The sequence below is a fragment of the Delphinapterus leucas genome, chromosome 9 (assembly GCF_059928025.1).
Source record: "Delphinapterus leucas isolate spDelLeu-1000000601 "Yukka" chromosome 9, BTC_Dleu_Yukka2, whole genome shotgun sequence".
In the NCBI taxonomy this organism is placed as follows: Eukaryota; Metazoa; Chordata; class Mammalia; order Artiodactyla; family Monodontidae; genus Delphinapterus; species Delphinapterus leucas.
In genome coordinates this window covers 59,957,946-60,102,124 of record NC_143137.1, presented here as the reverse complement: position 1 = coordinate 60,102,124, position 144,179 = coordinate 59,957,946, and the positions used below count along the sequence as shown (strand labels likewise).

Sequence of the window (144,179 nt, the reverse complement as noted above, 5' to 3'; positions counted from 1 at the left end):
TGAAAAAGGAGAAGTTACAACGGACACCACAGAAATACAAAGCATCCTAAAAGACGACTACAAGCAACTCTATGCCAATAAAATGGACAACCTGGAAGAAATGGACAAATTCTTAGAAAGGTATAACCTTCCAAGACTGAACCAGGAAGAAACAGAAAATATGAACAGACCAATCACATGTAATGTAATTGAAATTGTGATTAAAAATCTTCCAACAAACAAAAGTCAGGACCAGATGGCTTCTCAGGTTAATTCTAACAAACATTTAGAGAAGAGCTAACACCCATCCTTCTCAAATTCTTCCAAAAAACTGCAGAGGAAGGAACACTCCCAAACTCGTTCTACGAAGCCACCATCACTCTGATACCAAAAGCAGACAAAGATACTACAAGAAAGATAATTACAGAGCAATACCATTGATGAATATAGATGCAAAAATACTCAACAAAATACTAGCAAACAGAATGCAACAACACATTAAAAGGGTCATCCACCAATGATCAAGTGGGATTTATCCCAGGGATGCAAGGATTCTTCAATATATGCAAATCAATCAATGTGATATACCACATTAACAAACTGAAGAATAAAAACCATATGAACATCTCAATAGATGTGGAAAAAGCTTTTGACAAAATTCAACACCCATTTTTGATAAAAGTTCTTCAGAAAGTCGGCATAGAGGGTAACTACCTCAACATAATAAAGGCCATATATGACAAACCCACAGCAAACATCATTCTCAATGGTGGAAAACTGAAAGCATTTCCTCTAAGATCAGGAACAAGACAAGGATGTCCATTCTCGCCACTATTGTTCAACATTGTTTTGGAAGTCCAAGCCATGGCAATCAGAGAAGAAAAAGAAATAAAAGGAATACAAATTGGAAAAGAAGAAGTAAGACTGTCACTGTTAGTGGATGACATGATACTATACATAGAGAATCCTAAAGATGTCACCAGAAAACTACTGGAGCTAATCAATGAATTTGGTGAGGTTGCAGGATAAAAAATTAATGCACAGAAATCTCTTGCATTCTTATACACTAACAAAGAAAGATCAGAAAGAAAAATTAAGGAAACAATCTCATTCACCATTGCAACAAAAAGAATAAAATACCTAAGAATAAACCTACCTAAGGAGGTAAAAGACCTGTACTCAGAAAACTATAAGACACTGATGAAAGAAATCAAAGATGATACAAACAGATGGAGAGAGATACCATGTTCTTGGATTGAAAGAATCAATGTTGTGAAAATGACTATACTACCCAAAGCAATCTACAGATTCAATGCAATGCCTATCAAATTACCAATGGCAATTTTTACAGAACTAGAACAAAAAATCTTCAACTTTGTATGGAGACACAAAAGACCCCCAAGTAACCAGAGCAATCTTGAGGGAAAAAAACTGAGCTGGAGGAATCAGGCTCCCTGACTTCAGACTCTGCTACAAAGCTACAATAATCAAGACAATATGGTACTGGAACAAAAACAGAAATACAGATCAATGGAACAGGACAGAAAGCCCAGAGATAAACCCACACACATATGGTCACCTTATATTTGATAAAGGAGGCAAGAATATACAATGGAGAAAAGACAGCCTCTTCGATAAGTGGTGCTGGGAAAACTGGACAACTACATGTAAAAGAATGAAATCAGAACACTCCCTAACACCATGCACAAAAATAAACTAAAAATGGATTAAAGACCTAAATGTAAGACCCGACACTATAAAATTGTTAGAGGAAAACATAGGAAGAACACTCTTTGACATAAATCACAGCAGGATCTTTTTTGACCCACCTCCTAGAGTAATGGAAATAAAAACAAAAATAAACAAATGGGACCTAATGAAACTTCAAAGCTTTTGCACAGCAAAGGAAACCATAGACAAAATGAAAAGACAACCCTCAGAATGGGAGAAAATATTTGCAAACGAAGCAACTGACAGAGGACTAATCTCCAAAATATACAAGCAGCTCATGCAGCTCAATATCAAAAAAAAACAACCAAATCCAAAAATGGGCAGAAGACCTAAATAGACATTTCTCCAAAGAAGACATACAGATGGCCAAGAACCACATGAAAATCTTCTCAACAACACTAATTATTAGAGAAAAGCAAATCAAAACTACAATGAGGTATCACCTCACACCCGTTAGAATGTGCATCATCAGAAAATCTACAAACAGCAAATGCTGGAGAAGGTGTGGAGAAAAGGAAACCCTCTTACATTGTTGGTGGGAATATAATTTGGTACAGCCACTATGGAGAGAAGTATGGAGGTTCCTTAAAAAACTAAAAATAGAACTACCATATGACCCAGCAATCCCACTACTGGGCATATACCCAGAGAAAACCATAATTCAAAAAGACACATGCAGGGGCTTCCCTGGTGGCGCAGTGGTTGAGAGTCCGCCTGCCGATACAGGGGACATGGGTTCGTGCCCTGGTCTGGGAAGATCCCACATGCCGTGGAGCGGCTGGGCCCGTGAGGCATGGCCGCTGCGCCTGCGCATCCGGAGTCTGTGCTCTGTAACCGGAGAGCCCACAACAGCGAGAGACCCACGTACCACAAAAAAAAAAAAAAAAAAAAAAAAAAAGACACATGCACCCCAATGTTCATTGCAGCACTCTTTACAATAGCCAGGACATGGAAGCAACCTAAATGTCCATCAACAGACGAACGGGTAAAAAAGATATGGTGCATGTATATATAATGGAATATTACTCAGCCACAAAAAGGAACGAAATTGGTTCATTTGTAGAGGCGTGGATGGATCTAGAGACTGTCATACAGAGTGAAGTCAGAAAGACAAAAACAAATATCGTATATTAACGCATGTATGTGATCTCTAGAAAAATAGTATAGATGAACCAGTTTGCAAGGCAGGAATAGAGACATAGATGTAGAGAACAAATGTGCAGACACCAAGGGTGGAAAGCTGGGTGGGGGGTGGTGGTGTGATGAACTGGGAGATTGGGACTGACATATATACACTAATATGTATAAAATAGATAACTAATAGGAACCTGCTGTATAAAATAAATAAATCAAATTAAATTTTAAAAAAAGATCCCATTTGTTAAAACGTTTACAAATATGTTCAAGACATATTTCTTCCCTCATTTTAATGTGGAAGTGTTTTTTCAATTCCTCAAACTTATTATTAAAATAACGGTTCAGGGCTTCCCTGGTGGCGCAGTGGTTGAGAGTCTGCCTGCCGATGCAGGGGACACGGGTTCGTGCCCTGGTCCAGGAAGATCCCACATGCCGCGGAGCGGCTGGGCCCGTAAGCCATGGCCGCTGAGCCTGCGCATCCGGAGCCTGTGCTCCGCAACGGGAGAGGCCACAACAGTGAGAGGCCCGCGTACCGCAAAAAAAATAATAATACTAAATAAATAAATAAAATAAAATAACGGTTCATCATACAATCATTGGCATCTGAGAAATGAAAAATATAGATAATCCAAATATCCCCAAGTCATATAAAGAACAAACTAATGGTTACCAGTGGGGAGAGGGAAGTGGGGAGGGGAAATATAGGGGTAGGGGATTAAGATGTACAAACTATTATGTATAAAATAAGCTACAAGGATATATTATAAAACACAGGGAATATAGCCATTTTATAATAACTATAAATGGAGTATAAACTTCAAAAGTTGTGAATCACTATATTGTGCACCTATAACATATAATATTACACATCAACTATACTTCAATTAAGTTAATCCTGATTTGAAAAAAAAAAAAATCGCCAAGGCTTCCATCCTACTTTAATATCCCTTTCTAGTAATATCCAAATCGAGTGGCTTAAATTTTTACCCAATGTCTACAGTATCTAGCACACATCCCAAAGTGTCTTGGGATTCCTTTACAGCAGTTATCATCACCATCTCTGGGCCCAAGTATCTACTCTGGTTAATTTTTTTTTTTTTTTTTTTTGGCTGTGTTGGGTCTCCGTTGCTGCGCGCGGGCTTTCTCTAGTTGCGGCGAGCAGGAGCTACCCTTCGTTGTGGTGCGCGGGCTTCTCATTGCAGTGGCATCTCTTTGTTGCGGAGCATGGGCTCTAGGCGTGCGGGCTTCAGTAGTTGTGGCACATGGGCTTCAGTAGTTGTGGCTCCCGGGCTCTAGAGCGCAGGCTCAGTAGTTGTGGTGCATGGGCTTAGCTGCTCCGCGGCATGTGGGATCTTCCTGGACCAGGGCTCGAACCCGTGTACCCTGCATTGGCAGGTGGATTATTAACCACTGCACTACCAGGGAAGCCGTGCTCTGGCTAACTTTTTGATCTACATTCATCATCTTGCTCGCCTTCCCTTTCTGCTCATCTTCAAGTGCTTCTGCACTGTTAGCCATCTTCATTTCCCAAACATCATTAACACAAAGTTCCACAGATATTCCCACTTTTACTAGAATTTGAGGGAAATGGAGACATATTTCAAATCAAATAGTAAATAACATTAAATAGAATTTTCTAAATCTTATTTATTCTTACCCATCCCAGTCCTAAGGAATTTCTCAATGTCAGTTTTTCTCCCTGGGCTCCACTTTCCACCATACTTGGGGGGATCTCTCTCTCCTTGATGCATACATCTTTTTCCAATTTCCTCCCCTTTCAGGCCTAAGAGGGCACCTTAGACCCTCTCTCCCCAGCTGCTAGAGGAAACTCAATAATTCTAACATTTTCTATGCAGAATAATCTCTTAACCTCCACTCCAGAACAGGTAGACAAAACATTTCATACCAAAAAACAAAGCCATTGATTTACTTCAAAACAACTGTAGTGTGGTGGGGGGAGTGATGTACATGGATGAAACAGATTGGACATATGTTGATTATCGTTGAAACTAGGTGATGAATTCATAATACTAATAGCTCTACACTTATAATATAATCATAAAAAGTTTCTAAAAAGATAACACTTGTGGTGTAAATATAAATATGAGTTGTTTTGTTTTTTTCTGTAGAGGTAGATATCTCTTTTTTGGAAGTCTATATGTATCTATGGGGCAACTCCTACAAATGGTTAGAAGTTGTGTAGAAGCCCAATCCCACTCTTTAAAAAGACCTGCTACGGTGGTTTTATAAAATACAAAAACTTACAATTTATGTGAACTGCGAATTCTCTCTCTCCTTTCTGAAGTTTTGCACACGCTAGTCCCTTTACCTAGAAGACTGGCCTCGTCACCTTCCCCTCACATTTACCTCCTAAGTTCTATTTGTTTTTCCGATCTCACCTCCTTTGGAAGGCAGTTTTCCCTGGGCTAACTTGGATTCTCCTGTTATGTGCTCCCACAGCACTCCTAACCTCCCCTTCCCAACACCCCATCACACATTGTATGCACGTGTTTATGTCTAGATTGTATGCTCCACGAAGGCAGGGAAAAAATATGTCTTGTCCTTGGGTATAGCCAGGGTGTTTAGCATGGTGCCCAGGATATAGGAGTTACTCAATAAATGTTCGTTGAATAAACAATTGGGTGATTGATTCAATGAAACTGGGTAAAAGCACTATCCCAGTTTCTGGTCAAACAGCAGATATAATATATGAGTTGAAAGAAGGAAAGGATGGAGAAAAGCAGATTTAGAATCAGGGTTGTACAGAAAGGAAATGTATGTAGATATAAGTGGAATAAAATGAATATACAGCACTGAAGCTAGATAACACTGAATTCCGCAGTGAAGTAAGAGGTTAAGAAAACAGTGAGCAAATGGCAAGCAATAAAAACAAATCACATACAGACAAATGCTGATTATTTTCAGATCTATTATATTTTCTTTCAATCTATGGTCATTGCTTTCATGCTTGACTTATCTGTACTTAAATGTCTAGCAGTCCTACCGTCACCTAATATTATTATTATATTTAACCCAGGAACAAAGCACATTGACAGTATATTATTTTAAGATAAACCTATTTTTCTGTGTTCGTTCTGTGAAAGAATGAGCCAAGATGTTATAGGAATGGGTAATTAAGTATCTTTTTTCTTTTGTGATCTATGTCTCTGTGCATCTTTGTGTGTGTCTAATATGTGTTTTTATGACTTTGGGTGAAAATAACCCCCTCATTGGGCTGGTGTGGTAGACATTATTTAAACATTAAAAGTAACATAAAAATTCCCTGCTTGTTTTTTTCCTTAGAATTACTGAGTTGTCAGGGTTTTCTCTGGTAATTTTCTAATATTTCCCCAATCATCACAGCAGGACTGATATCTTTATCCCTAACTCAGAAAAAGCATTAGGCCTAGCCTTGAAATGAAGGTTTTCAGAATATTTAATCCTTTTTTTTCTTCCTTTGCTGTAGCCTAAGTCCCATTACTCCTGGTCCCGTCCTTGTTGACTAATGAGGATAATTGGTCCCTTTCCTCCTGAAAACATCTTTTTATGTATTTTGGAGAGTTATTATAGCCTTTTTCAGGCCTCTCTTCTCTAGGCAGAACCAGCTTGATTCTCTTCACCTTTCCTCACAGGGCTGATTTTCCAAACTTGATCATTTTTGTTCTTCCCCTCTGAACCCTCTCCAATTTGTCTATCTCTTTTAAAATGTGGTGCCCAGGAGAGAATTCAATCCTTCCGTTGAACCTTAACCAATATGTTATTAACCTGGTCAATGCTTACAGCATGTGTAATAGAATCTCAAATATTACTTATCCAAATTCTGGTATGGAAGTTCCTATTATTTAAAAAATAATAGAAATTAGGGATTTTAATTTGACATTCAAGTGTTCTTTAGGTAGGCCACATGATAGTATACGACAGTATTTGAAAAGCAGTGAGATGTCAAACAACAGCGAACAGAACTTGAGTTGGAGATAGAGGATAACATTTTTAGAGCTGATGACCTTCCTAAAGGAAAATAAATAGAGCTCTTCAAATACTGAGAAAGATTTCCACACTATTCTATGTCATTCTACTCTGTCTGTGTAGGATCACATGTTTCTACGAGAATTTATTTCATGCTTACGTTTCCTTGAGAATCTCCTGAGAGTAAACTTTCACAACTCAAGTTGATCTAAGGCTTATTTTACTGACTCGTGTAACAACTTAGCATCAAAAACTATAGTCTTTCAGCTGGTTGTACAAAAGGAAATAGAACTTTTCCACTTAAACATGAGGAAAGTTTAAGGAATGGTTTAGAAGAGGATATGTTTTCCTTATTTTACACCATTAAAAAACAGATTGTACCAAAACATCTGCCTAAGTTCTTCCACTTGTACCATTCCTTCAAATAAAGTAATTTGGCACCCCCTACCCCCCAATTCAACAAAAAACCTAAGGAAAATACAAAAATACATATAAGACATCAACCATTGCTTTTGCAGGATTTGAACTCTAGCAAATAAAACAAGATAAAGAAGCATGAAATACTAGAAAAGCAGTTTAATGCTAAACAGTGTGGTACTAAGTATAAATAAAATAGGAATTCAGAGAACAGAGAGATTAGTGTAGATTTAAAGAATAAAGAAGATATGGCTTCATAGAGGAGATGAGCTTACACTGAGCCTTGAAAGATAGGCCACAGAAAAGAAAGGGAGAGAGAAGAACAAAGGCAGGAAAGGAGAAATTAATATGATGGGTCCAGAGGACAGTGAGGAAACTGATTTGACTGAAATAGAGAAAAGAGTTGAGGAACTGTGAGAAATAGGTAAAGTGGATTATTCTTATGGGTGGTTAAAAGCTAGGCAGGCATGTATGAGTTCAGTGTGGTGAGCAACTGAAGGACTGAGGAGAGTTACTCTGCAGGACCATTAGTCTAGTGGCAGCCTTCTGTGTGGATGGGATGAAGCGGGCAGGGGCAGTGCTGAAGCAAATGGAGCACCTGCGAGCATTCAATCCATCACCATGTGCTTTGGGCTGTCAAACTTGTCCTTTTAAATACTTGAGCCCAATTATTCTCCCTTTGCTATACAGCTAGGTGACTTTCATTACAAGTCGAAGAAATAGTCAGTTAAACATTTCAGTCGTAATCCATCAACACATGTATTTGAAGCACGTATTGGAGACACAGAAAGACCATTTAAGTGTGGATATTAATAGAGAGATTCAACTTGAAATGCTTAACTCTGATAACATTGTTTCTTTGGTGGGGGGAGTCAAGGAAAGAGACAGAAGGGGGAGAGAGAGAGAGAGAGAGAGAGAGAGAGAGCGCGCGAGGGAGAGAGGTGACCACTAGATGTCACTGTTGCTAGCCTACCTCAAGGTTAGAATTAGAAGTACAGTGCGTTTTAAATAGCTTTCAATGCAAGAGAAAAATTTTAAATCCATACTTGCAGCCAAAATGCTCCATAACGCAGATCTCCCCCACATCCAGTCTCTGCCCAGGAGGCAAATTCAGGCTACCTGTCTGAGGGTATATTATAATTTCTAAAATAGGCTGGCTGCAATTGTTGCATTCTTATTTTTAATTCAGCTTTCTTCCTTAGCACTGAGCATACTGCAGTGCTGTGCTTAGGACTGGGATGTCGTTTCTTAAGCAGTATACGCGGCCATATTGACTTAGTGGGTTAGTTCTTTTTCAAGTGGTTTTTAAAATTTTTTAATCACTTGATATCTGACTTTGAGCGTTCCATTCAGTTACATGTGTCACAGGTCTATTGCTACATCAGAATCCCTGAATTCTGTTTCACTGTTTCATAATGTGACTTTTAATACAGTGGGCAATTTGGAAGCTCAAAAGCACACTCTCTCATGTGTTTACACAGTTCTCATTACTGAGCCATTAAAGATATTTTGGATATTTTAGTTATTTGAGATGTTTAGGCTATAGCTTATGTTCTGAACATAGCATCTTATAACAACATTTTGTGTGCCTAATAAAGGCTCTTAAGTAGCATTGTATGTCTTTTTTGTAAATAGATACTACATAAAATACCTTATGAAATATTTAATGACCATCCCCTATGGTAACCAAATTGTGTTTAACCCAGATTCTTTGAGTTTTTTTCCTACTCCTCAAAGATACTATTTAAATTAAGGTGGTGGGAAGCCAGCCACACATGAACGTGGAAGCAAGGATTCACAAGCCTGCCATCTTAAGCATCTGAGTTCTTCTGCAGCTCCTGTTTTTTTCAGGGTAACAGAATCATGTGATTCCAGCTCCTGTTCCGTCTCTGATTGTAATTTCATAAAGGAGCTAAAGATGGGGATATCACAAAATACCATTCATTGAATTAAGGGATTATAGATGCATAATTGTTCTTCAAATTCATGAGAATGGGTATAGATTTTTTAATCAGAAAGTTTTGTTTTTTAATTTTTGATGTGTCCAAACCTCATTTTTTTTTTTTTTTTGCAGTACGTGGGCCTCTCACTGTTGTGGCCTCTCCCGTTGTGGAGCACAGGTTCCGGATGCACAGGCTCAGCGGTCATGGCTCACGGGCCTAGCTGCTCCACTGCATGTGGAATCTTCCCGGACCAGGGCACGAACCCGTGTCCCCTGCATCGGCAGGCAGACTCTCAACCACTGTGCCACCAGGGAAGCCCCAAACCTCGTTCTTTTTCAGGAATTTTGGGAGGCATATGCGGCCAGGTCCTCCATGCCTTGTAGGACAAATTACCTTTTCTTCCCAGTCATCTGCATCCGTGGGGAACTACTTGGTCACTTCCTCAGCTGGACTCCTAAGAGCACAAAATCTGAGAGGTTCATCTCACACCGTGTTCCAATTCATCTCGCACTGTGATTTCAGCACACCAGACATTCCAGTTTCAGGGCAATGCAGAGAATTCAGGAGATTCTGAGGGCAAAGGCCTTCTACGTCCCAGACATGATGTGCTGGTCCAGCAGTGTGCAAGCAGCCAGCTTTCTGAGGGCGTGGCAATATACAAGAGGAAGATGTTCTTTCTATTCCCTTCATCCCCTCCAAAGAAAACTTTCTTTTCTTTCCACCTAACCTAGCTCATCACAAGGGACAGAGTCAGGCTGACAAATTCCTTGAGCAGCTAGAAAGCTTAAGCAATCTGAAAAAACTGATATTGTGGAATCTATATTTTATAAGGTAAAATGTTTAGCCACAAAGAAAGTTTACATATTTTCCATTTGGAATCACGTTATTACTTCTTTGGGGAGTTTGTTAATTCATTGTATGCTACTTCAGAGCAACTAAAAGAAACTACTAGTATTCCTCTATTCTATCAGAAGCCATGCAAATTTTCCCTAATTTATATGATGCAATAATATTTGTAAAGTAAATGGTTATTTGAAGTCAAAATGTGGTAACAATAGAAAATCAGACAGTTGGTGGAAATCCCAGGTTTAAGCTTAAAGAAACAGAAAAACTTTTTGATCACTAGTAACTAGAAAAAAAAAAAACTTTGTGTTTAGTTATATTAAAACGTGTTTGCAAATTAACAATTTGTTATCGGTAGTAAAGTTGGTGGGATGCTTTAATCTGAACTAAAATTTAATAGTTCAGATGGAAAGCCCAGATTATAGGGGAAAAAATTCAGTTACAACCCTGGGCAAAACGTCCCAGGAGATCTGTGTTCTGCATGATGACTTGTGTAGAGTTCTTTTTGGAAATGCTCTCCGTCCGGATGCTCCCACACTCCAACGTGGGACCTGTGCCAGTTGCACACCACATCCGAGCAAAGAGAAGGCATGTGAAATCAAAAGTTTGGTTTGACTTTCCCAAGCCCAAACCCTGCACAGTCAATAAGAGGGCAGAAGGAGCTTGTGGCTGTGCAAGGCTCATCTCATAAACTGGTTCAAAGCATTTAAATATATTTTACATATATTAATTTCTACATTTACATCTGTTTATCCCTTCAGGTGTTACTGTTTGAGGTTGTGTGGTTGGTGGCCTCCCTAAAGACACCCAGACAAGGGTGCTCAGGCATGAGTAGGCTGAGCACCGGCCAGGGCCGTGGGACCTAAAGGAAGGAGCTCCGTGCTCTAACTCCAACAAGGCCTTCCAGGTGCTAGCAGCAGCCTTTCATCCTGTCTACTGTGCTCCATCCTTTCTCTCTAATGCCACCCCCTACCCCCATGCACCTTAGGAGAAGAGACAACATTGTACATTCCCGTGTGTCAACTACAGTAGCTTATTCCCCCCACCCCTCCCATAAGTGAATAACTGGACAACTATGAGATTTCGAGAAATCAGTACACTTTAGAAAGTATATTTTCAGGCTCTGTCCTCACCTGTGAAGGTAGGCAACTAGAACCAAGGCAATAACCACAGAGGAAAGCAAGAGCTGGGCTTTTTAGGCAGTCAGCAGCTGGAGTAGAAGAATGTCTCCATGATGCTGTGCTTGGAGGAGTCTGAAATGCCTGAATAACCACCCAAACGTCTCCACCACAGCCTTCTTGCCGAACATTAAAAGTTCATCTCCTCTTTTGGCTGAGACACACATTCTCAGTGGGCGTGATATCTCCCCCAAGCGGAAGAAAATTGGTTCTTGAAGGGAGAAAAAAATCTTGCTCTTTTTATGTATGGATATACAGATATTCCACAAAGAAATATACTGTTCATCTGTGGCATTAAAACTTCACGGTAAAGGAGATCAGCAAAAGATGCCTGTAGACGCTCCTGCAGGGAGGACTGTGCAATAATGAAAAATGTTGAGAAACACTGGACTCAGGCATTTTTCTCAGAAAAGCTCCGTCAAGATTATGTGAGCAGGAACAACACAGAATCAAATGACTGACCAACAATTATTGAGCAACATTATACGTGGCCCACTTTATCAGTTATTATAAGAGAACAAAAGAGATACAAAATTTGATTCCTTTTTTAAAAGTACGTATAGATGAGTTGGGTAGTGAGGACCTAGCACAGGATAAATAGATGCTGATGTGGATATCAACATCTGAAAATACAAAGAACTATTAAAAAGATTCTAATAATGTGAAACAGTTTATGAAAAGGGCTAATTACACAAACAATAAGGTCAAGGGTAGCTCAAAGGACAGAAAGATTAGGGTGGTGATCAGGGAGGGTTTCATACAGCAAATGGGATATGAACTGGACCTAAGAGATGAGGGGGGTTGACTCAGTGGAGATGAGATGGGAAAGTACCCAAACAAGAAAGCGGCTCTGGGCTGAGGCCTTGCATCAGAACACAGAGTAAGACTCTCAAGCCCAGAAGGAAAACAAAGTCTCAAGGGATCTAGGAGAGAGTTTAGAGGCCTGAGCCAAGTCTTGGCCAGTTCGAAGGTCTCATTGGGACAGTCTTCATTTTTTTCCATTAAAAAACTTTTTTATGATAGCAATCTTAGTGCATGTGATGTGGTACCTCACTGTGTGTTTCTTTTAATTTTATTTTTTTTTACTTAGTAAAATAAACGTAACATAAAACTTATTGTTTTAACTCTTTTCGGTACACGGGCCTCTCACTGTTGTGGCCTCTCCCGTTGCGGAGCACAGGCTCTGGACGCGCAGGCTCAGTGGCCATGGCTCACGGGCCCAGCTGCTCCGCGGCATGTGGGATCTTCCCGGACCGGAGCACGAACCCGTGTCCCCTGCATCGGCAGGCGGACTCTCAACCACTGCGCCACCAGGGAAGCCCTGTTTTAACTCTTTTTAAATGTACAGTTCAGTGTCATTAAGTACACTCACACTTTTGTGCAACCATCACAACTACCCACCTCCAGAACTTTTTCACCATCCCATACCAAAACTCTACTCCCATTAAATAATAACTTCCCATGGCCTTCTTCTCCCCACCCCTGCCAATCACTGTTCTACATTTTGTCTCTGTGTATTTGACTTTCCTAGGTACCTCGTATAAGTGCCCTTTTGTGTCTGGCTTCTTTCATTCAGAATAACATCTTCAAGTTTCACGCATGTTGCAGCATGTGTCAGAATATCATTCTTTTTTAAGTCTGAATAATGTTCCATTGTATCCAGCCCTTTCTTCTTGTTCCAACTTCCTCGATAATTTAGCTGAGAGACTAGAAGTTCAGGTATCCTTTCAAAGGTCTTAGGGTACAATGCTGTAGCCATGGGAGGCCATATTACTCCAGGTTGAGCTGTAGTCACTGAAAAGACCCTCTAATCAAGGATACATATAAACTCTGTCAGGAAAACTTCCCTTCAGAGAAAGGACTGGGGGAGGGTGGTACAAAGCAGAGCACACAGAACATGCCAGACCAGCAAGCTGCATCCCTGGGCCCAGCTGGGGAAGCTCTTCTGGGAGCTACCACAGTGACTGAGGAGGGCCAAGAAGTACTGAAGGTCACAGCAAGAGGAGGAAATAGTATCCTTGGAAATAAAATCAGGCAGTGACTTGGTGTCAAATGTCACTGTTATTTTGATTCCCAGGACTCAAAGGAAAAGAAAGACATGCAGAAGGCTTGACCTGGCTTAGAGTTGCAAGATGTGTTAGAGAGGGAAAGCACTAAAAGGTAAGAAGATATAGTGGTTATTGTGACACAGTGACAGAAAAAAAAGATGCAGTGGGTAGTAGTACTTCTATAGGTGTATCTGTTAGCTACTGCTGCATAACAAACCACCCCAAAATTTAGTGGCTTAAAATGATTGTGTATTCTTTCTTGTGACTCTATGAGTTGTCTGGAGTATTCTGCTCAGCTGGGCCAAGCCCTTCTGATCTCAGCTGGGCTCACTCATGAATCATCTGTTGTATCAGCTGGAGGCTGGCTGATCTAAGATGACATCTTCTGAGCTGACTTGAGTCTTCATGTGGTTTTCTTCTCCAGCAAGCTAGCCAGGGTTTATTTTCATGGTGATAGTAGAGGTCTGGGAGAGCAAGGAGAAGCAATGAAAGGCCTCTTGAGGCCTATGCTTGAAACTGGCATGTCATGATTTCTACCATGTTTTGGACAAAGAAAGTCACAAGTCCAGCCCAGATTCAAAAAGTAGATTCCACTTCTTGATGGGAGGAGCTGCAACTTCATGTTACAAAGGGAGCAGAGCAGAGAGGGATGGAAAATTTGAGCCATTTTTGCAAGCAATCTTTCCACAGAAGGAGAAAAGAACCAGGGCTTCAAATATACAACGTATATGAAAGAAAAAATTGTGTTTCTTCATTTCCTATAACCAAGCTTATCTTTCTCATTAGACCCCACTGCCCTAAGTATGACTCTGAGGTCAAGAAAACTTCAAGTGTCTTAGTCTCCCTGTTGTAAAATCACTTTGCAATAATTCAATCTCTTTTCAAAAGCTGCTCCTTTAGATTCTCTCTCTCCCTGTTCCTCCCCAGGATGGCATCCCATTGTTAGTAAAGCTCATGTGACATCGTGGCAATGGGGTAGAAAAGACTTGGAGTCAAGATGTGGAAACAACATAAATGTCCATGGATGAATAAATGGATAAAGAAAATGTGGTATATATACAACAGAATCTTACTCAACTGTTTAAAAAAGCTTTCCTCTTTCTCTCAGTTTAAACTCTTCTATGTCATATCTCTCTTCTACCCTAGGGCAGAATTTCACAGCCTACCCAACACAGGTAGAAGCTAAATATTCCTGAGACTATGGAGAAAACTCTAAGGTACACATTGGCCAGACATGGGTGTGAGATCTGTGGCTCAACTAGGAATTAGGGATTGCCAAGGATTAAAAAAATCAGTTTAACATCCTCCCCAACCCAAATATCATCCCTGTTACAGAAAGAAAAGAGAAGGGGTCATCAAGGTTGATTGCAAAGTTTTCCACCTTTGTGACTGGGAGAATTTTGGACTCCTCGAAGAAAGAGGAAAATCAGAAGCATGATGATAAGGTCCATCTGCCTGAGTTGGAGGTAATTATGGAATCAATTGAAATGTCCACTTGAAGATATATAACTGGACTTTGGAAGAGAGGTTTGAAAAAGAGAAGCAGAATCTAGGCTCATGTGCATTCATAGGCTCCTATGCTGAAAAATCTCAGCACTAAAAGAGCTATCTCAGAAACAGAACACTGACAGTTTCCGTGGGTGGGGAAGTCAGACAGATGGATGATTTAAGAGTAAGGGAAGACCCACTTGAGGGCAGGGGCCATGCCTTTATCACCTATCAGCTGACTGAGGCTGACCTGAGTACTGTGATAAGAAGGATTCTGAGGCCAATTCCAGGCCGAGTAAATTTTGTGCTTTAATCTTGCTATTCAAGTGAGATGACTGTCAGGATATAAAGAGGCAGGGTGTGGCTACGTGAAGCACATATTTACCATCTCTGCAATGTGGTTCAGGATGACTAGGAAGTATAAAGATCTATCACTGACATTGCCTGCTATTTTCTGGAGGAGAAGACATTTGAACTGAGCCTTGAAATAAGTAAATTTTGGTGGAGAAGGAAGAAGGCAGACCTTGGTGTTACGTTATACATGATATCATACATCATGCATCTAGGAGAGGTAAGCAAGGAAGCAAGGACTGGTGTTAAAACCATGGACTAGCTTTCTCAAACTCCATTCACCATTTTTCTAGTTTCCCTCATGTATAGGAAGACTTCTTTTCAGCGAGGATTCAGGCTGCAAAGACATGCATTTTTTTTTCCCATGTAGAAAGCAGACATGAAGGAAAGGCCATTTTCATACCCCTTTGGGCTCTTTATGCTAGCTACAGGTTATGGAAATGAATTTTTGTTTTTTTCCCCCTCAGTCACATTCTGGTGTTTTTTCCTCAGCTTCTTTGGTTAAGAGGCAACTGCAACAGCAGTGACAGCAGAAGTTTCTGATCCCGGGATTGTTGCAGCATTTCTTGAATTAAATCTGTCTGTTAGCAGCCTCTATGATGCTCCAGGGGTCGTCCTCGGAGGCCCAGCCTAGACTCTTCCTCCAGCCCTTCTGACACTTTTGTAAGTATCCAACTGCCTGTATGAAATCCCTCGCTGCCTCAAACATCGCGAATGACTTCTGCTTTCTACACTGAGCCCCAGCTGGGATCAGGATAGTCAAAGATGGTGGAAAAATATATGCTATGATCAGGAAACAAGGAGGAAAGCTGCTTGACTGAAGAAATAGGATTGTTTGGGGAGCTCAAGGAGATGGAAATATACTGGATTGATGGGGTCAGAGCCAGATTGTGGAAGCCTTTCATGCCATGGTATGGAGTTTGGGCTTGATCTCACAGGGAATAGCTCTCATTGGTGAGGCAGATTGAGGGTGAGGCTGGTGGAGTGGAACACAGAGAGACTGAAATTGGAGGTTATTGCAATAGCAGTGCTTGAGACAAGGAGGACCTAGGATAAGGTAGGCTGAGAGTGAAAAGGAAAGAGTAAATTCCAAAAGTATAAGGAAAGACTGGAAGTTGTGCATAAGATATAAAAGATGCAGTATTCCTGACCTCAAAAGCTCATTTGAGGGGCTTCCCTCGTGGCGCAGTGGTTGAGAATCTGCCTGCCAATGCAGGGGACACGGGTTCGAGCCCACATGCCACAGAGCAACTGGACCTGTGAACCACAACTACTGAACCTGCCCATCTGGAGCCTGTGCTCCGCAACAAGAGAGGCCGCGACAGTGAGAGGCCCGCGCACCGTGATGAAGAGTGGCCCCCACTAGCCGCAAGCAACTAGACAGAGCCCTCGCACAGAAACGAAGACCCAACACAGCCAAAAATAAATAAATTAATTAATTAAAAAAAAAAATCTCACTCACTTAAAAAAAAAAAGCTCATTTGATTAAAAATATTAGTTTGTCACAAAATTGATGTGATGGTAAATAAGTCAATATATATGGACATATGTATAATTCCAGGAGTTATGACTTTATTCATTTAAAGTGAAAATTTGTATTCTTCTCATTTGGTTTCTTCCTTGTACAGGAGGGTGGGGAAAGATTTGGTAAAATAATATTAGTTAGTCAAAGTTAGACAAACTGATTCTGATCCATCTACACAGGCTCATCCACTGAAGCTGCTCCCTTTCACTGCTGAATCATTGCAGAGAGTGGCCAAGTAAAATAATAATCCCTGAGATTCTGGAATATTGCCTATCCTAGCAGTATAAACCTAGCAGAAGAGGGGCCAAGAGTGAAGAAATGTCCCCTGAGAAGTCCCGCTCCCAAGCCGCCAAAGTTTCTGCCCTAGTTCCCAGGCCAGTCAAGCTCTCTTAAGTTATAGTAATTGTTCCTCTTTATCAAGTGTCTACTATGCCCAGGCTCTGAGCCAAGAGATTTACAACTGTCATCTCATTTTACCAATGTGATAATCTTTACAATAAATATTTTCTTTGTAGTTAGTCAAATTACAAAACTGGGGCTCAGAAAGTTTATAAAACTTTTGATGAATTCATACAACCAATTTATTTTATCACCTTAAAATTGGATATCATGGTAAATTGTGGGATTTAGGAAAAGACAATCAGCCTATCCTCGCCTACCCAGATAATACCGAGTCTCCCAAGTCTGGTAAGGCATTACCCTTGTGAGATATTTTAGAAAACATATGATGGAAATATTGAGGCTTTTCAATGATCCAAATTTCTATGGCTCTAAAATTGTTTCTATATCAGCCTTTGACCACATGATTTCCTGATTAGTGATTAAAAATTAAGGCCTAAGGAAAAAGAACAAAGTTGGAGGCATAACCCTCCCAGACTTCAGACAGTACCACAAAGCTACAGTAATCAAAACAGCATGTTATTGGCATAAAAACAGACGTGTGGATCATTGGAACAGAATAGACAGTCCAGAAATAAACCCACACACCTATGGTCTATTACTATATGACAAAGGAGGCAAGCATATACAATGGAGAAAAGGCAGTCTGTTCAGCAAGTGGTGTTGGGAAAGTTGGACAGCTGCATGTAAATCAGTAAAGTTAGAACACACCTTCACACCATGCACAAAGATAAACTCAAAATGGCTTAAATATTTAAACATAAGACATGAAACCATAAAACTCCTAGAAGAGAACATAGGCAAAAACCTTCTCTATTTTTTGCCAAACATAAATCATACCAAAGTTTCCTTAGGTCAGGCTCCCAAAGCAATAGAAATAAAAGCAAAAATAAACAAATGGGACCTAATTAAACTTACAAGTTTTTGTACAGCAAAGGGAGCCGTAAACAAAATGAAAAGAAAACCTACAGAATGGGAGAAAATATTTACAAATGATGTGACCAACAAGGGCTTAATTTCCAAAACATACAAACAGCTCATACAACTCAACAACAAAAAAACAAACAACCCAATAGAAAAGTGCACAGAAGACCTAAATAGGCATTTCTCCAAACAAGACATACAGATGGCCAACAGGCACATGAAAAGATACTCAACATTACTAATTATTAGAAAAATGCAAATCAAAACTACAATGAGGTACCACCTTACACGGGTCAGAATGGTCATCATTAAAAAGTCGACAAAGAACGAGTGCTGGAGAGGGTATGGAGAAAAGGGAACACTCCTACACTGTTGGTAGGAATGTAAGTTGGTGCAGTCACTGTGGAAAACAGTATGGTGGCTCCTCAAAAAACTAAAAATAGAGTTGCCATGTGATCTAGCAATCCCACCCGAGATCCAGACAAAATTATAATTCTAAAGGATACATACAGCCCTATGTTCATTGCAGCAGTATTCACAATAGCCAAGACATGGAAACAACCTAAATGTCCATCGACAGATAAATGGATAAAGAGGATGTGGTATGTATATACAGTGAAATACTATTCAGCCATAAAAAAGAATGAAATAATGTCATTTGCAGCAACATGGATGGACCTAGAGATTATCATACTAAGTCAGAAAGAGAAAGACAAATACCATATGATATCACTTATATGTGGAATCTAAAATATGACACAAATGAACAAAATCTACAAAAAAAACAGACTGACAGACATAAAGAACAGACTTGTGGTTGCCATGGGGGAGGGAAGGATTGAGAGTTTGGGACTGGCAGATGCAAACTATTATATAGAGAATGGATAAACAACAAGGTCCTACTTCATAGCACAGCAAACTATACTCAGTACCCTGTGAGAAACCATAATAATGGAAAAGAATATAGAAAAGAATGTGTATATATGTATAACTGAATCACTTTGCTGTATAGCAGAAATTAACACGACACTGTAAATTAACTTTACTTCAATTAAAAAATTAAGGGATTTTTCTCAGACCAAATTTATTCTATTTTGTTAATATGGAGGCTTCAAATAATTCCAGATTACATATCAACCAACATTCACAACACCTGGAATTGATTCTCATTAATTGTCATGATAATCATGTAAATGGAAAAGAGGAAAAGTAGAATTTCTAAATGAAATTTTCTCACGTCTGACCTTTAAAGACAGTGATTAGTTACTGTAAATTTTTACATCCAACTTTTTTAGGTTTAAAAAAGTCAAAGAAGTTAAGTTCAGCCAGTGCCTGGTCTTGTAATCTTGTCTCCCTTTCATTATCCTACTTGGTACAAAAAGAATAGTAAGATTCGCAGAATCCCAGGAGCACTGGGCAGACTAATTAATAGCTATAATATGCTTTCAAATGCAGAATGCTATATCTGTATGTGCTAACTTTTTTTTCCAGTAATCATGTTAATACCTTATTCATCTCACTGGTAATTGTATAGCGCCATCACCGTAATGTAATGATGTGCACCATGCAAAAGTCAGATGAGATGATCTAATGATGTCAAGATGAAATGCTGTCAGCGTAAGTCTATAAAGATAGTATAACACTGTCAAAAATAAAAGGAAATTATGGCATTGTAAGTTCTACTAACATTAAGAGATGTTAGAAGGAAAGGGTTCTACAATCTGGGGCAATGTCTGTTATGACAGATGTGCTCAAGCAACTTAAAAGACAAACTGGCATTCCTCATCTAATTTCCTTTATCCAAAGAGTTTTTATTAAAATTCTCTGTTAATTTCCTACGTGAATGTCTTCAAGCCAAGAATAGGACTATGATTCTCAAGAGCAATTTGTGTTTGAAACATTCATTGTTCTTTGGGTCTATGGTCCAACATTAATTGCACCAGATAGTCATTTCTTTTACAAGGGCAAGGAGTACATTTTTCAAAGTTTTGTGAAAGGTAATAGTCCTCCAAGTTTCACTCTTTGAAGAAACCTTGGCAGAAAGAGAGATATCTTTGTTGTATATGTCACACCTCACAGAAGAAAAGAAATACAGCCCTTTAACACAAGGTCAGTTTAGGCATAAGCATTTATCCTCTCTATATACCAGATTTTGAAAACCTTTAGGAAGGTCCAAGCTTAAAAGAAAACAAAATCTCTCCGTGTAGTTTTGTGCATTTGGGAGCCTCGGGTTTCAGTTCCCTGAAGTTTTCTGTTATGTGGAAGACTCAGATTAAATGATTTTTTAAATATAGAGGCGTGATTTCTGCCAAGACTGTTAAAAAGATAATAATCAAAATGAAATAAGGGATATAGAGTCAACACTTAGGAAAAATTAGACAAAAGATTGAACTTTGTTGTACTCAGAGATTCTCCCAGTCTATGTGGTGTCTGTGTGAGCTAGAGACAGATGCACCTTTCTTGGGGCAGATACAGCCCCTCGCCTGGATATATGGTTGGGAAAGTATGGTACAGGCTGGATTTTAGTTCCCATTCTCCCTTCACCATTGCACCCTTGTGCAGCGCACAACCTACACAATCACAGGTGGTGGTCCTGACCATCCCTAAACTCCTGGATACAGGCCCAGTAGCTCAACCCCAAGGCATCTAGGAAACCTCTGCTCTCCCTACCATGAAAATTTCCATGATGTCACGCTACTGAACAGGACTTCCCAAAGTGGTCTCCTGAAAGACTTTGGGGAATGTCAGAAGTATACCCTAAGATCAAGATTTGGCCAGGACAATTCCAGCTTACTCCTTTTGTCCTAGGGTAATTATTACCATCTCCTTTTCATTTTCAAAAGTGTCCCGGTTTGAATGATATGGTCACCTTACACATAACTCTGATAAGAAACTGAAAATTTGTTAGAATAGTCTATAGATAGATGTGTGAGACATAGGTGAATGTGAAGGGGGGAGGAGAAGAAAGAAAGGAATGGAGGCAAATGGTAGAATGAGATCTCCAGCTCAGTTTTATGTAGACTGTCATTAGTTCCAGGGACCAATTGTTCATTGCCATTTAACATCAGTTATGAAATTAAGCTTTCTATTAGAGCAACTTCCCCTGAATTTTCCTGGTTCCAATGCTGAGGACTCCCAAACCCCAATTTACATCATACCTCAATTCAACTTCCTAGGTTAGTAACCAGCAATTGTATCCTAAAGAAAAGTGAGATTCATTTAAGGAAAGGAAATTGTTGATGTAAACAAACCTTTACAGGGACTTCCCTGGCGGTCCTGGTAACTAAAGCCACAATTCTTTGCTTTCATTTTCCACAGGTTAGAGGATTTCCAGTCTGGGAAATTTTTGGAAAGTTTTGCAAGATTCCCCCATGCAATAAACTTACCAGCCACAGGAGCATAATTAAGATTCTTAACCTCTCTGTCTCACATTCCTCCATGTAAATGGGATAATGAAGGCACCTCCTTACAGGCTGTTTTAAAGAAGAAATGAAGGGACTTCCCTGGTGGTCCAGTGATAAAGAATCTGCCTTACCGTGCAAGGGACTCGGGTTCAATCCCTGGTCAGAGAACTAAGATCCCACATGCCGTGGGGCAACTAAGCCCACGCGCCACAACTACTGAGCTCACGGGCCTCAATTGGAGAGCCTGTGTGCTGCAAACTACCTGCACGCCACAACTACAGAGCCCATGCACCCTGGAGCCTGCGCGCCACAACTAGAGAGAGAAAACCCGCACACCACAACTAGAGAGAAGGCTGAGCGCTGCAACGAAGACACCACGCACCACAATGAAAGATCCTGCATGCCTCAACGAAGATCCCACATGCCACAACTAAGACCCGACTCAGCCAAAAATAAGAAAATAAAAAATTTTTTTAAAAGAAATGAAAAAATATATGCAAAGCAATTAGCACACAGTAAATTCCTAATGAATGTTGTTATTTTATATATGAAAAGAGTACCAGGGCTTCCCTGGTGGCGCAGTGGTTGAGAGTCCGCCTGCCGATGCAGGGGACACGGGTTCGTGCCCCGGTCCGGGAGGATCCCACATGCCACAGAGCGGCTGGGCCCGTGAGCCATGGCCGCTGAGCCTGCGCGTCCGGAGCCTGTGCTCCGCAACGGGAGAGGCCACAACAGTGAGAGGCCCGCGTACCGCAAAAAAAAAAAAAAAAAAAGAGTACCAAATTTGTTTATGACCAACTTTTTTTGGTGTGTGTATACAGATAGCATTTTAACCATGGGAATTTTTGACTAACCTTAGGTAACAGCAGAGGTTTATGTAGTGAAAATAGGAAGTTAGGAAGTCAGATTTCTCAGTGCCCTACTTACCTCTCAAGAATATTGTGGAGGTAAGTATTAAATTATAAAACCCGCTGAGATTTTTTTAAGCTTAAAACTCTAAGCAAATTCAAGGTATTATTATTATAAAAGTAGACTCTTTGGGCTTCAGTTTACTAATCTGTCAAATAGGTATTCAAGGAGTACCTTTTATTCAAAATAGATGTATTTGAAAGTGGATATGCATTTCTAAAGAGCTAAACAAATATAAAGTTCCTAACCAGAGTTCCTGCCAGCGCTACCTCCCTCTGGCCCACCCACCTGGAGTGCAGCTTGTCTTCCATGGGCAGGGGAGAGCTGAGCCAGGCATCTTCCTTCCTCATGTGCCCACTGACCTACAGGGGCAGGGGCTTGGGCAAGCGCAATGTTTAGCACAAGGAAAAGGGGAACACTGCAAGGTTGGCAGTAAGAGGGAAAGAGGGATGAGGCCAGGCAGGGAAGGGACATTCACTTGGCACCGCTTACACCAGCCCTCAAAAGCCAGGTGCTTCAGTCCCAACAGTAGCGGCTGGCAGGCAGTGCCACCACATCATGGCTCAAATCTGCCAATAAAGAGTTGGGTAAGAGTGCCAATATGGAATATGAGTAAGTCCAAGTTAAAGGAAAGGCAAATATCTAAGTTGAAGACCAGCCCTAACAGCCTGACATAGCTACTTCTCAAGGCTACTGTGAAAGGAGAAGTGAATCATATATGAAATCCCTTTGGGAAAAACCATTTAAAGGCCTATAAAATTTGCACAAGACATGCCAAATGTTCACCATAAGACTATGAAGAGGAAAGGAACCCAGTAACATATTGCGAAAACTTAGAGAATGTTTTCCTAAACTGTGATATTTAGGGTCACGTTGAATTTTAATGACCCAGGAAAAGAAAGTCACAAAGAACAAAATTGTCATCAGCAACTTCTACCCCATTTATTGCAAAGTCTCTGGGAAGTACTCCCCAGAAAACAACCCTTGGGTGGACACACGCTTTTCCTAAATGCCACCCCAATGACTATTCTAATTCAGAGACAGAAGAGTGGTCATTAATGCCTGGCTGTTTCTGTCCTGTTGTTCTCCATCCTTCTACTTCTCTTCCAATCTTTTCCACTGTTCTTGCAAGTTAAGGGGAAATCATCAGGTGATTTTAATTACTAAATTAACTAAAATCACCAGTTTTACACCTAACTCACTGGTTTCAGGAATAATTCTATTAAAAAGGTTATCACTGTAGCAAAGATGAGCTCTTTGGTTCATCTCTTTTTCTCAATGCTAAAAAATTCTCCTTATCCTCTCTAAGTTTACTATGTAAGTTAACTACCAGCGACCTAGCACAGTTACTCTATAACATGACCCTGAAAGTGTCTGAAACTCTTAAACAGCAAGTGTGAAAAAGCTATGACAGTACACCCCTGAAGCAGCAAGAGACTCAAATAACAAAAGAGGTAAGGGAAAAGTGTAGGGAAAGAATAGTGCATCCACAGTATATTCTGAATTTCTTCATGTATGAATACAGCTACTCTAGCCTCTGTCAGTTATTCGTTTATTTAATTTGTTGATTTCCATCTTCACTTCTTTTTTTCCTAGGAGAGGATTTAATACAATATCTGTTTATATTCTGTGGCTAGCTGAAGTCCAGAGTTTCATAAAAAAGAAGTATCTTTTCCCTCTACAGTTCCAAGCATTCCTGGAACTTGTAAGTAAAATTCCAGATATCCCTAAACCCCATTTTATTTTTTCTATTGAGATATAATTGATACTTATATTAGTTTCAGGTATACAACACAATGATTTGATATTTGTATATACTGCAAAATGATCACCACAGTAAGTCTAGTTAACATTGATTACCATACACAGTTACATTTTTTTCCTTGTTATGAGAGCACTTAAGCAACTTTCAAATATGCAATATAATACTATTAACTATAGTCACCATGCTGTACATTACATCCCCATGATATTTATTTTATAACTGGAATGTTTTACCTTCCGATCTCCTTCACCCATTTCACCCACTCCTCCAACCCAATTTTAAACTAACTATAGTGCAAATAAATAAATATTTTTTTTAAAAAAAGGAAAGAAAACTAACAATAGTGCATGCAGACACATAGTATGTTGATTGCAAAATGAGGGCTGTTGAAAAGTTGCAGTAGCAGCCAAAGTGTTCCCTGATTTCCGAAGTAACCAATTAAAATGCATACATCATTCAGGGGTAAAACTGAGAAAATGCACTCAAACCACTGGGAACCTGCAGTCACATACGCAAAGTTGTAACCCAGGATGCAGCAATAAATTATATGAATGTATATGTTTACAATACTTTGCTAAATGCACCATCTAAGAGTCTGCTGTGTTGAGAAAGAGAAATAAAACTAAGACTTGGTGTTGCAAAAGAAAAATTCTGCTTAACTGCTCTTGGTCTATATAAGTTGACTGTTACTAAGATTCTGGGTACAAGAAGGGTAAGGTATCTTTTCTGTCCACAATTTTTTTAAAAAAGGACTCCATTGCTGTGTCAGCTACACTTCACTTGGAAAGCTATTGACTTCTCCTTCCCGTTGCCTTTATTTTCTTCTGCAGGAGCACAGAGGGATGCAAGTCCAGGTGGGCACTGTGCCTTCCACTGATTATGCTGTGTAACACAGCAGGGAAACCTCTTATCTCAGGCTGGGGTTGCCTATTTAAGAATCTTTCTCTTTACAAAAGGTATAAGGTAGGAAACACAGCTGTACAAAAAGGTTTGGTATTTTCTTGCTGTTTGTTTTAATCTATTAAAATGATATAATTAAGGCAGGGTGCAAAAATATCTATAAAACTGTATTACCCACCTGAGTGCATATATTTGTGGGCCAAGTTTTAACCCAGCTCACAGTGATTGAATAATCTGAACGGATTTGACTTTAGAAGTGATTTTTTACACCTCTGCATACAGTGTTGTCAGATCATAAAAACACAGTGGCTTAGGATCAATGAACTTTAAAATTCTAAACTGATCTTGGAATTAGAATGTTATTAAAAATGACTTAAGCTTCACTCTTGCTATCTCCTTGCCAAAATTGGATCATTGCTCTGAATTCCTGTCTGCCAATTACTTTTCTTTTAACTCCACAAGGGGTATTTTTTAATTGGAATTTATGTATCTTTAAGAAGAATAAAGGTTTTGTAAATAGTGTCACAGCCAAACCTTCTTTTCAAGAAGATGAAATCTGAGTTTAGGAGGAAGAATATGACTCAATTTCAGTTTGCAAAGACGTATAATAATATAATCCCATTTACTTCCTACTTAGATGAACTTGAAGTGTTTTCAGCTGTGGTATATTAAATTTGTCTCATAGAGAATAGATTTGAGTGGATACTTAAGGCCTTTTCCTAAGCAGTTATGTTTAAGTTAAATGAATAAACACATTTTAATGTCTTAATTATAAAAACAAAATCTGCCAAAGTCTATGATCTGCACTATCATTTGGAAATAGACTGAAAAGTCCTATTAGCTTGGAATTAAGCAGAAAATAGTTTCCCCCTCTGGGGATTTTTAATTTATTCAGAATATTTATATAATTGCCTGCTAGTGAATCCTCTGAGATTACTTTGTTGGAGATGCTCTTTAACTCCAAACACATTTTTCTTGAGGGCAGGGGGGTACAGTAATTAATTTCAGCATGGCAGGAATCTTTCTTTTTACTTATCCTTTCCATCACCTCCCCACAACCCCATTCCCTCACCTCCCTCCCTGGGTGACCTCACTGTCAATTCATATGGGCTCCAAAGCATTTTGGCTTGGGCCTAGTTAGTTCAGCCTCACAAGTGCACGGGAAGAACTTTAAACCTCGGTGGGGAATTAAACAGTTTTGCTAACTCAGAAGATGAACCACCTCTGAATGTCAGTTCCAAGCCAGTATGCCTGGCTCTCTATCAAGAGACACAAAAGCCATTCAGCTGAGTTGCCAAAACCAATGACAACAACTTGTGATATTTTTTAAAGACTTCACCACTTTTGCAATCATCACTCCTGTTTTTTCATCTCATTGCAATTCATGGAAATGTGTCTTTTATCTTCTTTTTTTTTTTTTTTTGCGGTACGCGGGCCTCTCACTGTTGTGGCCTCTCCCGTTGCGGAGCACAGGCTCCGGACGCACAGGCTCAGTGGCCATGGCTCACGGGCCCAGCCGCTCCGCGGCATGTGGGATCTTCCCGGACCGGGGCACGAACCCGTGTCCCCTGCATCGGCAGGCGGACTCTCAACCACTGCGCCACCAGGGAAGCCCGGAAATGTGTCTTTTATAGACAAACATCAAACTGAAGATTTCAGGGCTCTTACCTTAAGTTATTAAATGATCTTCATGCCCTAGCTCAAAGAAAAATGAAGCTCCATTGTAAATAAAATAATTACTCAGATCTATCTCCACAAAACATATGATGTAACCAGCTGTGTTTGTGTTTGAGATTTGTAGGATGAAAAGTACTCTAGATGGATCCTGATCAATAAAGACATAATAGGGCTTCCCCGGTGGCGCAGAGGTTGAGAGTCCGCCTGCCGATGCAGGGGACATGGGTTCGTGCCCCGGTCGGGGAAGATCCCACATGCCGCGGAGCGGCTGGGCCCGTGAGCCATGGCCGCTGAGCCTGCGCGTCCGGAGCCTGTGCTCCGCAATGGGAGAGGCCACAACAGTGAGAGGCCCGCCTACCGCAAAAAAAAAAACAAACAAAAAAAACATCATAACAGTGAACTGCTCAGAGCAGTTTTCGCTGGACAGATAAACAAAATAATAGACAAAGCACTGCAAATGAAAACTAAAATAAACCTCAAACCAAGAAAAGGACTTTTAAGACAGGTAGTCCACGGATTTAAAAAATTCTAAAATAAAGAAGACTTGTTTACATCAAGTTTGCATATATGCTAGTGTCATGTTATGGAGGTCCTTTATCTATGTGAATTTCGTGCATCCAATTGATGAGTACAATTTTTAATTAAATAAAATAGTAGCGTCCATATTAAAAAGATCATAATTTATAAACTAAATATTTTCAGGTGCAGTAATTTGTTTGCGCTTCAAGCCCAAAGGAAAGGATGCTCTACTTTTGGCACACCCATGAGTAAGTAGATTTCCAGATAGGTCAGAGGGAAAAAACTGAGTTAGCAGCTATTAAAATGATCCCCCCCCCACTTCCCCTGCCACGCCTTTCCAAAGCACTCTCCCTGCAAACTCAGAGTGGCACCATCTTTCCAGTTCCCGGGAGTAGTGAATCACCCTCAGTCTCTCCAGCGCCTCATCCAGTTAGAGGAGAGCCTGCTTCTTCAGAACTGTCTAGGAAACAAGGGTCACCCTCGATTGATTCCAGCCATCCCAGAGCATGGTACTCCCCCAAATCGCTGGATTTCGTGCTAAAACCCAGAAAAAAAGTGATCCGGTTGGAGGGGGGAGGGGGAGAGGAAGAGTATGAATGTATACGGAGTAACGTAAAGGAAAGAAAGGGCGTGGGAGTGGAGAGAAAGATCTGCTGGAAGCGGAGAGAAGGAAAGCCACGTGGTAGCCGACTCGAACCCCAGGACAAACGGGCGTTGTCCAGCCAGGGACTGTGAGCCTGGGAAGCGTTTGCCATTTGCACGCTGCTCCTCGCGGACACTGGGTGGCGCTCGTGGTAAAGACTTGCACTACTCTTAGGGCCCGTTTCCCCTCCACCGCCTCCCGCCCTTTGCAAAATTCGGCTACTAGGAGATGAAATTACTCACATTCTTCCTACGTGTCGCCGTGAGGAGAGCACTTCTGGAGAAGTTTGAAGCCGTGGGGCTGTTTCTCCGCGGCTGGGCCTGTCAGTGGGTTTTGAAAGAAGTAACAGCGTCCGGCCCGTTGGCCTTAAAACAAAGTTCTGAGCCTTGGTATCACAAGCACCACAGTACCAGCAGAAGTTGCTACTCTGACAGCCGGGATACCCAACACGTGTGCGCCCAGAGTGTGGGTCCGAAGCGCCGGCCAGGCCCGGTGCTAGCCGCGCACAAAGCCACAATGACTCTAACGTGAAAGGAAATGGGACCATATTGTGATCAGACTCGGGCTCCTTTTAACTTAGCGCTCCCTCTCCCTCCCGCTTCCTTTAAGGAAAGGAAGGGTAGGGGGAAGTGGGGTCAACCTAGAAAAGAAGCAGGACAAAGCAAGAAAGTCGATGCTCTGGACCTTCAGAGACACACCCAGGTTTGGAGGCCTCACCCAGCAGAAGCCTTTGCACAAGTGGCTCGGAGTCTGGCGTGAGGGCCACCACTTTAGGAACGGAGAAAAAGAAGTTAAATCCTTCCTTTTCACCCCACTCCTTTTTGTCTTGTGTAAAACATGGGAAAGAATGTCTTTTTTTTTTTTGTCGGAGGAAAAGTGAAATTTAGCAAGGTCTAGAATAATTTAACTTTGTAACACTGTGTTTTCAACCGGATTTTGAACTTCTAAATTTTGTCCAAATTCTGCAGCTTCCAATCTATCCAGATTGGAATCTGCCTTCTCAGCAAGGTCTAAGGACATTGCTACGAACACCCGATTTAGCATAACGGTATTGACCTCATTTCCCACCACGTAATAACTTTTAAATCTATAAAAAGTAGAGAGGGCCAGGGTGGGGCTGCGGGGATACGGTGGGGTGCTGCGGAAGGCCGCCTGCTCCCCGAACCGGGAGGCGCTTTGAACCATCCCTGGCATTGCTTTGGGGAAGCGATTCGTGTAATTAAACGGCAGGATGCGTGTAAGGTGACTCGATGGGCGCTGAGAACTCCGGAGCAGAGGCCAGGGCTGCAAGCCTGCTGCGGTCTGTAGTGTTTCCCCGAAGCCCTGTGGTCCTTCTCAGCCAGAACCTAGCGGGTGAACGGCCGTGTCGACATCCATAGCATGGGGTGAGGATGGGCGGACAGCCTTGGCTCTGGTTAACTGAGCTTCTATCTCAGAGGAGTCTGGGGCAGCACAGGCCGCAAGCAGGGACTCGGGCGGGTGTGGGAGGAGGGGCGCTGTGGACCCTGTGACACACACCTTCCCTTCCCTGTTTGCGCCAGAGCTGAAGTTGCCCCTGGAGGGCTATGCGACAATAGCTGTGGTTTTACGGCGCCCAGAGGCAGGGAGTTGGTGCACATGTGGCTGCTCGGCTTTGGAGTTTCGGAGCGAGGCTGGCCTCCTGCTCCGAGTTCCGGACCCGCCCCCACCCCTCGGCTCTCCTGCTAGGCTGTTTTGGGCCAAAATAGCTCCACAGCCAAAGTGAGGCTAAACTAAGACTAGACACAACTAATGTGGACGTTTTCTTCTTCGGTTGGGTCGGGGGTGGGGCGGGGAAGGGATGAGGTGGTGATGAGAAGCCAGACTGTTCCACCCTGGATGTCGGGTGGAGCTCCCAGGTTCCGGGTCTTAGAACCCCTGGAGGAAGGTGCTGGGAGGGCCCAAATCAGGATCCAGCTCCTGGAGTGTCCTATTTGAGGGTAGAGGAAGTGGGTAGCGGTAAACTGACTAATGTTAAATTTCTAAACTCCCAGCTAGATCACCACTAGAGCAAGAGTGACACTTTGTGAAAGGCAAACTCTGGATCCCAAATACCAAGTGTTTGATTCCTGAGCCTTTTCTCCCTTTGCATATGAGCTAAGATGCTTTCACTGCAAGAAATAAAGGGATTGAGGGTACAGGAATCCGGACCCTGGGAAATGGAAAAGCAGGCCCTCAGTGCCACCTCCATGGAGCTGGAAGAGGGAAATCCATGGGCTTCACCCAACTTCCCCAAAGAACTTTTATCTATCTACTTCCCAGTGTTCTTGGGGTTCCCATTAGTCCCGTGAGGACAAGTCATAAGTAGACCATTCACTTTTGCAGGAATGTTTGACTACTGAACACAGAATTACTGATCCTCTATTCCAACAGCATCCAAATAGACTAGAATATTAAACAAAGTGTGGGGCTGCCCGCTCCTCTTGGGGACCAGCAATTTGGGAGTCATTAAGTTATTTGTGCTTAAGACAGCGATTTTTTAAGTCATTGTAGGGATTTGGGCTTGCAGGAACTCTCTCTGCCATTAAGAGTGCATTCTTGAGCATCCTTGTCTCGCCCTTGTCTGAGAAATAACTCATTTCGGGCAAAGGAAGTTCTTGCTGCAAATTTGTCTGTTTTTTCCCAAATCACAAATTTTCAACATATGTAAATTACAGCTTGGCTCCCAGTACCCCACTAAAAATATTGTTCTCAGCAGTTTCTTCTCACCTTTATCCCACATCCCTGCTCCCCACCCCGCTTTGATTCCCCATTTCAATATTAGTGTTCAACCCACATTCGCCCCGATGCAGCTCGAGGCTGGCTGGGAGGTGCAGAGCATGGAAAGACCGTGGTCGACCTCATCCCCAAAACATGTGCATTTTCTGAGGCTGCTGATTGGAACACATTGTCTCCAGACAGTACAGAGCTGGGTGTTGGCGCTTCTGCGTTGTCTTTAGTATTCACTGAAAACAGATTGCCTGAGGACCCCCTCTTCCCCCAGCAAGCAACAACACACACACACACACACACACACACACACACATACACACACTCCCCCCCCTTCATTTTTTCTCCCTCTTTTTTTTAAGCAATGCTTTGTTGTGCTAAAACTAGTTGGACGAGTTAGGGTGTTGCTGCTGCTCCTGAGGCCCTGGCCAATGGAACCCGATCCACCCCGCTGTGCGTAAGCGCGCAATTAAGGATTTAACCAAGGCTGTGCTGCGCCTCAGCCAGCAGTCAGCCTGCCGGAGACAGAGCCTCCAAGACTCCCAGCCTCCTCCTCGCCGCCGCCGCCGCCTCTCCTCCTCCTCCTCCTCCTCTTCCTCCTCCTCCCTCGCTCCCACAGCCATGTCTGCTTAGACCAGAGCAGCCCCACGGCCAACTCGGGCAGCCGCCGCCGCAGAGCAGCAAGGACAACCGCCGCCGCCAGCGAGCGATGACAGGAGTGTTTGACAGAAGGGTCCCCAGCATCCGATCCGGCGACTTCCAAGCCCCGTTCCAGACGTCCGCAGCCATGCACCATCCGTCTCAGGAATCGCCAACTTTGCCCGAGTCGTCGGCTACCGATTCCGACTACTACAGCCCCACGGGGGGAGCCCCGCATGGCTACTGCTCTCCTACCTCGGCTTCCTACGGCAAAGCGCTCAACCCCTACCAGTACCAGTACCACGGCGTGAACGGCGCCGCCGGCAGCTACCCCGCCAAAGCTTACGCCGACTACAGCTACGCCAGCCCCTACCACCAGTACGGCGGCGCCTACAACCGCGTCCCGAGCGCCACCAGCCAGCCAGGTACGGGGGCTGGGGGTGGGGACCGACACAGGGGGAGCCAGGATCAGGGAGGAGCGACATGCGGTGGGAGATCCGGGGCCGCGCCGTCCACTGCAGTGCGGGCTCACCCGGCGGAAGGGAGTGGGGGCCGGGACTCTGCAACCAAGAGAGGTTCCCGAGCCAGCATTTTAGAGATTCTTAGTAGAGGAAGCCCGCGGGGGAGTTCGGACAAGCGTCTCTCCTCTCTGGTACCCTCGGGCGACCCCTCAGCCGCTGGATTCCCAGCTTGCCCGTTCGGAAGCCGGCGAAGCTGGAAAGAGGGTAGGGGTAGAGAGAGGAAAGAATCAACCAGCCTGAGCGGCGTTTACGTAATGAACGGAAGGTTATTTGCGGGATGTTAGGGTAAGCGTGCTCGAGGAGTGGGAGTGGAAGGCTGCCTCAAAGGCTCTGCGGGGATTAGTGTGAGAGCATCCGCGAGCCAGCGTGGTGCGGGTACCCGGAGCGCGCGGGGCGGGGTGGGGCCGGAGAGCTGTAGCCCGCCAGAGGAAGAGCGCGCCGAGAGCCTTGCGGTTTCTCCAAGGCATTTCCCAAAACAAAAAGCCATTTGAAGGCGGAGGAGGGTTGCTGAAGGGTCACGATATTGGAGCAATACTTTTTTCCTTCTCCCTTAGATGCCTACAATTTGTTTCTCCTTCCCATCTCCTTTCGCATCTGCCTTGAAACTTAGTTGGAGAGTTTAAGAGGGTTAGTGAGCTTGGGCAGTAAGAGAGGTATGAGGTCTCCTAGGAGAGGTTTTGCTGGTCAGGTTTGATCTCTTCCCACCAGCACATTAATAATCCTGCTAATATTAGCATCCCCTGCTCTGGCAGAATCGAGACCACAGCCCTCATCCTCCACCCTTCCTCTCCTAGGAGCTCGCCACACACACACACACACACACACACACACACACACCGAGGAGAGGTTCTCCGCCCCTTGCAGAGATGGGCACTTTTGATAAGATGGTACTTTTGTGAAAGGGGACTTGTGGCCCCAGGGCACGTTTGTAAAACACGCGTTCCGAGAGTCTTTTTTCTCCCAAGTCTATACTCACAATTCTGCTAAATTCGTCCTGACCTGCCGCCCCTTTCCTACGAAAACACCCCACCGCGGATTCCTTTTCAAATTGTATTGGAACTATAACTCCTGATAAACTTTAAAAGACTGCGGGGAGGGGGGGCGGGTGGAGGGGGGAGGCGTGTCTTCGTTCCTTTCAGTGTCTCTGAACTTCGTGCATAAATGAAAGATTTTTTTTCTTTTGGCCAAGAACTTATTAAGTCTATTTGTAAAAGAAACCAGACACATCTGTGCCCTCGCAGATCTGCAGGGAGATTATGGGGTCTGCATAATCGGCCCTCTGTCTGCGGCGGCTCGGACGGCTTGCTGCTGAATTGAAGGAGCATAGTTTGCTTGTGGGTCTTTGAACTTTGGAGACCTCGGTTAGCGTCTTCCCTGCCCATGCGTCTGGCCTCTGCGGGCGCCCGAACAGACGCTGACATAAGGGGGGCCGCGGCCCGGGGCCTCCCCCTTGAATCCCCGGGAGCGGCTGGCCAGACTCACCCAAGAAACGTCGGTGAACACAGGGTGGGCTTGAAAACGAATCCGGGTGAAGCAGGAACCGCTGCAAGGGCTAAATCCCGGACGCCGAGAAAGGAGTTTTGCTGTACAAGGCGCCTTGCACAAACCCAGGAGAACCTGAATAAACAGAGTAGGGAATTAATCAGGCTACCTGGATTTTCCACGATGGGGAGAGAGGGGTCTCGTGAAGCAAAGGTGGTGATATGGGGAAAAGAGAGTGAAGGCTGCGTGGTAATAAATTCAAGGACTGTATTTGCAAGTTCTGCAAAAGGGCCATTGTCTGCCGACAACTCTAACCGGGTCTGTTTTGATTATTTAGAGAAAGAAGTGGCCGAGCCCGAGGTGAGGATGGTGAACGGCAAACCAAAGAAAGTTCGTAAACCCAGGACTATTTATTCCAGCTTTCAGCTGGCCGCGTTACAGAGAAGGTTTCAGAAGACTCAGTACCTCGCCCTGCCCGAACGCGCCGAGCTGGCCGCCTCCCTGGGACTGACGCAAACACAGGTAAATCCGGCCGCGGCTGGGCCAGAGCCCCGCCTGGGCTGCAAGCCTGGCTTGGCCGCGGGGTTCGGTCCCGGCGGGCTGGAGCCGATTCAGTAGGGCCCGCGAGAAACTCACAGACAGAAAGACACTGACCCCGCGCCCTTCCCTCTAGGAGTCAGGCCGGGTGTCGCCGCCGTGCGACGGTAGGGATGGGATGGAGACCGCGTTCATCCCGAGATGCAAGCCCCACCCCTTCGAGCCTCGGGCGTTGAGGGGCCGGTTTCCTAGGCTGGAAACAAGGGGAGAGTTGTTTCTAGGACACTCTCGAAGCTGTGAGAAACTGTCTGGTTCTCTGCACAATGCAGAGCCTCTCGGGATGAGCGGGGCCCGGCGGACTCTCGGTGGTCTTAGGCCGCGCGCAAGCCGGGAACGTCGCCTGCAGCCGGAAGAGCTGACGGGTCACGCCCTGCGCCTGCGGAGCTTTAGGCCGCAGCAGCCTGACCTTCTGAGGTGGGAGGGCGCGGTTGTACGGGGAAATCTGCCCTGGATCGTCCCGTTCCCTTCACTCCCACCCCAGCCCCACGGGGGTCTTGGGAAGAATAAAGAATGTCATCGGAGCCGAGGAGGGAGTGAAAGGGGTCGGTCGGGAAACGGGGAGACCGCTCCTCGTTCGCCACACTCGCGCACGCTCGCGTAGCCAGTCCCGCGCCCCTAGCTCACCGGGCCCTGGCGGTTGTTCTGGGGACGTTCGTGGCGCCGCTTTGTAGGCGCTCCGCGCAGGCCTACCCGTGAGCGCTCGCGGCCGCGGACACTCGCGCCCCCTCCCCCGGCCCCAACAAAAGACAAAAGCCTGGGGGTCCTGCGCCAGCAGCAGCCAACAGGGCGCCCTCTGGGGCCCGAGATGCAGGCTTTGCCCCCGGCCCAGCCCCTTGACCGTGGGCCGAGAGCCGCGGGGAGACGCCAGGGCCTGGCCTTCTGGGGGCCGAAATCGCCTCCAGTTGCCACCCTGGGGGAGGCGCGCGGGCAGCCTCTGAGTGTCCCGGTAACGTGTGCCTTTGTTCCCCCACCCAGGTGAAAATCTGGTTTCAGAACAAAAGATCCAAGATCAAGAAGATCATGAAAAACGGGGAGATGCCCCCGGAGCACAGCCCCAGCTCCAGCGACCCTATGGCGTGTAACTCGCCTCAGTCTCCGGCGGTGTGGGAGCCCCAGGGCTCGTCCCGCTCGCTCAGCCACCACCCTCATGCCCACCCTCCGACCTCCAACCAGTCCCCCGCGTCCAGCTACCTGGAGAACTCGGCTTCCTGGTACCCGAGCGCGGCCAGCTCAATCAATTCCCACCTGCCGCCACCCGGCTCCTTACAGCACCCGCTGGCGCTGGCCTCCGGGACACTCTATTAGACCGGCCGCTTTCTCTTGCTGTCTTTTTTGGGACTACTGTGTTTTTGCTGTTTTAGAAAATCATTTTAAAAAAAAAAAAGGAATTCATATGGGGAAGTTTGGAAAACAGAAACAAAAAAGATTCATGTGTAAAGCTTTTTTTGCATGTAAGTTATTGCATTTCAAAGAACCCCGTCCCCCCTTTTTTTACAGACGAACTTTTTTTGCGCAACTGTGGACACTATCAATAGTGCCTTGAAATCTATGACCTCAAATTTTCAAAAGACTTTTTTCAATGTTATTTTAACCATGTAAATAAGTGTAGATAGAAGAATTAAACTGTATATTCTGGATAAATAAAATTATTTCGACCATGAAAGCAAAATGCTTCTAAAAAATACTCCATTTGCCCCACTTATAATGGGCTAGTGACATTTTGTGCAGGCAATTAAAGGAAGACAAACTCTGCAGAGATCCAACAAGGCAAAAGGGAAGACAGAAACTGGGGGCTGTGTAGATGCAGAACTGTAGATGTGTATACGTTGGATGCTGCACTTTATATGTCTATATACATATGTGGCCTGTTTAGAGTACTGCCACATAATATACATTTAGGTGTTTTTTGGCCTAACCACAAAAACATTTAGATAATTTTAAGTTTAACCCCAAATTGTTTCAGGTAGAAAGTAATGCTGGAATATAAATACAGCCCTCCCTGTGTGTAAGAAAGCAGCAGAAATCCCTCAATAACCACTCTGAATTCTAAGCTCAAAGCAATTATGGTGGAGACTGCCCCCCTCTCCATCAGCCTCTGTGTATTGCCAGAGCAATTAGACAAATTACACTCCCTTCAAAGGGAGCTTCCAGAGATAAGAAAATGAAGAAAAAGAAGAAAAAGAAATTTCCCCTTCTATTACATTTTTTAAAAAACCTGAAATGTTTGCAGTGTGGCAAATGGTAGTACCTTGAACTCAGTGTATGATTATAAATGTATCTGAGCTCTTTCACAAGAGGAAAGGATCACAGGACTTGAAAACAATGATGGACCTAAATCAGTAGGCCAAGCAGGGCATGTGTGTGTAGGGGGGATGCATTCGTTCTGCCAAGAGAGGGAATTATGAGGTGGAGGAAAGGAAGGAAAGTATTGTGGCCCCGTGTTGATTTCATATCATGTGAGACAATATTCCAAACATAAATTACTTCCTTCATCCTCTTTACCGCTCTGGTTTTTTCAGGAAGGAGCTCTCTCTGCTTTGCTTTTACGTAAGACAGTGGCAAAGCAGGTTCCAAACGATGGGAAACTGCATCTGTTTGCAGGGATTTCTCTTTTGTGAAGCCTTCTCTGGGGCAGAAAGGAAGGACTTGCAGCAACCCTGGCCTCTGTCGCGTCCTTCTCCCTGCACCTCTGCATACAGACATCAACAGTGTGACCAGAGCTACAGCCCGGGTCTAGAGCTGTACTCCCAGGCCTGAATTGTGGGTGTCTTTTTGACTGTCCTTTAGTTCGCCTGACTCTGTTTCCTTGGGATACCAAGGGAAATCGTTTGTTGGAAATTACAAGATGCGTGAGATATATTTTACAGCTAGGAAGTCAGCAGCAATAAATTTGACAAAATAGTTTTCTTGGGCGGGGGTGGGGGCGTGGGGGGAAGATTAGAACGTAAAAATTTACATCCTGTCATCTGAGGACTTCTGAGAAGGTTCTTCCAGGATTGGGAGACTAGACCTGAAAAGGCACGCTGTGTGCCCTGAGGGGAATTTACCTGTGTGCTCTCTCTCCTTCTCTTTCTCTCTTATTCTCCTTTCCTCTCCTCGTCTCCTTACTTCTCTTCCCCTTTCCTTTCTAGCCTGCCAATTTAGAAAGACCTTGAGGGGATTTGATGGTTTGCCGGTCTTGAGAGGCACCCTGCCTGGCTCCGGGGCGGCGCATGGGCCGCGGCCAAGGCTGTGGACCCCTCCTCCTCCCCCACCCCCAAAGCGTTTCTCTTCTCGAAGCTTCTCGCCCCCACCCCACCCCTTCGTTCCCCTCCAGCCCTCCTTTCTCTGAAGAAGGTCCGGATGGCGACGCGCTTGGGGGAAAGCCGTGCGGAGCCCACTTTGTTTTCTGCGCTGGCAAAGAACAGGAGGATGAGGGGGAAAGGTAGAGGGATCCATTTCCTGCTTTCCATCCTTGGCTTGTAAGGCGTGCGGGAGTTTCCATTGCACCGAGAGCCAGCGCTTTACGTCTGGTGAATCCGGCTGAGAGAAACGACCCCCCCCCCCCGCCGCGGTTTCCGAGCGCCAGCTTCTTCCTGCGCTGGCACCCCTCGCCGCCCTCGGGTGCGTGTTCGCGAAGGCTGGAGGGGGCGCACCCACTGGGGGCCTGAGTGGCAAGAATGTGCTTGGAGCACACTCTTTACCTTTCTACACGTGGAGAGGGCAGATATTGTTCCAGCCGTCCCCATCACCTCCCCTCCTCTCTCCTGCTTTGAAAAGGGGATCCCTTCACTACCACCCCCGATCGGCCGGCGCGGTCAAGCGGAGGGAAGCACGAGTTCGGACTCTTCCCGGAAAGAAGAAGGAAGCTCTTCTTTAACGACCACCCCGCCACCCCCAGCCTTGACACTGCTTGTTGTTAAGGACACCAGAGCCTCGTTGCGACGCGGGCACGCATGACGCCGCGCGGACAGACTAGGTTTCAGGATCCCTTCCCTTGTGCTAACCTCACTTCTTCCACTCGCAATGGCCTCTTCTCTCTCGCGGTTTTTTTTTTTTTTATAACTTGGTCCGGGAGCCGTGGACGAAAATATTCTGGCAAACCAGTCTGCAGCGGGTTTTCCCTGGCACCGCGGGGATTCTCCCTGGGGAATTTAACTCCCTGCAGTCCTGCGCCCAAGGATGTAAAAATAACAGATCCTCAGCAAAGGCTAAAAATATCCGTGTGATGTTCCTCTCCCTTGCCCTGGCTTCCACCCTCCCTCCTTCTCACCATTGTTTATCCCTATATCTAATATAAACATGTACCACTCCCCAGCATAGTCCCGGTCTGCCCGACCCCACTCTCCTGACCTCTGCCTGCCCCTTCCGGTCCCCACTTGCCAAGCTCTCAGTCTAGTGCTCCCGAGATGTCAAGCTCACCCCAAGATTTAATTTTCTTTTCCGTGGGCTTCTTCACCGCGCCTCCCATATTCCCCATCTTCAGACCACCTCACAAAGCCCAGGAGGCCGAGGGCATGCTGGCAGCCAGGGCCAGTATGATTCTTTGGTGCCCTGTCCGCCTCCTGGGCCATCGTGTAAAAGAGCAGATAAATTGGCCTTTGTTTGAGGCTCGCGTTGGGCTAGGCGGATTTCTGCCCTTACTCCCCCGCCCTTTTTCCTGGCGGCCACCTCCTTGTGGAACAGGGGGCGGCCTGGGGAGCCGAGAGAAGCCGCATTCCTGTGGGTGACAGGCGGCTCCAGTGCTGAGCCACAGGGCCTGAGACACACACACAGAGGAACCCGCAGACCTCGTTGCCCTTGATCTCGCTCCCTCTCTCTCCCTCCGGTTGGGGCACCCACCCGGGAGCCTGTCCACCCACACTCGGATCCACCCAGGTCTCGGCCTCGGGCAGGAGCGTGTTGACCCGCACACCGACACACGCACGCACACCCTCCCGATGACACAGGCACAGGCTAGGCCGGGATCTCCCCGCCCATGCCAATCCTCTCTCTCCCGCCCCTTATCCCACAATCCCAGACGCGCCGGCTGGCCTCCTTTGGCTTCTTTGATCCCACCGGACGCCCCACGGCTCGCGCCGTCCCGGCCGCGCCGTCGTGGGAGTCGCCCATAGCGCGCCAAGGCCAGGCGGTGCTCGGCTCCTCCCAGCGCGCTCTGAAGCTTACTCCGACCTTGACACCACTCGGCCTCCAGAGCTCCCCAGCCCTAAGCGCGAGGGATGCCTCCTGGAACGCTGCCCCTTGGCCCTCTCACGCCCCCCAGCGCCTCCTTTTATTCGAAGAGAGGGACCTTTAGGGCTCCCCAACCGTCACCCCTCCCCACCCCGTCCCGCAACCCCTCGGATCGCGCGCCTCCCGCCGGCCGCTGGGATCCCGCCAACCCCGAGCTCTCGAGCCTCCCCGGAGGCACGCCCTGAGGACAGACGCCCTCCGGCACCTCTGGGAAGCGCGCCACACCGGCGGATCCGCCTGCGGTCACCCCTCTCCTCCGCCCTTAAGCACCCCCTCCCACAGCGGCTGGACGGAGGTTCCCGCCTCCCGGGAGGTTGGGGAGGGGGCGCTGCGGCTCGCGCTCCCAGGTTGCCTGCGAGTGCTGCACACTGTACTTGGTTTTTCCATGGTCCCAGCGAACTCTGGGCCTCGAAAACAGCCCAAATAGTGGTAGCACATATGGGATTGGCTACATATTTTTCTACGCAGCCCCGTCCCCCCACCCCCGCCCCACCCGCGCCGCATCCGCGTTTTCTTTTGCATCTGACAAGCTTTAGGTTCCCCTGTGGTACAGGGCAGAAAGTATACACACAAGAGTATCGACTGCGGAAGGGCGGGGGAAGACTTCCCTTTCAATCATCCAGGGCTGCCGGCTGTAATGTAATAACCTGTTTTATAGGTCGAGCTCTAACCGTAAAGATAGGAACCGAGGGAATTTACATGAATCTCTCTTTAAAAGAGAAGAGAGTCCTGATTTGCAGCCATTGTTTCTGCTCTTTTGTTCGCTGGGACTCCGTATTTACTTCTGATTTATGGGGATCCGAAGGAGTCTCTTTGCCAAAAACGCACGTATTATTGAGTCTGTTCCACATCCTAAACCAAAATTTATATAAAACCGTGAAATACCACACATTACGACCTTTCGCCACAGGAAGGGGAAAAAATGGCTTCATAACATCATTCTACACACACACACACACACACACACACACACAAGTTTCAGTGAGGATTCTCTGTCAAATCTCCACCATGCACAGTCTAGTGTACTTTTTTTTTAAGAAGTAGGTGGAGGTGAAGGGCGGTAGACAGTACCCAAGCTATGATTTATTTTAAAGCATTTTTTTTTTTCTTGGAAAGGCGACAAGAAGCCACTGGAAGCTTGTTGTCATTCAAGGACTATTTCTGCCGTTTGTCATTTGCAAGATGGGAGAAGAGGGCGGGGGAGGAGGCAGGATATGGACTCAACTTTCATCTATAAACAGGGGTCACTAAACAGGGGACATTTCATTATTGCCCTTAAATTCACAGGAGCTAGTAAGCCTGCTTGCCACCCTGCAGGGTGGCCCTGGCTTGGCAGCTCCAGGGTCTGTGAGGTGGTGGGAGGAGGGAGAATCCTCACACACTGTCCTACAGGCTGAAAAAGATGCCCAGGAAATTCTCTGTGCTCATGGTGGGAAAATTGAACTCCTGGGAATCTGTGGGCTTTAGGTGTCCCCGACCAGGACATCCCCACCAGGAACCAGAACTGGACTCCAGAAGTTTCATCCTGGCCGGGGTTCATCCTCCTCATCCTCAGGAGGTAGCAGCTGGAACCCAAGGTTTGCTTTCACTCTGGAACCAGCACAGCGCCCCAGCCTCTCTCCAGACTCACTTGCTGTAATTCTCCAACTCCCTCTCTCCTCAGTCCCTCCATAGTTTAAGGAGACTGACCTTGCTCTTTTACAACCATATCTGGGGCAGGGACAGTTCTTTAACAAAAATACCAGACTTTCTGGAAAACAGAAAGAAGTACATCAGTGACTTGTAGCAAAAGAATCAGCTGGACTGGTTTACATGAGAAGGGGAGCGTTAATTAATAAAAGTTAGTGATAGGATTAAAGGCAACAGCCGGCGAAGCCGAGTGGAGGAGACAGCTTCCCAGCCGGTTTTATTTAATTAGCAGCCATTAATACATTTTCTGCTAATATCCTTTAGAACTCTCAGTGACTTGTTCCCAGTGAAAGAGAATGGAGATGAAGCTTAGGAACACTTACAAACATCCAGGGCGTTTTGCTCTGATGACAAGAGAGATTGCAAATTCATTTTTTAAAATGTTCATAAACAAATGACAGGCACATTCTGAGGCTGCCTTGATGGAGACAATTGTGAAATTGACAAATGGTCTTTGCTTGGGGGAGGGGCACTTTTTTTGTTTGTTTTTAAGTGAAGATAATGCCTTAGGAGAGAGAAGGGGGAAGGGGGGGAAAGACAAGTTAAAAAAAAAAAAGAAAGAAAAAGAAAAATTATTTCAGACTCCAGGCAGCAGCAGATGTAGAAGCCCTTGCAAACACATCAGCCTTACACATATTGAAGATTTGGACACGTAATGCTTCAGACCACTGATCTGCTATTTTCTTAATTCCCGCTCTTCTTTTTCCATATGAATCAGTCTTTTGTCCTTCAGGGTTTGATTTGATCGCTACTGTTCACATTTCACTTTTGTATTTTCCTCTTCCTATACCATTACTCATTGAGTGCCCTGTGAAATTACAATCGTACATTTTCAACTCAGCAACCCATTTGCCGTGCAAAAATAGGGTCTAAATAATGGCTGAATTAGCCCTACTGGACAGTTTCAGATGTAACACTCTGTAATAATTATATTGCAGGCTGGATTAGGATGCTATTATCATAATCTGGACGTTTACAATTATCTGTAATTTGCAAAGATGCGCCAGGTCTTGATTACAGCAGGGTTTTTTTTTTTGTATCACGCTAACCATCACTAAACAGTGACAGTAATAACAGCTAATTTTGCTGGCAATATAAGAGGTGCTGGGGTGTGCAAACAATTTCACACCTGGATGTGCTCACTCAACCAAGAATATAGAGAAAGAGCTTCTGCCCTGAGACTCAGAAAAATATTCTCCTCTGCTTCTGTTCAGTATAGATTTCTAGACCCTGATCACTGCTTAAGAGATATTCACTGGGGGTAAGTTTTTATTTCTTGCATACTTCAAGACACAGTTCATATTTCTCTTCTCACACTTTCCAAGCTATATGTGGTGCTGCTGTGATTTATTATGGACTGCAACTTTGCTTTAGAGATGTTTTTGAATTCTGACCTTTTATCGCCCTTAACAGTAGAAGGGTGGTCGTTCTGGTGAGTAAAAGGATTTGGGTGAGAAAGGGATCCTTAAGAACTCGATTGTCTTTCTTGCTTTCTGTGCTGTTGATATTTGGTGCAGCTTGTGACTAGAGACTGGGAAATGGACCGGGTTTCTGTAAGGTATGGAGGGAGTCTTCTGGAGATTCCAATCTAAAATATATTTGAAAAGATGTTACTCAAAGCTAGTCCTAGACGAATCCATTGAGGTCTTTACATGTGGCGATGATTTTAAGTTTGGGGGCGCTGAGAGAGCAAACGGAGTTCGCGACAAGTGCTCCTTTAGCATCACGGGTATGCGGACATCGGCAACGGCAGGTGTAGTCTGAATCTCTCGACTTTATAGCCCCTTTGACGCCTTCCTCCATTTGGGAGAAAGTTTTCCGGAATAACTGGCCTCTGAAACCCTTTAGGGCTGCTTTGCGGTGCCTTTGCCTCAAGCTGGGGGTGGGGGGAGGGGGAAGGGGTGGGATGCCGATCGTAGAGCTGTTGCCCACGAGGCCCAAACGCCGCGACCTTGGGGTTGGAGGGGCACGATTGGCTGAGAGGCAGAGCCGAGCTGCGGAGCCAGGGAACCAGTTTGATTTAGGAATGCACCCGAGGAAGACCCTCGCAAGAAGCAGTGCAGTTCTATCTATAGATGACGCTGTTTCCTGACCCAGTAGATGCTGGAAGCAGCTAGAGATGTTAAGTGCAGGAGCCTGAGAAATCTTTGGTTCCCTCACCCCAATGCAGAAAGGCCTTTCTCCAGCGGGAACCTTTGGACGAAATTGTGTCAAAAGATAATGAGATGCTTATTGGCGCCGAGAAGAAATTTTCCCCTTCACCCTCACCGCCCATGCAGCTACTGTTCTTTTTTTTTACTTGGAAAATATGGTCAGAACGAGGCTCTAGAACTCGAACTCCGGGGAAGTTCGAACGTGGGGAGGCGTAGTAGGCACTGAGACTGGGCGCTGCCTTCGCCTACGCCCCTCCTACCAACCCTTCTCTGGGGAATCACTTTACTATGGGGTCAATACATTCTAAAGAGAGAAAATGTTAACCCTTGAGGTTCAGAGGACCCAGAGGAAGCCCAATTCCAAAGCCAGTTCTGGAGAGGACCCCTTGGTAGAACTTCCTGTTTAATTAAACTCATATTAAGAGGTAGAAAGAACGAGACAGGAGCAACATGATAACACCTCCAATGCGTTAAAATGCATTTTCTGGGTTTCAGAATTCCATGCACTCACAGTGGTTTGGCATGTGTCTGGTGAATTTTTTTTTTCAAGAAAAATTAGTGTTGGTTTCGATGTACGGTAGCTTCCTCTCTAACGTAATTTGAATAATTCAGCAAAGCCCCACTACCAGCTGTACTTCTGCAGCCTCTTCCATTCTCTTCAGCATTATAATTTTGGTTAATTTTCAATTTTAGGTCCTACGTCTCTGCAATTTGTGTATGAATAACAGAATAATTTCCCTCTTTTGTTTCGCCTTTCCTGTTCCTGAATCTAAATAAAGATGGCTTTTTAGTATTAAAAGTGGAGGAAAATTACAGGTAATTATCTTTGACGGTAAAAACGCTGTAATCAGCGGGCTACATGAAAAATTACTCTAATTATGGCTGCATTTAAGAGAATGGAAAAAACCTTCTTGTGGATAAAAACCTTAAATTGTCCCCAATGTCTGCTTCAAATTGGATGGCACTGCAGCTGGAGGCTTTGTTCAGAATTGATCCTGGGGAGCTACGAACCCAAAGTTTCACAGTAGGAAGGGGGAAAAAAGAAAAGAAAACATTTTTCCTAATGTAACAATACGAATGCTAGAAAATGACAAGACTGATCGGTTTTAAACCATTCTGAAGACTGACTGAGCGTGGAAGTTGCTCAACAAAAAAAGGAACGGGTATATTGGTAAGTAGTCTTTGCTTTGTGTCTAATTATAGTGACTGTCCTTTTGCACGACTGTATGTCGCTGTCATTATATGGAGCACTCTGAGTATCTCTATTGACTTCTGATAAATGGCTCAGTGGTTTCAAGGTTCATAATTTGAAGGATGCCCAGGTCTGTAGCCATTAATTCTCGCAGTATGGGGCTTCCTGCTTGTGTGACGAAAGGACTTTTCATTTTCATTATTTCTGTGCTTTCCACTAGATCGGAAGGATGTATTTCTTCCAGGATCGTGTATTTTCCTATCTAGCTAGCTTGCAAAGGGTTGTAAACATGAAGTAGTCATAACTGTGCATTTACTTTCTGTTTTTTTCTTTTATTCTTTCCTCTTTTTTTGTTAAAAAAAGCTGCTTCCAAACAAAGACAAATACAGCTGTATTATTTTGGCTGAGGAAAGGGAAAGGAGAATACTCAGTGTCAGCACTGGAAACTATTGGATGTCTAGAGGTTAACCTGGGGTTAGATCATTCTAATGATTTTTTAAAATAGATAAATGTGTAGAAATTACAATAAAACTATAATATATAAAGGAAGCTGAGAAAACATCCATGGTAAATGTTAAAGTACTTAAGACAAAGGCCAGTGCTGCAAACTGCTATCTTTGCAGGCATTTGATGTTTATATATAGGGTTTCCCATATTAGGAAATAGGAATTCTTTTAAGAGTGATAGAAAATATACTGGGAGGGAGGGAGGAGGGGGTGGTGAGATAGAGACACACAGAGAGAAATATACAGGACACTCCCAGCGTTTTGTGGCTTTTACTCCATATATGAAAGAAGACAAAAACATACAAAGTATATGTACAACTAAAATTCAACAATATATACAGAAATGTTTCTTGATATAAATGTCCCTATTAGCTTAGTGAATGCCACCAATTCACCTAGTAAAGATGTCAAAGCAATAGAATGGTGATTTTGGTTGTTTCCTCTGTCTTTCCTGATTCCAGTTCAGGGTTTGGGGGTAGGGGTGGGGGAAAAGTGGTTTTGTTTTGTTTAAATCATCATTCTTGCTCATTGCATTTTGATAAAACATGCAGCGTTCCCTCTGTGGCAACGTTCTAATCTTACAGCTGATTTTTCTTTAGAGTAGGGCTGTTATGTGAGGGTTTCTTTTTTCTTTCCTTCCTTCCTTCCTTCCTCCCTCCCTCCCTCTTTCTTTCTCTCTTCCTTTTTTCTTTTTTTCTTTCTTCCGTTCTTTCTTTCCTTCGTCAGTCTGGGATTGTAAATAAAAATGCAGGAGTCCGAAATGCTTCTCTTTCATCATGTAATGTCTTAAGTTCATTAAACAAGTAAAAACGCTGCCATGTTTGCGCAGATTCTTCTGGTGGGGGAAAATGTCTGTTAAAAAAAGTCCTTTTGATGGATACTCCCAAAGAGAAAAAGAGGCTCAGAGCCTGGATCCCAAGGGGTAAGGGAAAATATCCTTACAGTGAGAGGTTTCAGGAGTGCTGGCACAGAAACCAGTCCCCCCCATCCTCTCTCTACCTCTATCTCTCCTTCTCTCTCTCTAAGATGCAAAATCAATTACTGAGGCTGCTCAAGGGAAAAGGCAGATGAAGAAAGGAAATGAAAAAAATAAAGGTGGGAAGGAAGGAGGGAGGCAAAAAAAGGAAGAGAGTGAGAGAGAGAGAGAGAGAGAGAGAGGCTGAGGGGAAGGGAGAGGAGAGAGAGGGAGCAAGCACCCAGACGGTCTGGCCACACATAAGAGTCCTCCCAAGCCTGCTCCTTGGCTCGGTTTGGCAGATGCAAGCAGGTCCTGGATCCTCCTTGCCTTGTTCAGACGTTTCCCTAGGGTATCGATTTCCCTCGGATAACTCACATCATCTGTGGTCTCTGCATCGTGTCCTGGTGTGGAGAGGAGTACCAATGCGAATAGCCGGGCATGTAGCTGTTGGGGGGCATACTGACACCCTTGGCCGAGGCGGAAACGTCCCACACCGGAGGCAGCGCCGGCGAGCGCGGCGACAGGGCCGCTGAGCCCGGGAGAGGGTCGCTCTCATGCGGGTTACTGCCCTGCTTCAGCAGTTTCTTAAACTTAGAGCGTTTGTTCTGAAACCATATCTTCACCTGGAACAAAACGCAGCAGTGATCATTAGGCCCGAAAAACATCGAACCAGTGCCTATAGCTGGGAGAAGAAAAAAAACAAACCCGCGAACGCCAAGCCCTCAAGACCCCGCCTTCCTCCACCTCTTTCTAGCCGCTCCCCTCTCCCCTACCCCACCCCACCCCCGCCATTTACTTGGTATCTTGTCCGGATACCTAAAGTCATTGTAACTCTTCAGTTAGATGCAAGCCTAGGTTTGAAACAACAGCATAAATAAGAATAAAACAAGAATAAAGGCGAATGAAATAGCTGGCTTCAAAGTCTAAAGGAGTAGTTTTAAACGGAAAGCCAACTGAATGCACTTCCTCAAATAGTCTGGCATCTCTGCATGTACTGTGAGCAAATGACTAAGAACAGATGAAAGCCTGTACATTTATAACCAAATGCCTTGACCATACCTATGCATATACTGCATATGCCACAGACTGTACATGGAGCATCTTTCTTCTGACATAATCCTGCAGGGATTAGGGACTGTGCCTCACTCGTTCCCTACTTTGTATGTTGCTCAGTCAAACTGTGGTCATGACTGTTAGTGCAGTCACTAAAAGTCAAAGGGCTCCGGAAAGTTAAATGCGAACCAGGAATCTAAGACGGGAGCATATCTAAGCTAACATCCCAGATCTACTGTATTTGAAAAAGGACATTCTATGGTACAGCTTCCTGTACCTTTAAAATTACTTAGCCTTAGGAGTCTGCTTTTCCAAGAGGAATACAAGCTACTGAGTAGCAGGAATCCCTTTATACATGGTTCCAGTGGCAACATGGCAAGAGAAAGCAGGCTGAACTGAAAAGAAGAGCTTGAGGAGCATCTGTTCTAAGGCACCATAGAATCACTCCCCAGCAAGAGTCTCATAAAACCTGAAGTCCCCTTGCTGAAGATCACCCACTTCAGATGAGGCCTACCACCCCATGCAGCTAAGTTAATCGACAAGGACAAAAACCACAGGTGATTGCACCCTGGCTTTATGACCAGGGTCCTAATACACCTGCCTAAACCTCTTCCTGTGAAGTCTGAAATGCCCCATATGTCTTTCAAATTAGTAGGACAGGAGAACTTCAGCAACTGTACTTAACTGAGGCTTCACCTGCTGTAATTTGGGCACATTTCTCTTTGATCTCCAGCTCTGCCATTGCTCCCAAGTTCTGTGATCCAGGGAGGCACCTTAGCCTGCATCAACCAGTCAACCAGGACGATTTAACCACTGAGTTTATGGCAATTTTCAGAAAAACTCACCTCACGCATCCTAGGATGAAGAGTTTGCACCTTGGTCCCCTTACTAAATCCTATTGGAACCTATGCCTGTCTGGCTAACACACCCCCCTTTCACTTCGTAATTCTTTCAATGCCAATGAGTTGAAATCCTTATTAAGTCCCAGGGCCCACAAAAAGATCCTTAAGAAACATGGGTCTTATTCTGGCTCCTGACCTGAACATCTTTTTCTCTTTCTCCTGCTTGTTCTCTTTTGTGTTGTTCTACTCTGGAATAGGACTCGAATAACTATCAGTTTGGTCGCCAAAGGACACTAGGCTGGGGTGGGGTCGTCGAGGGTTGGGAGGATGTGCAAATCCAATCCAGTATTCAACACCAGGTCATTTATTCCAAACTGTGTTGTCCCGGGAAAATGCGTAACTGGAGCAAAGGCATTTGTCATTAAGCTCCTTCCGTCCTTGGTTGACTAGGCCAAGAGTTCCTCCTGATGTGCTCCCTGCCCAATCTGAAAGTGGGGTCAGCATTTCAGGAATACTCGGGCTTCTCGGGAATTACCTGTGTTTGTGTCAGTCCTAAGGAAGCTGCCAGTTCAGCTCTCTCAGGAAGGGCCAGGTACTGAGTCTGCTGAAAGCGATGGTTTAAAGCCTGGAGCTGCAGGCTGGAATAAATGGTCCGAGGTTTCCGAATCTTTTTCCCTTTTCCATTGAACCTGATTTCCCCGTTTTCAATCACTGTGGTTTTTTGTTGATCTGCAAACAAAGGATACAGAGGAGCGGTCACCCGTGAGGCTACTGCTGCAATCTCCCTGAGCTTGGCCTGGCCTGCGCCGAGTCTTCCTAAAGCCAATAAGGGTTTCCTCGAAGCGTCCCCACGCCACCCTGACCTCTCTGGGTTCACAGTGCCCGGGTGCTCCCAGCGGCTGCAAAAGCCTCTTTCCGACCCTGACTCTGTCTCTCATAATGCGCAGTGGCCGTACAGAGGGAGCGCCCTGGGCCCCGGGGCAAACAGCCTAGCTCTGCCGCAGCGGAGGCGGCGCCAGCCGCTCTCTGGGGCGCGCGGCGCCGCTGGGCGACTGCTCTCTCCGCGGAGCGGGGCCCCTCGGCCTGGCTTTACAGTGCTCTAAGGTGTGCTTGAGCCACCCTAGTGATTTTGCGGCCAGCTGGCTTGATGTCACTAGCTCCAAGCCCAGTGCATCAAGATCCCTCGGTGTGTCCAAAAATGATTCTGCTGAGAGGGACCAAAACCCCAAACAAAACACAACGAGCCGCTCAGACCAGCACCCGAGCAGGCTGAGCCTCACGCGGCAACTTTGTCCCCCAGGGGTGCTGAGCCCTGGGCTTCACCTCCACGAACAAAGGAGCAGCCAACAGTGTATCGAAAACCCAAGGGAGAGGGCCCAGTTAGGGGTGGGTGTGGGAGACACCTCAAAGCCTGCGGGAAAGAGCCCAGTTGTCACCAGCTTAACCAGAGCCGGAGGCCACGCCAGCTTCTCCCCGGGTCACCGAAGCGCACCGGGCGCCTCACGCAAAGTAGGCCACTGGCCGCCCAGATTAGGCTGGGGAGCAAAACACGCTCCCCAGTTCCGGCCCAGAAATGTCCCCAGTCCTGCCAAACGCGGTTCACAACCCGGAGGGGAGGAGGGAGCCAAAGGGCGCACGGACCCATAGGGCTAGAGAGCGCAGTGCGGACCAACAGGTCGAGCGAAGCCCGCGCCGAGCCGGAGGCGCGGCCCGAGCGGCGCGCCAGAGACGAGGGAGCGAGACGGGTCCAGCCTCGAGGAAGCCGAGGGTCCGCGGCTGCGGGAAGGGGCCCGGCCGGGCGAGGCCGGCAGGCCGGCGCCAGGAGAGCGGGCGCGCACGAGGCCTGGCCGGGGGCGCGCCGGGCCTCCTGGGGGAGGGGGCCGGCGGAGGCCCCGGCGTTGAGGAAGTAAACGGGGCGGGCGGGGTAGGGGGCAGCCGGGAGGCGGGAGAAGCGAGCTGCCCCAGCGGCCTCTCACCTGTGTCGTCCCCTCGCGTCTGGGCGGCCGCGCTGCTGTTGTGGTAGGACTGGAGGTAAGGGCTGTGCTGCGAGTGGCTCATGTAGGGGTAGGCGGCGAGCGAGCGGTGGTTGTAGGAGTTGCCGCCGCCCGATGCGTAGGGCGAGCCGTGGTGGTGGTGCTGGTGGTGGTGGTGGTGCGAGCCGGCCGCCGCCGCCGCCGCCGCCGCCGCCGAGTGCAGGCAGTGCAGAGGGTAGTGCGCGCCTGCCATGGCCGGGGAGCTCTGCTGCGAGTGCGGCTGCGGCGGCGGCGGCGGCGGCGGCGGCGGCGGCGGCTGCTGTTGCTGCTGCTGCTGCTGCTGCTGCTGCTGCTGTTGCTGCTGCTGTTGTTGCCCGAACTCCATGAAGGCGGATTTGGACGAGTCCTGGCCTTCCAAGCCGTCAGCCATCGTAGTCATGGTCATCATCAAAACTTTCGGGGCTGGAGAAAGCCTTCTCCCGGGTTTCCTCCACCCTCCCCCACTTGGCTCGCGCCGCTCTCCCCTCTGCAGCCACCTTAGCTCTTGGGATCCTTGCAAAATAAAAATAAAAATAAAATAATAATAATGATAATAAAAATTTAAAAAAAGAGAGAGGGGGCGGAGGTGGTTCTCCCTCTCCTTCGCTCTTCTCTAATATATATATATATTTAATATAAAGAGATATAGTGAGCGGGGCCTTGTTAACTCAAAGGGAGGAGGAAGGGGGAGGGATGGGAGAGGAGAGGGGGGAGGGGGGAATCTTCTCTCCCCCCCTTCTTTCCCCCCTTGGATTTTTTGGGGGCTGGTGCAGTTTAAGGCAGAGATTTTAAGGTGGATTCTGCGAAAGTTGCGCGTCTGCTTTCAGACTTGATGCAGACGCCACGAGTCGAACGGTTTGTCTCCAAAGGGCAGCGCCTCCCCATTGGTCAGTCGCCCCCTGACGTCACCGGCGCACGGCTTCCACTGGTGTGTGCGCGGCTCGCCGAGTTCTTCGCCTACCTTCGGCAACTCCAATCCCAGCCCCGAGCTGCAGCCGGGGGCCGCTCAGCTCCGCGCACAGGGCCTCCGGGGAGGGAGGTGCCTCCGCCCGGCCTGTCGCCGACGCCTCCCGCCGCAGCTCGAGCCCCCAAACCCGGAGCCTCAGTTCCCAATACCGCAGCCCTGGAACAGCCTGGCAGAGGGCTGCTCTCTCTCAGTCCCCTTGCACCCTAGCAGGCTGCCTGTGCTCAGAAGCAGTGTCCTCCGCATTTAAAGCAGGGCCCCCTCCCTTGACCTCCTCCCCCCGCCCCCAGTCCCACTGCAGTCCCGCGGGAGCACCCTGTCACCGTGGATTTTTCTAGACGTACTTTATTGAAACCACAGAGGGAAGAAGAGCCCCCCACACCTGGGCCCCACCCCATGGGGGGGTAGTAAAGAAAAAGAAAAATCAGACCCTATTCTGGCGAGGTTCCTGCCGTTTCAGGTCGTTATTTCTTATATAGTGAACAAAAAAAAGGGGGGGAGAAATCTTTTTTCCCCCAGAACGCAGCAGCTTGTTCTAAAAGCAAATCGTTGGAGGACTGACAGTAATGCATTTTTTCCTATTGAAAACAGAAGCTACTGTAATGCTTTCAAATATATGCAAATGATACATGCGGTTAGTGGTCTGGCAAATCTTGATTACAATATAAACTACCCAAGTAAAAGTGCCTTCGTCCTAAATTTGTCTCTCGATTACAATTCCAATTGATTTTATTTTATTGTCAACATTGTTAATGATAAAAATAGAGTCGTTTTACAGTTATTTTTACTTTCTGGAAGGAGGCAATTAGAGTTCTAATCAGGAATACACAAAAATCTCCCATGATTAACTGCAGTACTTTGTTCAAATTGCTGCTATAAAATTCAGAACAATTTGCCTGTAATGATTATGGACTGGGTTTATTTTGGGAGGTGGAATAAAAGTGGATATAGCATAAATTATCCTCTAATTATACACCAGTGTCGCCTCAATTATCCTCTTATCAAAATGGTTGTCTAACTGCCGCATTTAGTTTCAATTCTCTCCTTTTTTTCTATAAAAAGAACTTCATACCTTGTTATTATTAATCCATTTATTATTTGCAAGGGGATTTATATCCGCACATCCAGGTGGTAGAACCACTTCTCTTTCAAAGATGGACTGGGGAAAGACATTAAGTTCGGAGCCGCCCAGGGCTGCGGATCTAGCCTTTCTCCCTCTAGTCTCCAGACCCACTCAGGTCGAGGCAGCCGAGCAGAGACAGAGGAGCCCCAGCGTGCCGCTCAGGCCCAGCCACCAGGTAGGAGAGCTGGACTGGGGACCTGGCGCCGAGGAGGGCTGGCCGGGCCGCGCCCGGGTCCCCGACCTGGGACTGCGGGGATGCTCCGGGAGTCGGCACTGCCAATGGACCAGGACTGGGGGGCAAGGTATGCAGACTCCCATGGGCTCGGCGCCAGCTTTCAGTCTGCGAATAGATCCAAGCCGCGAGCCTTTGGCCACACCGAGAAATGTACAATCTAACAACTCCGGGCCAAAGTGTCTAGAGGTTGCGGGGACGAGTGTGGGTCTCCCTTTGGGAAAACTACGGGGGCCTTCTTTGCACCCTATTTGCTTGGACTCCATAGGATGTGTGACCCAAGGAAGCTGAGAAATGGAGAATTTAGTGGTGCCGCTTGCCCCCGTAACTTCAGAAAAGGTGACTGCGGATAGGCAGCTCGGACTGTATTTACAAGTTACGCGGAGCGATAGCAGCTTATGCTAATTGATTTTCCCAGCTCCCAGCCCCGGGTCTAAAAGCGTGGCTAGACTAGTTTGCCTTTTTCTTTTTTTCTTTCCTTCCTTCCTTCCTCCATTTTATCAGATGACCTGAAACTCGCTGCCCGTGGGTTTTCTCCAGGGTTCCCCGGGCAGCAGCGTTTACTCTCCTCTCCCCCTCCCTTTCCTAGCCTGCCGCGCTTAACTTTTTGAGCCTCGGGAGCCGGTTCAGTAACTCTGAATTCATTTTTAAGTGGTGTGCCTTGTTCCCCTCCTTTTAACAAGAGGTGCACTTTAACACGCGAACCAGTAACCCGATCCATGCGTTTACAAATCGGCAGTGAATTAAAACAACAACAAAAAAGGCTTCAAGGAAAATGAAAGGTGGGCTGGGTAAGGGGGAGATTGTGTAGGGTGTGTATCTGGGGTTGGGGTGGGGGTGGAGAAGGGAAAGTCAGGAAAAGGGAAGGTTCCCCCCTCCGCTGGCGTGCTCTCGGTGCACCCGGGCTGCGCGCCGAGTTTGTAATGTCCTCAGAGCCAGCAGGTAGACGTGGCAGTTTTATTGCTTTATCCCCTGCAGCTTGCTGTTAACACGGTGAAGGCCCCCCTCGCCCCCGCCTCCGTACATGTGTGTTTCTTTCTGCTCGCAGGTGCACTGCTTTCCTCGTCGACTTCCCCGACTCTGGCCTCACCCCGAGCGGGGCGAGTTGTGGCCGGGCCCGGGAAGGTCCCTGCACTGAGCACCAGATCCAGGGCGTAGCAGCCTCTCTTTGCAAAGTTGTTTTTTTTTTTTTCTTTATCTTTTTTTCTTGTTTGCTTAATACCCAAGGAAGCCCGGAGGGCGGGAATCGTCCCAGTAGTAGTTACAGGGCTCTCATCCCTCCCCCATTAGATAGAGGATAAAATCCCAGGACTGTGTTCCAGGGGAGCAAGCATGCAGCTGCACCGAGGCAGCAGTTTTTGCGTAAGGTAAAGACCTGCTGAGCGACCCAGAATGGGCTCAGACAGCCAGGGGTTGGGGAGTGGAGCGAACGAGGGCGAGGGGTTCTTCCCAGCTTGATAGAGGTCTCTGTGCGCGCTTGCAGGGTAGAATCCAAACTGCAGGCTTGAGTGTCCAGCTTTCCAGCTAGTCCTGGGAATAGCTAGCGAGAGAGCTAGTGTGGTCTCACACAGTGCGCCAAGGTGGCCCGCGGCGAGTGGCTGCCACGTGTGGCCTCTGCCACCAACCTCGGTGCGAGGAGTTCGGCGCTCAGTGGCTGCTTGAGGCAGGGGACCCGCTGCCCTCGGCCTCTTCTCTCCAAATGAACCGGCATCTGGGCTGCCAAGTCCTTCGCCCAGTGTCATGGGCGGCGGTAATGAGCTAAGGCAAGTCGCCCCTGGTTTGTTCTCGTCCAGCCGGCACCTCCAGCCCATCCTTGAGAGTCAAGAGCTCCCGGATTCTTCAGGGCTTCGAAGCGAAGGCTCACACTTCAGGGGCTCCAGGCCCCTGCGCCCTGCTGGTCGCCAGCCGCCAGCCCGGTCCTGGCTCCAACCTCTTTGTCTTGCTGGCTGGGGAACCCGAGCCAGCCCTGGGGGTTGGAGGAGGAGGGCAGGTGAGGCCTAAGAGGTTTTTATCATTCAAAACAGAAGTAAAGCCGGCAATCTGGAGACCTAAGTCTCTTTTAGGGCCTATAGTAGGTGAGGGTCATATTCACTAAAAAGTTTTAAGAGGCAGGGTTTGAGGCCTAAACTGCCTTTTGCTTAAGACGTTGAGGTGTTGGGGCTTGTATTCCGGCCGTCAGTGTTATTTAGAGAGAAATACCAACTGATTGCCAACACTAGACCCTGTGCGTGGGTCAGCGCACCCAGGGCCACCATGGGAGGAGCAGTCTCTTTGGGTGGAAAGTCCCCTGCCGTTCTATCTATGGACTAGTGTTTGCAGCGCGCATAGGTCAGGGGGTAGATTGGGTGCCGGTGGAGGGTTTGCAGCCTCCTCGGGCTGTAGAAGTACATTCAAGCCAGGCAGGGCCTGGCTGGGTTTGGTTGCTAAGTTAGGCTCAGTTATCACGTTAATTCTAAAGAAATTAGACCTGGATAAATAGCCTTTGAATTCAAAGAAATAACTCGGTATTGATTTACATGGCCATGCTAAGAACCCCCTTCTCAACGGGAGGCATTGGTGGAAAAAAAGAAATTCCTGCTAGTCTTTACCCCATTCAACGTAAAATGCTGTTTGTGTATGTGTGTAGGAAAAGCGTGCTCGATATCCTGGAAACCCAGGCACCTTTTCCCCCTCCCCCAACACACACACCTGGGAAAGCGTGGGGGGAACCCGAGAGCTGCCTCTGTCCCTTTCTTAGCCCAGGCCAGTGATGGCATCTTCAGGAGTAGTCAAAAGTATCAGAGTCTTCAAGAAAGCACTGATATTATGGCATTGTTTTCTCTAGTGACAGAACTATAATGCCATATTAGCACCCTCCCCTCCTAGGCTCCCCCAAATGCAACTAAAAAGTGGTCCCTGTTTACTCCTCACTCGGAAAGAGGCTCACTGAAGTCTGGGGACAACACCTCTCTCATCTATCCAGTCTTGGGCCCAAGAACAGACAGGTAGAAAACCCCAACACGGATGGCAAGGGCCCACAAGGGCCAGTGGTACCTACTGAGGGCTTCACAGACTTTTTCTAGACTGTTCAATTTGGAGAGTAGTAACTAAGAATGTTCCAACTTAGAGGCTCCTCTTCCAGGTCTTTTTGAACCTGGAGTCCAACCAGATTTTCAAATTCAACACCTTTTGCCTCTCCCTGACCCCATTTCCAGGCTCTGATCATCCAAAACTCTCCTAACAGACAGAGTCAATGTGCTGGGCCTAGAATGGATTGGGGTGGGGTGGGAGTGGAAAAACACATATTTCTGCTTTCCTCGGTTCTGAGGTTGAGGCTGTATACTGAGCCTCCCTCCTTCCCTCCCTTTCTTCCTCTCTTTTATCAAGCATAGGACCCCACTCTCTAATAATACACAAATACTCTTCTTTCTCTCTGTCCAGGAAAAAAAAGAACTCAACAGTGTTTGAATACTTAGATTAGAACAAGATAAATGGTGCTGTTTGTCTTTTTAATCTGTCAGATAAACCAAAGCTGAGCCCCCCATATTTGCCCTGCTGGGAAATGTAGCTGGGGAAGGTGGAAGGCAGAGGTGTTAGAAGTCAGCTTTAATCAACCCAGTCTTTGGAAACCAGGACCCCTGACCATTGGAGGATAAATGCAGTCCCGGAGTGGCAGGGAGCAAGCATCAACAGGAAATGGCTGACTATTTTTAGGTATAATAAGGAGTTAATATAGCTGGCCAAGCGTCTTCCTAAATGCCTCGAAGCATCCTCTGTTTTAATTCCTGCATCCCTTCATCAGCAGTAACAACAACAAAGTCACAGCAAATGCCTGAACATTAAGGGAGAGCCAGGTTTGGGACAACTCTTCAGAAAACCTGGGATGGAGCACATCCTCTTGCTGTCATGTGAATTCTTAGATGGTTCTCTAGTTACAACAGAAAAAGAAATGAAAACCATTTTTCATTATAGAGTTGTTCTGTACCTGACTACCCTTGAGATGTCAATGCTCTGGTGATTTTCATGCTCATGCCTGTACATAGGCACTTCTTATTCCCTTTATTTTCTAACATCCCAATAAGTGGAAAGGTAATTTATTAGGTTTTAGCAACACTTTCCTTAGAGGGCAACTAGTTTGAGAGCCCTTAGAAGTGAGGGTTGTTAAAACAAACTCATTCCCCTAACTATGCCCTTTCTCTTTTCTTTTGTTCACAATAAAATCCCTTTTATATAACTCTAGGAGAAAGAAAGCCCTCCCCATCCCACCCAGGGGAATGAAATAGTATTTTTCTGTAGGTTTCACTAATTTTGTGCAGAGAGCAAAAATTCTCCCTCTTTCTCTGTCAAGCGAGGCCCCTCCCTCAGAGCTCCAAGTCTTTGCTTCTCTACACACTGAGAGTTGTGTCCATTTGGACACACATCTGGGTTCCTATTTGGGCTCACCATCTTTCTTCCCACATTCTGGGTGGAGGTGAAACAGAGAGAGTGGAAAAGCAGAGGATGTAGAAAGAAAGGGAGTTTGACAGAGAAGAAAAATTAGAGTGAACAGGAGAGAGAATGGGTGTGAATCTGCTTCATTTTGAGATTATCTCTCTTCAAGTTTTCTTTCCATCGTGTTCATTAGGGACCACTGCCCCACAGTGTTAATTGTTCAGCGAACAAACAGAACTAAGGCTGATAGAAGCAGCCCTGTTTGCCAGCGGGCCTGCTGCACCTGTATTTACTTGGGGGCCTAGGGGGATGGCTAGACCCCAAACCTAGTGGCCCTCCCACTAGTTTTCTTTACCACTTTCTCCCCTCTGCCCCCTGTCCCTTAGCCTGCTTTCCCTTCAAACACCTAGATCGCATTGCCAAGTCGAAGCTGGAGGACCCTTTAAAAAGTTACAAAAGAGGTCACCATCCCTGGACAAACGAGTCATTTTAAGAAGGAGGCTCTGGAGGCACAAAGGTCTTGGGCCCAAGAGTTTAAAAGCCAGTACAGCGATTGGGGATTTCAGGGCAGCCAACAGACAGGCGGGCGTCCAGGGCTCCCCTCGGGGCTGGGGTGAAAGAAGGGAAGGGGGAGGACAGGAGCCGGAGGGCGGGCAGAAGCAGAAGGCGACAGGAACGCCCGCGCCCGCATCTGGCTCCCACGCGCCGCTGTCTGCGGGGAACGTGGGGCCGGATAATGGAATTCAGGAGGCAGAGATCCTCCCAGAGCCAGCCACTGTCTTGTACAGATTTGTAGAGAAAGCCTCACTGTAATTAAAACCGTACAGTCAGATTAATTCAGTGTGCTGCTCGGCAGCGATTTTAATAGTAAAAATCCGCTTTAAAATTGAATTAGGGTCGAAGAAAATTTCTGCGAGACTCGCCGGGCTTGCCAGTTTTCATTGAAGCCAGCCCAAGCTGGACTTGGACGGTGGCTGCACAGTGCCGTCCCCACCCTCTTCCGTGGCCCTAGAAAAGGGTGGGGGGAGGGGAGGGGGAGGGGACTGATCAACTTGGGGCGCCAGTTTGGGCGCGAGGCTGGGCGGCCTGAGCCAGGCCCAGGCAGAGCCGCAGGGCCTGGGATTACCCTTCAGATCTCCGGGTTCGAGGCAATGCAGATTTTTTGACACCCAGGACTCCCCTTCCCTCCCTTTTCGCGAAGTTTACGGCTCAGGTAGGGTTTAGTGAAAGAGAGCCCTACTGTATCTTGAAGCCATTTCCCACTGTGTGTTCTCGCGTGCGGGGAGGTTGGAGCCCTCTCTGGACGCTCCAGTGACAGACAGGAGAAAGCTGTGGTCCTCTCCATCCCCACCCCCTTTCTCTTCTTGAAAGCCTTCCAAAAATTAAGAGTAATATTTCAAGCAGGCTTTCAAAATGTCTCCCAAGCTTTGATTTGGCTAACCGCCACGCTTACCCTCCCTCCTCACTCCCTATCCTTTGCATTTCTGGTGGTGGTGACATAAGCGTGACATAAAAACATTATTTTTTACGCTTTAAGGTTAGACACCTTAGAGCTGAAAACGTGCCCCAAAGTTAGAGCTGAAAACGTGCCCCAAAGTTCCTGGAAGAGGTGGCGGCCGAGGGCTAGCCGAGAGGCTCTCGCTTGAGACCGGCTGGCGGGGCAGGGGGAGGGCTGAGGGAGCTGGACCCGGCTCTTTCCCGAGGACAAACGGGTTTTCAAGGGCTCAGAAATGGTCCCAGGCTGACCCACGGACCCGGCCCTTGAAGTGGCCTCCTCGGCTGCTGAATATACGCCGGCGCATCACACACGCGCGTACACACAACCTGAGACGAAAATTCCCTAACGAGTTAGTCACATCATCAGACCTGGGAAAACAAAAACCACTGTGGGTCCCTGCTCCTCCGGCAACATGCGCAGACGCTTTAATTGCGGCAAATTGTCACTCTGTCCCCTTTTCATTTTCTCGCTCCTCCGTTTATTTTTAGTACACTTCGAATGCCTACACACTTCCCTAGTCAGGAGAGCGCGGAGCAATTATTGCCTTTGCCTTCAGGGTCTGTTTTGCCAATCGCTGAATGGGGATGGAGTAAACAAGGAGAAAAGCGCGGCTCGTTATTGGTCTTGCTTATTTCAGGTGGAGGACGGTAAATAACTCTCCCTACAGGGCTACCCCCTCCTCGTTTCGCGGGTCCCAATTATCTGGAAGAAAGGAGATGCGTCCCCCTCCCTTTTCCTCCCATCACAGCCCACTCCGCGTGCGCCAAGTTTTACTGGAACCCAGCAAATCCCGGCAGAATTGGCGGGATCCTCAGAGAGTAGTTAGGAAAAGAGAATCCCACAAGGGCCCAGCTCTTAATTCTATATGGAATAGAAAGACGCAACGTGAGCAGACTTCTTCCCCCCCGCCACCCATGCAGGGAAATGGGGTCCTTTTTCTCTGAGGGCTACGTGGGTGTTAGACGCCCCCAGGTAGGTGACAAAGAGCCTTCATGGGGATCCTTCTCCGTCCAAGGAAGCTTTGAGATTGGTTTGGAACAGTTTTGGACAGTCTGTTAGGACGGCTATCGATCAACATTGCTGATGTTCTAAATATTAGCCAGGAATTCTTAGAGGAGAACTTTAACTGTCGAGATGTGAAGTGCTGTCTGAAACTCTGCTGAGGGCCATTCTTCACCCTACCGTCTCTTCTCTCCAACTTCATGCGACAGGCACAGCGGCCGGGGGTGGAGAGGGAGGCAGGTGTCTGCAGCGGCAGCCGAAAGCGGTATCCGGCGTCCTGCAGATGGATCCGAAACAAATCAGTTCAGGATTAACTTGCCTGACTGCTGAATTGTCTCCAACTGCCAAAGCTGCTGGGCCGCGCCTGCCGGGGCGGGTTCGGTCACTCGCGTGTCCTGAGCGCGCTGTCTCTCCTCTGTCCTGGCCCACTGGCAGGCCGACCTGGGACCTGTCCGGCACCGGGGCCGGCTGGCAGGACGTTTTAAAGGAATGCAGCGAGTATGAACGGCTCCATTCTCTCACACATACCCTTCCTATTTCTTTTTTTATGAAAACATTTACAAGGTACCTAATTTCAGATCGTGGAAGTAAATTTCATGCTAGGATATATTTTACAAAACATGTACTCTTTCGTGGCTGGAAGACGTTTAATTAAAACCACACTTTGACAAGTTGCGTTTCAAAGCGAAGTCACACCAGCGCAGAAGGCTAATTCATATTCAGGATGCAGCCTGTAATCCACGTTGTTTGAAAACGCCAGCCGAGGCAACGTGTGCTCGCCCTGCTCTCCTGAGGACTGGCTTGGGTTGGCTGCCTAGTCTTGGGAAGATAGAAGAAAGCTTCCTGCAGCACCTTTAATGTCCTTAGAGTAACACCTACAGCATGGTCAGAGGGTCCCAGGCAATGGAGTTTAATCAGGAGAGCAGACAGGGACAGATGTTGAGGCAGGGAGCCTGGAGAAGAAGTCTCAGTGGGACTGAGAGTCCCGAGCTCCCTAGCCACCTTCTCGCTCCGTGGCTGACCTGCACTAGAGGAAAGGGAATCTCCCCCACCCCTCTAACTACCTCGGTTCCTGAAGATCCAAAATACGAAGGAGTAGGAAGTTTCTCTGCCCCAGCTGATTTGTGGGCATAGCTCTCAGGGTTCTCACGGAGGAGGTAGCATTGGTTTCCAGAAGCCTTCTCACTATCAACTGCATTTTTGTAGTTGTCCTCAATAATCTTCCTTTTTACCCCCCTTTGCCATTTCCCTATAACTTGACAAGTCCCAACTTAAGTAAGAGGGGAACAGCCCCACATGGGAAGGACGTGCTCCCAGCTCAGCTGGTTTACCAACACTCTGGCCGGCACAAAGAGCTAATGGCCAGCCTCACCTGCTGGGATGGGCAGGAGCTAGAAAGTACCCTAAGGTCAGCACAGATGGGAGACAAAGAGACTGCAGGGCAGTCTGGGTTAAGGCTGAGAGGATCCCTGGAAACAGCAGCTCCAGAGGCTGAACCTGTGATGGAAGCTGGGCTCCAGGTCACTGTCCTGTCTGCACCTCAGTGTTTCCCACCTGACTCCCATCTGCTAGTCTTGTCTTTTCTCAAAAATGACAGTGAGTTGTCATCAAAGTTCTGAGACATGAATTTGAGACTTATGTTAGTTCAATTCTACCCCAAACTCCCTTCACTTATCACAGCCACTCCCAGGACAGGGATTTTGCTTCAACTGGGGGTGGTGAAAATTACTGATTGGCTGATGGACTTTTTTTTTTCAGGTTTATATTTTCTTTCAAATACACCATTATTTTCCTAAAGCACAAAGATAAGTCAGTTTAAGAAAACCCCAAATTCAGTGTTCAAGAAGTATTTTAAACAACATGGCTATCTCATCTTGAAGGCTCTTTTCATTTTATTGGGCCAGTTTAGGAGAAAGCCTGATTTCTGCAAAGGCAACCCCAAAACACAATTGTGATAACCTCTTTTTCTCTATTCAGAGGCTACCAACCAGCACTTCTGAAGGTTCAGTGGGTATCTCCTTCACAAATAGACATGGATGTTGGCAGCTAAATGTTTAACAGTATGTCAACTTAATACTTATTGGTAAAATACTACTGACCTTAGATTAACAGATAAGACCTTGAAGTCACCCTTTAGTAGCTTGCACTTTGGAGGGCTGGGGTGGAACTCTGGTTCACACCTTCCAAAAAAAAGAAAGAAAGAAAGAGGCTATGTTATAATGGAAGGGTCTGGAGGATGAGAAAGACCTAAGAGACAAACAGAGGCACTGCTGGGATGGTTTTAAGCATCACATTGTTTGAAATGAGCACTAAAAAGTATGTACCTGACCAAATGCATTTGAAGCCTAATCCTACATTGGAGGCTTGTGAATTACACAAAAGGGGAGAGGAGCTGCAAATAATAATCCCCACCTGTTTTATTTCAGTGATATGAACAAGCAGTTTTCCTGTCACAGACAGAAGCACTCTAAGGGGTGTTGAAGGGCCATTTGTGGGCAGTAATTCTGGCAAGGATATATGGCGGGAAGAGTACAGGGTGGTTGGTAACTGTCAGGACGGTGCTGCAGTGAGGGCAGGCAGCAGTGCTGTGTGCAGACAGGGCAGGATAGGTAATATTTCCCAGCTGGCCCACCCTTTCTGCAGCCCCAGAGAATCAATCTCATCCTTTCCAACCTCAGAGCTTGCATGGAGGTGGAAGAGGCCCAGCGGGTCTGGAGATCCATGTCATGTCTCTACCTTTCTAGCTCCTTCTGCCCTTCTATTATTAGCCCCATTTCACAGATGTGGGAGCTAACCCACGGATCTTGCCACACAGACCACTTTGGTGTCTGGGAAAGGGAGAGGGGTGGAGCCACAGGTGTTCTGCCTGCCCAGCAACAATGAGGTCTGGGGATAGGGGTGGAGAAAGAGTCAGTTTGGGTTTTTTCTCAAGCCAGGCTTGTACATGTAATGTTTCTGCTTCTGAGACTCATTTGGTCAATGAGGTAGGAGTGATTTTCATGTGACAGATCAGGCTCGGGAGATAAAACATTGACACAAATCTCAGGGCTCTAAAGGCAGCAGTCCTCAGGATTCCTTGACTTCCTGTCATTGCTCTTTGAACAGACTCCTCTCTTCTTAAATTCTGACTACTTTAACCCTTGCTTGTAGTAAATGTATGTGTAGTTATAAAATATGTCTATTTTCCACAGGAATCCAGCGTGCCAAGGCGAGAATCAATACTAAAACACTCCTTTTATTTTTAAAGTGGGTTTCAAAGGCCTATTGTGGGGGGACCGCGATGTCAACGTGACCCGGAGACGCAGTAAGAGCAGCGTTCTATTGGCCGCCAACGCCGCCCCGGCCTCCGCCATACTTGGCTCACGTGTGCACCTTATCATGCAAATCCGACGACTGGGGCATGCGCACTGCTTCCCTGGGGGGTACCCGCCTTCAGCTCGTAGTTGGGACCAAGGCTTCCAGATGCGCAATAATTAGGTTTCCTCATTAAGCAAAGGTTTCCCCATCATTGCCCTCCTCCCACCATTCTCAGCCGCGGAGCTCCTTACAAAATAAGCTGATTACTCGCCGCCCCGCCCTCACCCCCACCTCATCTCTGCCGATCCCAGCTTCGGTCCACGGCTCTTACTTCTTTTTAGGATCTTTGCATTTTAGGGTGCTTTACATACCTCTCCATTATTCTTTTTCTTTTGACCTGCTTTAAAGGATATTAATATCTGATTCTCCCTTAGATCCCTTCCCTCATCTCTCCCTCTCAACGAGGTAAAAATTTCCCTAGCGATCGCTCTGAGAGGACGAGAGGGTCAACACCGCTGCTCCCCATTGCACTGGCTTTGAGCGCTCCCCCCCGCCCCCGGGCCGTGGGGGTTTCAGTCCAAACCGCAGAAGCGTGGATGGCCCTGGAACTCGGTAGGCGCTAGAGCCCGTCACCAGTCAAGCCCGACCGTCCACCCCCAGGCATCAGGCCGCTGAGGAAAACCAAGGACAGCATTTGGAAGCCCGCCTGTATGTGTGGGGTGCTGCTCTTCGGCTCTGAGCCCCCGCCTCGCTGGAGAAGCGTACAACTCGGGGAACTCCTCCAGGGTGTCCTCCGAACCTCTCCAGGACCCCCTATGCGGGCACTGGGACCCCAGGGATCCATCTCCTTAGAGCAGAATAGCCTTTTCTGGAAAGAAATCGCAGTAGGCGAGAAATAGCCACCATTACGTTCAAAGTCTCCCGCGGGAAAGCTCCGTGGCTCTCTCTGCTGGGAGCTCTGCTTGACCCGCGTGCGGCGTCGCGGCGAGGACAGCGCCCACACGCGCTCCCGGAGTCGCGGTCAGCTCGTTCTCCCTGGTATCGCTCCTTTGGCTTTCAATTACTCTCAGCTTACCTGCAGGGCGAACGGATTTGTATTTTTCCACCAAAAAACCTCCTGCCCTGGATTCCCCCAGGTTCCCCCTTCCCCCTCATCCGACCTTAACCAAGAGAAGGGCGAGAGAGGTTTGATTCTGTGATATGACACGAATAATTGTTGCATCATGTAACTTCCTACATCTTGGTTTTAATTTGCAGTGAACCAAACAAAGATATTTGCAATTTAAAAATAAGCACTCGATTTAATAAATGGGAACATTGTGCACGGAAGACTATGTCCTCCCCCCCCACCAAGCCCCTTCAGAAGACGTTATTAGCTCTGACAGCATGCCGCTCAGGTTTGCGGAGAGGATTTTGTAAAGGGATGACAGGCAGGAAGGCCAGCAATCATGGGCTCCTTGGGCTGAAGCTTTTTTTTTCTTTCTTTCTTTCTTTCTTTTTTTTTTTTTTTTTATCAGAATGTTCTGTTCGATGCCATTTATCCTTGATGATAGAAAATTGCGCTGTTGCCAGGACGCTGCTGCTGCCGCTGAAATAGAGGGCAGGAGACACATTTCCATTTTCCGGCTTGAAAGCTATTCAAATGAATTTGCAGAGAGGGGGGAACGTCTAGCGATAAACAAATGAGAATAAATCGAGTTCCCCTTTCCATTCTTTCCTTTAAATGGGTAGCTCTTCATTTCCGATATACAGATTTTTGTTCATCAGTGTTTGGGAATACCTGGGAGATAGTGTAAGCCAACGTACAATTTATTTTGATGCTCTTAAAGTGACTAACCACATAAACATTTTAAAAGAATGTATGTCTAAATATATATAAAGTATAAGAATTATATATACATAGATCCCGTACATACCTGCCTTCACACAATTCCAAACTACAGTGGAGGATAAACTCTTAGCAGAGTTTCAATTGAATATAATTTGCAGGCAATCCTGGCTGAGTTATGGACGTCTTACTAGTTTGCATATATGTATTGTTAGATGGGATAGATTTTAAAGCCCTCTCCCTGTGTTATATATTTTAGGACACTATGTAATTTAATTACCCTGTAGGTCTTAGCTGATTTAAACACCTTCCCTTCCCTCAATAGATAAAAGTCACCCTCTTTCTTTCAAGTTAATTTTCTAAACCTACCTTTGAAGTTTTGTTTCTAAGTTGGCAAATACAAGTCAAAAGAGTTAGTGCACAGCGCCTTTAAAGGACATGAAACAGAGACTGAAGCCTGTGCTTCCCTTCCTTAAAATTTAGATTCTTTGCTAGATTAAAAAGATCATATATTAATAGTAACTTAAGGGATCATGCCCAAAATATGACATTTTAAAAATGAAAACTTCCTAAAAAAATCCAAACCACTAGAATACATATAAAAACATTAGCAATGTCCTGACAGAAACTATAAAGCTTGTGAGACCACCACTACGTTTCAACAATTAAATAACTTTTATTGAATTCTAACTTTAATTTTTTTCCAAAGTCAGATCCCGGCGTTTAGAAAATTTTCAGTAATATAAAGGCTTTTCAAATACAGCGACGAATTGTATTTAAGATTTCAGCTGGTACTTTAAACTGGAAAAAAAGAAAACCCACCCGGCAATATTTTAAAACTTAACAGTGTTTAACTGAGTCGTGGGTCTCTAATTACTATGTTTTTAGCTACAAGATTGTTTCCGAGTAATAGGTAACCGTTGGCCAAACCAGGATTGCCGAGAGAATAATAGTGTAAAATCGGAAAAAGAGAAGGGCGGAGAGTGAGTTGATACTGATGTTCCGAACTTTTCCAGTTGAATTTTCGGGTAACTCTCTCCACACATCCTTGATTTCTAGTTACTGATTCCGAAACAATCCTGGTTCCAGCTGAAAATGCCCCCTTAACAAATTCGCATGGTAATGAGAAAACAATTAACAACACCGTCAGATGAAGCTACATAAAGCAAAGAAACGGCCTAAGAAAGTCCAATTTGTCTGTGTTTGCTGTGGTTAAAGCAACTGGAGGTGAATGTAGAGTGTTTAAGCACTGAAAGAGATTCTTTTCCCCTTATCCTTGGCCCTGGGAATTGTGTTCCGGACAAAAAGCTTCATGGGCCGGCTGCTTTTCCAGTTGAGGCAATTCACGAGGTTCCCCGGTGAATTCCCCTCCAGGTACGAGCTTGGGGCGGGCGGCGGGAGTCCGGCACCGCCGGGACGCGGCGTGGGCGCTGGCGCGGGGCGGCTGGGCTCCAGCAGAGGGGACTCTCGCCCGCAGCCCCACCCCCGCACCCCTTGCCCTGGAAAGAGCCTGGCTCCAAGCTCCCCGCGGCTCCGCCGGGACGGGCGTAATGGACGTTACGCAGAAGGAGGTGGAACCCCTATGGGTGCCAGGGCGGGGGTGAGCGCGGGAAGGACCCCCAGTTCCCCAGTGGCGGGTGGTGTCGAGACCTCTCTCTCGGGTCCATCCTGCGGTGTCTTTGTCTCGAGCCACTTCCTGGGCTTTGGCCACGAAACGTGGGCCGGTTTGGAGAGTGGCCTCCAGCCAGGGGCGGGAGGGGAAACCGGGAGGAGGTGGTGAAAGGACAGAAATGGTCTTCGAGTGCTAACCTAGAGGAACTGGCAAGGGTGAACCCGATGGAGTTGCCCGAAGGAAAAAGCAGGGCTCAGCTGGGTGAAGGGGGTTTAGGTGTTGGGAACTTCTCGTTGTTTATGGGTGTATGTGTGCCTGGGCGTGCAGAGTTGCGGAAGAGTTGAGTTTGGGGTGAAATTGTATAAACCAAGAGGGGAGACCGTGGGGGTCACACCCGGGGCTGAGAGAGCCTCCGCTCCCACCCCCGCAATCCGGTTCTCCGCGGAGTACCGAGTCCCTGTAAAACTGCACGTTGAGCTACTCTCTGGCGCGCCCTCCTCTAAGTAACGCAGCTAAAAATCACAGTCAAGTTTGGAGGAGGGGAGCTTTTTCTCCCCCTCCAAGAGGTGTATACACTAAGCATTAAAAACGAAAGCGATTTTTTTCCCCTTTACATTCAGAGATTCCAAGAACAGGGGACTTGCCTTTTTCCTCGACAAAGCACAAGCACTTCTGAAAGATGGTAGAAACACTCGCTCTTGAGGGTTTCCACTATCCAGGAATGCCACACGCGGTGGAAACACAAAAGCTCAACATTTTGGTATTTTAAAAGATTTTACCCTCTTTTAAATCCTCTGCGTAAATGCCAGTTGCAAGGTGAAAGTGATTTCGTGTGAAAACATGCGGCAGGGTTCCCTTCCCTTTTCATGTGTACTAGCAGCTGCAAAACATTCCAAATGAGCTAGAAGGTCATTGTGGAGACTTATTAATATGACATTCAGTGCTGGCCTCATCAACTAGCCAAAAGCCTTGCCCCAGAAAAAAAAACAGAAAGCAAGTGTGCTTAAAAATACAAAGTACTCTAAATTCTGTATTGCTTCTCAAATCCCAAATAACTTTTCATAGCTAGCCTTTGCGCTATTAACCCTCCCCATTCAAACTCCGTTTTTCCCGTGTTCTGGGGCTGCATTTGTACTTATTCCTTAGGTCTCCAGAGCTTTGAGATGTGCAACGCAAACAGTAAAGAATCACATTAATCCTGCTTTGATCTCCGAAGGGAGATCATAGCAGAAATCAGGTCACCACACAGATAGACACTGCTGTGCAAAGGAGCCCCCCTCCTTTAATTTTTTTTCCTTTTTTTTTTTTTAAAGTATTTCTTCGAGATATCTCTCCTGGCTTCAGGACAACCATGGCCAGTTGGCAAATTGGAAAGTGTCAGTATGATCTATGAATAACTTTTTATTTAAAAGCTGGACGATTAAGCTTCTTATATAGAGCCATTTTTTGTCTTATAGCTCTGGATACTGGAGTTAAGGTACTCATCTTGTTTACCTGGTTATTTACAAAAATACCTAAGACCATGTTTCAAATACATGCCCCCAATGCAACCTCCACAGGAGCTTAATTGCCTGGAAAAAAAAAAAAAAGCTGTATTTCCTTTGCTTTTTTTACCCTGGAGTCCTGTAGGCATAGAATAATGGTTGTTAATCTGCTTAGATAATTTAAGATTTAAAGATTAGAAGGCCTATACTGACAATTTCAAAATTCAAGTCTGAGTGCTTTGGCTAAGGAAAGCTTAGGAGATGACAGATGTGATAAAAGAACTGCCAAAAACTAGACTTTATTAAAACTAAAAGGTGTGATGTTTTTGTGGCTTTTAAAGATATGCTTGTTATAATGCTCATTCAATCCAAATGTGTCCCTAAACAAACAACTACGGGGGTATTTTATTTTATGCTACCTGATATTTATACACACAATACAGTATTTCACTCTGCTTGCATATATACACTCAGATCAATTTTACAGTGCTTTTCAAACACTTCCCATGTATATAAATAGAGTTAATCAATTAGTTTAGTTAGTAGAGCTACATACTCAACAAAAGTGATGTGTACATAAACATTTGTGCTATATACACATCCTTATTTCTCAGTTTTCTGTCATAGCTTCATCATTATATTGCAGGAGGCAGCTTATGAAGTTACAGCTGCCACCCAGTTTTCTTCAGAACTTGTAGAATGGGAGGAACACATGCAGATATCTGAATTCATTAAAAAACCTTTTCTCCTTCCAGTCATCCCTATAACAGTTGATTTTCATTTAACCTCAGTGGGCCAGCCTCCATGACAGCCCAAATCACACTGACAATGAGGCTACCCAAATGCTTTTACAAGTAGGACAAAGTACATTAAACTGCTTTATATCAAATGTGTCCTTTTAAAGTGATTTTAGACAACTAGCTTGGGAGCACAGCTTGGAAGGAGGACTAAAGTGGAAAGAGAGAGTTCAGGAAGGAAGAGGGCAAGGAGAGAAAAGAGGTGAAGGAAAAAGAACCACAGGAGGGATTATTTAGGCAGAGAAATCTTTAGTGGTCATAGACTGTGTCCTGTGAATTGCTGAGGTTATTTTCAGACTCAGTGTCTGTTCTCACTTTAGTGGCCTCCCTTTTCCCTGATCCATTCCTCTAAATCTGCAACCATTAAAATCAAGTTCTAGAAAATTTGCTGTGGAAGCTACCACAATATTTCTTGATAGGATGTTAGAGATATTTTATTGGATACAGATACATAAAGCATTGCATTAAACATCCCAGGAATGCTCATTTTGGTGATATTTAGCTGAAAATCATGTGGTCACATTCACATGAGCTGATTTGTGCATTGTCTTACTTGTGACTTAACCTGCCTCTACAGTTCATTTTGTAAGCTAACTTTATGCATATTTTGAAGTCAAAAGTACTTTCTGGAAAAGCAACAAATGTTGGTTACTTCTTAGTCCTTAAAGATGGAAATCAGCATTATATCTTAATTATATTTAGAGTTTTGCTAAAAATTCTAATCTCTTCAATCTGCTCTTTTCCTTTTACCAAATCCCAAGAGCCTAGCATGTCATATGTGTGTAAAAGGAGAGAATAGACCTCCTTGTCTTTTTAATTAAAGTTTATGCAGCTTGCAGAAAGTAGTAATTTTCTAGAAAATTAGATCATTTTAGGTCACTGTAGCTCCACTCTTCTATCTTTAACATGGTTCTAAGCAAATCTTGCCCTTTAAAAACCATCAATTAAAAGCAAAGAAGTATTCAGATTTAAAGTACTTGGATTTAGAAATATGACCCCACCCCCACAAGAATAGGTATAAATGACGGACCCTACCATATATGCTCAGTGTGACAACTCACGTTGGTTTCTGTACAGCATATCTGAGTAACACGTGGCAGGTACCCATTCCTGCTTGTTGGAAACAGCATCACTGTTACCTCCTTCCTGATTCTGGGGTTTATGATTCACACGCAACAAAGGATCTTTTAAAGTCACTGATCATTTTCTAAACAAGGTAGAAATCAAATTCAGTCAGAAGTAATCAAGGTATTGAATCAACAGATAAAAAAACCCACAACACTTGGCAAAGAATGGGGGTCTTTTTCTCATAAAACATGTTAGACTTACTTTTAGGGGATCCACCTAAAATTTCTAGTGGCTCCCCATTGCCTATAGAGGAAAGACGCACTTTGTAGTCTGCCATACCTGAGGAGTTTTAGAACCTGGGGTGACCACGGAGGGCTCTGGAGTCAGACTGCTGGATAATCTTGAGCCTCAGTTTCCTTTCTGTATAATTGGAATAACAACAGAATTGACTTATCTGGTAATGGTAGAATTAAGTGAAATAAATGCCTATAAAAAGCTTAACAAGGTGCTTTATGAAAAGTAAATGTTCAAAGAATACCAGCTAATGCTTAACATTAACATTAATATAGAGCTTAACAAGGCCTTTTGGTTTCTGTTTCTGCATATGCTGTCCCCTTATTCTAGAAAGCTCTCCCTGGCCCATTGCACACCTGGCTAACTTCTCACCTCTCCACCTTTGGTCAAGTAATACCATCCTGGGAGTCTTTTCCGATGCTTGAAATTAGGTGTCTGTCTTTATGCCTCTGTTTTGTAGGTTTTATTGTCATTGTTGATTTATTTATCTGTCTCCCTAATTAGAGTATAAGCTGTGGCAAGCATAATATAGTATTTATCTTTCTTTCTCAGAGTTCACACTCAGCCTGATGGACAGCAAATACGCCATACATGTATGTTGAATGAATAAATATTCAATCTTTTCTTTCTGTTTTTCTTATTTGTAAATGAGTTGTAATTGGATGAATTCTTGTACATTTAGCTTTTGCTACTTAGTATCCCTCAAGGAGAGTGCTCAAAGGAAGATAACATTTATTCCCATAAGTAACTTTATGAAGAGTTTTGCTTGTGGACTCTGTATATTCAGGACAAAATATCTTCTGTAAGTTTCCCATTTTAACTGAAGAACTCATGGACAAGTTGGGTGACCTGTCCAATCCTTAGACATTTGACCATACTACTATTCAACATATGGCATATGCATGTTCCTTGGATAGTGATTTGGATTATCTGTATGAGTGTTAATAGTTAGGTTTCAACTATCACAATGCCCTGGCCAAGTGGGCTTCCAATGAATCCAATTATTCAATGAGTTTAGAGGATATAAGTAAAAGGATATATGTAAAAGTCATCAATAGAGATTGGAGGGATCATAAACATCTTCAAAAGACCATTCAGGCTTGTTTCACTGGTATCTTGGGTTCAACAACTCTTGAACGGAAATCCAGGGAAACCCTCACTATGGAAGGCTAATCTGATGGAAGAGCAGTATAAACCATGATATACGAGAATACAGAATATTGTAACCTACTGTACAGAAAATATTTACACAAGCCAGGGACCAATACTCTGCAGCTGAGCCCTCATAACTGGGTCTACTTCGATAAGTAGGTCAGAATTCTTTGTAATCATTTCATTAATTGTCAGAAACAGTTATTACTGGAGTGTTTGAAAGCAGTTTGTTTTCTTAAGATTAATCAACCCCTGCAAAGCTTATTTAATTAGATTTGTAAACTCTCTTCCACGAAAGGAACAGTTAAGCTGATTTGGCATCTTGGAATTATCAAATGTTTCAAAGGCACAAGGTCCAAATTAACTAGATTTTCCTGGAATAACGATGAATATATGGGTTAAGTGATCATAATGATGATTCCTGCTGTTCTGCTCATGTAAACAAAATTAATGTTTATAAACTTTCTTCTAGTTCCCTCAAAAATAAAATAAAAGCAGGAACTTCCCTGGTGGTGCAGTGGTTAAGAATCCGCCTGCCAATGCAGGGGACACGGGTTCGAGCCCTGGTTCGGGAAGATCCCACATGCCGCGGAGCAGCTAAGCCCACGCACCACAACTACTGAGCTTGCGCTCTAGAGCCCGCAAGCTACAACTACTTAGCCTGCGTGCCACAACTACTGAAGCCCATGCACCTAGAGCCCATGCTCCGCAACGAGAAGCCACCGCAATGAGAAGCCTGCGCACCACAACGAAGAGTAGCCCCCGCTCACCGCAACTAGAGAAAGCCCGCGCGCAGCAACAAAGACCCACCGCAGCCAAAAATAAATAAACAACCAAATAAATAAAATAAAGCAATACAAAATTTAAAAATAAAAAAGGAATTTCCACACCATTGTGGGAACAATAGAATTTCCATTGATGATGAAGGGACATTAGGCTCTTCAAACTAAAGAACAAAGTAAATATTTTTACATGGTTGCAGGTCCAGAGAATGGGCCTCACAGCTGCTTGCAAGAAAAGGTCATGCAGCTTATGTTCTTGCACCCAGGCAAGGTACTCCTATGCTATCAGTCCTACTCAAAGCCCAGTGCAGCCCTAACCCCACGCTCACACGTTCCTATGAGGCATTTCAGTTACCTGCTCAGACAAAAGAGATCAAGGAAAGGGGAAAAAAAACGGAGAGACAGGAATTTGTTTTTGCACCAGGCCTAAGATGACATGGGGTATGGAATTTTAAATAACTAGTGAGGGAAATGGTAAGGTTTGCCATGCGAGTGGATCTTTCCATTTCTGCCACTTCTTTTGTGCCACTTCCTATTTATTTGTGCTCCTCATATTTCCATGAAGGATTTGAAGTGGCTTTAATAACTGACATATAAAATAAATATTTTATTCCTCCCACTCTCACTCCAGACTCAAGTTAGGGAGTTGCTCACAGCAGGCTGACCAAGAAACTTTTGCCAATGGAACTAATCATTCACTAGTTTTGTGATTAACACAGTGACATGCATAAAAACCCTTGCTTTCTTTTTCCTGTGTAGATAATATTGGTCGAGAAAAAGACAGCCTTCTTTCCTCCCTCCAAATATCAAAATCAGGTTTCGCTACATAAATATGGCCTAGCTAGTCCATCTATCAACTCTATGTAAAAGATATTAAAACTAGAGTCTACAACTTCTCTTGGAAGACTATTTTTTGTGGTTGCTGAAAGGATAGTGTGAAAACTTTTTATTGTTTCAGATTGGACCTCCCAAGCCTGACTGTGAATTTTTATGCCTGAGTACCTAAAAACTCCAAGAAAAACACAGCTCAAACCACCACATTTTGCTTGCTTTCTGGTTCAAACCCTATAAAACCACCACATTTTGTATGGTTTCCACCCCAAACCATAAGCTGGCATGGGATCCCACTCGATGCTTTCTGCTCAGGTCTAATTGAAATGTTTACCAACCTTGACAACATTTTCGACTAACTTGTCACTAACTTGGAATGCAGTTGAAACAAGCTGAGTTCTCAGCAATAATTTCTTCATTAGGATCCTTTTACCCGACCCCCTGCCACCCAACTGGGGACACAGAGTCATTGCATTGTCCCCGGTCAATCACTGTTACTTCCTCTGTGACATTCTACTCATGCTTGCCTTGTCTTGGACCTTTCTAACTCTTTTCTTCCCCTAAAAATGAACCTCTTCTGTGTATTATTCCATCACTTTGTGTACTTTGAAGCTAATCAGATAAATCAGCTTTTGCATTAAGGAGTTAATGGATTTAAAATTTTTTAGGGAATGCATAGGGCCCTAGATTATAAGTTCCTTGTGGTCAGGCATGATCTCTTGCTGACCATTTGGAGTTTCCAGGTCAAATATCAATACAAGATTTTAATTTGCTAAATCTGGCACACCTAGGACCGTTGTATCTCCACCTTCTAGAAACCCCCCACACGGGTGCTCAATAAATATTGGCTGACTGAATGAATAAATGAAAATAGCAGGGGATATATACCTCGGGATCTTTTGATTCTCTCTAAATTACACTGCATAGGGAGTTGGCTTACCCTGTAGGCCTGGACCTATTTGGTATGGTCTTAGGTATCTGCGTTTTTGAGAGAGATTGGGATAGGCATGGTCTTGACTTTCTTCATTCTGCTTTTTTCGTGTGACCATTGTTCTAGGAGGGCATCCTTCTTCCTTGGAGGAGCCTGTGGGATAGAAAGGGGTAAGGGAGTGAACACCTGCTATTAGCTCATAGCTCACCAAGGGAAGAGCAATCCTGACAATTGGATTGGGAGGTCTTGAGAGAGTGGGGACATTAACTGATTGCTTCCTGCTGCCATTCTTTCTCCACCAGAAGTGGAAGCTCCCTTGATAACCACGTATACTAATAGGAGCCTCCTGGGAATCCATGGGTACTTGGAGTGGGGAGTAATAATAGCAGTTTGGGCTGACTAGGATCTTTTATAAATAGTCCTAATGCCCCCAAAGTCATCATCATGAGAATTCGTAAGGCCTCCGTGGAAGGAGAAAAACTGTCTCAACATGTTTATTTTATAATTATGTTAAATTATCAATTACATTTATTACTGAAACTGCTGTAAAATCGTAAGGGTGCTTTTACATTAGGAGCTAGGGGCCACTGGACATAAAGGCAGTGTTGACTTTGTCTTCATTTTTGCATCTACTGTTTTCTTCAGGAAGTTCCAGAACTTTCCTAGTACTTTGATATACTCTCATAAAAATGTGACTTGGAAAGGGAAGAACTTGCATCATATGTTAGCATGTTGTCTGTTTATTTAGAGCTGTGACTAAAGTTCACGGGAGATCTATCTTCATATATTGGCTGCTCCTGAAAGACAAGGGAATGACTTTAACCTTGAGACAAATCAACTCTAAGCCAGACTGAACCCAGAATTCACACTCCATCCCACACACTCCCTCAAGTTCTGTTCTGTGAGTGGATTATCTCTGATGCTTGTTTATCTGATTTCTAGAATCTTTTTCTGGCCTTAGGCACTGACAGATATAGGAAACTATGTGCTGTCTGGCTACTGAATTCTGTTCCCCCAACAAAACAAGGTCAAAATGCCTTGAAGTCCTATCTAGGAAGAGTACTCTCAAAGGTGTGGAATTTTGGTTTTCTACACATGATGATTAAAAATGTGGGCTTGGGAGTCAGATCTATGTGGAATGGAATCCTGTATCTGTCCCTTTACTAGCTTGAATCAAGTTGCTTTACTCTTCTCAGCTCCAGTTTTCTCATATACTAAGGGGAGATACTTATAGTACTTACTGTATAGGGTGCTTGTTAGAATTAAATGACCTACTGCATGGAGAGTCTAGCTCACATACAGTACAACAAAGGAGAGCCATTACCGTTCAAAATCTGGAACAGAAGATTTTCTTTTTAAACAGACTCAGAATATTTCTGGTCAACAAACACACCTGTATGGCCTGGATTGTGCTTATGAGCCATGATGGAAACTGTGGCAATAATGTCCCTGCACCTGGTTGGCCGCATTCCTGGCCCTTCCCCTGAATGTCCAGCTTCTGGTTTAACTGGAAGTTGGGAGGCAGGGCCAGGACACTCTTGCGCCCTCTGACATAGCGAAGACTGGAGCCCTCTGGGAAAGTGGGTGAGCATCCCTGGTGCCAACCCAAATTGCCTCTGACATTCGTGGCTGCTCACCCCCCACCAGCTTTCTGGGGGTTGTTTTGGGGATGGTGCATTCCCAGCACTGTAAAGGTGGTGGCTGAGCCTGGGGCTCTGCTGGATTTCTGGCCCTGCTTCCAAACTTCCAGTGCTCTTCTGGCTCAACCAGAAGTTGAGTTGTGGGATGGCCTGGTGGTGTGTGTTGGCCTGGGAGAGTGGGTGGGGTGCAATGGAAAACACTTACGCGATGAATTTAGAGGCCCTGGGGATGTTGGATTCTTTCCTTAAGTGGAATTTTACTTCATGCCATTTATCCTTTCTATCTACTCTTAGCTTTCAAAGGGTTCAATCCCACCAGGAGTACAAGGGCCATTGCAGATGAGTTGTGGAAATAGATTAGAGGAAGAAGGAAGAAGTTGAGATGGGTTCCTTCCTTCAGCAATGTCTCTTCTCCTGGAATCTCTCCAACACTCTTTCTCCTCCTAGCAGTTTTTTTCCCCCTGTTAGTCTTTCTAAAATGTCCATCCATTTCTGGCCATCCACAGAAAGAGAACTGAGGTTAAAGGTTAAGGAGCCTCAAAATTCTTGTTTTTCCTTCTTCGTTCACCCTTCTAGCCCTTTCGTTCTTTTTTTGCTCTTCTTAGAGCATGTTAAAAGGGAGCTTTTAAATTAATACTTAAAACATGGGAAAAAAACTTCAGAGGAAAATAAAACAGAGGGAAACAAGGCTAGTAAAGTAGGAAGACGGAGAGGAGGAGGAGAAGGAAGTGTGAGCCCCTCAATCCCAAGATGACCAGAAATGGCCCATGGTTAATATGGAGAAGGCAAGGCCTCTTGTCTGTCTTAAACTTCAGAAAGGAATTTGCTGAAATTTGGTAAATGTGGAAAGGAGAATTTGAGGGGGCGCAAACCTCACCCACAGGACTAGTGATTATATCGAACAATTCAGCGTTGAGGAAATCTAGCCGTACGTCTGCAGGTGATGGATCCAGATAGACCAAAAGGATTAGAACTATCTCCTGATACCGGGAGTTTTATTTTGGTGACGGATATGGTGTATTTATATATAAGGTAAGCATTATAACTATAGGCTTGCTGTAACAGGCTTTATTTTTTTATTGAGTGTACATTTACTTCACATTTATTTATTTTGAGCATATTTGGAACATCCACCAGTTCTGGTAGAGTCAGAGCAAAATAAAAAGATAATCCCTCTACTTATGGGAGCAATAAATTAAGGAGGAAAAAGGAAATAGGAAATAGGAAAAAGCCAATTAACTTATGTCATGATGGGGGTGGGGGAAATAGGGAGGGGTTGGTAAAAACGTCTGGGGATCTAATGTATAACATATTGACTATAATTGATAACACTGTGTTATATAATTAAAATTTGCTATCTCTTAGAGATATTTAAAGACCTTGAATGCTCTCACCAGAAAAAAAAAGATAAATATGTGAGGTGATAAAATGTGCTAATTAATTAGGTGGGGGAATGCTTTCACGAGGTATACATATATCAAATCATCACAATATACACTTTAAATATCTTAGAATTTTATTTGTAAATTATATCTCAATAAAGCTGGAAAAAAAACTACTAAGAAGAGCAAATGCTTTCCTTTCATGGGATTATATTACCTGTATGGCTATATATAATAAACTTTCTAAATGCTATTGCAATGGTAAAAGACCCCACTTGGAAAGAATCCCAGGTGTGTCATTCCTCCAGCAGAAGGTCAGGGAGTGGCCACATTTGTCTTTGTGTCTCCTGTGCTATTACAGTGCTGGGCACACACCAGTGTTTCTCAAGCCAAACCAAACTGATGGAGAATAGTGAAGGGGGAAGTTATCTGTTTGTTTGCTTATTTCAGCTTTCTTATTCTCTTGTTGGTAATCTGGTTTAGGAACCTATTCCCATTTTTCTCCTGAGACTAAACTCCCAGAATATTCTAATTAAAAAATATTTTTGGCCCCTATCTGTTAAGCGCTTATTATGTATCAGGCCTTTAAATACCTTGGGTGCTCAGTACTCCTCACAGGTGATACCACCTAATGCTTGCACAGTCCAGTGATACAGGGATCCTGACTGTTGTACCCAGCACCTTGCTCATTCCAGGGCTCAGTACAGCTTAAACAATAGTAGCAACAGCTGTGAGAGGAATCCAAGGACCAATTTGTTGGAATAAAACAAAACAGGGTTTTACCATATGGGAGATATATCTCAGATGGGTTTATTAGATGTAGGATGATTTTTCTTGTAGCCTAAGGGCTTTCTGGAGGGAATCTGAAATCTTTTCACTATGCCCACATCATTGCCAGATGTGGAAGTAGTGAAATAGACCTTATCCTGTGTGTGCGCGCACACACACACGCATATGTGCATGTGTAAAATGGCAAATTCTGGCTCATAAACTGAATTTCAGTTTATCTCACTCTCACTTTCTTATGCAAAAGTTTCTTCATGAACCCTCTAAATATGCAGCAGGACTCCTGCCCCCCCCATTTGAATAAACTATAGGTCATATCATGTTCACCAATATGTAAAACCAGAGGCAGTAAAATAATGATAAACATGGTAATTTCGTAAAAGAGCTTGTTAGTCTTGTCCTCTAATAGCAGGAGGTAATGGAGTGCTCCACCAAAACTTAAAAATTCATAATGATTATTGATACCATTAATCAGAATTTGCCATGTGAACAGCTCAGGGATCTGTTGTATTAAGCTGTCATGTGGTTGCAATCATACTTTTTAAACTGCCATCAGAGGTAACTGTCAGCAACACCATATCTCCTCTCAATTACGGCTTCAGGTCCCCAGGGTTCCATCCTGAGTCCAGGGCAATTTGTACAGTTTGCTAATGACCTGCTGATTGTCTGCACAAAAGCAAAATTCAGGCAACACAGTGATTCCACACAAAAGCAAAGGACTGTCTGCTGTCAAAATAATACCACACTCTAACTTTGATAAAGGTTTTTTAACTGACTACAAGGTACTATTTGGTGCTAAAACGGGTGGCAGAAATAATGTTTATTCAAATAACTAACAAGTTGGCAGCAGGGAGGAAAATTTCAGGAGTGTGTGTGTGTGTGTGTGTGTGTGTGTAAAAAGGATACTGTTTAGATAGCTGTTTCTGTTCAGATATTTGGTTCTGATTTTGAAAGGTACAGAAACTAGCAAATATCTGTTTCAACTGAATATTCATGTTGGTAATTATTAATATACTTTAATAATATGCCACCAAAGTGTTTTATTTCTAGGTAGTGAAAATGTGTGCTGAACACTACATTGATCTATCTACCTATTTATTTCTTGACCTACCTCTATGGTGTGCCTCAGGGAGCAGGTTTGGGGTTGTCGAGGGCTGGGTGAAGCCATCTCAATACTCTGCATGGGTGTGTCTGCCCCATAGCATCTCCCCTCTAAACCTGAGGACACAGAAGAGAATCATTTAAAATCCTACCCTGCTCCTCTTTTTCCCTGCCCCCATACTCCACTGGCTCTGCAGGCTGGCCAGTATGTATGTGTGTCTAAGGGGCTGGTTCCTCCTTAGGGGACTTGTCACCAAGTCATTTATCTGTTTAGTGATGGAGGAGAACACCTACTAAGACTGTGACCCAGTTTCCAAAGCTTTATTCCAAGACCTGATTTATTTGATTGTTCATTCATTCATTTATTATTTTATTTATTTATTTATTTAGTTAGTTAGTTAGTTTTGGCTGCGTTGGGTCTTCGTTGCTGTGCAGAGGCCTTCTCTAGCTGTGGAGAGCAGGGGCCACTTTCCCTTGCGTGGGCTTCTCATTTGCCGTGGCTTCTCCTGCTGTGGAGCATAGGCTCTAGGCGTGCAGGCCTCAGCAGTTGTGGCACGCAGGTTCACTAGCTGTGGCACACGGGCTTAGCCCCTCCGCGCCATGCAGGATCCTCCCGGACCAGGGCTCTAACCCATGTCTCCTACATTGGCAGGCGGATTCCCAACCACTGCGCCACCAGGGGAACCCCATTCATTTATTCTTTCACTCATTTGGTGATTTTTAAACCTGTTATTCTTTATCAGGCCCTATCTAACCACTGGGATGATAATGATGAGCCTCAGCCATTAAGCCCCTTGTGGACCGGTAGGAGTGAATTGGCAGTTACCAAATTCTTGATAAACTGTCAAGGATCCCTTCTCAGCTCAGTCTTGAAAGGACTTAAAGAGAATGTGAGTTGCAACATGTTGGCAAAATGAAAGCTCCTCCACTAAACTGTAAGCTTGTTTAGGGCAAGAAGTGAGCCTTGTCCTTGGAATTATTTATAGCTCTGAGCACAGGAAGCATATATATCACATGTCTAAAAAATATCGGTGCAATTTTTGGAATGTGTAAGAATCTTCAGCAATGGACAGTAAATTGCAGATGTCAAGAGTAGGGGTTTTGTGGTCAGTTATGGGTTTGGCTTCCACTGATATAGCTTCACTTAGTAACTTGTGATGGCTCTTGCCTCATCAAATTATTATCCATTTCAAAACATATGTGTTTAGCAACAGATACACCAGTGCATGTGCTAGGTGTTGTGTAGTCAAGAGTGAAAGAGATAGAAACAGGATCTTTCCTCCTGTAGCTAGCTCACAGTAGAGGAAGTGTAGGGATCTCAGAACAGATACAGATAATTCCAATAAAATGTGTTAAGTTTTGTGAGAAACAAGTACTACTGTTACCTAGACTACCTAAAAGGAGGGGTCAGGAGGTCAGGGAGAAGAGTGCTCCAGGCATTAGGGACAACGTGCAAAGGCCTGGAGGCGAGAATGATCCATGGTGCATTCCAGGGACTTAAATATATTCAGAGTCATTGAATTGTCACCTGCAATGAGAGGAGCTTGAGATGAGGCTGGGGAGGTAAGCAGGGCCAGATCCTGAGGGACCTTGTAGGGAATGCTAAGTAGTTTGGACTCTATTGAAAATCAAAGGGAATTTATTGAAGGGATTTGAGTAGGGCAGTGCCACAATGAAATTTGTTTTTGGATGATTGCTCTGGCTAGGCTACGTATTGGATGCAGCATGGAGAGGGTGAGCTTTACCAGTTGGGAAGGCTTTTGCACTTATCTGGGTGGAAGATGGCCCATAGTCAAACAGTATGGTATAGTGGAGAATGCATAAGCTTGAGAATCCAACAAGACTTGGCTCTAAAACTTACTGTCTATGTGATTTTTAGCAAGTAACTATTTTACATAGTTTATTTTACACTTTCTCCTGCAAAATGGAGTAACTTTGACTGTCTGACGTGGGACTTAAATACTGTACATAAGCTGCCAGGTATTATATGACACACACCTTCAGTAATGTCCCTTTCTGCTGCTCTTTCCTCTCTCCTGGAATTTCTTCCCCTTTAATGTACACCTTTATGCTTTTAAATAGGATCTTTTGTTACTGTTGTTGTTGGTCCTTTTTATCCCTGGACCATGTATATGGTGAAGGCTCCTCCTTTTAAAAATTCTGCCTTTGTGACAGCTGCAGTTCTCCCAGAATGTTCTGGCCTATCACAAGGTTACCTCTGAAGAAGCTGGTTCTGTTGAACACTTTATTCCGGTCTGGGCCATGTTATAACCAATGAAAGGCAAGCTTGGTAAAGATGAAAATTTTCACTCCTTTCCCTTTTGGAACGTTCTGGTAACTGCATTCTCCCCCTCATGCCCTTGGAATGCAGCTTTGGTGTTATCTTTGGCCATCCTCTGGGCTGCTTCTTAAGCACTTGTGGAGACAGAACTTTGTGTTTTTTACAGAACAGACCTTATTTTCACTCTGAGAATATTCCAAAATCCTGTCATATTTTCCTTTCTGACATCTCTAAAATTCTTCTTTTCCCATTGATCTCCAATAACTAAAATCCTTTTCCATATTTTGGCCCTCTTTTTCTTCTATTCCTTATAAATACCTCTATTGTGGTCTCTGTTCTTGAATTCTGTCTCTGTTAAAGCAATCTCCTTGCTGCCTTTATTATAGCATCTTTTTAAAATGCCTTCCCTGATATCTGTCATCGGCATTAAATATGGACTTTAGGGACCTTCACCGATCTTCATTGCCTGATTATTTTTTTCCCTGCTGGTTCCCTATATATCTTCTTAATTTCTTAATATATGACCTCCTTATATGTGTTCTTTTTATTTTTTTCATTCACTTTTTGTTTTCCTAGGCAGTTTTCAAGCTGTCTCCTCCCTAGCCTAGTACATTTTCTTTCCTTTTTACATGCCAAACCCAGCCTCAAACAAGTTTGTAACCTGAAACCCCTCTTATTTCTTCCATAGCTCTTTTCCTCATGTTTGCTGTCCCCCTCTTCATGATGATGGTCTTTTCTTTATCAAGTGATGCTATAGCTATGTGATTGAGTGTACGTATACTCTCTTTTGGTACAAGCAGATCTATCATTTATTAAGGAAGGTCTTTGCTTAGTTGATTAAGTCCATTCTCTTGCTTTCATTGCCACCACCTTGGTTTGGGGCTGACAACTGGTCTCACTGCCTCAGCTATCTTTCCCAGCTATTCTGTCCTTCACATGGATCTCAAAAATGTCTTTCTGATTTGGTCCCTTTCTCTTCTGAAACAGAACAAAACAAAACAAAACAAAACCACACAGCTTCTGCTTTCCCTAGCCTGTAGAATGAGATTTACCTTCCCCAGGTGTGCATCAGGAGTTTTCATACATGGCCCCTCTTCACCATTCTAGACTCATCCTGTCACTTTTTAACCCTCGATCCTAAATTCCAGTCACAAAGAACTGCTGGAGGAGGTCATTTACCTTATTTGAAGGTTTGGAGTGGACTGCTACAGGACAAATATAGTCTGCAGAATTCTTTGCCATTTTTTTAAAACCAAAAGATTTCATGTAAAACTCTGTTTTTCTGGCTTCTCTCAGAAAATAGGGCAGTACTGCACCATATACACACCTGGCAACAAAGAGTTAAGAGTTGAATGGTGGCTGTCCCTTTAGATGAAGTGTGTTCTTTCTCCAATTTGCCACTGTTTCTGTCACTTCTTTTTGTGTCCCCAACATTGAGAGAAAGTGTCATTTGCCAGTTATTACTGCTCTTGTGCTTTGTTCTGTCTTAAGTATTAAGAATATTAAGTATTAACAGTATTAAGAGAGAATTATATCACATCTCTATATCTACAGACTTACTGATAGATAAATAAAAGATGGGTAGATACTGTTTTGCATTTCAAGAAACATATGGGGCCCACTTCACTCTTTCATCCTTAGACCCCGTAGGAATCTAAGTTTGGATCTCTGACAAAGTGACTTAGCACTCAGGGTCTGTGTTCAAATCCTGCCTCCATCACTTACTAGCTGTGTGGTTTTGGGCAGGTTACTTTAGCATCCTCTGCCTTACTTTCACCTCTGCAAATTGGGGATAACATTAGCGTGTACCTCACAGAGTTTTTATGAAGATTATGTGAGATAATCTATGCAGAGAATTTAGTAGAGGGATTGGAACATGGAAAGCATTCAATAAATCTTCACTACATTGTTATGACTATTATTATTTTTATTATTATTCTATTTTCCCCAAATCTAATGGTGGGAATATCAGATCCATGAGGGACATGGTTTTGGGCAGAGTCTTTTGGTGCCTGTTTAACCACACCTCCCTAGCACTCAGTTTTGCCACTTACTAGCTATGGGCCTAGTCAAGTTCTTTAACCCCACTGTGCCTCCATTTTATCATCTGAGATAACTATGTGCTATGTATTATGGTGTCTGCCACATAGTAAGTATGCAGTAAATGGTAGCTGTTATTGTCATCAGCTACCCTGGCAAAATTTTGCCTTTGTGTCCCTGGAGATGTCACTTGATAGTTGTAAGGAGCCAGGGAGCCAGGTGATCCACCTGTATGTGATACGTGGGGCCCATACTTTTACATGAGCTTTTCAATAATTGAGATATAATTCATATACCATAAAAATCACCCTATTAAAATGTATAATCCAGTGGTTTTTGATATATTCACAAAGTTGTGCAATCATCACAACTATCTAATTCTAGAATGTTTTCATCATCCCCCCCAAAGAAACCCGGTATCTGTTAGCTGTCATCCCTCAAACTTACCCCCCAACCCTTGGCAGGCACTAATATTTCTATCTCTAGGGATTTGCCTATCCTAGATGTTTCATGTAGATAGAATCATACAATATACGGCTGTGTACTTTGGCTTTTGCCTGTGTGTTTCCCCAAAGAATAAAGCTGTACCCTTTTCCAGAAAACAAATTCCTACTGGGAAGATAAAGGAAGCCCTAAGCAGGAAGTAAGAAGTAGGAAGATAGCATAGGCCAAGACTGACCTAAGAGGAATAAAACCAAACAGACATGCATCTAGGGGCCAATTTGAGTAGGCTAGGAATGCTGAGGAGCTGTAAACTGTGACTATAAAGATCAACTAAGCTAGATTCCTTTGGATCCTTCACAGTCAGCCCTCAAAACCAATATAAGGGTCTCAAATGCCCATCTGTGAATTCACCTGGGAGTTGGTTAAAAATGCAAATTCTGGGCTTTTCCTCAGGCTCGCTGAATCAGAATCTCCAGGATGGAGGTTTAGGAACTGCCACGAGCTTCTGCCAGGCAAGTGGGTTTGGAAATCATTGGACTACGTGGAACATGCTTGTATGACACTGAGCTGTGTTACTGTGTTCCATTTCAATGATACTGCTCTGTACTGTTGATGCTCTTCTTAAGTATGTATGTTGATCTTCCTTTTCTTTGTGCATCTCAGACCTGCTGCACAATGATACACAAAGTAGGGGCTCAGCACATTTTAGAAGATTGGTCATACAGGAACCTTGAGGGTATGGCTGGATTATTGCTGGCCACAAAGTCATTAAGGTCAACAGGGCCTAAGAGGAGACCTTTCTGGCACATTCTAAGCATTCTTTCTTTGAGATTTCAAGGCTGGGGTTTGTCTTCAGGGCTCTGACTTGTGCCCCAATGGTCAACAGCCCTTTGATCTCTGGGCTCCAGAGGATGTCCCCAGAACAGACCCTCAGGGGGACCTTCCAGCCATATGCATGGTGCTGATAGGTAGAGGAGTAACAACAGAAGCACAGGGGTGGTTCCTATACCTCACGGATCAGAATCCCCCAGGGGACCTGTTAACATTCCTATGCCTCCCCCAGACCCACTGAACCAGATTGTTGTCCAGGAAGGGGAAATTACTACTCAGACACTACCCAAATACTGCTGTAGAGTTTGAAGAACCTGATCCTCCCGCCTGTGTCTGGAGCTAAAACAGTGGGTTGTGCTCATGGGGATTTACTTGGGCAGGGCAGTGGACTAGAATTTGGGAGATCTAGGCTTAGTGTTGGCACTACCATTTAGTCGGTCCCTGTGTGACACTGGGTATGCCACTCACCTTTCAGTGTGCTTCGTTGTAAAATGAGGGATTTGGACCAGGAGAGACATCTAGAATGCAGACATGATCATTGGTATCTGTAGGAGGCTTCTCTATAGGCTTGGATGTCAGCTCTAAAGGATCCTTTTCTTCATGTCTCTGAGGACAGACCTGCTATCTCCGTCTGGAGTTAGCCGCTGTTCAGTGTCACTGGAGGCAAAGTTGCTGAAGCCCTCTGTTTGGACGCTGCGGGGTGGTGTGGAATGGTGGTGCGATTAAACAAGAAGCATGACAAGCCCTACCCCTTTCCTTTCTCCTTCTCTCCTCTCTCTTCTTCCCATATTCCAGTAAATAAGAGTTTCATGTATATAAGTCCATTTTTAAATTGAAAATATCCCATGGGAATGTTAAAGTCACCAATTGTTAATACTCTAGTATGAAATACTCAAATCTAGCCATTGGAAGACTTCCTGTTTAGTATTTGTGGTATTAAAGAAATTTGAGTGGATGGGTAATAGCACATGCACTTGGGTTCCTGGAGCCTGAGGTAGGGGACAGAGTGGCACAGCAAGGGAGAGGATGGCAGCCAAAGATAGTCATTGATTTGGTGGTTTTGCCTAGACCCTGGCAGTGGTGCGACAATACATCTCCTGTGATGCTTTGGGCAGAGATGCCCTAAACTAGTGATGCTTCACCTAGACCATCTTCGAGTGAAGTTCTTATCACTCTTATTTTGTTAATTATACTGGAAATCAATCATTTTGGTTGCCCAGGAACTGGGTAAAGTTTAGGTCACTGTACTTCTCCCTTTTCATGGGATCTTAAATCCAAATTTATCCCCCAATACTATTCTTTATTCAACTCTCACTCAGGTCACAAAATCAAACTCCATTCAGGTGAGCCCTGTGAAACACTGTGAAGAAACAGTGGCTGGTTTTGGATTCTGTGGGCTCTCTTCTTTTTCCCCAGTTTGTCTCTCCCTAGCCCACTCATTCTACATCCTTTCTACATGCAGATTCACTTGTATTTAGTAGCAATTATAATTTTTCCTCTTTCTTTGGTTTAGCGAAATAAACGAAGGAACAGAGAATCCTTAGGCATACTTTGTGTGTTCCTGTAGTCTCTGCCCCATTGTCTGAAAAACCAGACTTCATTTAGATGCCAGTGAATCCATCAACGGGTTTTGTTTAAGCCATGTATTTACCAAGATCCTCACTTGAGCAGTGGCTTAACTTTTGAATCTTTGATTTGTAATTTTACAGTTGCTGAGACAGAAAACCCACTCCTTTGGAGGAGCATGGCCTTTTCCTATACTGCTTCCCACCGCTGCTTCTGAGCTTCTTGAACCCTGGCCCCTGGACACCACTATTAAGAAGACCTTATGGATGGGCTACCTACCGCCTGAGAGAAGAGGAACATCAACTGCAGTTTCTAACTAGATTGCCTTCTTCATTTCAAGTAATGGCTGCCATCAGGGTCAAATTAAAGACAGACCAGCTGGACAGCGGCTTGGAGGACTAACCCATACGGGCACTAAAATGTCCACAGTGTGCTAACACATCTATGGAAATATAGGGAGAGGAAAATAATACCAGCTCTTCTTTTAGGGAGAACTCTGTGTGGGGCTGGAAGAAATGGTTTGAAGTTTCTTGGTGGTGGAAAGTAGGTAGTAATCAGAATCTAGAGGAGCATGGGGATGGTTTACTGCAGGGATCCTGTTTTTCCTACTGGGATATATAAATTGGGTGCCCCAGCTGGATTGTTTGTGACCATGGAGGGTAGGCAGACTACCCCAGTGGTCCTCCTGCTCAATTCTTCTCCACACACAGCTCAGCCTGTCCTCTAGTAAAGATCCTGCAAGCAGTGGTTTGAAGGAGACACCAATTTATTAGCATACACATCTCCATTCTGCACTCTAGGGCTTGTAAATGAAGACACAGTCATAGATTGTCTCTCTTCCAGTTCTAGAATGTTAGCCCTTAATGTGCCTTCATTTACTCGGAGGATAAGGGTTGTTAGCTAACAGAGCAGATCAAGTCAAATGGAGCTTGAACTCTTGTGGGCTGGGTGATCAGATCCTGTGTTGAGTTAACTAGATGGAGACCAAGTGGAACTGAGATTTTAAAAAATATTTCGCTGAAGGGTGGTACTGCCAATTATTTGCAAATGAGGACATCAAGGAACATCCTTGGAATCATGAAATATAGAACTTGTGGTCGTGTTCAATAATTTAACAGACAGTTAAGTACCTAGTGGACACTGTGGAGACTTAAGACCAAGATAGACATGGTTCCTACCCTCATGGAACTTATATTCTAGTTTCTCTTGAGTGTGAAGAGCAGTGGCTACAGCAAACAAGTGGTCACAAAGATATTCTCAAGTCCAGGATTCCAATTAACAGAGTACTTTCTCTTGCCTTAATCATGCCTAGTGACCAAGCTTTTACAAGAATTATAAGTCTGCATTCAGGACTAGAGCCACATCTTCTGTCTTCCTGTCCAGCACTCTTCATTATAAGTCTGTGAACCAGTGTGAACTGTTTCCCTAGCAAGCTAAAGTCCCATGGTGTCAAGGGAAGGGCTTAGGATTAGTAGGATTTCTGGAAGGGGTGATATTCAGTGACTTGGGTCAGGAAATATGAAGGGATAGAGCCAGCAATTGCTTCTGTCCTATGTAGGAAAACTGCAGTGTGAGACATGCTGGGCTGGAAACTTTGAGACCCAGATTTTAGTCTTTATTCCAAGACTATCAAGCTATGTGACTATGGTCAAGTCACATGACATTCCACTTGGAGGTATCTTGAATGACTTCAAGATCCCTTCCAGCTCTAAAAATGTTAACATCAGGCCCTGGACTACAGGACAACTGTCTAGGTTCTAACTCAACTGTTCCTAAGCTGTTAGGTCAAATAGATCTGCAATAGTCATTTGACTGTTATTTTCTGGAGGGTTTTTTTTTAATCAACCTTGTAGGATACAATGAGTCTGTCTCTCCCCTTTGGAGTTGAGAAGGTTCTAGAAACGTACCCTGTAGAGCTCATAGAGGCTTTATTCCCTTTTTAATCCTTTCTTCTCTCCCTGCCTTTCTCCCTCTCCTTTCCTTCATCACATTTCTATGGAGCATACACCGCGTGCTTTGCACTGGGTGTGGGCTAGGTTTGGAGATACAAGGTAAATCTGACATTTTCCCACACTCCAGAAGCTTTCACGGGAGAGGGGACAAAACCCTCCTTCCCTTCATCTGCTGGCTTTCCTTTTGATGATGTTCCAGGGGGGCGTGCTAGTGGGTAACCGGCTACAGGCAGGTGCCTCATTCTGCTCAAGCAATTTTGAGGTGCCCTGAGATACACATCCAGGTAATTATTTCAGCCCAGGGTCACCATGAAAAGATCTATGTCCAGATAAAAGGAAGAGATGACTTTTCACTTCTTGGAATAAATCTGAGATAATCCGCTATACAGTGATGGTCACTGTCTACCCCATCCTCTGCAATCCAGCTTTGCTCAGGTGGGGAGACTCTAGGTGACTAGTTCCTAAACTTAAAAAAAAATCCCTCTCAATAAATAGACATCTTTCTTGTATACTGTGTTTCATATATTCACTATAGCTGGTGGCCCTTTAAAAAGGAAAGGGAAAACACTAATCACACAAAAAGATATTGTTATATATTCTTACCTCATTGTGAATCCTATGTAAGTGCCTTCTCTTTATCTTTGTTTCTTCCATCATTAGCAACTCTATTTGACAGTTATCTCTAAGTGCAGAAAATACTTTTTGGAAAAATAAATCAATGGAATTTCATATTCAGAATTGCTGACATAAACTGTTTTATTTGAGACTTTTATCTTGGGAAATAGTTTTAGGGACTTCAATATCTGGCTTAAACGCTGGAATTAATTACTCTTGACTCTCAATTTTGCCTCCCATTTGAGGTCAAGGAATGTACTGACACCTCCAGTTAATGCTTATACCTCTCTGTGGCCAAGAGCTTTAATTTTCTCTATTGCTTTCATTTTTCTTTGCAGCTGTACTGCATTACTAAATGGATTGATTAATGCTTCATCTCTTCTCCTTGTTCTTACTTTACCTCTTGTAAATATACTAAAAACAGTGTAAGGTTCACAACATCAGATGGCTGATAGGACTTACAAGAGAAACAAAGGGCCTGATAACTCACATAAATGGAAAATTGACCCTGGAATAATTGACAGCATATTCAAATATCTTAGTGCAGTGTTACTCTCATTAAGCAGAAGTGGTATCAGTAAATCTATACAACTCTACATATTCTAATGAAAAGGGAAAATGTTTTCTTTTTACATGCTGGAGGAGCTGTAGCAGAAAAGGGAATATTTTGTCAAACGTTTCATATTTCCAAATATCTGGATATTGGCCATTATGAAGAAAAAATACAAATGATGGACTACCTCTTATATGCCTACTCCGAAGTCTTGTAGCTCCAGCCATTGACTCTAAGGCAATTTACATTTGTTTTCTCTGTCCTTCTTGAGAGGAAACAAAAATCTAATTTTTTTAAGCAATTAAAATTCTTTTGCTTCAGCTAGGATGAAAGAATTAGGAGTTCTGTCTCCTTGTACATAATTGTATATTTCATCTTCCTTAATGATTGACAGAAAACAGATAAACTGAGACATCTCTGAACTGGGGTTGAATGTACTCTCTTGGTGGTCCCATTGCTAATCTGTTTGACTATTTTGCAGGATTTCTTTACTCTGTAATGGAAAGGTTTATTAAATATGAGGGGTGCAAAGCTTTCTGAATACAAATGAACTTATTTGCCAAAATTTAAATGCTCCTTCTTGTCAGTGAGTGCCTGTCTCACTTAACAGGATCCAAATTGAATAATAAAGAAAATTAGACTATATTGTACCTCAAGAGAAATCGTGCATGAATTATAACATAATAGTGAGGGGGAAAGGGGTCATATTTTTGAAAAAAGAGTAGATGATTTAGATCATATAAAAATGATTAACTCAGAGAAAATGAATTCTTTTCAAAGAAATATACTAATTCAATGAGCAGGATTTCCCATGCACAAGCAATCTACACCTTTGGCTAGCTTAGAATTTTTTTTGGCTGTGCCACATAGCTTGTGGGATCTTAGTTCCCTGACCAGGGATTGGACCTGGGCCCTCGGCAGTAAAAGCACCACGTTCTAAACACTGGACCGCCAGGAAACTCCCAGGCTAGCTTAGAATGAAACTCATAATCATATGGAAATGCATGGTAGGTTTCAGTGGTTACAATTTACTACCTTATTCCATCATATACCTGTGATGGAGCTGGAAATCCAATAAACATCCATTGAAAAATGAACACAGATCTCCAGAGAAGTACAATAGGGAGACAGAATTTGAGAAATTGCCCCAATTCGTTCTTTAATCATGGGGTAATGAGGCTGTCCCTTGGTCAGTGTGTTTATTCCCATTGCCTTGATGTTATCACTAATAAAGCTGATGATCACAATGCCTTTCCCCTGCCAGCATTCGAGGGGCACTGTGGGAAGAAGAGGGCAGCCCTCTTGACCAGGGAGACAGGCTGGGAGAACTTCAGCAGCCACACAAACTGTTGACCATGCTCACGGATGGAAACAGAGTGCATGTGTCGAGTAAAATAAACCAGTAGAGGGGAAGTGAGGAAGAACATAAAGGTGGGACTGTGCAAAGACAGGAATTGGTCCCTGTCATACACTTGAAATAGGAAGGTACCTGTTGGAAAAGGATGAAGTGAGGAAGGATCCTAAAGTAGAGAAAATAAAGGGAAGAATGAATGTCTCCAGAGTTTGCTGAAATTAATTATCCTGAGATTTCAGGAGGAGGAAAGGAAGATCAAGAGAAACGGAAGAAGGCTCTGAAGCCTGTGAAGTTTCAAAAACAAAAGAAAGCGCAAACAAAAAAGTTTATAAAGTAAAGTCATGCTTTTCTTGGAGAAGAGACTGGGCATTAACAGAAAGTTTGATGACAGCAGGATTTGTATTTAGGGGTTTACTTTCAATCTAAGAGAAGTTTTATATGACACAGATGCAAAAGACATTAATGTCTTTTGGCCATGATACTGGGCTTCAATTGCAAAGGGGAAAAAGAATGGTCAGCGCATCTCAGATAAACACCAACTGTGCAATATTTCATTTGAGATTTGTATTATCTCCAATTAAGTAAAAAAAAGAGACCTAGTGAATTTGATTGCCTCTGTAGGAAGGCTTGAGGATTAGAAACCTAGATTTCCCACATGGGATGATAATTTGATAGTAAAAATTAAGAAATAGAGAGTCTGGGGACATTAAGATTCATCTCCACCATTTCAAATCATGATCCACACCTTCAGAAAAAAAGAGCTTGGGACTTGGAAAGGAGAAAGGAGAAGGGAAAGAGATGACTGATGGGTGGGTGAGCAAGAAGGGGGAAATGAATGCTGCAAACCAAATAACTACACAAATTGTGAGAAAATTAAATGAACAACAGAGTTTGAAAGATAAGTGGTTAACGAGGAATATGAGATAATAAGACATTTAAAAATAGGAAATTACTATGGAAAGTGAGGATGAATGATGAATTACATGGGAGATGATTAAGGTACACAGGAAGGCAAGGAAGGGAGGAGGTAACTGGGATGGAAAACAAAACGTGACTAATAGGTGGAAAGGGCAGGCTTGAACTCTCGGCAGCATGTCCCCCAACCTCTGGAGAATGTGCACAACCTAGAAATAAAGGAGGAACAGATGAAAAGAGTTCACGGTTAACGTGAAATCATGAGGACAACAGAGGAAGCAGTAAGTGTCATTTGTCCTTAGGAATGAAAGCATTTCTAGAGAAATGTATTAGTCTGGGTTGTCCATTCATCTACGAGTAGAATTGTCTTCATCTACTTCTTACAAAATGTTAAATTACAAAATGAGTGCTATTAAAGAAATGCTAAGCACTGTCAGGGGAAGTTGAAGAAAAGATTGCATCTAGAACAACTGAAGTGGGGACAAAGTGAGCAAATCTGTTCACAGTCTTTTATATAAAATTTTGAAATTCAGCCTTTTAAGGAAAAAAACTGGAGAGAATTTATCAAATAGAAATGTGGGCAGTGATGGGGGAGGGGAGATTTTTTACTGTTGTAAATATTTTAGAATATATTCTTCTACAATATTTTTTTTTTCTCGTCAAATGAGTGAGATTAAGCTAAAAAGCTCCTGGGTATTGCTTTAAACACACTGGATGAGAGGGTTTACAGCAATGTAAAGTATTCCTAGTAGTAGAAATAGCATAAATTTTTTAAGAAGATTAATATCTGGAGCAGGTCTAAATGCTTGTGATCATCCTTTCACTTTCTCGTGTTTGTGCAGGGGATTCCTTTCAGCCAGACAGTACCAGACCCCCTTCAGAGGGAAGCTGATAAAGTAATTTAGGCGGAAAGGCCTAATGAGATAATGATGTTAAGGCCAGTTAACACCTAATAAGAACATAACCACCAGGGATGATATTGTTGCTTATTAATTATAATGATGATGTGGAGGAAAGAGACAAGGTGGCACTCATTTAGCAGAGAGCACTCAGGAGTAAAGCTGTTTTCTCAAAGGGCAAGTTTCAGGCAGTTAGAGTTAGAAGTAGGGCAACATGTAGCCGAGTTTGAAATTTATGGCCGTTGGGTTATACTGGCGACCACAGAACTGGAGGCCAAGCAGGAGGTAACAGATGCCTTCCTGATGGTGACCAAGACTGGAATGGAGACTGCTGTGGTTGCAGGGCCGGGCCATGCTCAGAGTCAGAGACTCCGGGCTGAGTTTTGGGGGCTGTCCTCTTGCCTCAGATTCCACAGTGGTCATTCGTGGGCAGACAGGCAGGTGTCCAGAACTGGACTGGGTGTGTTTCCAGTTCTGTGACCTTCCCCTCCACTCCACTTGGTCCTGGGAATCAGACGCATAGCATAACTCTTCAATTGGTGATGGTGCCCTTCCCTGTTGAGGGAGCCCAGAAGATCCTTTGGGCCTGTTTTTAGAGTCACAGACTTGATCTGTTGCCTTCATCTGCTGACCTGAATGTAAGGTTTCTTGGTGTTAGTCATTGCCCCTGCTCTGCTTCCTGAATTCCCCGTGGGTGTGGTTCATCCAGGGCAGGGGAATTGTATAAGTTCATTGCAGATACACTGGTGTCTGTATTAGTCACAGAACAGGAGTCGAGGATATGAGGAAGAAGCAGCCATGCGAAAAAACTTGAAGCTTTTGGAAATCTTGAGAGTCCTCAAGGGAGGCACAGCAGCTTGAAGTCCAGGAACAATCTGGGTAAGCAGATTTGGGGCCGTTAGGGATACTGGAAACTCTTCTCCTGATACACTGTCTTTCGCCTCACTATGTGGGTCTCTATCTGGGTCCTAGAGACTAGGCTGTCACTCACTCGTCTCTGGGTCTTTGGATGCCACCTCTGCAATAATAGGACGTAGTTTTCCACACCTTCCTGTGCTATTAATTTTATTAGCTGGATGAGGGCCATCTCACAGGATTTTTCTTGTTCTATGTGATGACGTCACTGACCCTGCCATAGAAAGGAAATAAATTCCTCATCGTTAACTTCTTAAAGCAAGTATTTTTATATTTATTAAATGTGTGGTTTGAGAGGCAGGAAGTGAAGAGTGCTGGACAGGAAGACAGAAGATGTGGCTCTATTCCTGACCCTTAGACATATCCCTGTAACCTTGGATAAATCTCTTGCTTTTCTGAGCCTCAGTTTTGCCATCCATAAGGTGAGAGTTTGGTGAGGGTAATCTTTATGGTTTTAAAGTTATTTCCAGCCTTAAAATTCTACATTTAAGTGTATATGTGTGTAAGGATCCTACCTCTATTAAACCTTTATGAGAGAATGACAAATACCGCCTTAAATCCATGGTTCAGAGTGGACAATTAAGGTTGGAGTTACTGATGAAACAGTGGCATAACTATTTATTGAGCACTAACTAGTGACCTGGCAGCCACAACCTTAAAGGCAGGTGTTTTACAGGTGAGGAAATGAAGGCTTCAAAAGGTGGAAAAGATTGTTTAAAATCCTATAGTTAATGAAGGAGTGGGGCCAACATTCAACTCTGCTCTTCCTGAAACAGAAGTCCTTGACCTTAATCAACGTGTGCCCATCTTCCACTCTTTAGAACCCAATACTTATGTCCCATACCTGCTGGAACTAGTCACTGAAGTTTTCTTCAGTTACAGTGGTTTTCAACAGGTGATGGAAGGAAGGAGCAACACAGGGAGTGACTTGACAAATCTCCCTAGTTGATTCTGATACACACATCTTGCTGCCTCTAAACCCACTCTGAGACATCACCCGGTCAGTCACACTAACATGATGACAGAAACAGTACCTTACTGGAAAACTTTCTGCCATGTGCCGGTTCTCACTTCTGCTTCTCTCAGCATGGCTTGGGGGGTAGGTAGAGGCACCAGACACAATTATTTCTCTTGTCTTCCAAATGGGAAATTGAAGCAAAGAGAATAGAACCATGCAACTTCACACACCCAGTGGTCAAAGAATGACATGAGGACTCATACCTTAAGACTCCAGCCATCACAGGACATTGTCTTTCTAGACAATTCAATTAATAGTGTATTTTATATACAGGGAAAAACATCACTTTTTTCCCCTTGGAGTTTCCTAGTAGATGTGTCATTTCAGTGACATTAATTTATTCAGAATATCTGTAAACCCAGCCTCTATGAATAGTGTCAACTGTAATAGCCATTAACAAATACCAAATGGAGGAGAATGATTTCTTAACCAGGCATTTTTATGAACAAAAAATGACTTTCTAGACCTTCACTGATTGGTCCCAGAAAAATGCTTTATCAGGGTTGTTAAGAGGGTTCAGGCATTCAAAACAGAGAGATGCTCTTCATTGTTCATATCTTCTTTGAAAGTAATAAAAAGATTAATTCCTTTTTGAAAATAAAAATATTAGCACCTAGAATTTCAAATTACTTTTCAAGAATTAATTTTAATGCCACATAGACAAAGCCTCAGACTTAGTTTTTTTTTTTTTTCCAGACTTAGTTTTAATCTACAGTTCTTTATAGTTTAAAATGCCTTCTTTTGGTCTTTCTGTATTTTGGTTTCTTCTCTTTTCCTTTGCTGAATAAATTCTAAATTTTTGCTCAGTATGGTTGAATTCACTTCATTGTGAAAAGTTAGAAATATCCAGCTATAGGATTTGATTAAGTAAAGATAGAATACAATATTGCCATTTAGAAGAATGAGGCAGCTCTATATGGAATGATGTCTAAGATATATAGTTAAAATTTAAAAAGCAAGATATACAACAACATGTATGGTAATCTGCCATTTATATAAATACAACATATCTGTGTTTATTCACATTGCCTAGCTGTGAAAGAACATTTAAGGATCTGGTAATAGTGGTTGCCTCTGGGGAGAAACTGACTGCTGGGAAATTAGAGGGGATTCTCTGTATACCCTGTTGTCCCTTTTATATAGTGTATCATGTTCATGTATTATCTATTCATTCTTCTTTATAAAGACAGAGGTAGAGCCTTTTTTATTGAGATGGAAAAATACAAAAGACATGTTCGGTATAAAAAGCAAGTTGAAGAATAGTATGAATAGTATATGATTCTATTTTTATAAATTAATTATACATACATATATGTATGTTATAAATACACCCATACACATCTCTAAGGATATGCACCAAATTAACAGTGGTTCCCCCTAGAGAGTAGAATATGAGAAAGAATGTGTGTGTGTGTGTGTGTGTGTGTGTATGTGTGTGTGTGCTTTCATTTCCTTGTCCTGTGTACTTCTATATTGTCTGCTTTTTTTTTTACACAAACTACATACTAATTCACAATAAATAACTTATAAACCCAACCAAAGGATTGCACTTGACTTCTACACACCTATAATCAAAATTTCCCAGAACAGCCCTTCCAGTCAGCCATTTTTTGTTTTTTATATCCCACAGATTCACTTCAGATCTCTTCCTTGACTTCTTCCCTGAAGTTTTCTGAACTTTCTGTTCCTTTATCTTTGCTCTCCTACATTCCCCTCTATGAGTAGGGCCCAGATAAGGTCATGACCAAGAAATGATAGTAACACTAGTGACAGTTCCTCTCTCAACTTTCCCTTTAAATCAATCCAGAATGATGCAGCTAAAATCCCCCTCATTCTTACTTTACAGACTTCAACCTTGGGTTAAATCTAACTATCTATTTCAAGAAAATTTCTTTGCTTTCTGGATCAATCCTATCAGCACATAAATATGCTATTGCTCCAATCTCAAACAAAAGCAAAACTCTTGGCTTTGTTTTATTTTGTTTGCTTAATTTTAGTGGTGAAACCTCCACTCAACTCTCTCAACTCCACAGCTTCTCCAAATACTGTTCCATTTCTCTGTGCTCCTTTACAGTTATTTTCCTTGAAAGAGCTGTCTTTCCTTTTGTAAAGACACTTCCTCCCCTACCATTCATTCTTTTTTTTTTTCCCCATACATTCTTAAAACCACTCCTCTCAGGCTTTCTGCCCTACCACTCTCCCTCAACTGTCTTGTCAAGGCCACTTAGGGCATTTACTTGCCAAATCCAATGATCAATTTTTAATCCTCATTTTCTCTCTCAACTCATTTACAGTTGATCACTTTCTCCTTCTTGAAACGCTTTCTTCTCTTGGCCTTCTGGACACCTTTCTTGGATCTCCTTCTCCCTCACAGTCTGCTGCTTTTTCGTTTCTCCTTTATCCTCTTCATCTTGAAATATCAGGACTGCTCAAGGCTCAGTTCTTGAGTCAACCTGCCTTCTCTATTTAAACTCATTTTCTTGGCGATCTCATCTAGCCTCTTGACTTTGAATACCATTTCCATGCTGATGTCTTTCAACTTTTATGACCAAACCCCAACCTGGCCCTAAACTACAGACCCCTTGTCTTCAAGGCCTATAATGCTTCCAGTACTCACACTACATCCCTGAACTCATCCTCTATCACCCCCTTCCCTGTTCTCAGGCCATATTGACCTTCTTGCAGCTTTTTGAACATGCCAGGAATACTCCCACCTCAGGACCTTCACACTTGCTGTAGCATCTGTCTGCAGTGCTCTTTTCTCAGATACCCACATGGCTCAGTTCCCTCCCTTTATTCTGCCCAAATGTCACCTTATCAGAGAGCCTTCCTTGAACACTTTTAGAATAGCACTTGCCTATCTTGCTGTGCCCCTTTACCCCTTTATTTTTATTCTGAGCAGTTACTATAATCTGAAGCATTATGTATCTATTAGACTATTATTTGCTCATTATATATCTGCACTGGAATGTAAGCTCCATGAGAACAGGAACTTTATTTTGTTCACCACAGTATTCTCAACATCAAGAAAAATGATTGTTATAGAGAAAATTGCTCAAAAAAGATTTCCTGAATATTGTTGAATAAGGAATGTTGAGGGATTCACTATAGTTTCCTTTAGCATATTCAAATTACATGAAATTTGTCTTAAGGCAGTTTATTTCTCCATCTCAACTTTCTCACGTTTTCTTTTAAAAAATCTGTTTAAACTTTTTATTTTGAAATAATTATAGACTCACAAGTATTTGTATAGTCCAGGGAAGTGCCGTGTACCCTTCACCCAGCTTCTCCCCAGAGTTACATCAGATATAACAATCCTTTTAAAAAAAATTATTATTAGTTCCTTGGTGTCCTTTCCTAACGTTTCACCTGTTCTCTTCTATGAGCTTTTCTTTACAGGCTTCCAGAACTCTTCATCTCTTATTTCTTGCCAAGCCATTGATGAGCTTTCTTCAACACCAACATCAAATCCCTTCTCCAAGATAACTGTCCTAAGCATGGGAGGGATAGAATACTTCAATTAAGTGTGAAAACCGGGTTTTATTTTTAATACTAACAAATAATCCAAAATAAGAGAAAAACTGTTTCATCTCTTAAGCTTGCAGGATCTATAGAGAGATGCTGTCTCCTCTGTAAGTTCTGAATAGCAACCTGCTTTGCTGTGATCTTTAAGGACATGCAAAATGATAATTTGTTGACTCCAGTGTGTACTTTTATCTTGTTTATGCAACTATTTAGAAAGAGTTGAATAAAAGCAAATATATGATTTTCTATATATGTATTCATATTTCTTTTAAAAAATTATTCTGCTGAGTACATGTCATTCACTTATTCAACAAATATTTATTGTGTACCTACTATGTGCCAAGACTCCATGCTAACAACGGTCTTTTATCCCCCAAGATGATATGGAATAAACATTACCTTTAAGACGCGACACGTCCAAAAAGATAGATTGAAAACTCCTGCTTTCCAGGTAAGTAGGTTACTCCCCAGTGGAATGGGCATTCATGTTCAGGAGACAAGGGCATTATTATGCTCTACTAATTGGTTTTCAGGGTTAAAAAAAATCAATGTTCCTTTCAATGTGTCTGAAATATATAAAATAACCTACCATTTAACAAGATAAGACTCACTGATTTAATGATCGGTACAAAGAGGATATGACTGGGATATCACCAACCTCTATAGTTAAAATGAGCATGTATTAAACTCCTTTAAAAAATTCCTTTCCATATTAAATATTAATTAGAAACCTGCCCCATGTCAGTGTTCTTCTCTTATAATTAATCTTTCTCCTTTCTAGTATTAGTAGGGTGATCATTTGTCCCGTTTGCCTGAAATGTTCTAATTCACACCTGTTGTTCCAGCGTAATTGTCAATTGCACCCCCTTTCGCTCTCTAAAAAAAAATCTTGGTTTGGATGATAAATTATACAGTCAAACTAAGTATTAGGGTCTCTGGGATGAATGATCAAGGCGCCATTCCTATTTATTGGTATTACCTTGTCACAAGCTGTAAAAACAGTTTTCCTTTTGATTGTTTCTTCCTGAGTTGTCACAAAGACCTTCACATAAAACCACTCTGTCCCATTAAAGCAATTATTGAAACCCCCTTCAGTAATGACCACTTGTTTTAGTTTTCCTCCTCAGATTCCAAAGATGAAATGTAGACATTGCTTTTGCTGGGTCAGCATCATAATTGTTCAGAGGCACAGCCTCGTACAGGGAAAATTTTGCCTATCTAATCCACAAGAACCTTAAAGAGACATTTTTCCTTGGTGACATTATCTGGTATAAATAGTCTGTGATTCACTACTAATTTTAGCCCAAAGAAAGGAAAACCCAACATACTTAATTTCAATGGAAAATATGTATTTCTGGACCAAGATACCTAATGTCTCTAGACTACAACCAGAGAATGAATAATGGAAAGGTGAATTTGGGTGGCCTCCTTAGATATAATCTCCGTTAAAACTATTTAATCTCTGTGGTTCACAAGGAAAGCTTTTCTTGAGTTGATGAATGGAATGACATTTCTGAGATTAAATGTTTCTCTAACTATATTCTTGGCTGATTCTAGTAGCTGTACCACCACTGATTCATTATTTAATTTTGGAAAATTGATCACTTTTTTTTCTTCTGAGGTTGTGTCCTCCTAGCACCAAAGCACTCAATCAATTCAATGTGTTTTTTTTAAAAAAACACATTTTAAAAACATGGGGGGACTTCCCCGGTGTGCAGTGGTTAAGAATCCACCTGCCAATGCAGGGGACATGGGTTCGAGCTCTGGTCTGGGAAGATCCCACAGGCCGCGGAGCAACTAAGCCCGTGCGCCACAACTATTGAAGCCCGCGCACCTAGAGTCCGTGATCTTCAACAAGAAAAGCCACCGAAATGAGAAGCTGGCACACCGCAAAGAAGAGTTGTCCCCACTCGCCCCAACTAGCAAAGCCCGCACGCAGCAACGAAGACCCAAAGCAGCCATAAATAAATAAATAAACAAACAAATAAAATAAAATAAAAACATGGGATCATGAAGACAAAACAACTAATGAGGGAACTAAATTGTTTTTCACCTGATTGTTTGCCTGTTTCTTAACCCATCTGTAAACTGTGGATAATTCTGTTGGTTTTTGTCTTCCTGATGCAGTTGCTATGAGAGTAAATTACATACTTAGGAAAACATTAGGGACATTTGGGATAACAGAGGCTGAATGACTTTATCATTCTTGTTTGTAGTTTGCCTGAAAAATTCAACTGAATGAGATGAAGGGGCTAAAGTGTGTTTTTCACTTTTCTTTTTTTCTTCTCTACTTAAAATGAAAGTACATCTTTAAAAAATATTATTACTGATACAGCTTTATCGGAAGACACTGATGGGTCCTGAAATGACAATGACACTCCCCTGTTGTTGTTGTTGTCGTTGTTTTTAAATCCATGCTTTTATCAAAATTAAGAAGGTATCAGGGCTTCCCTGGTGGTGCAGTGGTTGAGTCCACCTGCCGATGCAGGGGACTCGGGTTCGTGCCCCGGTCCAGGAAGATCCCACATGCCGCGGAGCGCCTGGGCCCGTGAGCCATGGCCGCTGAGCCTGCGCGTCGGGAGCCTCTGCTCCGCAATGGGAGAGGCCACAACGGTGAGAGGCCCGCGTACCGCAAAAAAAAAAAAAAAGGTATCAGGAAAACCGGGCTCCTAAATTCCTTCTTAACCCAAGGGACTGGGTTGAATAGCTAAAGAAATATTTTCCTGATAATTATCTCTTTCCTTTTTTCAGGCATGAACTCTATCTCCTTCACCCTACCTCATCTGTACCTCTAGAAAACGCATAACGAAACCTGGAGCGCCCCCTTTCTTATGAGTCAAGACAGCTCCTTTCCCACGAGTTCCAGGGCCTGTTTGTGAAACATGGCCTGGGCAATTTCCCCAAGAGTCCCACAGTCCTGAGTGGACAGGCAAGTCCCATGATTCGGAAGTAGTGGCATCGAGTGGTTGGAGGTGTGGTGACAGTCCAGGCTTCTGGTCTTCCAGGAAACCAATTTCATTGGTATAATCTTAACAGGTCATATTATATATTATATACCAAAACCATGTGCAGTTCTCTTAAAGGATAAAAACCTGCAAAAAGAAGGTAAAGAATTGATAAGATAGTAAAAGATATATATATTTTTTTCTGATTAAAAACAATGACCTATTCCTGACTATGGGATAGGAACTACCAGAAAGTACTGTATCTTCTTTTGACAAGGTTATGCTGAGTAGCCTGTGTACATCTCTACATTTCTCAAGAGGTTTACTTATGGTGTCTCAGGCAACAATATAACAAGGATTTATTGATGTTCCAAAGTGAGGGCTTGGGTGTCAGAACTGGGAAATCTGAGATATAAAATCATTTGGTTGAAGAGCTCTAGCTTCCTTGAACATTCTTGTTCCTCCAAAAAACCTTGGAGGCTGCCATAGTAACTGTAAGCTTCCCAAATGAGAAACTGGGGCAGAGAAACAGAGTGGGGGTGGGGTATTTGTTTATGGTGGAGGGGTGACATTTTTTCACAATATATTTTGCTGGAAGGTCTACACTCTAGCAGCAGGACCAGCCTTAGGAAATGCTGGTAAGTGGTTCTTTGGCAACATTTACTTATTTTGGAATGGCTCTTCCTCTTTCCTACTTCCCCTGCCTAGAGGTGTAATTCTGTAATCTGTTTACACAAGGTCCCCTCACTGTGGCCCTCACCTGAGCTGATATGCTCTGGACCTTTTCCACTTCTCATGTTGACCAAATTTTCTATCAAATTCTACCTGCATTGTGCCCCATTCCCACTGGATATTTACTTCCACTTTCAAGAGAGCAGGGCATTATCTGGTAATCTAATTAGAATGAGAGTAGAAAGGGTAAAAACAGTTTAATACACCGCCCCTCTTACTATGGATGATTAGCATTAACTCAAAGATGTGAATTTTTAGTGGTGAAGTTTCAGAAGCTATGTTGCAAATTGATGGGAGTAATATTTTAGGGACATAGACACATTTTTTAGCACACCCTTAAAATCATGCACAAAGACAAATACCTAGTCTGAGTAAGGAAGGCCCGGCCCTGGAGCCTGGCATAGTCAGAGTACCTGTTTTGCATAGTCCGGTCTCATCACTGGTGAGGGAGGAAGTGCTGGCAGGGAGCAAGACAGCAGGAGAACATGCCTAACTCCTCTGTCAACAGGTAGACCAAGGACTGTACATACCTTTCTCCCAGGGGCGGGGGGTTGGCACTGAGAGAGGGTGCTCAGCACCCCTCCCACATGCACATGCACCCTCATCCAGGCATTCCCGGCCTCACCCCGTGGTTTGCCTACAGGCTGATTCCTAAAAGATCAGAAAGACAAATGATTCAGAAGTGCCTGCAGCTGATTCCTACTTAGAATATGTAATCTCACAATCCGTGCCTGTTTTCTTTTAAGTGCTTATATGCCTCTGATCAAATCTTCACTCTGCTCTCTAACTGTCCCTTTGAAAGCAGCAGCAATGCTTTATTTCTGATTACATGATGACTTAAGCCAAATAACTTTAAAAATGCCCATGGCAGTTTTGATTTGACACTGTTTATGTTTCATTTTTGCTATCCTAATCTAAGATTTTCTGAATATCTTCGTAGCCTAGCCGGGACACATTTGCTGAGTTACTGAGTGGGCAGGGCTCTGATTTAAGCTCTTAGGAAAATTTCCCATGTGACTTACAGTGATTTTCAGTGAGAATCAAGGGCACCATTGTTGGTTCCTAATAATTATGTGGTTTCTGTATGTAAACGCATGTCTTTCACATACATAAATGCACACAGGGCATAGGATTTCCAGTGCTGGCTCAAGTGCATGTGCCTGAATATACTTTTCCTCTCTCACTCAAAAACAAAAACACCCCAGTCAGGAGTTACATTTGTTGGTTTGAACAGTTTGTTGGTTTGTCACTCCCTTTCTTGGGCTTCTACCTGTTGGGGCTTGTGCTGGGGCTCCCAACACTTTAGTTTCCACATCTGTTGGATTGCCTTCACTCACCTTGAGAGATCACTGTGAGGCAATATAGCTCATAAATGTCATCACAAACTGCTCTGCAAAAATATGTCTCAACATCTGTGATGCCAGATTCAAAAGAGCTCGATTGTGTGTGTCTGGTCAAGTGCATGTGCCTGTGCATACACACACACAAACAACATGAATCTCTGGTCTTCATTTACTAATTGTTCTCTCATTTGAGGTAACTTCTCCACTGCTTCTATAGCTATTAGATAATAACAAATACAAAAAAAAATTCTTAAGGAAAACAACCTAAAGCCATAATTTATCACTTTTAAGAAAGAATGGCATTGCAACTAGACACATAACTAAACAGGGATTTTTCTGGGAAACTGATGAGGTAAATACATTACAGAACTACAATAAACATCATCTGCTTTATCAGCAAAAGAGTAAATAGGTAGTTATGGGACTTCCCTTGTGGTCTAGTGGTAAAGGATCCGCCTTCCAATGCAGGGGACGCGGGTTTGATCCCTGGTCGGGGAACTAAGATCTCACATGCTGCGGGGCAACTAAGCCTGTTCACCACAAGTACTGAGCCCATGCGCCTCAGTGAGAGAGCCTGCGTGCTGCAAACTACAGAGCCCGTGTGTCCTGGAGCCCGCGCACCGCAACAAAGATCCCGCGTGCCAAAACTAAGACCCGATGCAGCCAAAAATAATAAATAAATAAAATTTAAAAATATATATATAATAAAAAAGAAAAAAAAGAGTAAATAGGTAGTTTTATTATTCCTTTAAATGGTGATAAAACATGAAGAAATGCCATTCAGAAAGTTTTGGGTTTTTTTTCACATGCAATGCATACCTGTGTGTGTAAGCCCACACCATTCCTTTCATTAAAACCACAATATTAACACTGTCTAGAGATTACTACAGTGGTGCACAAGGCTGCAGTGATGCTGCATTCACAGAGTCCTCAATAAACCTGAGCAGGAGGAAGTATATATGAAAAATAAACAAAAAATTGAAAGAACTGTAAATTAGGTTCAAGGCTATTCCCTGTAGAGAGGAAGCTATTGGTTATCATGATTGCACTACATTTAAAAAATTCCCACCATATCATGTAAGTCTTTAAATAATAATGGCAGATAATTTTTGAGTACTGACTATTTCAAGCACCATGCTTAGCACTTTACTTGCTTTCTCATCTGAGACTTATAATTTTTCTGTAGATGAAACTATTAACATGCCCATCTTATAGATGTGTTTTAGAAACATGTACGTGTAAATGCCAACACCTAGAACACGTGAATCTGAAATTCTCCCAAACAGATCTACATGACTTGGGAGTGGTGTTAGGCTATATAGAGAGGGTAATATTTTTTCTTAAAGTCACTATTGATGGGCTCCATAGCATCATGATGTTTCTATGCATGTGCACATGTGCAAAACACATTTTAGGTTTTGTCACCAGTTTTCCCCCTTTGTCTATTACCTTCATATTTATGATGGACAAATCTCACTTTGAAGTCTCTTGCCTTGGAATCTCTTTTCCAGTAAAATTTCATGGTAGTTCACATTTCCCAGGAAGTCACCTTTAGAACTTTCAAAGGGATATTAACTTTTTAAAACACAAACATACAAAAAGTCTTACACTCACCATGAGAGAAAGGTTATGTCTCCCAGTGCATCTTCCCAGTTACTGCATACACCCTGAAGGCTAATATCATTTAAGCCAGGACCCCACCCTGTTCCTTTTCTGTCTTTCTTGTAGCTTGGGGCCTTTACAGCTTTCACATCTCTTTGCCTGGTTTTGAGATCAGGCTCTCTGACACTGTACCTCTATGTTGCTTGGAGAGGCAACTTAAAATATACAATCTCCAGACGGGAATGATTTAGCAAAATTAAAAACAGGCAGGGGGCAGAAAAGGCGGGAGGTGTCAAATGTTCCTTCCACCCCACTATCAGTTTGATGTGGTGGCCTTGTTCCTACCTAGTCCCCCTTCATGCTGACCACTACCCAAAGTTAAAATGCCTGAAAGGTTAACAGAATACACATGGATAGAGATATGGATACCCTTTCTTCTGCCTTGTAAAGCAACACATGGAGTTTTAATTGTGGCTTATTTCAACTTAATTTTGCTTCACCCTTAGGATGAAAGAGACTTGTTTCAATAAGTCTCAAGAGGTATTGTAAAACGTATAAGTACTTCAAGAATCTGCTAAGCCACCTCAAAAGAATACTGGTGGATACTGAGCACTTGATTTTGGAGTGAGCTTCCTTTCTCTTTCCAAACACAAACATGGTCATATTGATGCACTGATATCAAAGTTGCAGAATGTATAACACACACTCTTATTCATTATTAAAACACATGGGTAAATAAAAACTCTGCTTTGGTTAGAAACAAATCTAATAGAAAACAGGCAAAAGAGGTATGGATAGAGAAGCAGTATCATGTCATGTATCCTTTCCTCAGTCCCTGCCTGGGGTGAGATAAGGAATAAGGCAGCTCAATAGTGCGAGGAGGTTTTATTACAAATGGAGAATTTCCCAGTTATCCCAGATCTTGAAATCAACCTGGTTCAACATGACCCATTAAGCCATCATTAGGCCCAAGGTAAAGACTCACATGGGGATGGGATGGCTATCACCGAATGCAGAAATGCATTGCTCCACTGTTTTCAGATCTTATGTTTATTTTAAAATCCATACCAGACAAAAGGCTACTACAGGTTAGGTTGTGTCTAATCTCTAGCATGACTCCTGAACAGGGTCATAGTATGTACTTAAAGCTGTGTTAGACTGTGACCAACTTTCAAAGTGGTTTCAAGCACAATTTCTGAGTTTTAGTGGGGATGAAAGCCCTTGTACCCTGCTCTAGTTTCTTGCTAGTGTCTTGCATGACTTTCTGCAAGGTATGACCCATGGAATTCTGCAGCACAAAAACGATAAGATGTTTGCTATCTTTCATTTTCGTCAAATAGTCTGTATTTACAATACTACTCCAGTGGTTTCTGACTACTGCTTAGGGCGATTTTGCTTAGCCTAGCGGAATGTCCTGGAAAGTAGTGGCAGTGATTTAGCCTCCAAAATTGGAACACATTGGTAGAGACAGAAAGCCTATGAACAAATAGTGGGCATGTGCCAGAGTAAATAAGTGTGGTTCATGAGCTGCGGTTAGAAATGTCTCTCTTTCAGTATGCAGGGCAAAGCTTTTGCCAAGATTTGCCATAAAGTCATCACACAAAGCAGTTTTTCCTCTTGGTAAGACGGACTCAACGAAAGAGGGCTTCTAGTTTCACAATCCACTGTTGGGGCTGCAGTCATAGGTCATGCGAAGGAGACCTGAACGGAGGGGTCCTTTTTTCAGCTAGCCTTTCTCACTCTGCCTGCTGCCAAGCTTATGTGAAAAAAGAATGAAACCCAGGAGGGAGTGAGGAGGAGGTTGGAAGGGTTGGAAGAGGAAAGACTCTTTGTAACGCTCAAAGCTCCTCCCAGGATCTCATAACAAACCACAGAGTCAGTTTGCTTCCTCTCTTTTCCAAACCCAAACTTGGCCCTTACTGTATAACTCCTTCGAAGCACTTGGTGAGGCTATCATTACTGGGTGAAGCATTAAGACACCTTCCTCGGCAGAGTCCTGTCAGAGAGGCTCAGAGGCTGAAGGAGACAGACAGATATGGTTTCCACGTTAGGCTGTTTGCATTTTCCTTTAGAACTTAACTCCTTGACCACACATTACAGGAGGATTTAGTACATTTGGATTGGAATAGCATGATTTCTGGTGCAGTGTGCATGCTTGCCCTCTGAGCTTGGAGTCTGGTTTCATGCAGTTTTTTTCCTGTATAGACTGCGCAGTCTTAGCAACCACTGAAATCCAAGAAGAAACTGGTTTTTCTTTTAACTGAAGAAGCCATTAATCAATACTCCATGAGACTCATTCATTATGGGAATATTGTTGTAGGGGCATGTATAGTTCACCTTTTAAAAAGGAACATAACGAGAGATGTCATTTTACAAAGTCTTCTTACGATCACCACTGTCATCATACCATAAAAGAGTAAAATATGGATAAATGTTTTAGAATCACCTCAAATATGACAACTTTGGAAATAAATCTGAAATATCGTTTCTGCACTAGTTAACAGATTTCCTGATTTATTCCCATAATTATGGACCCCACAGTTAATTTCAACATATATTCATTGGATACCCACTATGTGCCAGGCATTATTCTAGGTACCAAGAATATAGAGATGAAGGTCTCAGAGACTTATTTGCTGAAAAAACCTATATAAGCCAATAGCACTTTGTCATATATATATCAAATATACATTTGACTACAGAAAGTTATGCTCCATTTTTCTTTCATCTGAAGATCTCCAAACCCTTTCCTCAAAGTCTCATAACCAAGGACTCTGAGGTCCTAATTGGAGCCATAACTAGACTTCATATTACTGAATAAGTCCATTCCTCAGCCCCAAGAATCAATAGGCTTTTGCCATACGTGAAGTTGGGAGACAGAATGAACTAGTGGGATGAACATGGGCTTTGGAGTAGATGAATCTGTGGTACCTTAACATCCCTGCATCTCAATTCCTCCTTCTTCAAAGTGGGATAATAATATCTATCTCAAGGTTTTGTGAGGATTAAATAAGTACATGAAATAGTTGGAACATGGTAGCCATTCAATAAGTTAAAGCACTTAGCCCTTCCCTTAAGCACTAGTTACATTGATCCATAATGATCCCAAATTTTACTTTACTGTACTCAAGTCTCCTTCTTACAGGAATTGATGTTAAGAAGTAAAATAATCTATGTAGGTATTTAGATATCAGAACTGAAGTGACAATGAACAGAAAAGAATCAAAAAAGGAAAATGGAAGGACATGCACACTCACCACATTAGCTGACCTGGCAGTTCAGTGTTGGCCTGAGTACTAAATGAATGGTGTGCTAAGTGGAACTGTCAGGGGCTAACTAGGATTTGCTTAAATTGGAAACTGGACATTGTAGTCTTGCTTTGCTTGTTTATCAGACTCCTAACTCATTCCCCCTAAATTTTACTCCAACAAAAGGCCAGCACCTTTCCTTTCCAGTGTCCCAGTTCCTTTGATGCTCAGATTTGTGCTCTTTTATGCTGGCTCCCAAAGACGCAGTAGCAATTTTGTCAGTCAAGCTTTTGCAAGAAGCACTGCAATCATATGGCTTCTTCACCTGCTTTTCCCCTGCCAGTCACAAAGAACAGGCATGCAAAATGCACAGGCAAAAAATAACAACCAGTTACTGGAAGGACAAAAAGGTTTCATGGTATATATGTCATTCCTATCCAAGGTTCTGAAAATGACGCTACATTGTCATGGCTGTATTCCCTGCTATGGCTCCATCCTTCCCAGCTAGGGATAAAAGCCTAGTTTAAGAATGGAGAGATGCATTCCACATAACAAACATTCAATTCTCTTCAAGATGGCTTAACTTTTTGATCATTCTCAATTTAGTGATTTTTTTACCAGTAGAAACACTTTTTTCCTCATCCCATCAACTGTTTTTTTTTTTTATAATTCACATTATATTACATATTAACAAAGAATTATAATATCTGATAAATTATGGCAGAGTCAAAACCTAGCCATCATCATTATGATAATCTCAGCCATACCCTATGAACACATTAAAAATTGATTTGATGAGTCTTTGTTTCCTTTAAAATCCCCCAAAGATATATGTGAGAAAAGAAGATGCTATGGAACCTAGTGAAAGCAAATCATGAGATTAAATTAGAACAGGCTAAATAACAGGCTTTTGGTTTGGTCAAACTGGAGTAAGCAAATAAAACTGTTTTGGCAAAGGAGAATTCCCTCTCTCTCTCTCTCTCTCTATCACACACACACACACACACACACACACAGACAGACAGAGGTCTGTAGACTAAGTTTCTTTACCTGTATTTGTTTCCTCTATCTTGCCTATCCTTGCCTGATTCTGCATACTTCCAGTATTTAGGTTATCTTTCTATTTATTTTGGTAAAAAAAACTCTTATGTTATTTCAAAGGCATAAGAGAAACACAATTGAGAAATGGTGTAAATCAAACAGATCCACCTTTCTAACTTGAGATGTGGTCAGGGTATCTGGACACTGTCAGGGCATTGTAACCCACATCCCAAAGTGACTTTGTTACATGAAAGTAGTTGAATTTTTTTCCTCTTTGTAACCTCATGAAATTTCCACATTAAAAAGCAATCACATCTTTCAAACTAGAAATGATTGTGTTTGGCACCATGGCCTCTGGTGTAATGGGTTGAGCTTGTTTTCACTAAAACGAAATCAGCTTTCAAAATAAATCATCTGTAACAACATTCTACTCCCCAAATCGTATAATCCTATTAACAGAGTTTCATTTTTTTCTTTTTTTTCCATTGTCACTGGACTGACAAGATTGGCCAAGTTTCAACATGGAACACAGAAAGACTTGGAGGACCTGGCTAATGCAAGCAGATCTACCCAGCTTCTGCCTTGCCAGATCTTAATGAGCCCTTAAATGTAATCATCTGTGTTTCACCTCCACCCAATGTGCTCTGTGGGTAACATGGTTATCCAGTCACTCAGCAATTCAAGCCATTCAACAAATGGTCCAGTTGGGACAGCCAAAGGACAGTGGGTTATCACGGTTATCCCAGTGAAAAAGACCTTTATCAAAATTACATAAGAGTGCCAATGTGCTGAATGAAAATGTACCCCAAGTGGCTGCTGGGAGAATCTTTGCCAGAAGTGTAAATTATGTGGCAATACCTAAAAGAGCACGTTATAATATCAGATTTCTCAGGAAAGTGTATTTTTCTTTGAGGGTAAAAAGAAGAAAAAGAAACATCTTATAAAAACCAACTAGATTTGTTTTCTTCTGCCAGCAGGAAGAAAGAGCTCCTAGAAAATGTTTAGGGAGTTCCCAGCCAAAAGGTACTGTTCAGCTTGATCTTTGCCTCTTCCAAACAGTATGAAATACTATTTGCATTTAGGTTTATCAGTCAGGAAACTGACAGTCTGTGAGTGCAATTTCTTATTAAAATAACCCATCTGAAGCAGCTGGAAGCTGTGGTCAATTTAGAATTTTCCATAGTAAGTGACAGGTCAAAAATATTATTAACCTAACCAGGTCCTGTCCTGCATAGGCTGCTCCATTTGGGGCTGAAATTCACAGACCGTACACCTCATCTCCCTGGAGAATCTCCCTTCTAGCCAGTCCTTGGGGAAAGCGTTTCTCTTAAGCCACTATCTTCCAGCACAACATTTACATGTAGGTTTAAGAGTAACTCAGTTCTCCAGTCAATGCAAACTCGATGTTGGTCTGATCTTGCCCTCTTCCCGGGACAGAGGCTCATGTTAGACTCCTTGGTTTTCAGTTTTTCTTGCTCTATTGGAGAACTGTTAACCCTGACTCTAGAACACAGCTCTGGGTTTGGAGTCTGTCTCTGCTGCATATTAGTGTGACAAACTTGGCCAAGGTTTTTAGCTTTGTTAAGCCTCAGCTTCTCTGTCAATTGAACATATATAATAAGATTACCTGGCTTAAAAGACTATTGTGAGGGCCAAACAATAACTGAAAATTAGCAGTTATCCCTCTACCCCTTATAATAATTGTGAGGCCATTTTGCATAAAATTAATTCCTATATGAATGAAAAACAGCAAATAGTAGAAATAAATGATTTTGTAATTTCAAACCTAAAAGCATTTCACTCAAACTTGTATTATAATAAAAAGGGTAATTAGATGCAAATGGAGGGTTCTAGATGTTCGCCATTTGCCTCCCATGAATCCCCTAGAGATATAGTGGTCTCCTTATATTACAGATTAAATAGTATTTGAGAGTTGATTGATTTCTTAGACCATGAGAAAAGCAACTTTTTTCTATGGGAAGTTACTTTTGGGTCTGAATTAGTTTTAGATAAACTGGCAAGGATCATAGAGCTTGAATGCATGATAATTGGCTTTTGTAAGGTTTCCCGCTGTTTAAAATTTTATGGTCATTATTTCAAACCAGTGAAAACAGAAGTTACATTAAAGAAAGAAGGATATTTCTCTTTCAGCCAAAAGTTTAGTAGTTATGCTGAAATGGATGAGCGCTTTTTTTCCCTCTATGTAAGGCATCTAGCCCTAGGGAAATAGGCCATATTGCTTATTGAGATTTCAATTAAAAAAATTAAGTACTATCTTTCTCTGAGGGAAATTTATGTATAGAGTTTTATCAGAATATTGAATAATTATACTTACAGGGATGGACTTTCTGTGATCAATTGTGAGATTATTCTTATTTTCATTCTTTCTCAATGACTGAAATACTTGTTTTTATTTATGCTGCCTAGATCTAAAAGATATTCTCTGTATGGTTGGAGATATGAGAAAACAAATGTTCATCTTGATTTAAAAACGGTTAGTTGTACATAAACCAGGTCAGATTTTGACAAATAATTTCTTATGACAAATTGGGGCATTTAGGGGCCATATTAATACCATATTTCTTCAAGACTGCTTGGGCTGGGAATGAAGTTAATTCAAACTAGTTGTCAAAAAATTCAACACCCATTTATGATAAAAACCCTCCAGAAAGTCAGCATAGAGGGAAGTTAACATAATAAAGGCCATATATGGCAAACCCACAGCCAACACTGTCCTCAATGGGGAAAAACTGAAACCATTTCCGCTAAGATCAGGAACAAGACAAGGCTGCCCACTCTCACCACTATTATTCAATATAGTTTTGGAAGTTTTAGCCACAGCAATCAGAGAAGAAAAAGAAATAAAAGGAATCCAAGCTGGAAAAGAAGAAGTAAAACTGTCACTGTTTGCAGATGACATGATACTATACATAGAGAATCCTAAAGATGCTACCAGAAAATTACCAGAGCTAATCAATGAATTTGGTAAAGCAGCAGGATACAAAATTAATGTACAGAAATCCTTTGCATTCCTATACACTAATGATGAAAAATCTGAAAGAGAAATTAAGGAAACACCCCCATTTACCACTGCAACAAAAAGAATAAAATACCTAGGAATAAACCTACCTAAGGAGACAAAAGACCTGCATGCAGAAAACTATAGGACACTGATGAAAGAAATCAAAGATGATACAAACAGATGGAGAGAGATACCATGTTCTTGGATTGGAAGAATCAACATTGTGAAAATGACTATACTACCCAAAGCAATCTACAGATTCAATGCAATCCTTATCAAACTCCCAATGGCATTTTTCACATAACTAGAGCAAAAAATTTCACAATTTGTATGGAAACACAAAAGACCCCGAACAGCCAAAGCAATCTTGAGAAAGAAAAATGGAGCTGGAGGAATCAGGATCCCTGACTTTAGACTATACTACAAAGCTACAGTAATCAAGACAGTATGGTACTGGCACAAAAACAGAAATATAGATCAATGGAATAGGATAGAAAGCCCAGAGATAAACCCACACACATATGTCACCTTATCTTTGATAAAGGAGGCAAGAATATACAATGGAGAAAAGACAGCCTCTTCAATAAGTGGTGCTGGGAAAACTGGAGAGCTACATGTAAAAGAATGAAATTAGAACACTCCGTAACACCATACAAAAAAATAAACTCAAAATGGATTAAAGGCCTAAATGTAAGGTCAGAGACTATCAAACTCTTAGAGGAAAAACGTAGGCAGAACACTCTATGACATACATCACAGCAAGATCCTTTTTGACCCACCTCCTAGAAAAATGGAAATAAAAACAAAAATAAACAAATGGGACCTAATGAAACTTAAAAGCTTTTGCACAGCAAAGGAAACCATAAACAAGACGAAAAGACAACCCTCAGAATGGGTGAAAATATTTGCAAATGAAGCAACTGACAAAGGATTAATCTCCAAAATATACAAGCAGCTCATGCAGCTCGATATTAAAAAAACAAACAGGACTTCCCTGGTGGCACAGTGGTTAAGAATCCACCTGCCAATGCAGGGGTTCGAGCCCTGGTCCGGGAAGATCTCACATGCCACAGAGCAACTAAGCCCGTGCGCCACTATTACTGAGCCCGTGTGTCACAACTACTGAAGCCCATGTGCCTAGAGCCCGTGCTCCACAACAAAAGAAGCCACCGCAATGAGAAGCCCATGCACCACAACGAAGAGTAGCCCCGGCTCACTGCAACTACAGAAAGCCCACGCACAGCAACGGAGACCCAACGCAGCCAAAAATAAAAAACAAAAAAGCCCCCCAACCCCCCCCAAAAAAAACCAATCCAAAAATGGGCAGAAGACCTAAATAGACATTTCTCCAAACAAGATATACAGATTGCCAACAAACACATGAAAGGATGCTCAACATCACTAATCATTAGAGAAATGCAAGTCAAAACTACAATGAGGTATCGCCTCACCCTGGTCAGAATGGCCATCATCAAAAAATCTACACACAGTGAATGCTGGAGAGGGTGTGGAGAAAAGGGAATCCTCATAGACTGTTGGTGGGAATGTAAACTGATACAGCCACTATGGAGAACAGTATGGAGGTTCCTAAAAAAAGTAAAAATAGAACTACCATAGGACCCAGCAATCCCACTACTGGGCATATACCCTGAGAAAACCATAATTCAAAAAGAGACATGTACCACAATGTTCATTACAGCACTATTTACAATAGCCAGGACATGGAAGCAACCTAAGTGTTCATCGACAGATGAATGGATAAAGAAGATGTGGCACATAAATACAATGGAATATTACTCAGCCATAAAAGGAAACAAAATTGAGTTATTTGTAGTGAGGTGGATGGACCTAGAGTCTGTCATACAGAGTGAAGTAAGTCAGAAAGAGAAAAACAAATACCGTATGCTAACACATATATACGGAATCTAAAAAAAAAAAAAAATTGTTCTGAAGAACCTAGGAGCACGACAGGAATAAAGACGCAGACTTAGAGAATGGACTTGAGGACACAGGGAGGGGCAAGGGTAAGCTGGGACGAAGTGAGAGAGTGGCATGGACATATATACACTACCAAATGTAAAATAGATAGCTAGTGGGAAGCAGCTGCATAGCACAGGGAGATCAGCTCGGTGCTTTGTGTCCACCTAGAGGGGTGGGAGAGGGAGGATGGGAGGGAGACGCAAGAGGGAGGAGATATGGAGATATATTTATATGTATAGCTGATTCACTTTATCATACAGCAGATACTAACACACCATTGTAAAGCAATTATAGTCCAATAAAGATGTTAAAAAAATTTTTTTAAATAAAAGGGGTAATATATGAAAAAACCCCACAAACTAGTTGTCAAAATATCTGAAAATAACAGATTGGCTATTTATTGTTTATTTAACAATATTGTTTATTGTAAACATAATTATTAATGTTTACTGGGGCAATTTTACATACTGTAAAATTCTTCCATTGCGAGTGTACAATTATGTTTTAAAAGTAGGGTTATAGATTTGTGCAACCATCATCGCAATCCAATTTTATGATGGATTGACCAATTATTGATCCTGAGTTTTCGACTGTTTAGACAGAGCCTCAGTGATGTGCATCCAAACTAGAAGGGTCCCCAAACAAGTTCACCATTCCCAGGTTGTATTACGAACCTTTATCATACAGTGATGAAGTCATTTGTACACAGGTCTGTGTCCCTGACTAGCTTCTGAGCTTTCTTGGGGTGAGAATATGGCATAAGGAAATACTTTAACACATTACCTTAGAATATCAAACTCTGGAAATGTTTCTCTGTAGATGGTAACCAGTACCAATGGCAGCCTCAATGTTTGAGGCACAAAGGTCCAGCATCAGACCTGCTCTCCTGGTTCCTCAGGTTCTCTAACTTTTGGTTACCTTTCTTCAGTGTGACTATGCCCAGTACTGGAAATGTTTTCGGTGAGTGTAAAATAGGTAAAGCCTTCCCACCACTTTGGGATGCTGACTTAGCATTTTTGAACTGCGGTTAAAAGGACGTCTTTACCAGCAAACAAAAATGGCACTGACCTGAGAAGGTGCACATGGGCCAATTCTGAATTGCAGGGCAGTGGGCAATCTGTTGGTACACCTGGTTCTCTGAAGCTGCTTCTCTCAAGGACTTATCCTGGAGCTCCACTGTCATCTCAGTCAGTATGTTCATAGAGCAAGGGATATTTTGTAAATATCATACCAAATTCGCGGTTGAACTTTGCTGCTCTCTGACGATAATCATTTTGCTCCCAAGCAAACAGATGTTGAACATGGCACTGCAGCCATTGAAACTAGCCTCCTTCACTCTGATGACAGTAGCATTCAACCAGGACAGCTTGTCTGACCCTCTTCTGCAGGCTGCCAAAACATTTGGTTGAAAAGTAAAACAGGAGTCAATCAATTCACTGCCTTGATACATGATGGATCCCCCCTCATCCCCACCCCACAAGGCCAAACTCATATGAATGGCTTTTCTTAAAAAACTGGCAGCCATTTTGGCAGCTTGTACAGAATAGAGAGAGCCTCAACGAAAAATACTATGCAGCACTTACTGGCCTCATGGAACTTGATGATTTAAACCTTATGCTTCAGTAGTAGTGAGCACAGCTGCAGGCAGCCCAGGTAGTCTCATAACACAATGCCTGACAAATCTCTCTAGACAAAGTAAGAATTTATTATATCTGTCAGCAAAGACTCTCACCTCTCCGGGTCTCTTTACAGGGGGGTGTGTTCGAAAGGGAGTTGTGTTTGTAGCCTGCTGAAAAGAGGGACAAACACTCCATTAAACATTAAATCCTTTGGTCCCCTTCAGAACACTAAATCCTGACTCCTATAGACAAAAGACAGAACCTATACTCAGAGTTTACAAAGTAAATGAAGCTCTGAGCTGAAGCAAGCAAGGGCATTACCCCATTGACCTTGGACAGACAACTGGGCTTATATCATGGTCTGGAATCTTGCCCTTAAAATCCACAACTGCTGTGTATTACATGATTTCTTGTCTGCTAACAATTACTCCCATGTGGTAGAATGACTTTTTTCTCTTGCTTATAATAATATGTCAATTTCCCTGGGGCACAGGTGTCATCCAAAGAAGGCCTTATCTTCTACAGGAATTTTTTTTTTAGAAGTTGGCCAGGCCAGATGGCTACCACCTACTTCAGTGCCTCTATATTCTCACTAATATTTTCTGGCCCAAGTATGAATATGTAAAAGAAAAACAGGAGGGGACATTGGGCTTTTAATACTTTGGTAGAGTGATGGGTCAAAGGCCAGAAATCATGTAAATAAGACTTTTCACTTCTGAGAATGACATGAATTTTGGCCAGTTCAAGATGGCAGCCTCTTCACTTGAGCATCTAAAATTTCTAGATCATAAGAAAGGGCCATAGTGTTATGCTGGCTGGTCAGGTTGAAACAGAACAATGGGTAGTTGAGGTGAACTCATCAACCTTAGAGCCTCAGATTAAATTTGCAGCACAGATGGCAAAATATACAACATTTCCCCTTAGCTCCTATCCCATAATACCCTGTGATCCAATGATGGAGCTTGGGATGCATTTAGACACTGTGCACAGCTGTATTAGATATATTGCTGTGCCTTATGGTCACATATTTATACGACTGTCTTCTCTATTAGACTGTGTCTCTGTGAGGACAAAGACTGTATCTTTGGCATCTTGAATCCCCAGCTTCGAGTTCAGGGGCACAGTAAGTACTTGTGAATGAATGAATCATGGCAGTGTAAAGAAACTATAGGCATGAAGGGATACATCTTGAATAACTTGGTGCTAAACTTAGCTAAAGTTCTAGGATTGGGGATTTTCCTAAGTTCAGATCATCAGGTGACGAATAATTCATCTTCCAATTTTGGCTAACTTCAGCCTAACTTTAAGCTACCATGTGTTTGTCTTCCTTTATGAAACTTGGATCAAACATAATGTAAGATCACCTTTAACAGATACTACTATAAAATTAAATTAGTTAGAAATATGCTCAAAATATACTTCTAGTCTTTAAAATCAGCACAAAAGGCTAGAGACACCATTAGTGACTGCCATCTCTGACCAACAACCACAGAAACACCGTTAGGTTGCCACTACCTTTGACAGAAAGATTATACAGATTTACATATGTCTAACACCAAACCCAAAGGTTTACATTTCTATGAAAGAGATTGTTTTTGCATAGTTACTGACTCTTCTTAGTTATTAAGGCAACTCAAGGAGGAGTTAAACCTAATTTTACCTGTTTAATATACAAGATAATGCTGTTCACACTCACTTATGTACATAATGGGGTGACTTGGGATTTAGATAACTTTAAGTTTTACATAACTTGATTTCTACTCGATTTGTGTTTAATAGGTACCTTAAAACCTGATTGTGTATATACTATACTTAATTTACTATACTTTTTACCCCAGGGAGCTCAGAGTGGTAGGTCAGGTATCATTTTACTCATTCCCACTACATTTCAATAAAGTGGCAATATTCTAATGCTAATTATGGCTTTGAGGAGTTGAAGGCAAAGATCAGAATAGAAAAAGAAAACAGAACACAGAACAGAAAAAGTGTTTAAATTCCTGTGCTCTCTCTATCTAGCAATATTCACATGCCAAATATTTATAACTTGTGCTAGTTAGGATAACGCTAGCTGCTATAACAAGCAGGCACTAAAATGTGTGAGGGTTCACACACAATGGAATTTGTTTCTTGCCCATAAAATGTCCTGAGTTGTTTAAGGCAAATGGGGAGTGGGGAGGAGGGGGTGTTCCTCATCATTCAGGGACCCAGGTATTGATATCTGGAGTTTCTGCAATCTTTAGCATTTAGTTTCCAAGGTCATCATAGTGGTTTTTTTTGTCTGGTGGCTGGAGGAGAATAGGGCAAGTGTGGGAGGTTTTACGAGTGGGCCTAGAAGTAGCACACATCACTTCTACTCATACCCAACTCCCCCACCCCCCATTAGCTAGAACTCAGCTACATCGCATTGCCAAGATGCAATTATCTTCCTGGCTAAGAAATTATCTTCCTGGCTGCACAACCTATGTTGCCACAACTCCAGACCATGAAGGGGAAACAGATTTTGGGGATTAGTTAACTGTCATTGCCACATAACCTAAGTCAAAGCTAGGCTTTTCTGACCTTATCCTTTGAAGCCTTTCACCAGTCTGTCCTCTCCCACTGGGGTCACCGGGGTGATGATTTGATGTCAGGGCAACCTGGGGTCTTTTGGACAACAGCAGCCACGCTGAGGGTCACAGCTTACATGTGTTTGCTACTTGACCAATTTCTGTTAGTTAAGCCTGGGGCTTCCCAGGCCTTTAGCTGGTACTAGTCTAATGCCTGGGTCTATGTAACTGGGGTTCAAGCTCATTCTAGTGACTTTCTGTGGTATTTCCTAAGGCGTCTGCATTAACTACAGACCAGCTTGCACCCCTGTCTATTGTGTTGGTGGACCCAATAGTGTTTGTTGTGTATCATTTAAACTCCTTTATAAATAGCTGTCTCCTGTGCAAAGTGTAATCACCTCCTACTTTCTGCTGTTTATTGTTGGAAAGTCTCTTGGGAGCTAGAAAATAACAGTTCTTCATCTTGAAAAATGTTTTTTTTCCTACTTCTAGCTCTGTTTCCCCCCGCCCCCCCCCACTTCTCATATTATATCTTCTGATGGCTTGAAAGTACCTTGAATGTACCCACAGGATCTGTTTTGATTATACCCATGAGCCAAACAGGAGTTTTTCCAGGATGCTGAATGACTACATAAATAAATTGTGGGGGAAAACCCCACCTGATTCAGATGTCAATAACTACGGCTAGCATTTATTGAACATGTAGTATTAATATTTGCCAGGCAGAATGCTGAGCTCTCTATAAACATCATTCCATTTAATTTTTATATTCACTTTTGGAAGTTGATATATTAATTGCACTTTATACATGATGAAACTGAGGTAGAGAGGGGTTAAGCAGCTTGCCTGGGCTACACTAGTTGTAAGTAGTAATACTATAAATGGAGCCAATATTTGCATAACTCCAAGTCTGGGTATATCACCATTCTGGTGTCCTGCCAATAGATTACATTCTCAAAGTTTCTATTTTCCATGGGTTCTCCATGTATGAAAACTATATAACTCATTCGTATTCTTGGAAAATAAATGGTACACTAAATAAAAATAGATATTTCAAGACATTTTTCGTGATCGTCTTGTTCCTCCCATTAAACTATATGCACTAAAGAAGAACAGACTTAGAATCCAGAGCACATTTCCCACCAGATGAGTCAAGATTTGCAGCTATAACTGTAGTACTTGACAGCATTGCTTAATAAAAAGATTTAAATCCACCTACTACTTTATACTCAATAACAGATTATACCACCCCTAAAGGCAAAACAGTGTGAGAAAAATGATAATATAACTGTTCCCTAGTGGGTATTGATTAAATGTGAGCATTATGAGCTCATTACGTTGGTTAATTTAGGTTGGGATTATTAACGCAAGTTAAGTTCAATTTAGCACAACTGACAAAAATCCAGGAATATCAATGGAAGGAATAAATGACACATGTGAGCCATAATATTTAAAATTTTAAGACTTGATATATCTTAAAGATATTTATTTTCATTTACTTATTCTAATACCATCTGGAGTCAGAGAGGTCTGACACAGTGTGTGACTTCGGGCAAGTTACATAACCCTTCTATGTCTCAGTTTCCTCATGTTTAGAATGAGGATAATAATAGTGCCTAACTCACAGGGTTTATTATGAAGATTAAAAGAGACAATGCATATGAAATACTTGGAAATCACTAAGCAAGAAAGAGTGCCTGTCTTAGTTTGCTTGGGCTGCCATACAGAATACCACTGACTAGATGACATAACAGAAATTTATTTTCTCACAGTTCTGGAAGGTTAGAAGTCCAAAATCAATGTGCTCTCAGGGTTGGTTTCTGGTGAAGCCTCTCTTCTTGCCTTGCAGGTGCCTGCCTTCTGACTGAGTTCTCGTGTCGCCTTTCCTCTGTGTATGTGGAGAGAAGAGAGTTCTCTGATATCTCTTAAAAGAATGCTAGTTCTTAAAAGTATACCAGATTTATTGGATTAAGGTCCCACTCTATGGCCTTATTTAACCTTAATAGCCTCCTTATAGGCCCTGTCTCCAAATACAGTCACACTGGCAGTTAGGGATTCAGCATATGGATTTCAAGGGGATACAATTCAGTTCACAGCAGTGCTCAAAAACAGCACAATTATTTTTTTCATTACTTCATTTTTATTATATATTCACTCAGTATAAAGCTTTTTTCATAGGGATATGAGACCACGTTAATGTTTTCAAAGTTAAGCTCAACTTAGATTCCTTGAGGGAATCTCCAGAGCAAAAGTAGTTTAGGAATTGATCAGAGTTACTGACAGAGTGAGATATTAATTTGATCTCTGAGACATGCGGTGGTGGTGGTATGTTTGCATGTGTATGTGTGTGATGCTATCTAGAGAGCACACCACAAATAAAGTCTTGAAAATATTAGTTCACTAGAATTGGGATTTTAGGATATCTTGCATGATTAAGGCTCTGATGAAAAACGAATGCTTCTTTCCTTTCCTTTTGCCATTTTTTTCTCTAGTTAAAATTGAGCCAGGTCTCTGAATTCCCATTTTGGCTGAATTGGAAATCTGGAGTTGATGCTCAACTAAATGATTTTTTTTTTTTTTTTTTTTTTTTTTGCATTTTGTACACTGCCTTCTCCTTTCTGCCTTATCCCGTCCAAAGCATCTGACAGGTGGTGGGACTCCCTATCTTGAAGAATCAAGCATATATTCTAAAGTTTAATGCTTGAATTATTCATTTGGATTCTGGATTTTGGGGTCATTTTGCTTTGTCAACCAAAGATTGACAACACAGAGCAAATGTTAGCAAAACAACAGGCATTGGCTTCTTAGTCAAAGCAATTTTGAAAGCAAGTCCTAATCTTAAAAAGAGCTCTTTCCAAGGCTTAGAAGTGACAGGCTGCCTGGGGGTGGGGGGAGTCTGCTCTGCTGGGCAGAGCCACCTGTACTTCTGTGTAGAATAATTTTGAAAGAGCTTTTTTCCCTCTTCTTTTGGCAGGACATTTGTCATCATAATAAAGATCTGGTATTTACCAGACGCTTTTAAACAAAGAATCTGAAAGCAACAGGAGGAAATCCGCAATAATTTACAATCAGCTCTTAGAGCTGTTTAGCTTTTTCACAGTATGCCTGAAATGAGCAATGTTTATAAGAAGTTCAAGACTTCCACAAGCAAACCCATTCTCCTGAAGGTGATAGCTTGCTCCTGACACTCTGAACCCAAGGCCTGGGGTTTCACATCATGTTCTTAGAGCAGTATCTGAGCATTCGGTCTGCAGCTCTCTAGAGGGCTTTATGGGGGAAGGACCACTCTGGGGAAAGGACTGTTCTCCCCAGAGCTAACATTTCTGTTACACAGGCTTCAAGACAAGTGAATCTAGATCTATGCTGGGGGTGGGGGAGGTTCGGGAAAAAAGAAGAGTAGAAAATCTGATCCTTAATTCCAATAGCATATAAATGAGGTAAGATGACATGACCGATGTACCATCAAGACCCTATAATGAAGTACTGCACGATGCGGATGCAGAACTCATTTCAAGAGCTTTATTTCCCAGCAAAGGGAAAGGACCAAAGTGGACTGGAATGGAAAAGGTGAGACTTCAGTTAAGTCTTTTCATTCCTTCGGTAAATATTTATTGAATATTTTCTACATGACAGTTACTGAGTTGAGCGGAGGATGGCGATAAAGAAGAAATGGGCCCTCATATAAAAGTGCTTACGTTCAAAGGGGGAGAGAGGCATTAAACATCTAAAAAAGAATTTCAGGTCAGGAAAAGGGCAATGAGGGAAATAAAAAGGTATTTACAGAATAAAAAAGTAATTTTTAGACAGTGTGGTCAGGGAGGTTCTCTCTTAGAAGGTGACATTTTAGCTCCTATTGGATTATAGAAAAGATCCAGCCATAAGAACATTCAGGGGGGGGAGCACCGCTGAATTGGAAACCACCAATGCGAAGGGAAAAGTTGATGAAGCTGGGGTTGACTGAGCCTGACAGAGTTGTGGGAGAGGACCCAGAATTACTGATGCTGGATGTGGGGAGAGGGAGTCATTTTAAGGAAGAACATTGACTTAGAATTGTACTTCATCCTTCCACCTTGGCCCTTTACTGATATACCTTCCCTTCCCTGCAGAGGTATGCTAAGTAACATGCTCAGAGCTCCTTGAAGCACAACAAATACAGTGAAACCAAAAGCTGATTGTGTCCATCAACCAGTCATTCACAGAGCACCTTCAGACCTGGGAGTTCAGGTCTCTACCTCCTTTGTTCCTTTTAAAGAGCTTACATCTTTTCCATCTCTATGAGAAGAGGAGACAATTTACTGTTATGATATTTGCTTATCATTAAAATGTGAACTGTGCCTTCCTAAAGACAGTTAATGGTGTGTGTGTGTGTGTGTGTGTGTGTGTGTGTCTGTGTGTGTGTAATGGCCTTGCATCGCTGAAGTCTGACTTGGGGTAGGCCCCAGTTTCCTTCCCTTGCCTCCTGCCATTCACTCATGTGTCAGTTGAGATCTGCCAGAGCCCCTCTCTAATGGTTCCCAGGGCTGTGCTTAGTTAGGGCCATGGAGCCAGGGCAGCCTTTTTCCATTGGGGCTCATTGCTAGTATTCCCTTCTCTTATAGCTCTGTGAAAGTATGACTTTATTGTTTCTGGTTCCCATTCTTTGGAAACCATTGTGAAGGGCTTTCATCATAGTACTCAGTACTGGGCCACCCAACATGGCACTGCATTCTGTCCCTGAATCAAGTGTATGTGTGGTGGTATATTTTTTCAAATAGGTCATTAACCAGAAGACTCTGTAGCTCCCATCATAGTGCTATCTTGGGCAGAATATCACCTTGGTCTGTGTTTATTTGTAAACAGCCTCAGGCCCTGAAGTAAAAGAAAGATTTGTACCCATTAGATGTGCAGGATAAGACCCACATATCTCCCTAATTTACCCTGGAAAGAGATCTTGGTATAATTTTCTGTACAGATGACAATCTCTGCTCTTGAACAAATTGCTTCTTAGACTGCCTTCCTACAAATCAATGTGTATCTCTGAAAAGAATCCATTGCTGTTTTCCTAATGAAAGGGGAGCAAAAAAAAAAAAAGAAACAAAGAAAGAAAAAAAGGATGCCAAATCTTTATAAAAGGTATCTCCTTTACGATAAAATCTTTAGAAAAGCCCTAAAGGTGGGAAGAGGTGAATCAGCTGGTCTCTAATTCATACAAGGTGGGGCGGGGGAAGACATGCTAATGTTATTAGGATACTAGACAGAAATATAAACGATCTCATTAGTACTCAAAGGGGTAAATTCCAATTGTGAATAACCTAAAATGATAACTAAATTATACATAGCCAATATTTTCAGGAAGGGGATCTTTCCTGTCTCTGTGATTAGAAACAAAAGAAACAATTTTTGATGAAAATAAAATTGATCATATTATGACTACATTGTTAAGGATGCAGTAGATCTACAAATATTTACTTCTCCCAGTGCCTTTTTAAATGCTGAATTTGAGACTCACAGTATTAACTTTGACTCTACACACGTCTTTCCTATGAGGAGCGTCACGCATTTGGGGGGTATTAGCCCATCGTGGAGTGAAGAATAGAGAGGGAATTCTGTGTAAATTTTCAGGTGAGATTCAGTGGGGTGTTTATAACTCACCTCAGCAATCACCTGGGTTAGGAACACAATTGCACCTAGGAATGTCCAGTCCAGGGCATTAGTTACTGGTCAAAGAAGAAGTGAGCAGTAAATCAGTGCAGCAAGTTCCATGAGGAAGACGGACAGGAAAGGTGACCAGCCTGTGACCATGCTGCCCCACTCAGATCTGTATTGTCAATTATGGCTTCCTGCTGGGCACCTGAGGCTGAGGCGGTGGCATCTAATTGCACCCAGTATTAATGGAGTGTACATGCTCTGCTCATCACTGGGAGATTACCGGATTACCCGGGATTAAAAAAAGGGAAGGTTGTCGGATCAGCTGACACCAGGTCCAATTTAGGCTTTAAAACTGTAACAACTTCTCGGATTTTAAACAAGCCTATCAGCAACTTTTCTTTTTCAAGGCTAAAGCCACCTTTCAAGGGCTTCTCAGAATTGGAAGGCAATGAATTTACAAGTGTTCCTGAGTCCATAATGGGTAGGTATCCAAGTTTCAGTTTCCTCGTCTAAAAATCAGGATAATAAAATCTATTACTTCTTAAGGCTGCTGAAAGATTAAATCAGACAAACTAAGTAAAACTCATAGTACTGCCTAGAATACAGTGAACCCTCAATAAAAATGAATAATTATCATACACCAGCAATCTTTGGTGCTTTTTACACATTATTTCCTTTTTCTGGAAGTATAAGTGTTTTCTAAGAAATAGAACTTGGTCTCATTTAACTTGTTTCAGACCATGCTATAAACAGATAAATGTATTCATCTATCCATCCACCCATGCATGCAGCAAATATTTATTGAGTCTCACTTACTTTTATTTGTGCCAGGCAAAGAAGAGAGACAAGGTCCCTGCTCCCATAGAATGTAAACTCTTGTGGAAGAGATAAGACTAAACAACAACCAAAGATATATACTGTGTAAAATATTAGGTAATAATAAATAGTAGGAGGAAAAAAGGTGAGAGGATGGAGAATGATCAGCAGAGATGGAAGTTGTCTTTGATACAGTGGTCAGTGAAAGCCTCTGTGGAGGTGACATCTAAGTTAAGGCAGGAATAAATGGAGAGAAATGAGGTATTTGATGATCTGGGAAACAGTATTCAAGACCAAGGGTACAGGGAGAGCAAAGGGGTAGGAAGTAGATTGGCGTTTTCAAGGAAAAACAAGAGAGCCTCAAGGTCTTACTTCACTTCTTCTGCTATAGCAGCCTCCTGGCTGGTGTCCCTGCTTCGGCTCCTACTGCAGTCAATTCCCCAAGCAGCAACCAGAGTGCTTTTTAAAAGAAACTTAAATCGAATCACGTTATTCCCCAGATCACAACTCCACAGTTTCCAGTTTTCTGAGTGGTTTCCCATCTCACTCAGAAAAAAATCCAAACTCCTCATGTGGCTTTCAAGGGCCATCCAAGACCAGCTGGTCCTGCCAATCTTCTCTAGCACCATGCTCATCTAGTTTCCTCCTCTCCAGGAGGGAGGGAATGAGGTCAGCATGGTAAGATACCACTTAGGAGCTGTTGTAGTCAAGGTGAGGATTGAAGGACTGAGTGGCAGTGTTGGGCGGGTGGTGGTGGGGTGAAGCATTTAGATTGGGGATATATTTGAGAGAGATGCTGATGAGATTTGCTGAAGGATTGGCTGTGGGCTCTGGCTTTATAGCTCCTTGGTTTCTACAAGTTGTCAAGTGTTTTTAACGGCTGCTCCTAGTTTGGGCTTCCTGTTTCCCTGGAGGGATTATTCTTCTGTAGCAAACTAAAAGGCTACACATGGAAAAGCTGATTTTTTAAATGATCAAACTTTCCCCCCATGAAATTTCATCTCTGCATGACCCCAGAATTGAAGTCAATTCTTCAGGATTGTAGTGAAACCTCAGCAACATGGGTGGATGTTCTATGGGTGGATTATTCAGGGCCTTGAAGAAGGGGTGGAAAGGGAAAAGAGATGAAAATCAAATCATACCTATCAGCATTATTTATATGCTGATACAATTTTCATGGAAACATATTGACAGTATTGGCTAAAAGTGAGTTTTGAATGATCTGTAAGTCTCTATTATTTTTACTATGGAACTTATTTTACAAGGTTGAAAATATTAAATGTATGAGAATGTGTTTTGTAAAAAACAATATCCTAGGCCTGTCATTGGCCTCCAAGACCCTGCGTAATCTGGTTGCTATTGTCTCTTTCACTTTGTTCCATTCACATTATTCTCTCACCTGGTTCCAGTGAGCTGTACCCTGACCATTCTATTTAAACTGCACCCAGCTCCCCAGTCCCATCCTATTCCCTCGCTCCTGATGCCCCTTACCCAGTTCTATGAATTCTACAGTGTGTATTCTTACCTACTATATAATTTACTTTCGCATTTTGTTTATTGTTTGTCTCACTAGGATGAAGCTCCTAGAGGGCAAAGTTTTTTAACCTATTTTGACTAGTATTCCTGGTCACTCTGCCAGAAAAACCATCCAAAATCCCCATGGACTTGGGAATTTTGGGAAGGAGGCAAGGACAGGATCCAGGATCCTGTCAGTCCTGGTCAGTGTCATAGGCTCTGGGTTCAGGGTGCCATGGTGAAGACCTTCCTACTGGATTGCGGAAATTACATTTGCAAAATGAAGTTGGCAGCATCAAGGTGAAGAAGTAAGAACTAAGAAGCCCATTTCTCTGCCATAGACATACAAACTGACAGCACAAGAAACTGCTGAGTTTCCTTGGAGGCATCATGGTCCCAGAGTTGTACAACTTCGTGAAGAATGATGTCAGGAAAGAAAGATGTGATATTGCAGAAGGATCTTGTTCAAAGTCACAGGAAGCAAATTCTTTACATTAGGAAGTACTGGCCATTTGATGGATATAAACTTTGTGAGGTTCCATAATTTCCTATTTTTTTATTGTCCCGGGGCACCCCAAACTGTTTTGGAACAACACAAGGTATAAATGAGCACATGAGTAAAAATACACATTTCCTTTTTGTTTCCTCTCTTGGCAGCAGCAGGCATGCCTGACTTACTGCCAAGTGGCACCGGGGGATGGAGACATACACTGAGTGGGGTTTCCTTTTAGAGTCTGAAACCATAAGTTTGACCTGTGGGCAGTAGTTCCTAACTTTGGCAGATCTTCTGGATTACTGTGGGGGCAGCTTTGAAAATTATAATCACTGTGATCCACCCCAGACTTGCTTGGAGGGTGGGGCACAGGCGTCTGTATTTTCACAAGCTCCCCAAGTGACTCTCGGGGAATTCCAAGGGTCCAGTGTCTAGAGGTTCCATGGAAGGGAAAGCCGGTTTAAGGGACCTCTCTGAGATGCTAAGAGATGCCTCTGTGGGATGTGGTGTGTGTGTGTGTGTGTGTGTGTGTGTGTGTGTTTAGAGAGATGGGAAGGAGAGGGATAAAAAGTAGATAGTTATGTCTTGAGATGAATAAAAGGAGGACAAAACTTCACAGTAGTTCCTGCAGAACAGTCACCATTTCAGAAATCCTTTGATTCTGGACCTTATTCGAGAAAGAAGGAAAGGAAAGCAGACTCACTGAATGCTTGTTATGCATTTGACCCTGTGCTAAGTGTATGAGTTCATTCATTTATTCATTCACAACCATGAAGTGCATCCTACATGCCAAGCACTGTGCTAGGTGTTGGGATTACAAAGACAAAAAAGACTACCCAGAGAAATATGTGCTATAATTGAGGGGAGCATGGGGCTCTGGGAAGGGCTTTCAACCCATACTGGATGGGGTAGGGGATGAGTCAGGGAAGGTTTCCAAGAAGAGGTGGCACTTAAACAAAATCGTAGATAATTCTAATATTAACTACTGTAAATAGTCCAGTATGGTTGGAGCAGAGAGAGTTATGGGAGGGATAAGAAGGGATAGGGATAGGGGATGATAGAGCCAGAGATGAGACTGGAGAGGTAGATGTACTGGAGCCAGGTGATGAGTTGCTTGACTTTATCCTGAGTGCAGTGGGTGATACTGAAGGAGTCAGAGTGGGCGACAACAGGATCACATTTGTGGTTGAGAAAGAACAATATGGTGGCAGCACAGAGAATGCATTAGGAAGGGGGTGAGACTCGAGATGGGAGCCTAATGGCCTGGGATGAAGCGATGGGAGTGAGAGTGGAGAGGAAGGGATTGACAGGACTGGAGAGAGGGGCAAGTCAAGGATGGTGCCCAAGTTTCTTTTTTAGCAACTGATTGGCTCATGGTGCCACTTACCACTCACTATTTGCTTTAACATAGTTCTTCGGTTTGCCTTCATAATTATCTTATGTCATTTTTAACAGATCAAGATAGAAAAGCTCTGAACAAACAGAAAAACAGAGGAAAGCTCAAGGTCTCCAGCTTGTAAGCTGGGAGCTGGGATCCAATTTCAGGTCGGCCTCGGTTCTGAGACCATGCTTCCAATGCCCCAGGCACATGAAAAACTTAATAAGGCTAAAAAAAGAATATGGCTTTGAGTAGGCTACATTCACAATAGAGACAACATGAGCTAAGATCTGAAAAGCAGAATCCCAGAACCTGAAATTTATTCTTTACTGCAGTTAGCATGGTGAGATATGACCTCCTTTTTGACAAGGTCGTCAATGTTCTCTCTCCAATGCTATGCAGCCTCTTTATACCTCACTGATGGCAAATAGGATTGAATCAAGATTTTAAAGAGGGAAAAACATTGCTGTTAAAAATGTCCTTACAAAAAACACGTGACATGGCACATCTTATCTTAACCTTTGTCTCACAGATTTGCTTACACCACCTCTGAAAGTAATTTGTTTAAAAACAGTTATCTTGCTGGAGGAGTTTAATAAAAATTTAAAAGTTTTGGGTGGAAAATACATCTTTACCCAGAATCTTGTATGGTAGTAATGTGACACAATGCTTTAAAGAGAGTACATTTTGGGGACTTCCCTGGTGGTGCAGTGGTTAAGAATCCACCTGCCAATGCAGGGCACACGGGTTCGAGCCCTGGTCCGGGAAGATCCCACATGCCACAGAGCAACTAAGCCCATGCGCCACAACTACTGAGCCTGTGCTCTAGAGCCCACGAGCCACAACTACTGAAGCCTGCGTGCCTAGAGCCCGGGCTCCGCAACAAGAGAAGCCACCGCAATGAGAAGCCTGTGTACCGCAACGAAGAGTAGCACCCGCCAGCTGCAACTAGAGAAAACCCGTGCGCAGCAACAAAGACCCCATGCAGCCAAAAATAAATAAGTAAATAAATAAATAAATTTAAAAAAAAAAAAGAGAGAGTACATTTTGTAGTTAGGCTCTCTGAGCCAAAGGGTTATACAGAAGTCCTCTGATATCAGGCCACTGACAGAAATGCAACATTCAAACCCACCTGGGCAATATATGGGTCATCCCTGCAGCCATTAGGTACATATCAGTCTGAATTTGAACTTCTGCTGTTTCTTTGGCTGGGACTGAATTTAGCCTGCATGTCTAATATCTTTGAAATTATCTTTTCCTCTCAGTTTGGATGGAAGCAGCTTCCTCATTAGTGGAATAGGAAACTATTTATAGGAAAAGAAAATATATAGGAATATTTGTAATATTTCTAGAATACGCTTTTTCGTGCTTTGAGTTGGCTGCATATTAAAGATAGGTTTGATTTAGATTTGCCTCCTATATCTTTCCCTCAATGCTTATTTTTATCCAACTTGTCTCCCTAAATATACTTTTCCTCTCTCACTCAAAAACAAATACACCCCAGTCAGGAGTTACATTTGTTGGTTTGAACAGTTTGTTGGTTTGTCACTCCCCTTCTTGGGCTTCTACCTGTTGGGGCTTGTGCCAGGGCTCCCAACACTTTAGTTTCCACATCTGTTGGATTGCCTTCGCTCACCTTGAGAGATCACTGTGAGGCAATATAGCTCATCAATGTCATCACAAACTGCTCTGCAAAAATATGTCTCAACATCTGTGATGCCAGATTCAAAAGAGCTCAATTGTGTGTGTCTGGTGAAAAAAAACCAAAAAAAAAAAACAAAAAAAAAACTAAGGTGGTCTTCTGATGCTGAACAGCAAGGCGAGGGGCTGGCAATCTTCATGTTTCTTATGGGCCTGGACTGCATTTTCTTCAGCTGTCCTTGCTAGCAGTGAAGTGCTCTAGCATTCTTTCCCATTAGTAGCAGCCTGCAGGCTTACAGGTCAATTATTTTTCTTTTCCTTTTACTTAGAAGGGCCTTCTTTCCCTAGTTTTTAAGAGCAGGGACTTTGAGACAGTAACCCCACCCTTCCACAGCAGGTCACGTAAATGTCTAGGCGCCACCCTCCCCCAATGGGCAGTCGGCCCATTTATGCAAGAGAACAATAAGGAGATGGTTCCTTGGCTTCTGCTTCTTTGGCAATGGAGGAGAAGGAGGTGGCTGAAGCTAGACACGTTGTACATGCCCAAGCCTTTTGCAAAGTCTCACCCTATTGAGCAACAAGAAGGCGACTGTCTCCATGTTAACACCACCAATGACAATGTTAAAACTGGATTGGCTAGGTTTTTTCATTGAAATCCTGGCTTAAAGGGTGTGTCCATGTGCCTGCAAAACATAAATGGAAAGAAAGGGAAGAGAAGCAAAGTGAAATGACTCCTTTCTTGGCAAGGAAAAAAAGATTCCATTTTAGAATGAAGGCAGTTACCACTATAGCTGAACAAAGAGCTAGTTTAAAGACAATAACCAATCACTTAAATAGAGAGGTCTTTACGTCTGTGAAACTCAGTCACCTACAAACTGAACTATCTAGGTAACTGTTAATTTATCATTCAGGCCAAATGTGTTTTCTGCCATCATTTTCAAATTCTTGTGCTGAGCTAGAACCGTGCCACACCTATTATTGCAGGTGCTCTTCTGCCTCTTTGCCTTTGTGCCTGCTGTCCTCTCTGCCTGAAATGCCCTTCTGGTCTTTTTACACTTGGGGAATGCATATTCACTTTCTAAATTCTGTCTCAAAGATCTTCTCCACCTTTTCTATGCCCCAGAAAGAACTGGTTGCTCCTGAGGGGCTCTGTTCAAATTTTACCACAGGACTATGGTTTTCTTGAATTTGAAGGTTGTTTCTTGTTCATTTCTGTATTCTTGGTGCTCTGTACAATTCTACACACTATGCATAATTAACTTTGCTCTAACCATAGGGAAGAAGCCTGTTAGTTATCCAGACTTCAGTTAATGATGATATTTGTTAATTGGGATCTGATTTCTGACACATGTTCTGGATTTTTGGTTTCATACAGTTTTTCCTATTTTCATACAATCTGAGGGTGAATGTGGAGGATCTATATTGCTTTAAGAAAACTTGTACTCCAAGTCAGTAAAATCTTCCTTTTGAGTAGAATCTAGGACTTTGGCATTTTGCCATGTAGGTGAAGGGAGAGAGGTTCAAACATGACTGAGAAAGCCAGTGTAGGTTGAAAAAAAAGGAGGAATGATATCAAAAAGGCAAACTTTGTCTTCAGTACAAAATGATGTTTCTTAAAATTGGGTGTGTCAAACCAAAGCTACCTTCAGGCAGGTTTTACTTGCATAACCTGCATATATTCAGAATCTAGAGTTTTGACTGACCTTAGTTTCAAAGGCAGGATTTTTATGTGAATAAATTCTTTCATCCATTTAGTAGATCAATCATCAGTTTTCTTAAGACTCCAGGCACATTTATCTCTCTGCATTCTTTCACCTATAATAGAAGAAAGCCAGAGCTCTGAATTCATTTAGTTCCTCTCAGTGCTTTACATTAAAAAAAACATTTCCTTAAAATTAAATAAAATGAATCCACTTAATTTTTAGGAAAATTTAACATGTAAATCAGCAGAACACACACAATTACCCATAATACTGATACCTGGAGGTAACCACTGCTAACATATTTATTGGCTCATTCATTCAACAAACATTTCTTAGTATATAAACTTATTTCCAGAGGTATTTGTTGCATCTATATACCCATAACCACACTTTTTATTTACAGAAATGGGATCATAATATCCTTATTGTGCTATTAGTATTTAATGTACTATTTGTACACTTCTCTCCTAGGCGTTCTGTTTTATGGATTACCATGATTCATTTAACCAGTTTATTATTATTAGGTATTAAGGCTGTTTCTAAAGTCTTGGTATTACAAACAGGGCCATAAGGAACATTCTGTAGATACTTCTTTGTCTTCTTGTCCAATTGTTTCCTTAGGAAAATTTTTAAATAAAAAATTCTGGGAAAAAAGGAATGCAATTTTTAAAGATTTTGATGTATTAGGCTAATTTTGCTCAGAAACATGGTTATCACTCCTTCTTTTATTGAATTATAATTGCCCTACAATATTATATTAGTTTCAGGTGTACGACACTGATTCAATATTTTTATACATTATGAAATGATCAACATGATAAGTCTAGTTGCAATCTGTCACCATACAGAGTTACTACAATACTATTGACTGTATTCTCTATACTGTACATGACATCCCCGTGACTTATTTACCTTACAGCTAGAAGTTTGTACCTCTTAATGCACTTCACTGGTTTTGCCTAACTCCCCAACCACCTCTTCTATGGCAACCACCAGTTTGTTCTCTATTATCTATGAATCTGTTTTGTTTCATTTGTTTTGTCTTTTAGATTCCACATGTAAGTTAAATCATATGGTATTTGTCTTTCTCTGACTTATTTCACTAAGCATAATACCCTCTAGGTCCACCCATGTTGTAGCAAATGGCAAGATTTAATTCATTTATATGGTTGAGTAATATATATATTTATATTATTTATATTATATATATTTATATATAATAATATATAGTATATATTATACCCTATAAATAGTATAGTATGTATAGTATATAGAATACTATATATATAGTATTTATATATATAGTAATATATATATATTTTATATATATATATATATAAACATCTTCCTTATCCATTCATCTATCGATGGGCACTTAGGCTGCTTCCATATCTTGGCTATTGTAAATAGTGCTTCAGTGAACATTGGAGTACATATATCATTTTGAATTAGTATTTCCGTTTTCTTCAGATAAACACCCAGAAGTGGAATCGCTGGACCATATATGGTAGTTCCAGTTTTTTAATTTTTGAGAAAGCTCTGTACTGTTTTCCATTGTGGCTATACCAATTTACATTCCCACCAATAGTATATAAGGGTTCCCTTTTCTCCATATCCTCACCAACACTTATTTTTTGTCTTTTTGATAATACCTATTCTAACAGGTGTAAGGTGGTATCTCACCATGATTTTGATTTATATTTCCCTGATGATCAGTGATGTTGAACATCTTTTTATGTGTCCATTGGTTATCTGTATGTCTTGTTTAAAAATGTCTATTCAGATCCTTTGCCCATTTTTAATTGGGTTGTTTGGTTTTTTTTTGATATTGAGTTGTATAAGTTCTTCATATATTTTGGATATCCACTCCTTATTGGATATATAGTTTGCAAATATTTTCTCCCATTCAGTAGGTTGCTTTTTCATTTTGTTGCTGGTTTCCTTCACTGTGCAAAAGCTTTTTAGTGTGATGTAGCCCCACTTGTTTACTTTTGCTTTTGTTGCCCCCCCACAAAATTGTTAAGATCAATCAATGGATAGATCATCTGGACAGAAGCAAAAAGGAAACACTGGCCTTCAATGACACATTATACTAATGAGCTCAATAGATACATACAGAACATTTTATCAAACTACAACAGAATACACATTCTTTTCAAGTGCACATGGAACATTTTCCAGGATAGATCACATGTTAGGCCACAGAACAAGTCTCAACAAATTTAAGAAGACTGAAATAATATCAAATATCTTTTCTGATTACAATGGTATAGAACTAGAAATAAATTACAGGGACAAAATTGGAAAAAATACAAATATGTGGAGGCTAAACAACAGGCAACTAAACAATCAATGCATAAATGAAGAAATGAAAAAGGAAATTTAAAAAATCCTCGTATTATGTGTTAGAGTGCCTGTTTTTCCCATACCTTTACCAATATGGAGTATTATCATATTTAAAACTTTTACTAATCTGATATGTTAAAAAATAGTATATTGTTTTAGCTTTTATTAACTCCTTAGTTGTGTTGAACTTGCCTTTGTTGTACATTTGTGTTTCTTCCTTCACAAACTGCCTGTATATTTTTTGCCTTCTCTTTAAAATTAAAGTTATTGCTTTTTCTTATTGATTTGTGAAAACTCATTATATATTAAAGATATTAACCTCATTACATATTAAGCTATTCCTGAAATATTAACCTGTTCTTTTGTTTATTGTTTTTTAGTCTTTTATTACTCATTAGAGAACTTTCATGAAAAATAAAGGGAATTCATAATCTTGCTCTTAATGTGGATTTGTTTTTTTTCTGAAGGCCTCTGCTTTGTTATCCTTCTCAAGATTTGTAAAACTGTGAGCCAGAAGAGTGATTGGTCAAACTGAATATCTAGATATGGAATCTAAAAAGCAATATACCTAAGCTTCTTTTCTAACTAAATGGTTTATTTTCATTTCTGTACCCTACTTTTGGCACCATGTGGCATCATGTGAAGATAATTTTATAAAATATAAATGTTTATATGCCAAGGGAATATTCTTATAGTTCCACAGTTTGTTGGATTAGATTGTAATCTTTGGGATTCAGGAATGAAAGATCAAAATTCCCAGGAATTGTCAGGAATTCCTGAAAGTATAACTTGTTTTTATCTTTAAAATACTTCCCACATTTTTTGTATTCTTTACTCACAGTATTATGGATATCTAAAAAATTTATTTTACAGGCATAACTTGGAGATACGGTGGGTTCAGTTCCAGACCACCACAATGAAGGGAAGAGCATAATAAAGTGAGCCACATGAATTTTTTGGTTTCCCAGTACATATAAAAGTTATGTTTAGGGCTTCCCTGGTGGCACAGTGGTTGAGAGTCCGCCTGCCGATGCAGGGGACATGGGTTCGTACCCCAGTCCGGGAAGATCCCACATGCCACGGAGTGGCTAGGCCCGTGAGCCATGACCGCTGAGCCTGCGCGTCCGGAGCCTGTGCTCCGCAACGGGAGAGGCCACAACAGTGAGAGGCCCGCGTACCGCAAAAAAAAAAAAAAAAAGTTATGTTTACACTATACTGTAGTCTATTAAGTGTGCAAAACCTTATTGTCTAAAAAACAATATACATACCTTAATTCAAAAATACTCTATTAATAAAAAATGCTAACCATCATCTAAATCTTCAGTGAGTCATAATATTTTTGCAATAGTAACATCAAAGATCACTTGTCACAGATCACCATAACAAATATAATAATAATGAAAAGTCTGAAATATTGTGAGATTAGCAAAATATGACACAGAGGCAGGAAGTGAGCAAATGCTGTTGGAAAAATGATGCTGGTAGACTTGATCCACGCAGGGTTGCCAGAAACCTTCAATTTGTAAAACGTGCAGTATCTGAGAAGCTCAATAAAGCAAAGCACAATAAAACAAAGTATGCCCGTAGTGAGTAAGAAATATCAAGTTTGGAAGTATTTACAAAGAACTTATTTTGCCTATAGCAAATATTCAAATGCTGTAAAATGCCAGCAAACACTATTGGGTAGTATTCAAACAACATAACACTCAAATCTCTCAACACTATGCAGAACCATGTCTCTCAATTGCCAATTTAAAAACTCATATTGCTTCCCAAACTTGTTATTTCTTGGGATACCACTCATAGGACTTGTTTAAGGTATTCTGTGTATATAAATGTACTAACATTTATTTTATTTGCAAGATGACTCACTGTTAGCACCAGCCAGCACTGTAAATGTTCACTTATAACATAGCAACAGCTACAAGCCAAAATGACTGATTAGATTGTGACCTCTTCTTCCCTCTGTGCTCCTGTTCCCGTTCCCTGAGATTCTGGTCAACCTTAACCTTCGACTGTTTGTGTTCACATTCCCTGCTCCTGCTTTTGACCTGATGTCAGTGGAGCTCTTCAAATCAGTAACATCTTTATATTGACAGCTACGTTTTAGTTCTTGCAGGAGAATCAGAATAATTTTTCCAGTTTTCCTAATTTCTTAACAGATTTTCCTGGGGATTTAGAAAAACACATCAATAGCCCAAGAACTACTAGGAAGGAATTCCCCCATGGATGGGCTACCCAAGCCTGACCCCTCCAGGACAGACCAGGGCTGCTCCTTGTGGACCCAGGCTGGGTGGAAGGCAGTGACATGACGGGGCCACACAGGACTGGGCTTCAGGAACCCTGGGTTTTAATCCTGGTTGATCCATTAACTATAGCTTTGGAACCTGGAGTCAGTTTCCTAACTTCTCAGGGCCTCAACTTGCATCTTTAAAATAAAGCCCTCTTATTAGTTTAAGAGAAGCTGAAAGTGTATAGGAGAAGAAAAAATGCTTCTCGTCTGCGAGGCCTTGAGGTCACTGTGAGGGCAGAAGAACAAAGGTGTGTCAGGAAAGTCTCCTAGGTGGGATAGGGGTTCTCCGAGCCCCTGGAGGAGAGGCTGGTGGCTGGTGTTGGCTCTGCCGTACCTCGCTGGGTGTGCTCCAGCCAAATGTGCAATTGGGAGTGCAGGCTGCAGCCAGCAGCAGACTCCAGCTCACCCAACTGGTTAATTTCCAACTTTCCTTTTCCTTTTCAGACATTTTAGGATTCTCTGTGCTAAATCCAGACCACAAAGAACCTTATTTGTTAGTATATGAAATAACGATAAAATAATAATAAAAATGTCTATCATTAAGACTAAGTTCCGAAGTTAAAACCAGCAACAAGTGTGATTACCTCAAATGTTTCTGTCGATTTGACAAGGTGGGGTGGTATGGGGGAGCAGTGTGTTTTTCTTCATAAAGGTCAGGGGTTGGTGCTAAGTATAATTCAGTGAAAATTAATAATAAACATGTTAATTTGCTTCTGGGAGCAACAAGTGTTGTTTAATGTAATTAGGTACTGTTTGCCAATTCTAGGCTTGTCAACTTAACTTGTTTTGAGTAGGAGGAGTCCTGAGCAGTGCAGGAGGAGCTAGATTAGAAAAATATCTTGGGAAAGAGCTATCTAGTTATGCCACATTTAAATGTTTAAACTGCTATAAAACATTTACCATCCACAGAGGAATTAAAACTTCCTGGTGAACAGTCTCAATTTCACATACATATTACTAAAGTGGATTACACAAAATACACGCCCACACCCACACGCACACACATGCACACCCTACATTCCCTATCTAGCCTACTTTTTCTCATCCTTCCAGTCTCTGAAGCCTGCCTGGAGCCCCCAGGTTCACATCAGGCACCTCCTGGGTATTCCCTCAACACCTTGTCCTTTGTCCATCAGAGCGTGAATCCCAAAAGGCTGCGTGGTCTCTGAGAGCACAGACCCCACGCTGTCCATTTCACAGCTGTATTCTTACCATTACACACAGAGACTGACATAGAGAGTGAACTCAATACATATTTACTGTGGGCCAGATGCTGAGCCAGGCACATCACATACAAAATCTTATCCAATCCTCTCAACAACTTTGTAGGATAGAGATTATCATTACAATTTATCAATGAAGAAACTGAGGTCTACAGAAACTAAGTAATTCATTGATGATAACAGGGCTAGTAAGTCCCAGAGAACTGATTTCTGAATATAGTTCATTGGTCATATGACTGTATTTGCTGCACTGATTCAAAGACATGAAGGACATATTCACTGGCCTTGAAGAGCTTACTCCTGAGTAAGAGTTCTGTGTACATATTCTGTCGTAGTTAATTCTTGAGACTAAAATAAAACATCTGATGTGTTCTTAAGAGATTTTTAAAGAGGCACTCATTAGGAACATTTTGCATAATAAATTTTTTCCCATAGGTTTCCTATAGGTGGGGTAACTATTGCCTTTGTAATTTTGTTATAAATTTTTCAAGAGGATACCACATATTTGGGCTTGGACATATATCGACTGATTCTTCATAGCTCATTGGCATTTACTGTTCTTTCTTAAAATCCGATTTTGATTTTATCAAAATCTGCTCAAACCAACTTAAATGAAAAAGCACAGGATAATCAAGTTATCTAGTTATACAAAAGAGCACATGCTAATAATCACATTCATAGTTGGACATTTCATGATTACTTTTGCTCGTAGGTGCTGAAAGTAGTTTCTTAAGGTGATATGATAAATTTCAGAAGGACAAAATCGATAGCATTTTGCAAAAGAGGTATTTTTTCAAGAGCTCGTTTAGTAAGTGAGGAGGTTTAGGGGCTCAGGAATCAAGACTGAATGGAAGAGGATTTAGAGATAACCCTATTTCTTGGGGAGAGAACCAAGTCAAGGAAAAGAGTTAAGAGGCCATTCTGGCATGATAATTGGAGATTTTTTTTAAAGGGGAGAAGTGCATGCCTTTCAAAGGACCTGTCTTTTGAACCTGGGGCAGAGCTTCTGACCTTCATAAGCCTTCCTTCATGATGAGTGCTATATACAGCAATTCACCCAGCTGGCTTTGGTCCTAGTTACTGTGCCTTGCTTCTTGTAAATCCATATGGCTTTGGATTAGATTTCCCACTCATGAATTTGCTCTAGGACTCTCAGATTCTAGGCTGTTTGGAGTTGAAGTGTCCTAATGATGTGGCCTGGCACAGTCCATATTCAAGGCTATTTATTTCATTGGATGGTCCATGTTTTATTACCTCATGTTTGACCTCAAGCAGCTGACCCAGGCCTTCCCCTGGGTCGGGTTTTTCCTCTGCTATTTTGTAGCAGATAGCTCTTAGGGATTTCATTCTACCTTGCTGACCATGATGGAACAGTGCAGTTCTGAAGAGGGGTATCACCATCTAGAATGGAAAGGTTGGAATTCAGAAGTATTTCAAATGAAAAGTTAACAGGATATTGTAACTAATTAGATGTAGGTGGTAAGGAGAAGAATCTTTGTAAAAAAAGGTTTTGAGCTTAAGAGACTGTGATGAAATGGTGCCACCTATGAGAGACGTAAGAAGGACTTAGTTTGTGGTAAAAGATATTGACCTTGAGACTTCTTGTCAGGTACATATAGAAGGAATTTGAGGCTTTACATGGAAGCCTGAAATAATCTTTTCTGGAGATAGAGACTGGTGATTGCTGATATTCTATGGCTGGAAGGGATTTCAACTAAAAGAAGCGGGGAGGTGGCTTATGGTGGAACCTTGAGGCGTGCTCACACAATGAGATGCAAAGAAGACAGGAATCTTTGAAGGAGATTCAGCCAACCTTGTGAGAAAGAAAAGAGGAGAACAAGGTGAGGACTTTGTAAGAGAATCTGAAGGAAGAGGCAGCGTCAAAAAGTAAATGGCCAAATGTCAAGGACTGCAGAAAGCTCGAGCAGGAATCTAATGATGGGGAAAGCGCTGATCAGCTCAGAAGAGCAGTTCCAGGAGAGGGCCACCTTAGTTTATCTTGGTGCCCTGGAGGAATCAGCTCTTCTAGGAGGAGAGGGAGGACAAGAGCTTGGAATGCTATCCCAGGATGAATCTGAAACCAGCATGGGTGGCCATGGAGAGTGAGGTATCATGTGGGTCGAGGCAAATGAAAGCAATACATAGCTAGCCTTGAGACAGAAAGCCCCTAATTCTATAAAGTTAGTATTCTTTAACCACTAAGCCAAATAAAGAGCACAAATGTTGGAAGCCAAAAGAGACATTGCAATGGCCTTGTAATATAAAGTTAACCTCACACAGTTATTGTTATAATTTAATCTGTTTATTTTAATCCAACGAATCGACACATTTCCAAGAATAAGCAAAAGCAGTTATACAAATTTGCATAAACTTAAGATCCAGGGCCAGAAAGGCTAGGCCCAAAGATTTCAGTTGGAAAGGATAGGGAATATAAATGTTAATTATGAGTGAAAACTATGTGATCTTAGCCTGAGATGCATTCTTTGGCCTTTTCTGAACTAAGAGTATTGCAGAGATCATGCAACTGCCATGGATACTGCAGCAGACACACACAGTAGCATTTGATTAGAAGTCGATATCACATACATGGCTGGTGACAGGCACCAAAATCAGCTGTGTTCATGTTATGACTCGAGTAAGCGTGGGCAGGGATTTGATGGCTATAGAAAAATCACCAGCTCTTTTTCACCATCGGGCAAGTGGAGGTCACACTGTCACTTAACCTCTCCAGGTTAAATTTTCCTTGAAAGAAAAATGAGGAGGTTGGACAGATTATCTCTAGTTCCATTCCAGAAGTAAAATTCTGTAATTTTCTGACTCTAAGATTCATCTTCTTATATCCATTAAAAAATTAAAAATTCTACATAAGATGTTTGCTGAGCTCTTGATTAATTTAAGTCTGAGAATAGGATGGACTACAGCAGCTTTTGTAGACAGACAGAAATTTACGCAGACGTTAGTCCTCAGAATTCTTGATTTTGCACCTCTATTGTTAAAAATACTGTTTGAGCACAAACTTCAAATGTATGCATATTTATTTATAGCTAAAAATATATACTGTTGGACTTATACATATATTACAAAAGAGACACAAAAAATGAGAAAAGTATGACATAAGAATAAAAATAAATCTAAAGCGAACATCTAAGGATCTTTCCCTACCCTACATCTTAAGGTATTATTTTGTGCACTCCATTGGGCAAGCATGGTCTTTGGAGACCATTTAGAGATAGGTATTTGCCACCTTACACTAAAGACTTAGTAGTGTGGGAAATAATTTTCCAAGTCAGCAATTATGCTATTTGATAAGAAAGTCTTCCTAAAACCTAAATATATTAAATTAGGAAATAAAAGCAAATTAATAAAACATGGTAATCCCTTGCTTTTCAAAAAGACAAACTCTTCTAGACAGCATATCTGAAAGTAACATGGTGAATCTGATTTTTACCAAGCAAAGTTAGCAAGAGAATCTGCATTCAAATGAGGAAAAGCCATATTAATAATGAAAAATCTCCCCAAATCCCATCTACTACACTTGATTGAAAATTATCGAGTAAAGAGGTTTAGTATTATCACATCTGTGGTGTAATAATTACTATTATTCACCAGAGGGGTCATTTCTGTTGGTAGGTCGATCTGCTTCCTAGACATTTCATTTTCCTTGCTAACTTTTGTCAACACTGAGCTTGTTCTGGGGCTGTCAGCCATATCTCTGATATGAATGTTTACATTTGAGATTTCAGATTATGTAGAATAGAGTCACATTCTACTCTATTATAGATGGGGGCACTTATGGAGTCTAAGCTATCTAAACTGCTAATGACCTTCAAATCCTGTTTCCAATTCTCCTGTCGGAACCAGAGGAGGCAAGAATGATTTTCTTTACAAAATGTAAATGGTAGAAAGAAGGTTAAGTTTACAGGTCATTTCTTTAAACAAATCTAAATAACTTGACTCAGACAAGAAGAGCTGACTTATATCTACCACAACAAACATAAGACACATATCTGTACCATCTCTTGAATGGCTTTAAGAAGCCATTAAACCTGTTGGCCCTTTACTCTAAAAAACAGTAGTTTAAGATAAGCTCTGTTAAAAATAAATTGCTGTCGTTAGCAAATATTATTCATTAAACAAATAACATTCATTAAAGTAATTGATCCTTTATATTAGGATTCATCCTCAAAGCATGTAACTCACTTGCTGCAAAACAGTATTGACAAGAATGGCTGGGTCTGTTCGGGGACCCAGCATCCTGGGCCAAGGAGATGCAAGGTCAGTTCAGGAACCACATAGGCTCCCAATGGTCAACACTGATGCATTCTGACCTACTCTGACCCATCCTTACCCACTGTGGTCCATCTTTATTATGGAGAAAATAACATCTTCCATGTTCTATGGCACAGAACTTGAAGGTCTCAGCAAGGATGTGGGAAGAATAAAATCTCTTTGGGGGAATGTACTATATATTGTCTTTGGGCATTTGGCATCCATTTATATCTCACTCTCTGTCTCCCTCCCCTGTACTGAAGGGCTGAGGATAAAATTTGCATTTTTCAGATTCCTCAGCAGCTAGGATTCTGGATGTATTATGATACGTGCTTGGAAGAGATGTGGAAAGCAGGTGGAAGTTGAAGGCTGTCTTTTTGCAAGAGTGGCAGCTGACATCTAAGCTCTGGACTCTACATTTCTCTTAGTCAGCAGCTTCATGAGTCGGAAGCAGCCATGTTCATTGCAACAGATGTATGAGTAGTAGCAGTAAGTTCCTAAAAGCTGGTTCACAGCTGACCATGAAACCAAAACACCTGTGGCAATCCCCTGACTTATGCTTTTCTAGCCCTGCCAATTATTGTATGATCATCTGGTTTCCTGTACTAAATCCCTTTCTGCTGGAAATACCTAGAGTGGTTTCTGTTTCATGCATTAAATACAGAGAGTCAGAAAGACTTTTGACCCTATGCATAGATAACCTCTGAAGGCCACTCTGTGGCTTGGAGTGACTCTCTCTTTGGCCACAAATACAAGCCCATTGGTTTTCAGAGCAAAATGTCAGTTTTGCTACATCAGATCTTTGTTGGGATATTAAAACCTTGAATGCATGTTCTCCAGTACCTACCAAAAGCAAATTTACAAAACATATATCTGAGAAAGATACGTTAACTCTTCCTTCCTCTGATCTTTTAAGCTTTATTCCTGTAATATAATTTTAATTGAAGTTACTGAAAGTTAAGTAAGAGTTTTTCAAATAACCCTTATGTAAGAATCTGAGTGACCAATTTCTACTAGCATTTATTGCCAGAAAAGCATTTGTTTCTTTTGGTGATCTTCATAATAAGAATGATGTGACCCTCATTTTCTTTCCCTTATTTTGCTCTCTCAAAAGCTCAAAGTCAAATTAGGAATTAATTGTAAGTGCTTTTCCTGGCAAAATTACTTTTATCCTCTGTCCTCTTGGTTTCCAATCATTTACCTCTACTTTAACCATTGTACCCATTAGGAAACGTGTACATGGAATTTACTTAGAAATAAGGAATAAGGGATATCTGTACTATATATAAATAAAAATAGAACCATTTCCTCCCTACTCTGTATGAGTAACTGTTATTAGCCTTAGTGCTGTTTTCTATGTAAAGTCTAACAACATCATTTTATATTTCTTAGACATTGATGCAAAAACCTCTTGGATGGTGTATCTTACACATAAAATAAAGAGTGCCAAGGAGCTCTTCTGAAAAACAATTATTTTCTCAATGCTTTACAGTTCTTTAGTCCTAAAGCTGATTCACAAAAACATGAGTCAAAGCAAAGCAAACAAGAGTATCGTAAACAGCAAAGAGTTAACTTGAAAAGTATGAGTAACAATGAAACACAAAAATCCCCCTCAGCATTTTTCTTTCTAATATTCTCCACATACAATTTCCTGTTAGTCTTTCTGACTTTTCTGAGAGATATTATTTTCCTTTCCAGTACCAATTTCAGCAGTGATGGCCTAAAAGGTTCTGGTGCCCCAAGTGAGACTAGATTATAGGACTCCATATGGGGTCAAAGATAGGAGGGTTCTTAAGGATTTTTACCAACAAAACAAACGCGGTGGGGTTTCACATCACTTTAAGTAAAGATACCAATACAAGCAAATTCTCCTCTTGTCATATTGATAAAGAAGCAAAAGACTCCTCCCGTCACACTGGTGGGAGCACTGATAAACTGAGTGGGGAACTGAACTATGAGCTGGGGTGTTTTGTGAAATTCTCCACTCTGATGTATATACACCAAGTGGAGAATGTACACACACACATACAGATATTTGAGATCAAGAAAGAGATTTTAATTTTTTAAACAATACGTGACCTTTAGTAGGTGTCTAGGAAGTCTAGCATAAGCACAAGAAGTTTCTGGGAAGAGTTCACCATCAATGACGAATTTACTTCCCGCGGTGACATAAGGGATTAAACGATCATAAAGGGGAGGTGGGAAGCAATGAGAAACACACTATCTCTTGCCTAGTTTTTCTTCTTGAAGGACTCATGCTTTCTGTGAGTTCCAGTGTCTTGCTGTCTGAGGACCAGTATGCAAAGGGGCTCATAGACTTCTTGTACCTTTGTCTTAGTACTCATTGTCTCGATACAGGCAAGCTGCTTCTAACAATTGTTAGTAATCTCACTCCTTGGACTGTTGTAATCTTGAAGGAGGGAGGAAGTAATTAGTGCTTTTCAGGATGTTGGAGAAGTGCCAACAGAATATTTGTATTCATTTTTCCACTCCAATGTCCTGAAAGCCAAATATGAGTTCCATGAACTATGAATTGTTCCCCTTCACGTAACAGTTGTCTTCTCAATTCCATAAAAGGTAGAATCAACACTAATTCAGAGAAGCCTTGCTTACTCTACAAAACACTGCTTTACTTCTTCAGGATCAGGAGGAAATGGTGCCTAGGGTTGTGACCAGAGGCTCTGTCTGGCTGTATTCCTCGCCGGCACAGCACAGGCTTTGCAATCAAGCAAACTGGGTTGGCGTTCTGGCCACTTCACATCTCTCTCTAAACCTCAGTATCTTCATATGAGAAATAGGGACAGCAATTGACTCTCATATGGCTGTGAGGATTAAATAAAATTATGCAGGTAAAGTATTTAACCAAAGCCCAGCACCCACTAAGACAAGACCTCATTAAATATGAGCTTCTGAGGTAGCTTCAGGGAGTAACTCCTGCTGCCTCCAATCTCCTGCTCATGGTGTCTTGGGTTCTGTCTGTACATCTGTGCCTTGCACTTTGCATTGCTGACTGGCTGGTTCTTCCTATATGTTTTATTTAAAATTAAGGATTTAATTGTGATTAGTCGACAAAGCTAATTACCATCTTTTTACTGAGTGAAGCCCTTTCAGATCATCTTTCAGTTAAAGGTAATTCTATCACAAGATACTTTATTCTGGGACCATTAGAAAACGCCAGTCAGTTATTATTAATTCTTCCATAACCTCTTCTATTAATTAGTCTTGCTTATTCAGGACTAAGATTAGGATTATGATCTGGATAGTATTTGTATTATTTTAAAGACTTGTTTCCAGCCGCTTGTGTCTAATTTCAGGGCCAGTTAGAATGCTCTTTGTTGAGGATCAAACAAGGGGCACCAACTCTTTAGTAAACTGCAACATAGACTCTCTTTAGAACTGGTTCTAGCCTAACCCTTGAAGAGAAAGCAGGCCAAACTCTGCTTCCTCATGGTGTTACATTTCTAATTAGCTGCAGAATTCTTTCTACTCCAAATGGCCCCAAGCACCCAAAGGCAACAGCAATCTAAACTAGCTTTTAATTTTTTGGAAGTCATATTAGTGAAGGTCTTGTTACGTCATGTGAAATGCTGCCCAGCTGTTTGCCAGAGATGTTTAGAGGCAGCCTGTTACTTTATGGGTGGCTAATACCTGAGGTAAAGTCAAGGAAACACGAAAGTTCTCATATTACTTGAGGTTAATTATCTGTGTGGTAAGGCTTAAATATTCAGTTTAACATTTCTGATTTGTTCATCTCTCCATCTAGATGGGCGTTAACTCGAAAACTGAAGGCATGTTACTATCAGTAGAGTTTTGGGTACTGATTTTTATGAGTGCTATGGATGAGTGCGCTTTAATTTTTTTTATTGTGATTTTTGTACAACAGAGCAGCCAAGAAATAAAGCAGGAGTCCGTGAAATTTCACATATATGAGAAAATCCAAAGCATCTTCATATTAGGGTTAGGATAATTTCCATTTCTCTGAAAGTAAAAAACCTAAATCTCAATTTTCTTAATGTACCTAATGTCTTTATGTAATGTATTTAAGGGAATTATTGGAACAAATCAGTCATTTTAATTGCCATTAATTTTTCTTATTTTTTACATGAGATATGCATTAATTTCTTTGTGGCATTATTAGTTTTAAAGTTGAAACAGCTAGGTTTTAGCTTTAGTATCTGGCCAGGAGTTAACACACAGCTGGGTAACTATGCAATCATTCTAAGAGAATTTATCAGGTTGCAGGAAAATTGTGAAACCAATGGATATTTTCATAAAACAGATCATAGACTCCTGTGGAACTTATAGATAAATATTATCAGGAAGGTTCTGAGTCACCTGAAGAGAAA

At 42.7% G+C, this 144,179-nt stretch overlaps 2 protein-coding genes across 37 annotated transcripts; one reads left to right on the top strand and one right to left on the bottom strand.

Annotated features, from left to right (window-relative positions):
- Positions 1 to 31,045: 31,045 nt before the first annotated feature.
- On the top strand, positions 31,046 to 131,827 carry DLX5 (distal-less homeobox 5). 35 transcript variants are annotated; one of them, XR_016394350.1, is made up of 6 exons: positions 31,046 to 31,537; positions 33,453 to 33,637; positions 84,848 to 91,871; positions 96,829 to 96,901; positions 115,035 to 122,637; positions 124,546 to 131,827. XR_016394350.1 is itself a non-coding variant. In XM_022589991.3 (3 exons), the coding sequence occupies exons 1-3, from the start codon at positions 31,183 to 31,185 to the stop codon at positions 35,015 to 35,017; spliced, it is 870 nt and encodes a 289-aa protein (XP_022445699.1). In that variant the 5' UTR covers positions 31,052 to 31,182; the 3' UTR covers positions 35,018 to 36,209. The 35 variants fall into 35 exon arrangements, 1 of the variants encoding a protein (XP_022445699.1); XR_016394348.1 differs by having other exon boundaries at positions 99,202 to 122,637; XR_016394345.1 differs by having other exon boundaries at positions 98,885 to 122,637.
- On the bottom strand, positions 40,784 to 51,476 carry DLX6 (distal-less homeobox 6). 2 transcript variants are annotated; one of them, XM_089917656.1, is made up of 4 exons: positions 49,293 to 51,476; positions 47,852 to 48,045; positions 45,797 to 46,044; positions 40,784 to 45,298 (listed from the first exon to the last, which is right to left on the bottom strand). In XM_089917656.1, the coding sequence occupies exons 1-4, from the start codon at positions 49,735 to 49,737 to the stop codon at positions 45,259 to 45,261; spliced, it is 927 nt and encodes a 308-aa protein (XP_089773782.1). In that variant the 5' UTR covers positions 49,738 to 51,476; the 3' UTR covers positions 40,784 to 45,258. The 2 variants fall into 2 exon arrangements, with proteins under 2 accessions (XP_089773782.1, XP_022445685.1); XM_022589977.2 differs by having other exon boundaries at positions 40,797 to 46,044; positions 49,293 to 51,472.
- Positions 131,828 to 144,179: the final 12,352 nt, after the last annotated feature.

Bases quoted from the DNA above. Each gene is read 5' to 3' on its own strand.
- DLX5 (XM_022589991.3), top strand. From the start codon at position 31,183: ATGACAGGAGTGTTTGACAGAAGGGTCCCCAGCATCCGATCCGGCGAC. The intron at 31,538-33,452 runs GTACGGGGGCTG...TTGATTATTTAG, and splicing joins GAGCGCCACCAGCCAGCCAG to AGAAAGAAGTGGCCGAGCCC. The intron at 33,638-34,687 runs GTAAATCCGGCC...TCCCCCACCCAG, and splicing joins TGGGACTGACGCAAACACAG to GTGAAAATCTGGTTTCAGAA.
- DLX6 (XM_089917656.1), bottom strand. From the start codon at position 49,737: ATGATGACCATGACTACGATGGCTGACGGCTTGGAAGGCCAGGACTCG. The intron at 48,046-49,292 runs GTGAGAGGCCGC...CTTTGTTTGCAG, and splicing joins GACGCGAGGGGACGACACAG to ATCAACAAAAAACCACAGTG. The intron at 46,045-47,851 runs GTAATTCCCGAG...GTTTTGTTCCAG, and splicing joins TAGGACTGACACAAACACAG to GTGAAGATATGGTTTCAGAA.